The 144,179-nt window shown below is 36.3% G+C and overlaps 1 protein-coding gene across 1 annotated transcript; it reads left to right on the top strand.

Moving 5' to 3' along the window:
• Positions 1 to 49,585: 49,585 nt before the first annotated feature.
• On the top strand, positions 49,586 to 137,411 carry EYA1 (EYA transcriptional coactivator and phosphatase 1). The gene is made up of 19 exons (XM_081950555.1): positions 49,586 to 49,799; positions 54,801 to 54,850; positions 56,279 to 56,406; positions 57,612 to 57,674; positions 71,679 to 71,756; positions 76,381 to 76,450; positions 76,730 to 76,875; positions 80,519 to 80,656; positions 83,695 to 83,777; positions 86,634 to 86,820; positions 88,969 to 89,105; positions 90,389 to 90,472; positions 99,564 to 99,653; positions 118,814 to 118,872; positions 119,859 to 120,019; positions 120,217 to 120,331; positions 122,182 to 122,303; positions 122,701 to 122,801; positions 134,048 to 137,411. Exons 3-19 carry the CDS (start codon positions 56,283 to 56,285, stop codon positions 134,126 to 134,128), a joined length of 1,839 nt encoding a protein of 612 aa, XP_081806681.1. The 5' UTR covers positions 49,586 to 49,799; positions 54,801 to 54,850; positions 56,279 to 56,282; the 3' UTR covers positions 134,129 to 137,411.
• The last annotated feature ends 6,768 nt before the right edge of the window (positions 137,412 to 144,179 follow it).

Below are 144,179 nucleotides of genomic sequence, written 5' to 3'. Positions count from 1 at the left end.
TTTAGCTAAATGTTTTATATTGTTTTTAGGGGGTTCTGGGAAGGGAGGGGGGGATAACCAGGCCAGGAGGGAAGCCAGTGCCAGACGAACAGGTGAGTCCAGGAGGGAAGTGAGCGGAGTGGGGGGGGAGAGGGAACAAGTTATTCCAATAGAGGGTTGTTTGATTACAACGGTCGCGGGGAGGGGGGGATGCGAGAACAAAAGAAGATTACAAGGTTGGTTGGGAGACCGTGGCTGTTGGCTACGCCCGGTCGTTTGTACCAACCCCCGCAACCTAGGTGGCCAGGAACTACAGAGCCCGGGCCTACGGCTGATGCTTTGCAATGCAAGGTCCGTAACCAACAAGGCCCCCCTCATTAATGAGCTGATCTCTGAGGGGGAGCTGGACCTTGCAGGGATAACGGAGACCTGGTTGGGCCACGAGGGTGGTTTACCCCTCATGGAAATGTGCCCACCAGGTTTCCGTGCATTCCATCAGCCTCGGGCCCTGGGTAAGGGTGGTGGGGTGGCGGTAGTTATACGGGAAGGTCTAGAGCCGAGGGAGTTCACTGTTCCTCAGATATCCGGGTGTGAGTCCCTTGGTGTGAAATGGGGCCCAGGGAAGCAGTTGGGTTTGCTGATTGTATACTTGGCTCCTCGCTATACATCAGCGGCCCTGCCCGAGCTCCTCGAGCTGATCTCGGAGACGGCGGTTGAGATCCCCAGGCTTGTGGTTATGGGGGATTTCAACCTGCCGTCGACGGGAGCAGCGTCTGAGGTGGCTCGGGAGTTCATGGCTTCCATGACAGCCATGGGCCTGACCTAGTTAATTCAGGGCCCCACACACGAAGGTGGCCACACATTGGACCTTGTTTTTGTATCTGAGCAGTGGACGAGTGATCTGGGTATAGGGGACTTTGTTGTTACACCCCTGTCATGGTTGGATCACTCATGTCTCCGGCTGGACTTCCCTGGCGCTACCCCCCACCGCGAGGAGGCGGGACCAGATGGTCCAAGCTGGTACCGCCCCAAGCACCTGATGGAGCCGGATAGGTTCCAGATGGAGCTTGGGCCATTACCTGTAGCCCTGACCCGCACTCGGTCGGAGGACCTAGCGGCCGCCTGGAATAGGGCGGCGGCTGGGGCCTTGGACCGGGTTGCGCCTTTGCGACCTCTCCTGCGGCAGCGACCCACCCGGGCTCCTTGGTATACCGAGGAGCTGAGGGTGATGAAGCGCCATAGGAGACGTCTAGAGAGCAGGTGGAGGTCCTCACGCTTCGAATCTGATCGAACACAGGTAAGAGCCTATTTACGGACCTACCTTGTGGCATTAAGGGCGGCCAAACGTAGATATTGCGCTGCTCTTATTGCGTCCGCGGATAACCGCCCTGCCACCCTGTTTAGGGTGACCCGCTCCCTCTTGTCACAGAGGACGCAAGGGGCACCCTTGCAGGGCAGAGCAGAGGAGTTTGGGGAATATCTGCAGGATAAAGTCGCTCAGATCCGGAGCGGATGGGCCCCCCTCAGTGGACCGGACGGGCCGCCAACAGCGAGTCTTGTGAGACCATCCTGGGAGGAGTTTGATTCTGTTGCCCCCGAGGATTTGGATAGGTTGCGTGGACGGCTGCGACCCACCACATGTTTAATGGACCCGTGTCCCTCCTGGTTGGTACTGGCATCTTGGGAGGTGACCCGAGGCTGGCTTCTGGGCCTGGTGAATGCCTCATTGGGTGAGGGATCCTTACCAGCCGCCTTGAAGGAGGCGGTGGTGAGACCCTTACTTAAGATGCCTGCACTCGACCCAATGGAGCTAGCTAACTATCGTCCAGTCTCCAACCTTCCGTTTTTAGCGAAGGTTGTTGAGAATGTGGTGGCGCAGCAGTTTCCACAACACCTTGACGAATCCGAGTATCTAGACTCACGCCAGTCCGGCTTCCGACCCGGGCACAGCACAGAGACAGCCTTGGTCGCGTTGGTCGATGATCTCTGGAGGGCCAGAGATAGAGGTTGTTCCTCTATCCTGGTCCTATTAGACCTCTCGGCGGCTTTTGATACCATCGACCATGGTATCCTATTGCGCCGGTTGGAGGGGATAGGAGTCGGAGGTACCGTTTTGCAGTGGTTCGGCTCCTACCTCTCCGACCGGAGGCAATGTGTGTTGACAGGGGGACAGAGGTCGACCCCGAGGCCACTCACTTGTGGAGTGCCACAGGGGTCGGTCCTCTCGCCTCTCCTGTTCAACACATATGTGAAGCCGCTGGGTGAGATCATCCGTGGTTTTGGGGTTGAGTATCACCTCTATGCTGATGATACTCAGCTGTATATTTCAACCCCAAACCACCCCAACGAGGCTGTTGAAGTGATGTCCCGGTGCTTGGAAGCCGTCGGGGTCTGGATGGGGGACAACAGACTTAAACTCAACCCCTCCAAGACCGAGTGGCTGTGGCTACCGGCACCTCGGTTCAGCCAGCTGATTCCATCGCTGGCCATAGGGGGCGAACAATTGCCCCCTGTGGAACGGGCGCGCAATTTGGGCGTCCTCCTTGATGCCCGGCTGTCAATGGATGACCATGTGGCAGCCGTGGCGAGGGGGGCGTTCCACCAGGTTTGCCTGGTGCGCCAATTGCACCCCCTACTGGACCGGGATGCCCTACGCACGGTCACTCATGCGCTGGTGACGTCCCGCCTGGATTACTGCAACGCTCTCTACATGGGGCTGCCCTTGGGACACGCCCGGAGACTGCAGTTGGTTCAGAACGCAGCCGCGCGGGCTGTGATGGGGAGTACGAGGTACTCCCACGTAACACCTCTCCTGCGCGAGCTGCACTGGCTACCTGTGGTTTTTCGGGTGCGTTTCAAGGTGCTGATTACCATCTTTAAAGCGCTCCATGGCACGGGACCTAGTTACTTGCGGGATCGCATCCTCCCACATACATCCCTGCGGCCAATTCGCTCACACAGGGAGGGACTTCTCCTGGTGCCGTCCACTAGGCAATGCCAACGGGCGACACCAAGGAGTAGGGCCTTCTCTGTGATGGGCCCAACCCTCTGGAATGACCTCCCCCCCGACATTAGAACCACTTCTGACCTCCGCTCCTTCCGGCAAAAATTGAAGACTCACCTGTTCCGATTAGCAGGCCTGGCATAATTACAACTGTCCCTCCTGGCAAATGTATTATTATCTGGTTATTTTAGGGTTTTTTTAATCTGTTGTGTCTGTTTTAGGGATTTTAAAAAATTATATTTATTCAGCTTTGTACAGTTCTTTTAATTGCATTTTAACCTCCTCCAAACTGTACATATTTAATTATTTATTTTTTTATTGTATTTTTGTGATATTCTCTATGGACTGTACACCGCCCCGAGTCCCTTCTGGGAGAGGGGGCGGTCTAGAAGCACAAATAAATTGAAATTGAAATTTAAATTCTTTTCTAACTCACTCAAGAATTTGACTTCTTGAGAGAGGGAAAGAAAAATGCTGCTGCTCGGAGGCTTTGTGTATTAGAAACAAAACAGTCTTACTTTCCTCACTGATTATTCTGGTTTGGCACTTCAAGGTCTCATTGTCTGTTTATAGAGAGTGATAAGAAGAAAAGCATACAGATGTTCCTTTGAAGTATATCCTTAACCAGAGAAAAGTGAAAATAAAACCTTATTGTGAATTTATGCTTAATCTTGTAAAAACCTTTTAAGATAGAGCTGCAGTGTTTGTGAGCTGGAGATAATGGCACAACTTCAGCAGCAGAAAGAAATGTTAGGCCTGCAAAAGATATTGTTAGAAATTCAGAAATTATCAAATACATTTGACAGAATGGAGAAGTTGGAAAACCTAGAGCATCTAACAGTAAAATATGATAAAGAAGTTGGAGATGTTTACCAAGTGGAAAAAGTGGAGGTTAGAGTCCTAAAAACCAAAGAGGAAAATGACCATAAAGAAATTAAATCTGCTGATATCTATGGTGATTGATTTGTGTCTGGAAATGGAAAGAGTGGAACACTGAAAGTGGAATTAAATGGAGGGGAAATCTACCCCAGATGGCAAGATACAGAAGAAGAAAAAACAAAATAATGTATGGATTTAAAGAGAGAAATTTTATTAGCAACTTCATTGATAACACCACTGACAATTAAAGATAAGCTGATTAAGGAAACAGAAGAAGGGCATCAAAATTACATGAGAGACTTAATAAGCAATGAGTTGCTAAGAGGAGTCCATACAAATCTGATTAAGGAGATGATTAGAGGACTGATACCACAAATGGCAGAAGACATGAGACTGTTTTGCTACTGGAAAGATACAGGTTGATAGATGGAAGTGCATAATTTAAAACTAGTTAAACTTAGTGAAATTTAGTGACAATAGATATAGTCAAATAAATAATTGATAATGATAATAATATATACATATTATTATAATATATTATGTATTGTTATGGTAAGTAATAATTGGATATGAATATTTGAATGGTACCCATGAAAGAAAGATTAGAAATCTTTTTGATTATAGATAAAGGCTAATAAAAAAAGAACTAAGTTAAATTTAGTTATATTTTGATTATTAGGGGAAATGTTATGATACAGGATATAGTTAAATAAAGGAGGGATAATGATACAAAGGAAAATATATATGTATGGGTGCAACATAAGGAAACTGAATGTAAATGGTAAACAGTGATTTGGTAAGGAGGATTAGAAATTTTTGTTACTAGATATTATGGATGTTTAGCTAGAATAGCCATAAGGATTCAGTGTTATTGGAGGATTTTAGAAATAGCAAATGAAATGCCAGTATGTGGTTATGTTTTAAATCTTGATATATTTTATGATGAAGATGTTTAAATAATTGTAGTCAAATGAAAATGGAGGTATGATGATGGCAATATGTATAAATATATGAGTTAAAATACTTGAGTTAATATGAATTATGATTGATGACTGTGGAAGAGATGCACGAGAGGGGTTTTTTTTGTAACCAACTGATACACTTTCTACAGTATGTAAAAAAGGAAGATTCTTTGTTATGTTTGTTTTGAAAAATAAAAATATTTTTTTAAAAAGAAAGCAGCAGTATTTTTTTAAAAGGCAGAGCAAGACAGACAGACAGACAGACAGACAGACAGACAAGCTGCCTTCCTTTTCCTCTTTAGCCAGAGCAATGGCTAGGAAAAACATTGTACTGCCTCATTCACTTCAGCTGCAACCAAAAACCTGTTTTCCTACCAAAGCAGCATATTTGTTTTAAAGATCAGCCTAGTACATTGAAGATAAACACTCCTGACATATGTATAGATGTTTCTCTATGGAAATTTTCACATACAACAGCCTGCTCTTAATTTTATACCAAATCACTAATTAATGCAACCATACTCTGCTGATTATTCCAGGTGTTTCTGTGTTGGGACTGTTTGAAACATATTGCATCTTTACAGCCAACATAACTTGGAAGAAGATCTCTTCAATAGAATACCCCCAGGGGATAAATGGAGAGTCTGTAAGTAAACAGCATGTCGTCCCAGAGGAAAGAATTATTGCCATTAAAGCAGTAATTATTTTTGTCATAACTGAGTGGTTGGAAATTCCTTAAAGAACAGCCCTACTTTTAAATGATCTTGAGAAATAGATTTATTACACTAGGAAAGGTTAAAGGCCACCTCAAATCTAAACTGAAAATGTATTTAATTTTAGAGTTATTGCTTTATGCTTGATATAAATGTCATAGGAAAAATACACTCTGCTAGTAAATTAGCTAATTTTAATCTGAAAATGGGTTAAGTTGTTAATTAGTTTGTTAACTCTGCTCAGTTTATCTGGCTGACAGGTGCTGTAGAATAAGTGACAAACTGTAATGTGGCTGTTGGTAGCACCTGAAAATCCGATACCATCAACCAAAGTAACTGAAACTGATGTCCAAAATAACTACAAGGAACCTACCAAACATTGGCAAAAGATTCTGCCGTAAATTCTTGTGAGCCAGGATCACTTTTGCAGCAGTGGGTTCTGGATCCCATTCCAACCGGTATGGTTTGAAAGGGCCTGGTGTCACCCACATGGATGCGTGCAGCGCATGCATCATAGCTGCCAGCAACACTTCCGCAAGCCTCCGCGACACTCCAGCTGTTCAGCAGAGCATCGCACAGGCGCTGTACATGCCATGCACCTTTAACGCCGAAGGCTTTAAAGAACAGGTAAGGAGCTCAGGCAGGCGGGTGTGCCTTCCGGAGCACCATACCGGAACAGTACGCGGTGCTCCAGGCAGGCTCCAGTATGCCCATACCAAAGCGTATCGCCTGCAACCCACCACTATTTTGTAGGTACACAGAGCAAGTATCAAAGTAGGGAAGGATATAGATCCTACAGTATAGTAAACAGTTTGAAAATGTGTATTTTAATAACTGTTAATTATTGGTTTATTTTAAATATATATAAACTTCTGTTCTCAAGGACAATGCAACGTTCAAATAAAATGGCATTTCAGGGCTCATTTGAAAGCTATCCCTGAAAGAGCCAAATATTAGTTTAGCAGAAGAGAGGACTTCTCCACCAAAAAAGACTGACGTGTCAAATAGTTTTCTAAATTTAAATAGTCAGTCTGCAAACAGTCTTGAAGAAGATCTCATGGTTCAGTACAATTCATGCTGTTTGTGATTCTAGATTCGGTGCAATTGTTAAAGTGCTGGACTGGAAACCGAGATACTAAATTCTGGGCTTTTTTCTTAGGCATGAAAACCAGTTGGGTGACTCTAGACCTGTTACCTTCTCTTAATTAATGTGCCTCACAGGATTGTTCTGGAGAAAGTAGCAGGTGGGAACTTTTCAATAAGTACTGTGCCTTGAGTTGCCCCAAATAAAGACAGGGAATAATTCTAACAATATATTCTTAAATTATTGTATTTTCAAACAATTAAAAGGTCAAAGTCAATTACATTTTAAGTTTAACCAGTGCAAAATATTTAATTATGGATAGACATTCCAAAAATATAGCTATCACTTGTCTAATACTGGCTAGTGATGAATATGCATAGCAGAATGGCAATTGAAAACTTCTAAGTGGCATAATTACTTTCTAAAATTAAAAAAAAATACATTCTAAAGAATTATTCATGGGTAATGAATTTTGCAATAAGTGACACATTATTGACACATTACTGAATACTTTGAAAGATTAAAATTATCACACACTGGTTTCTTAGTACAACAAAGTTATGAAGTAATAATTTCATTGATGTAAATGCATACAAATCAAAGTATATGACATGGAAAATACCATCACCTCTCATTTACAAGCACTCCAGAATCACCTGGTTGGCCACTGCAAGAAACAAAATGGTAAGTTAAAGTAGACCTTGATCTGATTTAGCAGGGCTATTTTAAGAATTGTGTTTTTAAACTGACATTTTCCATCCAAGTTTTAATTTTTACACTAATTTTGTTTATTTTCTTCATCATAGGATGAAAAACAAGACACACATAACTTATGAAGTAGATGTGATAAAAAATTGTTAAATACTATCAAAACAATAAATAGTACATAATTTCTAGAGAGAAAAAATATGGCATCAGACTAAAACGAAGAGGCTATTGTTCATACACATGCGTTGTCCATGCCTGCATTACCACTGGTGCAAAGATTCATCTTTGTATTCTATCCTTCCCCTGTATTGTGCAGTTTCAACTAAAGAGTAACCATTACAGGTAGTCCTTGACTTACAGTAGTTCTTTTAGTGACCATTCAAAATTACAATGACACTAAAAAAGTGTCATAACCGTTTTTCACACCTACAACCACTGCAGCATCCACTTGGTCACATGTTCAAATTCGGATAGTTGGCAACTGGTTCATATTTATGATGTTTACAGGGTCCTGGGATTATGTTATCAACTTTTGCAAGCTTCTGACAATCAAAGTAAATCAGGAAGCCGGATTCACTTAACAACCATGTTACTAACTTAACAACTGCAATGATTCACTTAACAACTGTGGTAAGAAAAGTCATTAAATGGTGCAAAACTTAACAAATGGTTCACTTAGCAATATCAATTTTGGGTTCAATTGTCATAAGTCAAGGACTATCTGTATTAGTCTTACACTGTGTGTGTTAGACTAACAACTTGCAACTGATGCATTCCAAATATACTGGGTCTTCATTTCCTCAGTTTTCTAATTCTGTATGTGTTACGTCTAGAAAGTACCGGGTTAAAAAAGTAAGTGTTGGACTATAAGCACAATACATTGTGTTTGAGCCAGAAGGTTAGGTGAGCTCTATGGTTTTTCATGATTAGAATTTATTGTTTTTACCTTAAGCATTATGGCTTATAGGACTGTTATTTTAATTCTTATATGCCACACAGAGTCATTGTCATGCAAAGGGTGGCTATATTAAATAAACATATTAAAAAACGAACTTGTTTCAAAAAGCTGAAATTAATCATAAAGAATCAAGTCCATTCACATAGGTAAATTTTAATTATTTGTTTTGTCACCACATCTATTTTTCTGCACTTGTTAAAATCCAGGAGGATGGAAAGAAGATGTCTGATTATAGCCTATTTACAGATTGGCCTAGTAACATTTCAAGATGTATTTTCTGCTTTTAGGTTTTTTGTTTTTAATTTTGTGTAGGTATACCAATATTATATATGTCACTTGAGACCTGGATAATGTAAGAGAGTGATTAAAAATGGGGGAAAGAGAGTTTATGTCCCATATCTTTTAGATTGAAATATTTTTCTCCAGATGTGACTGCACTTGAGGTAGCAATATATGCTATAAGTGCCTGATTTAAAATAGTTTAAGACTAGTAATATAAGATTATATTACTTTCCAGCAGTCATGGGAACGTAGAGCATATGTTGCTGTTGTTTTTACCTTTCCTGTAAAGTCTTGATAAAGTTGTAGCTTAACTTTTAACAGCAAAAAACAAACAGCTAGCAAAGTTTATTTTCCTTTTGACTGAGTTTTGGGCCCATTGTTCCGCTTGAGGACCCGTGTTTGTTAGTTTTGGCTCACAAATTCCTCCTCTTCCTTAAGGATAAACTATCCTTAGGCACTTGTACAACTATGCATTAAATGACTGCATAGCCGTTTATTCACAACCCTGAACTCCAGCAGAATTCAACTGTGTGACTTCCTGGCTTAAGCAGGGATGCATCCGTAATGTAAATACCTAGTTGATTTTGTGGAAAACTAGGGCATTTGTTTGTTCTTGAAAAATATTCTTGCTGGAAGCTTTCCTTTAAAGTTGGCAGCATGCCTGCTCAGCTGTGACTAGGGATACTGATCTGATTTCTATGCTTTCGTGGACTTTTTTTTAAAATACCCTTTTTAAAAAAAACAATTCAACATTAGTTTTGCTTACAAGGGACATGGCAGAATAAAATCACATTACAAACATTGTAGTATTAGATTTTATCACCATTTATTTCTTTTAGTCTGCCCAGGGATTTCTACATGTTCAGTAGAACTAATTTGCAGTCAGACACTGAGGTCTTCTAGAAGGCCAGCAGGCTCCACAAATTAATTTATCCAAATAACCAATCCCTCCTAGGCCAACCTTCGAAAGACACCAGAACGGACTAAGCACGCAAGGCAACCTTTTGAAGTCTGGAATGTTTTGACTGACTTGAAACAGGCGGCTGGAATGAAAGGATAATTTTCAATGACCCATGGGGATATTTCTTTCTTTTTTTCCCCTGCCATTTGCAAAACGTAGGTAAACCAAAGAGAAAATGCTTTAGTCTAATTTAGAAAGATTAGCAATCCAGAATATAACCAGGCATCAAGAATCATTAAATGAGGCACACATCAGATAATGCTGTAATTTTACAATAATTCCAACATTAATTATAATAGTTCTCCGTCCAATTTTTTTTAAATTGAAATTTATATTAGTTATCAGAATGTTGAAAAATCACAATATGCTTTAAGCCATTGCATTTGTTTTTCAATCTATTTTCAAGGCATGCTCTTAAAAATCAGCTCTGCTTGGTTTTGGGTTTCAAGCTATTGTAACAATAATATTTTAGCAGTTTTATTCCTGCCAATTTTATGTTATATTTTAATTTGCGGCATATTGATTTAGTACAGTGGATATATAGATAAGTAAGTAGATACAAATCCTGCAGATGGAAGTAAATTGGTGAAGAAGAACCACATGCAAGCATACTAATGCATATGTAGGTTGCTTTGAATGCATCTGTTTTCCATTTTGTATTTCTGAGTTTCTACAGCAGAAGAATAAAATATAAATTATTTGTTACAGAGTAGTTCTATCTAAATTTATAAAAATGCACCACTTGGCTTAGCAACCTATGTAAATCCAGGCATTGTGGCTTGTATACCATATCTTATAGCAGAGCTATAAGGGACCTTGGAGTCTTCTAGTTCAAAGAGAAGACCCTATATGATTTCAAACAAATGGCTGTCCATTATTGCTTATTGCAGGGGTGTCCAAACTTGGCAACTTTAAGACTTGTGGACTTCAACTCCCAGAATTCCCCAGCCAGCTCTGCTCTGCTGGCTGGGGAATTCTGGGAGTTGAAGTCCACAAGTCTTAAAGTTGCCAAGTTTGGACACGCCCGGCTTATTGTGTTGTGCAATCTAGCATATTGTAACTTATTCAATTATCTATAAATAAACCATTGCTTAGTGCAATATATGTACCCAGAGTGATCAATTTGATAACAAATCAGTATTTTTGCCCTGGTTGCGACTGTGCTATAGTTCATGTTATCGGCTACTGACAGTAGCTCAAATTATCCTAGCATGGGTTTAACATTGAACTTCTTTGAGCATATGGTGGCAATTCAGGTGGAACCCTTTGCCTGATGACTGACTGAAACCAGACTCTAACTTACCCCCTTGCCATCTGACTAATTTTTTAAAAAGATTCTTTTAAGAAAATTAAATGAAGGTTGTCATGCTACATAGAAAAGTTACAACTACTAACACCATCAATTATTTTAAAAACAGTGCTTAATTCTTGATATCAAAATGAATCTGCTAGCATTTTTCCAACTAAAAATTGTTATTACAAAAGCTTTTTTTTCTTTTTAATAAAATGTGTTAGTTGCAAAAGATGCTATCAGATTCCTTCTGATTTTTTTTGCCAGCATAAGCTAGTATGCTAGCATGTAAGTTCCATAGCTATTCTTAGAAAATTTAAAAAAAATGGATAGTATCTAACTAGTGCTTTGAATGCAAGAGTGACTGCATATCCTGGAAAAAAGCTGAGTGGGGACTAGAGATGGGATAGTATTGAGCAACATCAACTTTCCTTCTGATAAACAAATGTTTTGTGACATGGGAAGAATTTGGGAATAGACAATGGCAGACATTTTATGATAAGGCCAATGAATATATATGTTAATTTCATGATCTGATGAAATTAGAATAGTGCTATTGAAAATGTATATTATTTGGAGGGCAAAGCATTGAGAATATTTTTTATTCATTCCAATTAAACTTTTCTTTTGATTCAAAATTGAATCTTACCAGAAGAACCTAAGGAACTTTCCAATATTATAGATAATGTGGAGCTGTCCCTTAAGAGTAACATATATCACTCAAGATACTCATTAAGAATACTATAATCAAAAAATATTCAATGCTTTAACAATATGGGAATTGTTGGAGAAGTAATACTGACTGCTTATAGAAACGCAGTACAAAGTAAGCAAGAAACAACAGTCATTTTGGGAACTAAGAAATGGGTTTTCAGTACTGTTTTCAGTAGAGAACATAGAATTCAATATTTAAATATGGGCATGGCAATCTTAAACTACAATTGTTATCAAAAATAGACTGCTGTCAGGTGCTCTTTATCTCTGCATGGTGAACCATTAAAAATTATGGGAGATGCTTTTCAGGCAATTAGAAAAAAAGTTATAGAATCTTGTTTTTATACATGATAACTGCAGCGAGACTATTATATGCTCAAAAGTGAAAATGTTTGACACTACCACAATGGTTGAATGGTTGGTAAAGATGCTACAACTTACAGAGCTGGTTAAAATAACTTCCTTGGTCAGAGAAAAGACAATATTTATATTTGTGGATGACTGGAAATCCCTTACAGACTTTCTGCATGAAATAGAAAAAAAAACACACTTACGACTTGTAGTTTAATTAGAAAAAAACGTATAATAGGAAAAAAAGAGTTTTATCAAGTGGAAAAAGTGGAGTAAGAGAAAACTTTGTAATTATATTTGCTGCAAAAGAAATCAGAAGTTTCTTCCTTTTATTCTTTATTTGTACACTTTTGTTTTTGTTTTATTTTTTGCTTTGTTCGGTATTAGTTTGTGTTAGTTTTTATTTCTCTTAACATTTTAATAAAATTAATATATAAAAACAAGACAGTGGATACACTAACAGAATGCTGAAATATACCTTTCCCCCCCTTCTTATGCTACTGTAATTAGGGATGTGTCTATACAAATAGGGAGGTGTTCTGACCCCCCCCTTCCTCCCTCGCCAACACAGACTCACGCCGAGCCAAAGCTACATCACAGGATTTATTGCACAGACAGACAGACAGATCCTTGGCAGCAATCCACCACGACTAGACTCTCAGAACCCTCCGGCACGGAGATGCAATAGCAGCTATCCAGCCTGCCACGCTCACAAGTCGGAACTTTCCCAATAGTTCCTGCATTGACTTCTGCAAAGGGCGTATGCACAATCAGTCCTTTTATAGACTGGAGAGGAGTCTACTTATCAGCAGCTGAGAGCAATTACCTCCGGTAACTGCGCACTTGCTCCTTACGCCTGTGAGCACGTTGGTAACGAGCATCTAATAACTCACTGCTGATGTCTGATTCACTGTCCCATGACTCCTCCCCCCTGCTCCAAGGCATGACATCAGGAGCCCCCTTCCTTTGGCTTTCACCGCTGCTCCATGCCTCAGGCGCCTCCTGGTGGCCGACCAGACTCTCCGATCCCTGCTCGGAGTCAGAACCCTTCCCAGAGTCCTCCACATCCCCCAGAGCCGACTCATAGGAACCCTCGCTGTCGGAGTCTGGTGGCAGCTCCAACAGGTCCTGCTGGGCCACAACAGGGAGGTGTCTCCCTATTTTCAATGTTACCTTGTTGCTCTGGATTTTTAAAACCGCTTCAGCCCCTTGTGCCTAGACTATGGCTCCTGTGTATCTCCATCAAGATCATCTTATTCTTTATGGTTACTCTGATATAAGGCCATTTTCTATGCTTTCAATGGAAATCACATTTCTTATAATTTTGTTCAAACTGGATTAAGAGCCATCTCTTTAGATTTAAACTGGTCCATCCTAGCATTCGTCTGGGCCTTGTGAAAGGAAGAATTTTCAAGTGTTCTGCTTGTATCTGTATTTGTCCGTTTTTTACTCAACAAAATTATATCCATTTTCACCAATGAGAAAAGTCCTGCTGTTATTAACAGCCGGTGCTTTTTTGTGAATGAAGAGATAGGATCTCCAGTCTAGACTTCCTGCAACAGCTATTAGTAATTTATTACATGAAGGGTTATTGAGTCAGTTTTATGAAAAAATGTACACTCAGTATCTTAACTGTCTCTTTCATAGCAGCTGTTTCTTTACTTGCACTGCCATGGCTGGCATGCAAGGTTCCAAACAGAATGTGGAGCAGAATGCAGATAATATATTTAGTTCTGGGCAGCCAACAGCATCAGGCACCAGTGGGTCTTGCTCCGAAGGAGGGGTCAGCTACTTTAACTGCAATGCAAAACGTGGCTCAATATAACTTGTTCTTTAGGGTAGCTTTGTAAAAGAACCGTCATTCCATTTTTATGTTACTCTACGGTGTAATGCAAAGTGATTTCAATAAGAAAAATAAACAGGCTTAAAAGTGAAAATAAATAAATCTGAAACAAAAACAAGATGCATCTTTATTCTTTTTTATTTTACTATGAGTTCTTTTTTCTTTTTTTTGTTCTGAAGCATGAATGCAGCTGGAAGGGAAAACAGTATTTCTGCAAGTGAAATGAGCCTCTAATCCTTGCAATAGTAGCCAAAGATTCCTCAGAGGATCATCCAAGACTTAGAGATACTGTATCTATAAGAAATTGCAGCTGTCAAACTGCTATTATTATTAACATTCTGACAAAGCACCATATCAGTTCACACACATAATTTCTATGTAGAGTAGATGATAAATGTTCCTATATTTGATACTAAACATTATTAACTACAGCATTGTGTATATAATTATATTTTGTGTATAATCTTCAATAAGCACTATGCACATATTTTTGAATAATTGTCCCACTTAGATGCTTATAAGCATAAAATATTTCCTTTTCAGCTCTAGTAGTAGAATGATATTCCTGAAAGAAATCGAAAGTGTCTGCCTTTTCCATCATGGAATCAAACTGTACACAAGGCTTGGTACTAAAAATATTGAAACTTTAATAGGGGGAGCTTTTGTCTCATGAGGACACTTGTATTTGATTAGAGTCTGTTGTATATGAAACTGCTACAAATAAGTGTTTCATAAATGCCAGACCCCGTTGTCCTATTTAATTTCTGCCTAACTACAAAAAAAGAGAGTAACTCCTGATTTTTCAGATAGAGAGTTTCTATTTTTAAACAAAGTCTTTGAAGAACTAAACTTGCAAGACAACCTGCTTCCAATCTGTTGCCTAGTTTCTATCAGTTCAGGCTGTGAGTATTCTTTAAGAAATCCTGGAAAAAAATATGATTAAAGTGATATGGAAATGGAAATCCAGCTTGTTAGAAAACGTGGGTTCTGAAAGAAAAAAAAATCTTTGTGACAGTATGGGTAATGTGTTACTAGCAGTGCAGAACTGCAGCAAGTCTGTGTCAAATTTGGCCAATTTGATACAGAATGCTAAGCCAAAGTTTGCTTAACCACTGATTGATGAATAAACCACAGTTGGTTGTGTTCATATATTGTGTGAAGCCAAATGGCATGGTTTGAAAAACAGCAATGGCTGGGTGCATATAACTCATTAAGCCACAAACAAGCATACTGCATTATAGCTTAGCAATGCCTGGCATGGAAAGCTAGTCCCTGACTTCTCCCCTTTTGTTCATTATGCAGGGTAATCACTTTCATCACTTTGTCATTTCTCATCCTTGGCATGACCACTGGGCTGCAGTAAGCTAATATTATGCGGATAACGTAAAATGACAGAGAGGGGTAGCTATCAATTGGCAACAACCAAGGGAAATGGCAAAATTATCTCTTCCTTCCTCCCCCCCCCCCCCCAATCTGGCTCGTAAGGCTGTTATCGTTTGACTTCGATATTTATAACTTTTTCATCTCTGATTCATCCAGAGGAGATTGGGGACTATAATTAGTTTGAGTATTTATATTCAACTTTTATACAATGAGTTATTCAGCATTTATACTGCTGTTAACCAAACACATTTTTGCGTTAGCATTTTCCCTGAACTGTGCAGCATGTAATTTTATAGTGCTTTGTTTTGATTTTATTGCCTGAATAAGCACAGCAATGTTTTAGCTGATGAGCGAAAGTATAAAAAGAGTTATAGGGAATACTATTTCCTTCTGATTTAAGTGGAGTTATCTAATCTCCTCCTCTGCATCGAAACAAATGGTAGAGCCAGGGGAGACATTAAGCTTAGCAACTCTTCCCCTTTCCCATTTGCTTATTCAATCAATATGGGTTGGGGATTCAGTATATGCATCCAGATATGCACAATAAAGCCTTTCCACATGAAGGGAGTTGAAAAAGACTTAGGCTATTCTCCATTAATATTATTTATGAGATTTAGCCAGGATCTCGATATATATATATATATATATATATATATATATATATATATATATATATATATGTATGTATGTATGTATGTATGTATGTATGTATGTATGTATGTATGTATGTATGTGTGTATATATATATATATATATATATATATATATATATATATATATATATATATATATATATATATATATATATATATATATTCATTTTATTCCTTCAACAACAATAACAACAACCCTTTGAGGAAAGTTCGCTGAGAATGTGAGACTGTTTCCAAGTACTCACTAGGTTTCTATGACTGTGGTTGGACTTAATTCTCAGTCCCAGCCCAATACATTAACCACTGGGCCACCTTTCTATACACAGGAGCCCCTTTTATTTTTACATGCACTCAAAGAGATTCCTTCTTGCAAAATGCACATAAACATTGAGAGTAGTGAACTCAGCAGGAGATTTAAGCTTTATCTGAAGTATAGAGCTACTGTACTAATCATTCTTTCCAGTGTTTTAGCTATTACTTTGACAGCAGAAACAGAGAATTCCTTCAGGACTATGACTTGAGTAACTTTTCTTGTCAGATGACTAATTCCTGCATGGAAAAAATATATGGAGTCACACAGATAATTTATTTTCTGAAAATTCTAAAGCTATTGGTAATTCAAGAGTGGGCAGAAGGCAAAATGCCTAGATCTGCAGTTCAGATGCTATTGAAACGACTATCAGTATTTACTGATATCATTTTAGAAGTAACAAAATGCTGGCAGCAAGAAGTCAGGGACTACCAACTATCAGCTGCAAGAATGTGAACATCTACTAGATAGCATAAACAGAGTCACTATTTAGATCACTTCCCCCCAAAAGCCTGCAAAGAATATGTTAACAGCAGAATCTTGAGAGCACAGAAAATTGAAAAGTGGAAAAGTAATAATGTCCAAGCAATCATTAAATACTTTGACTTAAGCACATATTGAAAATGGTTTGAAAGATAAAATATATCATATTAAGCACAAGGTCTCATTAAAGAATCCATAGCCTTAATCAGGCTTGGGGCTTAACCTGAAAAAAGGTACTGCTTGAAAAAGACTGTGAATGCTTAAATCACTTATATTCGGGCAAAATCCAAACAATTCTTCCAAATAGTTTTGGAAGCGTCTCAGCTCTGACTGCTACGGTTGATAGCTAAAGCAGATAGCATCAAAAAAGAACAAAGTACTGGCACTTATATTCAGATGCTTTATAAAGATTAGAATAATGCAACCAATAACTATCCCTGTGGTGTTCTATGGAATGGAAATTTGGACTTTTAAAAAGCAGGACAGAAGAGAACTAATGCTTTTATATGTTGATGTTAGACAAAACTCATGACACTGTCATGGATACCCAAGAAAGCAAACAAATGGTCATAGAACAAATCGATCAGAGTAAAAATTATCATATTTTGGACACATTATGCAAAGAGCCAGCTACATTTTGAAGTTAATAATATAGGAGGAATAGATCGCAGAGAAGAAGTGGACAATCCATCCTAAATGGGTGAATTCAATTACAGTGGTAGAGAGTGCACCATTGAAAGATTTAAAGGTTGGGGAGAGAGCCTACTGGAGAAGGTCTATCGGTAAAGATGTCAAACTAGTAAAGGTGGGAGCTCTGCTCCAATTTATGTCATCAAAAGTGTAATTTGCGTTTAAAAGGACCCAAGCTTTTGTGTGGCCATTTGACCCCTCTCCTCCAGAGAGGCTTCTGTATATAAAGAAGTTCCTTTTATATCTGAAAAAAAATTGTTATGGAATATAACAGAATAGTTTCCTTTCCTAAAGGAAGATTTAGGATAGTTACACATCTGTGATTTGAAAGAAGTACCACAGCTGGATTTGGTTATTTCCCAACCTTGGTCCCAGAATGCTGGCTGGGAAATTCTGGGAGTTGAAGTCCGGACATCTTCAAGTGCTTTAAATGTTAATGGGTCATGACTCTATGGCAAACGGTACTATTGTTCTGTGAATTAAAAAATATATATCACAGAATTGAAGGAAACCATGTAAGTTTAATGAAGGTTTCTGCAAAATAAATTATCAACTTCATATTATGATACTGGCATTACTATTTGATTTAGAGGAGCAGACCTAAAAATTTAGAATGAATTCAACATCGAAATACATGCTTTTAAGAAATGAATGAATGTGCTTTAAAAACACAAATAGACAAAAATATGCATATGTATCATAATTCAGAATAAACCATTCTGTCAAAAAATGAGTCATCTTACAAATTGTAGAACAACTTGCCAAGTGAATTTTTGTGTGAAGTTGGAAGTCCTTTTCTTCATTATTATGAATTACCTTGAGGCAAACATTTTTCAATCAGAACTGATTTGCATATCATTTGTCAGGAGGAAAGTGAAGCAAAATAACTTTATTTAAAGATTTCCCTTTGTTTTAAATGTCATTAGCAGTTCTGACTAATCAGATTTTTACAATCTCATCAGGCACTTTTAGAATATATCAATGAACTCATCTGGAAGGATGCATTTATTCCTGAGTGTCCTGTATTGCATTACAGCCTAGTAACGAGTCAGCCTGCTGCAGATGTTTATGTGAAATGCAATTAACACTCTGCCAATTTACTTTTTATAGGGATACAATCAATTTTTATTCATTTTAGAACCAGAATGCTTTCTTTTATTGTGTGTGGCCTCTGCTCTGATTATATCGCTAAACAAATTATTTCTCCGTTTGTTGTAAATGGTTATGTTTAGTCGTTAGGGTGTCATATTATAAATGGATCACATCAATCAAATGTTGACTATAAGTGTTATGAAAGTATGCCTCTGAAATTATTGTTACAGAGCTTTCTTTTTTAAAAAAAAATCTAGAAGTGTCAGTAAAAACAGTTTCATTGAATGGACCACTTAATCTATATGTCTTGAATTAGAAACGAAAGAATTGTAAGATTTAAAGATTTCCATAAATTCAGGAACAGATAAAATATGAACTCCACTATGCATATTAATTGGACTTGGGTAATGAGTGTTTGTGAGTGTCTTGATATAAAAATACAGTAAATAAGTAAATAACAGATCATCAACTGTAATTGTTTCTTAAGCCACCTTTAGTTTAGGACAATCAGGTTTTTCACAATAATCACACATGCACATTTCAGTTGGCTATGGAATGTCATATGCCAACAGGTGTTCTATGTGTACAGTTCCTTCCCTGATCTAATCTAAGTGGATGTAGCATAATAGGAAAGGCATATGGTCTTAAGCCACACAACTGGCTAATGAATTTCTTCATAGACAGCTGTGAAGGAGAAGCCATAACAAAGTTGTGAGCACATATTTGATTCTTGAAGCTTTTATTCAAGAGTTGTAGAAAGGGGAGCTAGGATGAGAGCTAGTTTGGTCTAGTGATTAAGGCACCAGGTTAGAAAACAGGAGACTGTGAATTCTAGTCCCATTTTAGGCATAAGAACCACTTGGGTGATTTTGGGCCAGACACTCTTTGTCTCTTAGCCCAACTCACTAGTCAGGATTGTTGTTATGGGGAAAATTGAAGGAAGAAGTAGTATTAAATATGTTCGCCATATTGAATTATTTATATATTTTAAAGATGCTGAATTTAAAAAAATATTTTAAAAAAAGAAAGAAATATACCCTTGCCTGATATCAATAGACAGAGCCGTAACCTTATTTTGTCTATGGTAACTTCAGATGTGCTATTATCTATGAGCTATGCATTTTATCACCCAGTTAAAAATGTATTTAAAACTGGCTTTTCATTCTTTTGTCCCAAAATTATTTCATCAAAAAAATTGTACCCAATGGCCATGTGCACAAGTGCTAAATCTATACATGTATATGTTTTGATTCAAGTATTAAATGCAATGAGCTATGTAACTTCTTATCTGAAATTGGAAAACACCTACGAGCCGAATCAATCTGCTGATCAAACTGTGTCTGATTGTGGCTGCAATTCTACACCTACTCTCCTGGATAAAGTCACATTAAATTCAACTGAGTTATTTCCATATGACTGTTTTAAACATTCTATGTATGGGCTGTACAATATGCGTAATATATTTTCTAATGTGGTTTCTGAATAACGTGGCTTTTGGAAATGAAGTTATCAAGAGCATTTCTGTGTTTCTCACAAAGTTGCTGTAGTTGGCAGAACTGGGCTGCCAAAACTAATAAAATTATTAGACATCAGTAAAGAGTAACAGTTTTCCATATCTCTTCACTGCAATATGATGCTCAAAGTTTTGCAGCTCTAATATGGCAGGCCTGTCAAGTACACTGCTTACTGGTAGCATGACCACCTATTGCGCAAATATGCTTACATGCTTTGCAGAACTAGGCTTTGAAATATTATAACATCTAAAAACTTATTACATCAATGGAAAGTGGAACAAGAGTGAAATATAAATTGGTTAATCTTAACTATTAATGCATTGCCATTTTTAAAAATCCAAATACATGAATTAATATGCTTAAGTGTATAATCATGTCATCTTTTCCATACAGGTTCTCACTGCATGCTTAATATAACAAGTTAAGCACTACTTTATGAACAGCAATAGCCCTTTATCTATACAGCTCTCCAAATATGTAAGGATGGTGGAATTCTTGACCAGTACAGCTAATTGTCCCATTACTTATGGCAGACTGAAATATTGTATATAAATGGAAAAGGGAATTGTCAGCCCTGGAAGCCATCTTTTTCTCTGCACCTTCAGGGCTGTCACATTTAGTGCTGTGGGAAACTGGGAGGCGGATTGTATGGTTAGTTGGGAAGATATCTAGCCATAATAACATTCTTTTCTCTAAGAGTCAAGGACATCCTGCCCTTCATCTGGAGTGGTGTTACTGGGAGGCATCTCAAGTTGGGACGGTGCATTAATTGGACCATATGATGGATATGTGGGCGCAGGGGAAGGGATTTGGATTTTGTTTGGGTGGGGAAAACCTGGAAGCTTCAGATTCAGGTTTTCCCAGATGTGCCAATATGACATCTCTAATAAAATGGAACTTTGAAGAACGTCTAGCCTCGGAGTCTTCTTTCGTTGGGGCTGTTACTTGGAATCCTGACAGGAATATTGTATTGTCAAGTCTGCTTCTTTTAGAACTTTTTTTAAATGCTGAAATTCCATTCCTTCCATTTGTACAGTCATTAAAAAGATTGTTAAATCTTAAAGAATATAAAGAAAATCTTCAGATATTCAAATTGAATGCAGGATTGTTTTTTTCTTGCAATTTATAAACCTAAAACAGAAAATTCTGTCAACAGATTTCTGAATATACATCTGCACATAGAGGTCTGAAATTTAAATGAACACTGAACTATAATGATGTCCCTCCCCAACATAAATTTGTATAATTTGCATAACAAGATACAGGGGAAAAAGATTGGATTGTTACATAAATAAGAGAATGAGTTCATAGTGATATTGTGATGTAGGGAAAGAAAGTATGCATGTGTTGACACTGAAAATACATTTTTAAAAGGGAAGGATTTGGAATAGAAAGCTCCTAATTTTCCATTATATTAGCAACTGCTGCTCTTAACTATATCAGTATTTCCAATATAAAATACTCTTTCCATCTCCTAGAAAAAAAATAACTGCTTTACAATTATCTGGATTTTTTTTCCATAAAATTTTAAAAAAATAACTAAAAACTCTATTCCCAATTTCCTATAAAGGAAAATTACATAAGTAATCCTTTATAACAATCCTTTATGCTTTGTGGTTTTTATAACCTAGTGAATAAACCATTTGCGGTCTGATCATCTATGGAAGAGGACCGCTACAAATTTTAGTTATCATTTACTTATTCCAATTTCATATCGCTTGCTGAGAATTAACCACACCTTGTTATCAAAGGTGCTATTACTAACATTTCTTAAGAAAATTGAGACTTTACTTTCCCTTCCTGCAAATGGTTCTAAAGGACATTTGCTTCAACCTTTACACTAGCATGCAGTTTTAGTTAACATATAAATCTCTTTCCTCAAGGAAGATGGTGTGCCTTCTCTGTATCTGTCCTGGCCCTTTGGAATAGCCTCCACTTGAGTTGGGGGATATGATTCCTCTTTCAAATCTTCTGAAAGGTCCATGAAGAGCTGGCTTTCCCCCCAAGTATTGGGCTAGGAAGAGGTTGGATGGGGGGCAGGGGTCAAAAGTATGAATGGTTCTCACACCTTGTGTGAAGGATATAATGTGTTTTATGGTGTTGTTTCTACTGGGTGCTGTGACTTGCCTAGATTCACTGTGTGAGCTGGCAGCCATATAAATTCTTTAACTAAATAAACAAAACCTCAACAAGTATATGTGAAGAAAACAAGTCACCTTGAAGATCCCCCTCCCCTGTTCCTTCAAAAAAAAGATCAATAATTGAAATGGTTCTAAACAATTTAGGAAACTGTAGGAAATCTGATAAAAATGCATTGTACATTAGCTTCATTGCTTCTCTGGAAGAAAGGCACAGTAGTTTTGATAAAGCTTCATTGTTGTGCTTGTAAGTATATATTATGTCAGATACAGTAGACTACAATTTCCATCCTTCCTTATCAGCATGGCAAAAGTCTAATACAACTCTAAGGTACTAGGGGTAAGTTGTGCTAGAATATTAAAATGGCTCATCGTAGTAAATAATAGACATTATCTGCTCTTAGAGCTTTAATGGTTGTTAAAACATCAAAAATAGAAAACCTGTATGTTTATTAGTTTTAGTAGGTTGGTTTTTGCTTGGATTAAACTAATTTCTTTAGAAAATAAAACAAGATAATTCTAACCTTTTTTATATGTCCCAGTGCCCAGTGTTTTATATCCAAACAGAGGTACTGGAAAGAGCAGACTTAAGATAGCAAGATGGAACTGAGTTTACGAGAAGCAGCATGTGAAATTATTTACTTGCCCAAATCCTAGTTTAGCTATACTATGATATGGAAATTATTCCAAAATCAATTTTAAGTAGCAATTTGGGCAAATTGAGAAAAATTCTCATAAAACAATTTTTTAGAGAAAGTCCCAGATATACTGGAAGAAAACACATGGAAAAAATATTAAATTAATAAAAGAATAAGAGAATGAGTTCAGAGTGATATTGTTGTGTAACCAAAGGAAATTTCAGATGTTTTGACATAGGAGTTGAGAGATAAGGGAAAAATATGGGTCTGATAAGAAACCAGCTAATGATTTGACAAGAGAATTTTATGATGCAATTTAAAGTTAAATACGAATAATCAAATGCCTGGTAAATCAGGTGTAGTTCAATTTTTCATTTGTTTTAATCTATGACATAGCTACCCTTGGATATAAAAATTATAATGCATATACCTTTACAAAAATAGAAAAACCACGCACACTTTCATATACAAATATTACATTAATGAATTAATGTATTTGGTGTAACTTTTTCCAGGGCAGAAATTATCTAAATCAAATAATAAGCTAATGCACAGTTAAGAAAAATACAGTATTATTAAGAAGTCAAACATAGGTAGAATATTCAAATTGTTTCATGAGAATAACTTTTCGAGGCTGATTATTGTCAATTGGGAAGTGCCAATCTGATGGGATTATTTTCCTTCACCTTGAATTATTACCTGCTTCATTTCCATTAATTAATTTATACTTGAAAAAGAGTTGTAAAAAAGAAAAAGAAATCACAATTTTGAAGTAAAATCTAAAACAGACAAACTTAACTACCATGTATTTTTAAAGGCTGGAATTTTGGATTGTTGGTGGGGAGGAGTAGATAACATGGAACCCTAACCATATGGCATTATTAATATGAATATCAAGGTGATCAAATGTCCAATAGGCTGCCAAACCAGAATGTTTTGAAATACCTGACAGAAAATAATCCATAATTAAGTGGCCCCAAATGTGAAGATTCTCAATTATGCCAGACCAGTTTCTTTGTTCTGTCCTAATATCTAAAACCATATTTCTTTTTATGTTTTCCTTCTAACTTACCAAATACATAATAAATGAGTATCAATCAATTATCTTTTTATTATGATATAATACAAATATATTATAGGGGCGGCGCTCATCTTCATTTCTAAGCCAAGAGCCGGCGCTGTCCAAAGATATCTTCCTCTTTGTGGTCATGTGGCTGGCATGACTAAACGCCTAAGGTGCATGGAATGCTGTTAGCTTCTCACTAAGTGGTCCATATTTTTCTACTTGCATTTTTAATGTGCTTTCAAACTGCTAGGTTGGCAGAAGCTGGGACAAGTAATGGGAGCTCACTCCGTTATACAGTGCTAGGGATTCGAACTGCTGAATTGCTGACCTTCTGATCAACAAGCTCAGCGTCTTAGTCACTGAGCCACTGCATCTTCTAGAGCCAGAAATGACTAGCAAGCATACGCGGGGGAACCTTTACCTTTAATACAAAGGAAAGTATAATATCAAATTCTAGTGTAAGGTTTACTCCAACAATAAAAACAGCAGAGTAGTAAATCATATGATGTTATGATGATACCCAATTACACATCTCGCTGAGATCTAACTAAGTGCAAAACAAACTTTTTTACCCATTTACTTCTAGAAACAAAACTAAAATTATTTTCGAATCCAATCTTAGAAGTAGTTTGATATTACATAATGTTCTGCAGTTGTCCCAAAAAATTCAATTTTCTATTTATTTGACTTCAATCAGCAGATGTATTTTTTGCATAATGTATGTCCACTGAATCAAGGATTTGTCTGTTAAGTGGAGATTTTACTGCAAATGATGCCATTTATGTGAATTACATGGTTTTGCAAATGGCATAAAATTTATTCGTTATACTTTTGGATTAACAAATATTCCTTCCTTTCCTAATAGTGATGCTAACTCAGAATATTAATGCCCCAAAGATGCTTGTTCTGACAACCTGAATGACTGAGAATCCCCATAGACAACCAGAATACTAATGTTGAATGTGCAAAGTTACAAGATTGTATGGTTTGCTTTAACTATCTTACATAACTATGGTGGAATCCCTGACTAAAGTGGCAGACTAAAAAGTCATATCTGCAAGGAGTTGGAAGGTTCCCAAGGGATGCAGCCAGGCTGGTAAGATTTTTGTGAAAAAGTTGATCAACAACTGATATAATTTTGTAACGCTATAGAATATTGAATGAGGATTGAAAAAATATGCTTAATATGGTGCTTTTGAATTCAGCTTGAAAGTTGTGAAATTTTAAAAATACAAATATTGGCTAACCTAATCAAAGAAATTGGGACAAATTATTCCAATTAAAAGTTGAATAATATATAGCTTTCTTTTTTCTAACAATTATGGACAATCTGTGTTTGCATAGTCTTCTATATTGTGATGGTGATGCAACATTCCTGAAAATGAAAGTTTACTGCTATTTTAGATCTGCTTTTGGACACATGCACAAATACAAAATGACAAAGCTTATTTATTTGTTGCAATGCCCTTTAGCAATATGAATAAAGGAATATATGATATCTTCTAAAGATTTGATAGCATAACTAAAACAGATGATGGAACATACAATGTATATACAGCTTCTCTGATATATTTAAAAACTCATCTTTATAGGAGTTTTTAAAGATATTTATACATTCTCAGTCTTTCAGAAAAGTTGCAGCTTATTGTTGGGTAATCAGAGACATTTTCAAAAAACTTTGTTCCTGATTTATGATATTCCAGTACAAAACCCATTACCGTATTTCCGTTTCCTCTTATGTTTGTGGTTTCCTTCCTTGAACTTTTATCTGAAACAAATCACCCTAGCTATGTTCATTCACATGCAGCAAACTTATGCTTGTAGTCTACAGAAATCTACTACTATTTTTATTCACGCACAACTTTGTGGTTGCATTTCTATTATATAATTAAGCAATTAATTGAGACTGGGTTGCTTCCTTTACATTTTATGAGTTTGTATTTTGATCGCAATTGTTCACAGAATTTTTCCCCTCATCCTCAGACGCACATTTTGCCCTTCATGTTAATTCATAACTGATCACCTGCAAGACAACTACTTAGTCTGTATGGATTGAAAAATCTAGTATAGATAAGTGCTTCTGGAGACACAACCCCAAACTCTGCCCACTGAAAAAGCTTGTTAATGGGTCCCACATGACATAGCTCTCCGTTTTTAGTATCATATATACATGATGCAGCCATTATAATTTCACTTAGAGCTAACTGTCCAGGAGCTTATAAGGTTTTGTTTTTATTTTCATTCTGACATGGAGACAAAATTTTATAATATAATAATATAACAAAATGAAGCATCTGAGAAGGAAAGAATGAGTAAATGACAGTAAAAGAAAAAGTCCTCCCTTATAAGAGAGTGCAAACTTGTTCTTTTTGAACATTTACCAATTTGTTTAAATGTGCTTTGTAAGCAATGATAACTTGTCATTTTATCATTGATCTGTCCTTCTATCTTGGAGGGATTCATTAAATAATGCATGCACCTCTGTGAATTACCCTTCTTCACTCTAGCATCCCCAGACCATTAGCCAAATATAGCAACATGAGCATCTTTCAACCCATAGAAACCCTTTGGCTTTCATTTAATTAAATTATCCCATTATGAAAACTCTTATAATGAGATTAAATTTAATTATTTAGTAGACACTTATTTGCACTAGGGAGCCTATCAATTATGCATGGGTGTGCTAAACATTTTTCAATCCATCACCTTTTCTTTCCAAGGAAGGTGCAATTTATTAACTGCAACTCAAGTACGATGACGGTGAATGTTTCTCAATGTGCTACAGATTGTTATAAATACAATGAGGAACTTCATGTAAGAAAATGTTGATTATTATTTTTATTGATGTATACAATTTTGTCTAGTCCATTCATATGCATATGTAGTGAAGGAATGGATTGAAATCAAAAAGTATGATTAATATGATTAATGATGGTGAAAACTTGAGAACGTTCCTAATGAATAGAAAGATAAGATCTGAGTGTGGGAGTAGAATTGATCTTGGATAAAAATAGGCCTGGAAGAAAAGAAATAAGAGGAACAAGAATAAACATAGAACAACTTCAGGAAGAGAAAGTATAGGTTCTTCATGAAAATGGAAAATAGATTAATCAGCCAATAAAAAGCAAAGAAAATGGATATAAAGAAGAAAGATATGGAAGCCGCTTGGAGCAGACTGAGAAGTTTCTCTATCACTGTATATGAATTTAGTGAAGTCTGGCTTTGAGAATGAAGTAAGAGAGGTGAAATGATTGCTGAGATCTGGGAAGTGGAAAGCATAACAGTCTGAAAACAGCCCATGTTGAATTTGTTGTCCCTAAAGAAAACCATTAAGATGGTCAGCTTTTCAAGATTATGTTAATATACTCTGTAATAATAAAAGTATTTCTGGAATCCATGTGTTATCTATTTCTAGACTTGCTCTATCTCAAAGAGCTAGCAATTAGATAGCATGTGAAATTAGGTTAACAGGAATTACAAAAAATGTTGCTTGTGCAGTGCTTGAGGAAAAGAGTTTATGGATAAAAATATAAATATCTTCTATGTCCCCATTTTACACAGGCACAGCCAGCCTCTACTACTACACTCAATAGCAGTTATAGTTGCATTTGTATACAGGTGGTCCTTGACGTATAACCACAATTTCTGTTGCTAAGAGAGACAGTTAAGTGGATTTTGCCCCATTTTATGACCTTTTTGCCACAGATGTTAAGTGAATCACTGCAGTTCTTAAGTGCATCTGACTTCCCCACTAACTCTGCTTTTCAGAAAGTCACAAAAGGGGATTGTGTGACCCCAAGACGCTACAACTCATAAATAGGAATCAGTTGCAAAGCACTTGAATTTGAATCATGGAGATACAATTCTAAGTGTGGAAAATGGTCATAAGTCCCTTTTTTTAGTGCCATTGAAACTTTGAATGGTCACTAAATGAACTGTTATAAGTCGAAAACTATCTGTATCTATAACAGCTGCAAGTTAAAACTTTTGACAAGGAAACCATAGATAGAAAAGCTGATTTCACCCAGATATCAGAGTTCTCTCAAGCTCAAAAAGGGTCCAAACATAATCTCCAGTCCAAAATTCCAAGTAATCCAACACAGCAAACTGACAAACTTGTAGATAGGGAAGTAGAATATTATTTGTCACAATGACCGAAGCGAAGTGTTGCCTTTTTTATATCGCTCAGACTTGATTCATTTCTTAAATGAATCCCACTTCTTTTTTTCTTTGCACAGTGAAGCTTGTTTCTTTCAAGTAGATGGCTTGACCATCTTCTCGTCATTTACAACATGTTGCTGTCTCAGGATCTTGCCTTGCTGAGGCTAAGGCAAAAGCTCAATCCAGGGGTGAAATCAACCTACCTTTGCTACCCGTTTGGTAGCAATGTGAATGTCCACCTCCGAGCATGCGCAGGACCTTAAACGCATGTGCAGAGCATCAAAAACGGATGTTATGACATCCGGGTGAGTGGGTGGAGCCTGTTACTGAGTGCGCCTGCAAAGGTAAGCGAACAGCAAAGGGGGGGGGGTGGAATCCGCTGTGCCATGCAATTGAGATTAGCTAGAAAGCAGGAAATCCTGCTTTCTAGCTAATATAAATTGCGCATCACAGCTGATCATCAGAAATACCGGTTTGCCTGAACCAGTAGCATTTTTTTTAATACCAGTTCAGGCGAAATAGTAGCATTTTTACTACCATTGCGGGCAAACTGGTCTGAACTGGTAGCATTTCATCCCTGGCTCCATCTGTATTTACTTATTTATTAATCAAATGTGCCCATTTTGTGTACTTATGTTTTCTTCAATTGACTTTTCCATTGAGTGCACTTTCTTGTGTTCATTCTTGTGGTGTTCACAGGTGCTCGTCATGCGGGACAAGTTCTTCAGCTTCTGAATCTGAAGTCTCTCACTGTTTCCTATGATTCTGCTGCAAAAAACAGGATTAGAGAAAGTGATGGTCTCACTGGCTGCAGTAAGAAAAAAAAATCAGTCAAACCAGGCAAGCAACAGTAGAGCAGGATTAAAGGTTAATCCTTAATTAACATTGAAACAGTGTTTTCATTTAAACAATTAATTGATTCTATATTTTTATTAGGGTGCTTTTGGGAAAGCTTTGATCTTTCTGGAGGCAACATAACATAAAACTTCAATTAACAATTAACAACAAGGACAATGCTTCTTTTGAGGTGAGCGTCCAGTAGTTTTGCTGGGCATAGAGGAACACAGTTTTTGCTCCTGGAAGCAATCTTGCTGAACTCTTCCTTCTGCCTGAAGCTCATTGGAAGTACAATTTGTAAAGGAACTTCAAATCTACCTCCTAAAGAAAATGAGGTTCTTTTCTTCTTGTGTACCAGTTTCTGCAACCAATTATCTCCAGCTCTTTGTGTAATTATGACGACAGTTCATGCGACTTATATAATTGAAAGACAAACTAGGCAATAAATATTAGAAGCAGCAGGTTGAAAAATGCTAGCACCAAATTTCAAGTTTTCAAAAACTACTCAAAGCAATCTAGCAATCTAGACCTTACAGTGCCATGAAGGCATGTAAAGGGTAGATGTCACTAATATAACACACAGAAAAGAATTGTATAGTGCAATACTGAGAGCAAAATCTTCAAATGTTTGGGAGTAATGTCTTTTTATTATAAAAATCAGAAGACAGAGCAATGTTACTATAAGGTCTAAATTTAATCCTTCATTAAACAATAGGATAATTATGCGCTAATAGTATATGGCTTTTTTTCAGTTGTGAAAAAAAGTTATGGTTGTGGGCTGGCTGCGGGAAGACTCTCTGTCCCACCAGAGTCTTCCAACAGCCAACCCACAACTATAGAACATAGTCCCAGAGCGGCCACTGCTGGAAGACTGGGCAGCGGATCTCTGGAGTTTGGAAGCCAGTTATGCTCAGAGCATGGTGGTGGCGGCGGCAGCAGGGCTGTGGCGGCGGTGGCAGCGGGGCCATGGTGGCGGTGGCAGTGGGGCCATGGCAGTGGCAGTGCCCTGGCCCAGCCCTGCAGGGAGAGCTGGGCATGGTGAGGCTGGGAGCCACGCAAGCTGGAGGCAGAATAAGTGCTCGTGCAACCTCTCTTTCTAGCCGGGCAAAGTGCCATGCGACTTAGCGCCTTTGGGGTATTACTGGATCGGTGAGTGGCACTCTGCCCGGCTGGAAAAGGGCGTTTGCCCGGCAACCTCCCGCTCTAGCTGGGCACAGCGCAACCCACCAACCTAGCAGTATCCCAAAGGCATCAAGCAATGTGAGCGCCTTTGTCCCCTCCCGGCTCCTGCGGCTTTGCACCTTTGGGATATCGCTAGTTTGGTGAGTGGCACTCTGCCTGGCTGGAAGGGGGGTTGTCCAGGGGGCTTATTATTGGGGGATGGCGCATATTTTTGCCCACAGAAAAAATTGGGCATGGCTTTATTATCAGGACATGTTGTAATTTCGGGGAAACACGGTAATCTAGGCCCGTGATGGCGAACCTATGGCATGTGTGCCACAGGTGGCATGTGAAACCATTTGTTAGGGCATGTGAGGCGTTGCCCTGTCAGCTCCAGTGCGCATGTGCGCACTGGCCAGCTGACTTCGGCTTTCTTTTAAGGCTGTTTTTCACCCTCCGGAGGGTGAAAAACAATCCAACATGCAAACTGGAAGTTTAGGAATGAACTTCCATTTTGCATGTTGGGCTGTTTTTCATGCTCTGGAGGCTTCATTGAAGGCTCCTGAAGGCTCCAGAGGGAGAAAAACGGCCCTACAGGAAACCCAGCAGTCCATTCCAGAACTTCTGGTTTGCCCTTAGGGTCATTTTTCGCACTCCCGAGGCTTCAGGGAAGCCTCCAGAGGGCCTGGGGGGGTAGGGGAGGCTGTTTTTGCCCTCCCTGGCTCCTAGAAAGCCTTGGAGCCTGGGGAGAGTGAAAAACCTGTCCATCACAGGCCAAAAGCGATGGAGAAGGCAGGGGTCACACGTGCATGCACATGGGGGGATCACGCACATAGCATCATAGGTGTCTGCACAGCCCACATGACCGCCCCTGCACTCCCCCCGCTTTTGGCATGCAATGGGAAAAAGGTAAACCATCACTGATCTAGGCAGAAGTCATTGCTGAAACAAATAATTTTGAAATGGACCATTGGGCCTGCCAGCAGAAACTGAACTATCATACAACACATATTAAAAATTAATTCAATATATAATTTAAACTAATACTGAGACTTATGTTGAAAGTTATAGGCCCATATTATATACTGAGCAATATAGGGAACTAGATAAGTATTGTGTCAAGTTTCTGGCTAACTCCCAAGCAGCACTTTTGAAATATCACTCTCTGAGGACCAGAGGAATCAACTGCATCATACTTATCCTGCCTATATCTAAATTTAGTCATATAGCAGTCTGTATTCTTAAGCCTGTGCTCATGTCCCAAAGGAAATAGAGAATTAATTCCACTAGAATTTGATATGGGTCTAGATCTTCTGGGGCCTCAGGATCCAAGAAGATTGTTACCTTGCACCCTAAACATTAATTCCACCGAGAAATAAATAAAGGAGAAAAGGCTATTCCATCAGGAAATATGTACGTGGATGTTTGCCTTCTGCTCATTTTTTATAACTTTGGCCTTATCTGTATGAGCAAATCCAGAGAACTCCTGACCTGTTCAATCAACAATTTCCAGCAAATTATTTCACACTGTATCCCTATTTTACAGGATTACGAAAAATAGCCTTGAGTGATGAGTTATTGCTCAAGGAGTCATTCCTTTGTGATCCCTTTATATCATTCCTTTATATCACTGAGACATGAAAGTGATGGCATGTCTCCCCTCCCTAATACATAAAAATAAAAATCCTACCCTTTATCACTGAATCATTTGCTTAAAGTCTATTTACCATCTAGGGTCTTAGGGTCAGTTAGATGAGTTATAAAGTGGAATGGAGAGCATGAGTTGGGATAAGTGACCAGTATGTTTTAGCAGTTTTTTGATACATCTTGAGAACTTAAGACGTTTTTCTTAAAAGTGGTTGGATTTTTCATACTATTTTTCTAGATTTTCTTCAGCTTCTTAAGCTGAGTGGTGGCAAAAAGGGATCCTGCTATCTTCATAATTAGTTATGATGATGAAAATAGCCCATTAGTAGAGAAGTGGTAGTAAATAACTGTTTTTCCTTACTAAAAGATACATTCATAGCAACATATTGGTCATAGCAACATATTGGTCTAAAATGCCTATATTATATCTGATCAAAAAAACAATTTCTACAATATGATCTATGAATTAGTTATAGAAGAAAATGATCACCTAGCTGGTGTAGTTCAAACTTTTTGGTAATTGTGTGTGTAAGGTGAGGAGGGATTCATAGGCCAGTAGTCAATATTCAAAATTTTAAACACTGTATTATGAATCATGGCAGGATAATCATTGATGAACCTCTTTATCTTATTTTAAAAAGTGATATTCAATTAAGAATTAAGTCATATTAAGGTTTTACGTTTCAACAGGCTGGATTATTTGAGTTCTTCATTCCTTTTACAAGATGAAATAATAGCATTTTTCTATACTGTAAAGATATCTCTGTAGTTCTGTGTGTCATATGTAAAAATATCATTGACAGACTGACATGTAGTCATGGGAAGAGAACAAGGATAGTACTGTATCTAAACACCAAGTCCTAGGAGGAAATCTAGAGTTAGGTTTATTTCTTATGCCTACAAATTAATTTGTGGTACCGGGTAATCAAATTCCCTTATTATTACATTCATTAAATAATACTTAGCTCTAATTATTTATATCACATGTCAGTCAAAATGTGTATATGCATATTGGATTCATAAAAACAAGCTGCTAGATAAAGAAATGGATGTCCCAAACATGAGATTGGAGAACTGCTCTTAAAAATCAGGAGTGCTGAGTTATGATTTGAGATAATTTATTTTGTCTCCCAAGCTATTCAAAATTTATGTGAATTTGAATTGCTTTAGAATTGAGACTTTGAATTTGGTTGCCATCAACATACTGGTAATGCTTGGTTCTTATCATCCAAGTCTAAAAACTGACCATATGAGGGTGAACAATCTGTAATTAAATGTAGGTAAAGCTACTGTTGGTCAATAGGAAACCAGATTCAATTATTGTGGTTTAATCTGTTTGGATTAGGCTTGAATTCCTCTCTAAATATGCAAGTGTGTAGTCTAAGGATCAGTTTTAATGGTAATTGAATATTTTTATATTTATGTCCAATGTACTCTTCATGAGATAGGGCAACAGTTTCGTGCTGGTTTCAAACAGGTAGCAAGCCTTAAGTGATAGGAATAACTATTAAACAGAATGTCAATCAATCAATCAATCACTGTTCTGAAAAGTCATACTGAAACATATTAAGAGACCAAATGAAACAAACAAAATGTTAAAAAGTTATTATATTTGTGTAGTTACTTACCAAGAACACCTATAGTATATTAAAGTAACCAAAATAGCTTTACAATCCACAAGACAATGTGGTCAACAAAACAAAATATTGTTCAGAGAATAATACCCTGAAGTCAATCCTCCAGTCCCAGTTACAACAGAAAGCCATGTCATAACATTTGGTGTGTTGAACTGAACCCAAATTTCTCACTCAACTAAGATGGGAGACAAACAGAAAAAAAGGTGATTTTCTTATTACTTTTACAGAAATGGTGTCTCATGGGGGACTACATACCATCTCTCCATCTTCAAAGCACAGCATAGCTTAAAAGAAATAGTGATGTTCAATAAGATGACAAGGATGCTTTTGAACAACAGGCCAAGTCCCCTTTTATGTCCTATATGACATAAATAATTATTTCCCATAAGTAGAACATTGGAAATGGTGAACTGAAAAATTTTAACTGATTTATTAGGGCAATGCTACCCTGTGGTGAGATCGGTGGCCAATAAATTTAATAAATAAAATAAAATAAAAAATGAAATTGTTTAAGAATAATTGAATGAAAAACTAAAAAATCAGTATGTATACACAATTGTCCAAATACTATCAGCATGTGCCTTTTTCTTGGGGCAAACTCTCATATCGAAATAGAAAATTGCAAGGAATCCTATTTATCTGTGCTATTTATTTATATGTTTACATTCACTCCTTACCCTATTTTGGAGCAAATAATTATTCAAACTCACTACCATTAATTTCCTGGTCTTCTCCATGGCTTGCTGCCAATATACAAATCAGCTTACAATCACAATAATAATAATCATAATTATTATAGGTGACAGGCTCTCATTAATCCATCTAAAGATCACCAAAGCATTTCATCTTAATTAGGAAGAAGAAACAGAGTTGAAATTGCCCTGGTTCAAACCCCTACTTGAGACTTAAAGCATCCTTGTATTATTCTGTTCAAAACAGGCAGCTTGTATATCTTGCCATACACAATGGTCCTATTCAGTTATGGTACTTCATATTCCAGAATATACACTATCTTTACGTAACTCATACAATATTTGATGCTGCCCTTCGCCTCTTTAAATGAGCGACTCCATGCAGTTAGCAAAGGAAAAGAGCAAACAAACATTAAAACAGTATTTTTTAATGAAATTATACACACACACACACACACACACACACACACACACATAAAACAGCCTGAGAGGACTACTGAAAGGAGAGTTAATGACAAATAGGATAAGCTTCTCTAGAATAAATATCCATTTAATTATAAAGTTCTTCAGATGGTGGCAGAAAACAAATACCAGAACAAAAAATTGGATAAAAGTTTCTACAGGTGGGGAACTTCCACAAGAAATTGTATTGCGATTTTCTATTTATTTTGTCTCTGAAGGCAAGGGCATGTATTCTCTCCCAAACATTAGCTCTAATGCCCCTTAATAGCTCTAACCCCCTCGTTTTTTTCTCTAAAAATTCTTAATATTTCTACAAATATCAGGACTGCTTCAAGCCTTCCTAATATCTCAATCTTGGGTTTGGCTGGTGTCATTCTGGAGGCATATAAACGGCATTCCACTTCTCAGTAGAAGAAATGAATTCCATCTGGCCCTTTGAAATATTTCAGCGGAACTTAAAAGGACTTTTTTTCAAAGCTTCTACCTGTTTGACAAATCTAAGCAAAAATACGGTGGATCTCTCAGATTAATTTTGAATGTAGGTATTAAGTAAAACCTACAAATGAAACCCTCAAGTGACATGGGCCAACCCAAACCACGGTACTCCTCCCCCCATACCTCCCCCCAAAAGAAGTCATCTATTGTGATAGCTGAACTTTACTTCAAAGTGACTGGAGGACATGCAGGACAGATAACAAGAACGCTCGAAGTTCTGCTCTCCGGCACCCTAATATCTGCTTGTCTGAGGCGCCTGCCTCATTTCGTCTATGGAGTCTCCGATGCTTGCTGAGCTCGGTTGTTTGCTTGCAGACATGTCCTTACCCAACTGGAACTGCAACTGCAACCAAACAACCCTCCGAGAACATCAAGGATGTCACAGTTTAACCTTGCGCTGCATATAGGTGGTCCTTGATGTACGACCACCGTTCAAAACAACATCGTGGAGTGGAGTACCCCAAGGCTCTGTTTTAGGCCCAGTACTCTTCAACATCTTCATCAATGATTTGGATGAGGGAATAAATGGGGAACTCATCAAATTTGCAGATGATACCAAGCTGGCAGGAATAGCCAACACTCCAGAAGATAGGCTTAAGATACAGAAGGATCTTGACAAACTTGAACATTGGGCACTATCTAATAAAATGAAATTCAATGGTGAAAAGAGTAAGGTTCTACATTTAGGCAACAAAAACGGAATGCACAGGTACAGTATAGGTGATACCATACTCAGTAGTAGTAACTGTGAAAGGGATCTTGGAGTCCTAGTGGACAACCATTTAAATATGAGCCAGCAGTGTGCAGCAGCTGCCAAAAAAGCCAACACAGTTCTAGGCTGCATCAACAGAGGGATAGAATCAAGATCACGTGAAGTGTTAATACCACTTTATAATGCCTTGGTAAGGCCACACTTGGAATACTGCATTCAGTTCTGGTCGCCACGATGTAAAAAAGATGTGGAGACTCTAGAAAGAGTGCAGAGAAGAGCAACAAAGATGATTAGGGGACTGGAGACTAAAACATATGAAGAACGGTTGCAGGAACTGGGTATGTTTAGCTTAAGAGAAAGAAGGACTAGGGGAGACATGATAGCATTATTCCAATATCTCAGAGGTTGCCACAAAGAAGAGGGAGTCAAACTATTCTCCAAAGCACCTGAGGGTAGAACAAGAAGCAATGGGTGGAAACTAATCAAGGAGAGAAGCAATTTAGAACTGAGGAGGAATTTCCTGACAGTGAGAACAATTAATCAGTGGAACAGCTTGCCTCCAGAAGTTGTGAATGCCCCAACACTGGAAGTCTTTAAGAAGATGTTGGATAGCTATTTGTCTGGAACGGTATAGGGTTTCCTGCCTGGGCAGGGGGTTGGACTAGAAGACCTCCAAGGTCCCTTCCAACTCTACTATTGTATTATTGTATTATTGTATTATTGTATAAGACATGTCACAACCTTTGAGCACCCTAATGTTTAGAAATTGGAAACTGACAAAAATGGCATGCCCTAAGAGACCATAGCAACCATGGAACCAGTTGAAGGGGCAATCCTATCTCTGCAAAGTAGCCAAAGTGAAGGAATTGGCTTTAAAAAAAAAAACAGGCAAAAAGGCAGCACCGGTTTTAGCAACTGAAGCAGGAAAACTATACTTCAAAAAGGCAGCCGAAAAACACCCCTAAAGATAGCTTTGGGCGAGGGGTGATTACAGAATGACATCACCATTCTGAAACAATTGGGCACCAGTAGAGATGCAGAGGTGGTGGAGATAAATGCAAGGTCAGAATAGTCTGAAACCAGATTAGTGTGTTACTTAAACAAAGGACAGGTGGAAAGTATTCTTCTTCCAAAAAACATAGTTTCAACATTTCTGCAAAACATAGATAGGATTAAAAAGGCCCAAGAATTTAAACCTTAATTTCACTATAAATGGGGTTTGCATCTGACAGACAGCAGGTATACAGTTATTTTTCAAAGGCTTCATTTTTAAAAACACTAAATTTGCTTATCAGAGATTTGCATCCTTGAATGCCTGCTTGTGCCTCTTTTGAGGTGCATTGCTTTTGAGAAAAGCCTGACAATCAGGTTTTTCCAGTAGCAGAAGCTGCATTTGGTGCAAAATGCTGCAGAAAAACTGCCAACAGGTTTGCAATCCCATATCACTGATATTGGAAGATCTACGCTGGATGTCAACTATTTGTTCAGTTGTTAAATTTAAGTTTTAACAACTGGTCATAACTTTTAAAGTTTTAAATAGTTTGGGGCTAGGTCGTTGAAGACACAATCAATATCTTAATTGATCTGATAATTAAGATCAATATAAGCAATTCCTTTGAGGACATGTCTAGTTAAAAGGCCAATTTATTGTACTTACAGGAAATGGCCTTTTCATGTATAGGCTCCAAAATGTAAAATCTTTTCTCATGACATTTCAGAAAGGAATTTAAGAAACACTTCTTTATTCTGGTTTTTAAGAATTGTTAATGTAAACAATATTTATATTGTTTAATGTTAAATAATGTCATTTATTGCATTTTGTACTATTATTTTGACTCATACTGTATGTGTATGTGTATATATATATATATATATATATTTCCCTTATTCCCATGAATTATTTTTATCTTGTGTTCCCTTCCTATCCAGTTCTGTTTTATTTACCATTCTACACTCGAATTATGTATAGTTCTTATTACTAAGTATGCTTCTCTGCAATATTTTTCTTCTGTATTTATTTATTTAAACAAACACAAACTATTTTCCTTTTAAATTCTTTTAAACCGTTCTACTTGAATGATTTTCCCTTAGTTCTTTCCAATGTTTTGCATGGCCCCAAGCAGATTGGGCATTGCCTCTCCCTTGTTTCTTGAAGGCCCCTAGCTGCTGTTGACAAGGAATTGGCTTTCTTGAAAATTGGTGGTTGTGACTTCCTCAGGGTTCCTTCCATTTCTTCACCTTGCCAGCTCTTGACCTCTAAGGTTTTGCACTTCCTGAATCTTCTCCTTTTCCACCACCATTTCTGTGTTATAAGATTGCTGAAGTTACAGCACCATTTGTGTTATGGGGGCCATTTGTGCTTCTAGGTCTGTCAGTACATTTCTCTCATCAGGAATGTTTTTCTTTCTGATGGGTAGGAGATAATTATTCAACTGCAGCTTCCTCCCTTCCCAAGGTGTTACTGAAGCTCTCAGTGTGGCTTCAGATCTTACTTATGTATTGATTGCATATATTTATAAAATTGGACATCTCACATTTGCAACTCTGAGTAGTGCACACAGGATTAAAATCAGTAAAAGAGATTGCAATACAGGATAACAAAAGTATAAAGAATGTCAGCAAAAGAGCACAATACACAACATAAATGTAAGGAATGTAACAGTGGCAGGAAAAATTCAACTAAAATCATAAGAAAGACAAACATAGTGAGAGAATCAACTAACCTCTAGCCCTCATACCCAAGGACTTCCAGAATAATAGCAGGTTCAAGATTCCACAAATCTCATATGGGAATAGTGCTCCAGGAGAGGACTGCAGCTGAAAAGATATGATTCCTCAGTGCTATTAGATGTCATTTATAAGAGATAGAAACTTCTTAGGCTACCCTTCTTTCTTTTACTGCTACTTAATGTTCCAGGGCCAAAGATCTGCCAAGTTGTTCAACTCAATTCTATTTCTCTCTCTCTCTTTTTGGTGCTTTTTGGTGCTTTCTATGGCGCTTCTTTCTAAAGGTCTGTCGACTTGTGCTTCTTCAGCTGGACTCTGGCTTTAACTGTTGATTATTTTCCAGTGCTTCAACCCAACTGACTTCTGGTCCTATCTTGTCCTTTTCTATCTCTTGGGAAAAATACTAAACACATAGGAGCTTGCAATATGCTCATTGTTTCCTTCTGGTACTATGAATAGTAAAGGTAAAGGTTCCCCTGCACATGCATACTAATCGTTTCTGGCTCTAGGGGTGGTGCTCATCTCCATTTCTAAGCCAAAGAGCCAGCAAGTCCATGGTCATGTGGCTGGCATGACTAAACGCCAAAGGCTCACGCAGTGCTGTTACCATCCCACCAAAGTGGTCCCTATCTTTCTACTTTCATTTTTTACGTGCTTTCGAACTGTTGGGTTGGCAGAAGCTGGGACAAGTAACGGGAACTCACTCTGTTATGCGGCACTAGGGATTTGAACCACTGAACTGCCGACCTTCTGATCGACAAACCAGCATCTTACCCACTGAGCCACCACATCCCTATGAATACAAACAAACAAATAAAAAAAATCTTCCTAGTAATAAATAATCTTCCCAGGAGACAAATTCCTTGTTTGTCCAATCACACCTGCCCAATAAAGAAAACATATTATATGGTGGTGTAGTCCCCACAGTCTTATTATATCAGTCTGTGGTTAGTCAGGAATATTTTTATAATTAATTGTTATAATATCCAATACAAGTGTAACAGTACCTGGGCTAATTTCATCCTCCAGCTTGTCAAATAAATAATAGTGCATTGTATAAAACAAAATTACAAAATATTCTTAAATAGGTTTTATATTTAAAATTGTACATATATAAGAGCATTTTGGTAACCCCTTCCCCCACTCAATCTATAGCCTCTGTCAGGAACAACTTCCCCTTTGATTGACAGGGAAAGAAAAATGACTTTCTGATTAGCCCTCGGCTAATTTGAGTTCTATTGATGAGCCAGCAGGATTTGACATGATAGTAGCATGTGATTATCACTTCGCAGTAACTTCTTTTCCTGAAAGTAATATGAATCTTAGGCAATCACTATCCCAAACAGTGGTGTCTTTTGTTTTAGAGAAAATGTTCTAATTTTCAAATTCGGTCTCATTTGTTTATAATGGTGTACTGAAGACAAAATTTCCTGAGATTTATATGATGTTTCCTAAATTAAGTTTGATGAAAAGATAACCAACATTTTCTATACTTATGGTGAACCTTTATTTAATTTTACATACATATGGACTGCCTGATTAGGCTTAACACAGATATCTGGAAACTGCTTTCACATCAGGGACGTGCGGTCAGGGGAGGCAGGGGAGGCAGAGCCTCACCTCTCATAATGAAATAATAATATATAATAATAATATCCACAAGGGAGTTTCATATATATAAGAGGAAGAGGAGGGAGGAGGAGGAGCGCGCACAGGGCTGTGCCAGCTGGGCAACTGGTGGAGGCAGGAGGGTTCTCGGAAGCGCCAATAACCTTCCTGCCTCCGCTGTACTTTGTGCACTCCTCGCGACTGCAATAGATGTCCAGAAGTGGCAGGGGCTTGATGACGTTGCCGCAGCTGACATGCGCGGATGGACGGAAGTAGCCAGAGTGGCGCCGAGGCAGTCCGGTGGACGAGCGACCGAGGATCAGGCTGCCTGATCCTCCATCGCTCGCTCACTCGCTCATTCGTCCGCCCGGACCCCTCAGCGCCACTCTGGTTACCTCCATCCGGCCGCACCCAGCAGCGACGTCGGTGACGTCATCAAGATGAAGTGGCTTGGAGGCGAAGTGCTTTTCAGTGCTTTTCTGTGCGTCTGGTGTTTAGGTAGATAGCCGGATGTCCTAAACGCCAGACGCACAGAAAAGCACTGAAAAGCAGCTGCTGTTGGGGATCACGGAGCGCGAGCTGGCGGAGCGCGCTCAGGAAGGCGGGGAATGGGATCACGTGTGCTGGACGCGGAGGCAGCCTCAGCCTCCAGCACACGTGGTCCCATTCCCCACCTTCCTGATGACGTCACCAGCCTCACCAGCTATAAACCTTACCGCACGTCACTGTTTCACATTAAATGAGAAATGTGCTTAACTATTAATTACTATGTTCAATTGTTATTATCTTGAAAGTGTCTAAAGCCCAATAACAATTAAACCTTTATTTGTATCTTGTCCGAAAAAGATGTTCCTTCTGAGTATTAGATAAGCAAACCAAAGCTGCTGTTTTTATTAGCCTATACACAGTTTGGTTTTCTTAACTACTAGAGCATAAAGTCAAATTCAGTAGCAAGAAGCAACTCGGTTTCCTGCAACTATCAGCCTAAGTAAACTTTAAGCTTTATAATGTTGAAAAAAGCCTGTCCAGATTGTATAGTTATTGACATTGCTTAAAAATATCTAGAATAAGGATGCTCTTTCGTGTGTTTCCAATAGCAATGTGATTACAGAGTTCTGTGGATTAAGTTACCACAGACTTTGAATTCTGACCTTCAGTCTAAAACAGCTTTAGAGGTTACTCTTTTTCCGATTTGTGAGACTGCAGAAAAGGAGCTAATGCTCCCGAAAGGAAGGGGGAGGGCAGAATCTTTGAAACTGCTAGATTCCCTGCTCGCATTGCTTCTGCAAATACAACTGCTTGGGCTCTAAGTATTTCTAAAAGTAAGATAGGAAGTTCTGTGTCTATCATTACTACTCTGATTCTAATGCCTTTTCCTGCTTGGTTTGAAAGTGATGAGTGCAATCTATGACAGACTAGTGATACCTACCGTATGTTAGTTAACTAAAGTTAACTGATGTTAGGTAGGTAGGTATCATGTCTATGAAATGCACTTTCTTTTTTGAATTGATGGTCTGTTTTGATAGCATTATTACAAGCTCAATCCAATCCAAACTTTCCTAATATATGATTATCTATTTGAATTGAATGGAGAATGTGAGAAACAAAGATCAGATTGTAAATGCTAAATCTGGATTGCTTCCAAAGATCAGTACTCTAAACAAAATTAATAGAAAATAATTGTAAAACAAAACTTTTAATAGATAAAGGTTGTTGAAATACATTTATGTGGATGCAATCTGAGAGCCAATTTGGCCTAGTGCAATGGTTGGCAAACCTTTTAGACACCGAGTGCCCAAACTGTGTGCGTACGCATGCCCAAATTAAAAGATGTGCATGCATGCCCACGCAGGCAAGCATGCATAGGCATGCATGAATGCGCGAATGCGTGGACATGCATGCACACATATGATGACATGCGCACATGCGCAGCAGAGACCCGAAGACCAGCTGGCCGGCAGGGGATGGGGCACCCCAACACTGGGAGTGCAGCAAGAGGTCAAATCTTTTTCTTTTGTGAGCTTCTGTTTCGTCGTTTGCAGGGAAACAGAAGCTCATGAAAGAAACACCATGGAGATCTGACCTGGGGTGACAGTGCGCGTGCCAGAAGAGAGGGCTCTGCATGTCACCTCTGGAGGCGTGCCGTAGGTTCGCCATCATGGGCCTAGTGGTTTAGGAGCCAGACTAGAAAACAGGGAAATGTGAGTTAGTTTTATCTTAGGTATGAAAGCCACCTCAGTGACTTTGGGCCTGTCACGTTCTCTCAGCCCACAATGCCATGCTTGGCCAACTAATACAATGCTTGCAGATAATGACATATGGGAATTTGTTTAATGCATTGAAAGGAAAACAAAGGACATATCTTATTTTATACAATAACACCTTGCAGAAGCACAGATGTAGACAATATGTGAGGTGAGTCACATGAGATGATGCCATTGAAATAACTGGCAGCCCTTTTGAATGAATATACATTCAGACATCAGAGGTGGGTTGTTTGTGGTTTTACTACTGGTTTGCTTTGTGCGTGCTTTGTGTGTGCTGCGCGCATGTACGCAGTTCTATGTAAATTGTTCTGTGTGCATGCACAGAACAATTTAGGGTGAACTGCGCACGTATGCACACTACTAAACAACATGCTGGCAATGGCAGCAGTGATCAGGGAACTGGTTTGGGGGCATGGCAAGCTTGGGTCACTGCCGGTTCTGCGACCTAGGCCTAAATTCCACTACCAGTTCGGCCAAACCGGGCTTAACTGAGAGCAATCCACCTCTGTCAGACATGTTATGCAAAGATTTAGCTTTCTGGAAAGGCTATCCTATTAGGAAAGGTAGAAGGAAAGAGCAGAAGAGAACGGCCAGCAGCAAGGTAGACAGATTCAGTTACAGTGGCAATGAGTACACCATTGCAAAGCCTGAAAGGACAGATAAGGGATAGATTGCCATGGAAAAATATATATTTGTATGGTAGCTTGGACTCAAAAACTACTTGACAGCACATAATTAATCAATGAATATTATTAGTGGGTTGAACTAAGAAAGGGAAGGCCTCATAAAAGTCTAGCTCAACCATGGCAGCTTATTTGTTGCCATGGCCAATTATTCTTAATCAAATCACTGCCAAAATGCATTTACAAAGTTGCTATTGTGAGGAAAAAAAATTGGAGGAAATAGTACTGAGCTCATAGAGAAAAAGGCTGGATGCAAATCTAATGAATAAATAGTAAATGAAATGAAAGGTTTTTACATTCTTTTTAGCTGCAGTGACAATTAAGCACTTGCTTTTATCTTTCTTGCTGAAATCAATGGCTGAGTTCTATTTTAAATGTTCTTAGATTTCATAAGATCTCATCCACTGCTAGCTGTACCATACCCTATTAAAGGTGAAATATGTTTTTTTTATTTTTCTTTTGGAATATTTTAAAAGACTTCAGGATGCTAATCACATGGATGCTAATCTTTGTCTTTTTCATAAAAGTCCATGAATTGTCTCATAATTATAATTTGGTTGTTGTACAATTAAATATATACCCATAATAATTATGATAAGTCATGAAAAACTATTATTATCTGTGTTGAGTGGTTTATTAAAATGAATTATTGACAATTGACCTGGCAAATGACATATTAACTGTTCTTCCTCTTAGTTTAGGAAGTACAATACATTTTTTTCTATAAATCTTTGTGCACAAAGATTGCAGAAAACCTATAACGTTCCTGTGCTATTTTATCTTGACCTTCTGGGCAATAAAGTGTTGAAACTGCTTTGTTTCATATTTTAAACCTCAGAGGAATTATGCATGAGAAAAAAATTAATTTTAACAGCTAGAAGTTCTAAATCTTATTTTACTATTTGTTATATATTAGTGTAACTCAGTGGTGGGTTTCAAAATGTTTTAGAACCTCTTCTGTAGGTGTGGCCTGCTTTGTGGGAGTGGCTTGCCGGCCATGTGACTGGGTGGGAGTGGCTTGGCAATCATGTGACTGGGTGGGCATGGCCAACTTGTAAAATGTGGTGAAATTCACTTAACAACGCTCTTGCTTAGCAACCAAAATGTTGGCTCAGAAACTCTGGCATTTGAAGCAGGCAAGTCTTAAAGCTGTCAAGTTACAAGACCCTTGCACCCCTAACCCTTTAGGAAAAAAAACCCAGGTATGTTCAAACTTGACAGGTTTAGATAGGACTCTTGGAGGCGGGCGGGGAGATTGGTGAGCCAGCCAATCAGTGAGTGGCGGGTGGGGATGGGGGTAGGGAGCTGGAACCGGTTCTAAACGGCATGGTAGATTTGTGGAACCTCTTCTATAGAACTGGCAAGAACCAACCCTGGTATAACTGCAACATGTTGTTTTGGAAAAAAATTATGTTTTAAAAGTTCTTGAGAGATAAAATTGAATTACACTTACAGAGTCTATAGACTCCAATAGGTATGACTTTAATGTAACATGATGTTATATAATCACACTGACAAACATAGTGGCTTTGTCAGTTTCAAAGAGTTAGGGTTGAAAATATAATTAGGTTATGAAAATATAATTTAAGATAATGTCAGGCACTTTTTAGCTCTGCAAGTTTCATTAAGCGAACACAATTTTTCTTCACAATCTGAACACAATTTTTCTTCAAGACAAGCAAAGAAGTCACAACTGTCAAATTTATCCTAATAATAACTATAGATGCAGGTAAGAACGAACTTTGGGAAGTTTAGGATACTTAAAAAGTGTCAAGAATGAGATCTGAATGATATATGTGGATCCATCCTATCATATTTATACTGGGAAGTTTGTTGTTGGCTTGTTTTTCATATTTTTTTCCTGATTAAATGTTCTTATTTTTTAATTGAAAGTAAGCCATTCTGAACGTACTTTAAAGAGAAAGGAAGAAAAAAATATAACTACTCAATCTATCTATCAATTTATATAAAGAATTTGCTTCCCGATTCATGTTCTAGAAGTAACTATAACAATAAGGACTTGGGTTCTTGGAAGAATCTTCACTCTGCAAAGATATGAGTAAGATTTGTAATTGGTTCATTTTTTAAATAAACATTCATTAAATTATTTTGTAATTTGCATTAAAAATAATGGAAAGAGCTTGAGAGTACAATAAAATCTAGTGGGAATGAAAGAAAATATTCTTATTATCCAAGGAGTATGTTGAACATTTATCTCTTAAAATTTGGGGTTTGGATGCTTTTTACAACATCACGTGTGGTTAACAATAATATCTGTTGAATTTGGCCACAATGTATTAATAATATCATTCAATTGAGCATTCTGAGTAACACTCACCTGGAATTTATACATTTCTTCATAACTGGAGTAAATGGAACTTTTCAAGTTAGTAAACAGAAATAGAAGATTTTCCCTTCTCTAATTTTGTCTATTTGCTTAGTCAAGGCATATATCTGCTCTTAAACTATCACCTGAAGCAATTAAGCTTTTAAAAAATAAATGTATTGATAAGTGCATATTTCTGCTACTATGCCTAAAATGAATTGCTGGGTCAATATAGGTAACTTTAGAATCCAATAGAATTGAGATAACTCTTAAATTAAAATAGTTTTATTAATCATTATCTTCAGATTTGATCTGGTATACATTTTTATCAGAACTTCCAAGTACTGCATCTGCTTAAAGGTACCTGCAGTATATCAGTTCCATATATCTCCTATGCAAATTCACAAACAGAAGCATCATGTTGAAACTTCACAGCATTTCAGAAGCATTTTTGTGATATATCACTAGGGACAGCTGTTCAAAAATATTTCATTGAATACACTACTGTCAATGCTTGAATGTGCCTAAACTAGCTTTTATATGAACTTATATTTTAAGGAAAGAAAAAGAGTCCCCTATTAATACTTCTTCTAATATTCCTTGTGTGTTTCACAAAATAAATATTGTAGGCCATGCCATAATATATCCTAATATTTCCATATATGTGCAGTATTGCTAGCGCAACATCTGCATCCCAGCAAATGATTCCCATTCAGTATTAAAGCTGCTTATGAAGTAAATTGCTATTTTAAAAAATCAAAGATAGCAAGATAGTATCTGAATGTCTAATGCTAACCATCTTTGCCCTTTGTTTCAATATTTGAAATGTAAGAGATTCCAGATTGTTTGGCTTTGGACATCATAGGTAGAGATCTATATCCCAATATTCCATACGCAGATTGGGAAGAATATCAGACAGACCATTCTCGCTTCATCTCTGGAAGTTACCCTAGAGACCAGGCTGCATTGTCTCCTTTTGATGTTTACAGTACTAGCAAACAAACAAAAAGCTTTTGGTTTAGTCCAGCAGCATAAAATTAATTCTGAATTTTCAATAGCATTTTCTTGCATTGTATCTGAGTGATACTTGCTGATTTGTGTGCTCCCAAAAGATAGAGTAACTTTCCCAAAATATTTTAATGGAAGTATACCATTCTTTAAAGCAAATAAAATTTACCCTTTATTATTGTTTTATGGCATTGTGCATTGTCCTGGGGAGAAAGCAACTGTTTAAACATATTCAGAATAACTACAGCGGGCCTATGCTGTTTTAGTGGTACTTAAGTTCACTTAAGTATGATACCCTGATTTTAAATACATTAAATATATAGATTTCAGTAGAATTTGCTACCAAATATGTTATGCATAAGTATTATAATTTGAGAGTGTGGATTGGATATTCAGTGACAAAGAGGAGGAATCAATGAGAAGTAATAGTAAACACTCCTCCCACAAAAGAATACACAATCAAATTATAAAAAGTCACCAAGCACAAGAGCTTCATCTACTATGAAGACAAGAACAAATCAAATACTCAAAATTCTATTCCCCTCAGATGATATAGGTGAACAACTGCTGAAAAGCACTGTATTAAAACAAATGTTAGAATAAAACACATTTTTCTGATGCTACTACCATATTTAACACTTTGTTAAATATTTGCTAGCACAGAAGTATAATTGCTTAGCAACATGTTAGCTGTAATCAGTATATAACCAATTTCGTTGTATTAAGTACAATGACAATAAAGATTATACTTATAGTAAGTATACATCATTGTTTTACTAAATAATGAAAACTGAAAGCAGATCATTATTCCCCGATCCATATGCACCTGTCTTATTTGAGATAGCTTACATCTTAATCATTAATCAATTAGGAATAGACATAATTTAAATACAGAGTACATAAAGTTACTATTGATTTGTAACACTGAAAAATGCAAAATGTGTAATTAATATTGTATTGTCATAGGTAAGATAATATTTTAAAACATCTTCTAAAAGAATTTGGATTCACTCTTACACTCACTTTCTTGGGTATAACTCTCAGTAAACTGAATTGGCCAGAATAGGACTGCACTGTTAAAAAGTGTCATTAGTACAAGTCAAGTGTTTGCCATCCTGCGTCATATTCTCTTTTCTTGCCTTTTGGGGGGAAAATCATTACGTGTGTGTTTCAAAATAAATATAAAACTGCTTTTTCTAATAAAGTTTTGTATTAACCATGTACTTGAGAAATAGGACATCCCTGTATATATTACTACAAATTAGTTAAATGAATTACTTATGAAAAGAACTCACAAAATAAGGAGCATTTGATATCATCCTAAAAGTATTTTACCTTAGTAAAGTGTTTCAATGAAATGAAAGCATTGCATAGGATTTTATTGGCAATGCAGTTTAATATAACATTACAAATTCTACTTCGAATGTATTTAAGAATTAAAAGAGGAGATATATTGTGAATATATGTGTCATGCCACAGAGGAAGACCTAACAGACATATGTGGATTTTGACCTTAACCTTCCATATATGGAAGTGTCTATCGTGTGTGTGTGTGTGTGTGTGTGTGTGTGTGTGTGTGTGTGTGTGTGTGTGTGTTTTGCCTTCCCTAAGCAACCAGAGTCTGCTCAAGGCTGTCATGGCACAATTTCCTGGCCTTGTGGAAAGTTTACCCAATGTACTTTTTTCCCTGAAAATATGTAAGCTGGACATTGCACAATAAAGTATGTGCAAAGTAAAGTATGTTGATGTTATAAGTTTTATTTATAACATTATTTGAAGCTAACTTTGTACAGTATTCCAATATTCAACTGTGTACTCATATTACTTGATGTTGCAATACATTCAGGCACAACTATACCCTTCGTTCAAAAACAGTTTTTACAGATATTTTAATATGTTTTAACAAACGATCTTTTTATCTTTGATAGTACATTATTTGTATTGGAATTGGACCAGTATTAATTTAGAAATCGGTGTGTATTCTCAGACTGGTTAAATTGCTCAAAGCAACATATATTAGCTATCTGAATTTCAGGTAATTTGTCTTATCTAATAATTAGCTTTAAAAATTGTCTCTAAATTATTCCCATTCAATGTTAATATTTAGCATACGCAAAGCAACAATATAATCAAATATTAGAGTCCCTATGCAGAAAAAATGAGTAGAAATAAGGATAATGCAAAATTACTACCCCCCCCCCCAATTTTTTGAATCCAAGTAGAAGTGTATTTAAATAATTCATTTTGCCCACCATCGTTTTAATCCCTACATTGTAAACAGTTGAAAGGTTGCGGGTTATTCTGTCAAATTGCTGGAGGTTGGCACGGGTGAGGGGTTTAGCGTTTAATCTTCTTGTTCTCTTTCGTATTTTTGCCTCTTTAAGGAACAACCAGGAAGAAAAATCCGATACGCATCCAAGCAAGTGCAGACGCGGGAGTTGCTATTGCTGGATCGCCCTCTTTAGCTGTACTTAAGCAGATCTGGAGAGTGCCGCGAACGCGGTTCTTAGTCGCCTGCTTTGGGGATCGGGCCAAGGCTTTCAGTGCATCCACACCTCTCCCATCCCACAGCTCTGCTCCGGGCTAAGGAACCCGACGCCGGGCTAGCCACCTCGGAAGGTACAGAGGCGACTTCCCCCCCCCCCGCGCCGCCCGTTCTGCGAAGCTCTACGTGGCTCGGGAACGCCGGTGCCTCCGCAGCAGAGAGCCAGCCCGTCGGCCCGCTTCTTGACAGGGCGCGCTCAGCTGCGTGTCTTTCCTCCTCCACCCACCACCCACAGCTGTTTATGCACATGCCGCAGGATCCTTCATTTGCATACCAAAATTGCTTGCCAGCAAAGGTGGCCTCCGACGAGCCAGCCCAAGGCTGACTTCGATTGTTCGCCTGTTCAAACCAATAAGGGTGCGAGAGAGAGACTAGCTGCGGTTTGCATTAGGAATAAACAAAAGGGGACGAGTCGCCTAGAGGGTGTGTGTGTTGTTGGGGGTGGGGGGGGAAGGAAGGCGGAAAAAAGCCTTCGGGCTAGATTGGGGCAGACCTCCAAGCCTGGCCCAAGGTAGAGGCAAACGAGCGAGAGCCGGCGAGGCTTCGGCTGTTCCTTTGTCTGCTCTTCAGCGATCGTATCTCCGGCCGCGTTTGAGGAGAGCCGAAGAGCGAACGAGCGAGCCTTGGTTTGCTGCGACAGGATTTGAGCGGGAACTTAGGCGCGCGCCGATTTGGGACCTGGGTGCTGCTGCAGACGGACCCTTCAGTGCCACTTCCGACTTTAAGCCTTCCTGGGAAAGTCCTCGTTGGCTGTTTTCAATTTCGCTCTGGAGACCCGAAGGCCCCCCTCCCCGCCCCTCTCGCCGCCGCCGCCGCCGCCACCTCACTCTCTCTCCTTTGCCTCACACAGACGCTTGGCAAGCACAGCCCGCGGCGGCGGCGGCAGCGGCAGCAGCAGCAGCAGAAGTCACTCTCCTAACCCGCTCCTCGCTCTAAACGCGAAATTGTCCTCCTGAGCGAGCGGCGCTTCTAGGCTGCGCTTGGAGTAGGTCGGGGGTTACCGGTTTGTTTTGTTGTTCTTTTTCAACCAGCGCGGGCTGTTGAGCTTTCAAAGACTAAAACGATGTGAGCAACACTGGTTGGTTCACGTGAAGGGAGTACCTAACCCCGGGTGGATGCTGCAAAGCCGTTCGCTGTAAGTACAAACCTGTCTGTTTCGAAAACTGCATGGATTTGACAACTGTCCCTTCTTGTAAAAGGGTGAGAAACCCCCACCACCACCACCCACACACAAACACATATTTTTGGCCCGGCTGAAGCTTTATAAGGAAGTCACCCGCAAGACTGCTCTCTGTTGCAAAAACAAGTTTTCCAAGCAACTAAGTGATCCCCCACCGAGGGATCATATGCGCGTTTCTTCTCCTCCCCATCCCTGTTAATACCTAATATACGTCACAAATTTTTTTGCAGTAAAATTTGGCTGAGCTTCCTCTTTATGTAGACGTCTTTCAAGTCATATGTTCTGTACTTCTAAAGTATTTATTGTGTTAAATTTGCTTGATATGACTGTTTAGTTTTCTCAAGTGTTCGCGGGTCACTGAAAATAAATAACCCAGTGATGAGTGATTTTAAAAAGATCCTTGAATTGGTGAAAGACAATTCAGAAGGAAAGAAAATAAATTTGGAGGAAGGATGTGTGGCAGAAATTTTGACAGCTTACTCTGAAGGAGTAAATCCTGGAAAAATTGCTGAGCATTAAAGGATGACTTTATCAAGCTATCTGACGTAATTATAATGTAAAGGCTTTTCTATTTCTGGAAATTCAATGCTTACAATTAACTAGCATTAATACACTACTGTATTTATATGAAGCTTCTGAATTTCATCATTCATAAAAAATGTACGTTTCATTTTTGACCTATTTTATAAATGCCACCAGATGTTTAAAACACCCAGACCATAATCATGTTAAATTAGCCTCAGCAAACAATGTAAGTGCACTTTACAAGCAAAATGATAAAATTTGAATTCAGAGTTTGAATAATAATAATAAACCAGCTAAATATATTTTTCTGCAAAACAAAAATTAAATGGACAAATTTTAAGAACAGTATTCTAGAAATTAGAGTGTTGTATTTATATGTACATTTTTAAAGCATACCCTATACTATGGATCTTAATATTGCTAATTTTGTTCTTATTTTTCTGAAAGGTTTATACTTTTGTTAATCCATGTCACAATATTTGTTTAAAATAAAATATGCATTATTCAAATCTTGATACTATTTGGGTTGTAGTAGTCCCTTTAAATGACCTGTCTTATACTTTTAGAAGCTAATCCCTGCACAGTGACAGATTTATAAACCAAGCCATTGTTTCATTTTTCATAAATACAACAGGGAAGTACATGATTCCAAATGGCACAGAAAAAAATGGAAGAATGGTTTGTTGTTAATGTGTTTTGGGATTATTCATAGAATTGAAAAAGTTCCCTGATTCAAAATCAGAGATTGTATATATATATCTATCAAAAGTAAGATCCATTTTGTACAATTCAAAATATTTTATTTATTATTTAGACATGGAAATAGACTTCCATGTCTATTTCAAAAGGCTAGTCTTCAGTTTTATATTTGAGTCATATGTCAATATATTTCATTAGTAATGCCAATATCTGTGGGGTAAAGATCCAATGCTAGTTAAAACCAGTTTTAATAATTCATGCGGTTTTGATACATGCATTATAAAGTAATTTTTAAGTAACTCCATGTTTGAAATCGGCAACATTTGTAACTCTTGTAAATCAACTTTTTTAAAAAGGGGGGTGTTGAAAAAAGTAACTAAAAGAACTCGGGGGGGGGGTAGATTATAACTGGCTGGATATAATTTATTAATTCAAATATAAACTTCAGAGTATTTTTACTTCAAAGAAATTCCTTTTGGTTAGAAGAAATGTTTTAAATTATAAATTCCTTTTTATAAGAATTGCTTCTAGCAATTTTTAAAAAGTCTGGAAAACCAATCATTTAGACAAGTACCTTCACTTTACTTGCTCTGTGCTGTTGAGATTTAGAAACCCTTCCCATTTACAGTTTACTTTTCACGGAACATTATTAAGTTTCTGGCTTCATACATGATTTTCTGTCAGATGCTTTTGATTTGTAATTTACCAAAGTATAATAAACAGTGCAAAAGTCATGAATTTTCTTCTGCATCCTGAGCTCTGTGGTAGGGAAAATGTGATAAAATGTGTACCTTAAGTTCTGTTTGATGAACTCTTAAAGCAAGTTTGCCTTCTGGAAATAATTTCTGGGGTTGAAGAGCATGGTATTAACAGATTTAATGTGGCTATTCATTGGATTGTTGGAGTACTATGTGAGGTTTAACAAAATGAGAGAGACAAATTGAATATCAACAAAACCTACATCTGTGAAGAATTATGAAGTTAATTAGAAAAAAAAGACCAACTGAAAAGATTTTATAAGTTGGTCACAATTTGATATTATTTGTGAAGATATTTAACAGTGCACTTTTATATAGGCCTGCTCACAAGTAACAGAGCTGCATGAGTCTATTATCACCATCCTAATTGCCATTGTAATTTTACTAAATGAAGTTTAAAAGTGCATCATGTTTTTAGGAAGAATTAAAAAGCAGTTTTGCATTTTATCATGAAATGGTTATTTATATGGCAAAGAAGTTCCAGATTTTGTCTTTTTAAAACTTATTTGTCTGATTTCACAACTTGATTTTTGCATATTGCATATATGCATTTTGCCTATATCTTCCATTTTTAGTGCATCAATTCTTCAGTTGATTCTAATAATTGCTGCAAACTTCTGCTCTATGGAATGATTTGAGAAGTAAAACTATGATTTTGAACAGCTTACACTTTCTGAGTAAAATTTTAAGCTACAGTAGATGTATATTAATTAAAGTACTAATAAGTATCATTCATCCATGTGTTAGTCTCTATAAATTGGTCATCATACTGCAATTATTCACTATAGTGTAATTTTGCTTCCCCCATAGTCCTCCAAAAACATATGAAGTATAGTATTTTGTAAATTATAACATGTCACCAACATCTGTGTCTAATTGTTGCTTGCATTTGCATTCTTGAGAGTAGATTTATTTTTCCTGTGCCACTATGTGGATTCATTTGACCAATCTAATAGGAGATTAGTAGTTTTAAAGTTATTTTGATTAAAGAATTATTTTTAAATAGTATAATGAATAACACATGACTTAAATAATTCTTAATAGGCAAATTATTGCAACTGAAGTATAACACAAAAATGAGGGTCTGGCAAATGAACTCTCACAGCTTCCATAATATAAAGATATGCAAATATTTGTATTATATATGATATCATATGTAACTCTAGCATACAAAAGACACTACTGTATTATTGTACATGAAAGGCACATTATATTATATGTATTAAATATTATAATACAAATTACACACACACACATATGTATATATATGTATTTTAAATTAACTAATATATATATATATATATATATATATATATATATATATATATATATATATATATATATATATATATATATATATATATATATGCAGTTAATTGAAAATACTAAAATATCTGTATACTTAAGAAGAAATAGTTTTAAGCATTCTATTTTCCCATTCTATAATTTATTGAAAGTGTATTCAAGAAGCGGGAGACAACATATCCTAAATGCGCAGTTTTGAGTATTAGAGTAAAATGTTTCAAATTAACACGTCTTAAAAAAATCTTGAAAAAATCTTGAAAGAATATGGTTTAGTTGTTGCAAACATACACTTGATAGTTTGAATTAGCTTTTTATGGCCTCTTAAAAATACACTATGTGGCATTTTAAAACAACACAAGAAAATATTGTAGTTGTTCTATCTCTTTTTGCCCTTATGTGTAACATTATATGTTGTCTGGCTGCTTATAGGAGTGGTGTGTGCTTTCTAAAGTAGTAATTCTGTCTAAGATTAAAAACAACAAAAACTACAAACACATAAGTGAGATTTGTTTAGATGACTTTTATGGCACTTAAAATGCTTCATCTCTCTTGTCTTTGTTCTGTGATCATCTAGGAAATGTCTGTTCAGGTTGGGATCCTGAATTTAGGTTTTTTAAAGATAATCTATGACATAGCTGGATAAATTTTATTTGTACTTTTAAGCTAGCAGAGGATCTTCACCTGAGATATGTATGGTATATCACCTGCTCTTTAGAAACAAATTTTCTGTCAAGTCTGTTCTTAAATACAGATTATATACAGGTTATTTTGAAATTTAAAAGCCAATCTACATTATATAAACCTGAAAAGATTCTGATTTTTTCCAAAGAAAAAGTTAATTGTCTTGAAGGATGATACTCATTGAGAACATATAGTAGCTTTTTTAGCAATACCATTTTTGTATGTGGGATTCATAATTTAAAAGACTGCATAAAGTTCATTTTTTCTGAAGCATGTATGGTTATTTTTAGCTTAATTTAGATTAGTGGAGGGGCACACAGATCGAAGACTAGAGAATCTCTGGCCCAGTTAGACATGAAGAAACTTCACAGTTGATTTATAAAAGTATAACATAGCTGTATTTTACATGTTTAGCACTGACTTGAAATCTTTTTAAACTATCTGGAGTCTGAACTTTAAAACATAAATTGGGTGAAAAAAATAAAAATTAAATTGCTAGGCATAAAAGACTGTAAAGAGTTAAAGAGTGGGAGGGAGATATATTTCGCTTAGTGATAATAAAAGCTGGCTGATAGATCTTTAGAGGGTGTTGGAGTGTTAGAGCGTCTTTCCTTAAAATTGCTTGCTCTGTTAATAGCTTCCTTACCTAGGCACTTCTTCCTAAACTACTCTAGGAAGACAGCTTTACATGTTGATTGGGGGAGGGGTAATGCAGTGTGCAGCTGTCATAGACAAGTGATGAATCACTATCCCGTCATTTGGCTGCCTTCCCCATGACATGGGCAGGAGGGGGAAAGACCTGCTGGAGGAAACAACAGTTGAAGCTTCAATTTAAAGACAATATGTCTTTCACCGAAGTACTGTCCCCTTTCTCTTTAGGTTAAAAAACAGCATTATGATCCCCAGGAAGATTTCTTTATTTAGTTAGATTAAGACCTGACATGAACATAGGATAACATAGATTTCTGTTTGTGTCCCTGGTTTGCAGGTGTAAAAATCCCAAGTCAGTTCAGATGTTGCTGCTTCATCCTTTCGCAGGTAAGGTTAAACTGAAAGTCGCTTCTCTGTGGAAAGAAAAGCTTAGAATGAAGTTGTGTTGTTTACTTCAAGTGACAAATACACAAATGAGATTTCTTTCTTAATTTTAAACTGGACAAATGTTTTCACTCTTTGAAAAGTACTTTAAATATTCTGAAATGATTTATAAAAAAATACTTTTCTGAATTGAAAAATATTCTGTTGGTTGGAATTTTTTAATCACAGTGATACAGAGCCTTGTATATAAGTTGGAAAACTAGTGCATTTTTAAATATAAATTTGATAAACAGAGCCATTGTCAAAAAGAATTTATTACAAGAAAGCAGTTATCAGTGTTGAAAAATGAATACATTATAATGAATTTTGAAAAAATATGCGTCTTTGCATGGGTTTGACAGAATATGAGATAAGTCTGGAAAGATTTGGTTCAGTTGCTTTTGAACTTTGTAAGTATAATTTAAGATTGTATTTTACAAAAAAATTCCTCCAAGTAAATTTGAAAATCCAAACTAGTAAGTTTATTAGCATTTTGGAAAGTCTACAATTGATACCAATGATGTTTTCATATTGTAAAAATGAATAACGTATTCTAGCACTATTTCTTTATTCAAAAATCATTTTTATTTCAGAATGTGTGTTTTGACCATTGCCCTAACATATATATTATACAAAGCACAAATGGAAATTTATGATAAAAACTGGTATATGTAAGAATGTCAGTATTTTACTAAAGCATAGTTAAAGGAGAAAATATTGGCAATTTTGTACTTAGCTCAGTTTTTATTTTCTTTAAGTGACAGTTCAAGTACCGCAAAGTGCTAAGGTATATTAATGCTAGAACCATTCATTGTGCATTGGTCTTATCCTTTTTCAGTGGGGCACTCTTTATGTAATCCACAAAGCAAACACGAGAACAGACATAATAATATTTTAATGCTGCATTTGTTTCAATAGAAACATAGGAACAATTAAGTAGTTTGCTAGAGTAAACACATACATCAGGAATATCTCATTCCTTGTCAGTAGACTGGAGGTTCAACTATTGCTTCAAGTGTTTTCTTTGGTTTGGAGGCCCATTAAATTGTAAATGGGTGGTAAATTATATGCAAGCAAGCAGTGTTACTTTTTAATGCGCTATTATTGCCTCTGACACAATAATTTGGTTACATTGTAAGAACTAATTTGTTTTTGCTATGTTAAGGTTCTCACTAGACATTAATGCATTGTGTATGGAAAGGTGCAAAACTCCTTACCTGGGAATAAGATCCATTGGATTTTATTTCTTACAGACTTTCCAAAGTTATAAATATATGTAGATTTGCACTTAGAGAAATGATTGTGTCATTGAGATAGAAAACAATAATTGTAGACATAGCATGTGAAAAGCCTTGATTGTTTTTCTACAGTTAAATTTCTTTCTTTCTTTAGGTCTATGGAAATGCAGGATTTAGCCAGCCCACATAGCCATCTGAGTGCTGGCAGTGAATCCCCCAATGGTCCAAAACTTGATAATTCTCACCTAAATAATAATTCCATGACACCCAATGGCACAGAAGGTTAGTTTCTGATTGTTTGTGTTGCCTATTATATATACATCATTATGTAATTTACAAACAATATGCGATTTTGTGTTAGGCCTTACCCTTACATTTGGACTTTACTATTTGAATGAAAGTGGAGAACATATGCTGGAATGTTTCTCCAGTTCTCTGCATAAAGGCTAGGGATGACTAACCTTTTCATCTAGCTGTTTGTTTGTTTTCTGATTTTAAGCAGCAGCTTTGTTTTGGCATCTGAAAGTTGCTATCACGACTTTCAGTTTAGCATCTTAGAAACCAGACTTCTCTAGTAGATATGAAAGAATGCTTAGCTAGATAAATTCTGCTACTGTATACATTTTTAATGAATATAAGGTGGTGCTAGAGACCAATTATAGTTAGTTAGTAGTTTGTTTATATGTAATCTATAAAGAAAGTAATACGGACTATTTGGTTGCTGACTCCAGTTTAGGTCTATATTTAAAAAAGATTATTTAGTATGAAAATGTGCAAAGTTGCAATTTAATATGTTAAAATGCATAAGCACATGGTGCTATAGAAGATGCAAATGTAAAGGACTTGTTAGCTTTCCAATATGCATTGAATAAGGCTATTAGCACAGCAATATTTTAGGGAAATTATGCACACAATACGTTGTGTAGGACAAATTAACCACTCCCTTTGTAATATTTGAAAAAGATAATAGGAAAATGTAACTTTTTTATAAGAAAGTTTAATATATTAAAAGAAAAAAAGGTTTTGTTTCATTTGTACATATACCACATTCCTTTCACCCATCCATTGACCATTGTCATCCCCCTTCTCCCAACCATCTTTACTCTCAGTTTTAAGTAAAAATTACTTGGATATACTTAGAAGGACATCTGAATGGAAGAGGTGCACTACTTTAAAAAACTTTTGGTTTGGTATATACTTTATAAGTATACGTATGATGAGTAAAATATGATGATAACTATTCTGAAGTTAACAACTTAAATGAAATCACAAGAGTTACTCTTCTTTCTAAACAAACCTAACAGGATGTTAAGTTAAAATTATTTTAATGCAACAATTCCAAGTAATTGAGAGAAGGAACAGAACTTAAAATGCCTTATCAATTTAAAAGAAATAAAACTTTTCTGATGGATATTATATATATATGATTCTGTGACATATCTGGAAAAACTACTAGCATTTTATCTTTTTTTGCAATTTTCCTTTAGGTGACATGACTCTGCTCAGCACTGCAGACTGGTTGTTAAATGTTAATACACAGACCACTGCAGGTTTGTGTAGCCAAGATGAATGCAAAATTGCTAGCATGCATTTTAAGATTTGCAAAGTTGTAAAATTCTGACTATTGTTTGTTAGTGGTGTTAGTTAACTTTATTGAAAGGTAATTAATTCACAGTACTATGTACATGTACTTGAAGTAAGCTCCATTGATTGCTAGAGGATTTCATGTGTGCCTATATAGAAAAACATACAGTGGGATACAGTGACAGTTGCTTTATCTTCTTAAAATGAATTTGATATTTGTTAAGAGGAGTTTCCTTTCCTTTTCTCTCTTACTTTACTTTGATTATTTTGACGAGGATTTGGAGGATACTAAGCTTTTTAAGACAGACAGATAATACTCATTTTTAAATAATAATGTTGGATTTGAACAAAGCATTTGTGGAAATGCAGTCCATATTTTGTTCTTACATGCTGCATATGAATTTTTAGTGTAAGGGGTTAGGGTTAAATAAATAGGGTTAAACCTATTTAGTTTACATGAAAAATAATAAAGGTAAAGTCTTCCTTGACACAAACCCAACTCTTGGTGATTATATCTTTCTAATTTTTTTATCCACACAATATTCAAATGGTTTTCCATTCCTTTCTTCCACAATATTTCTTCCAATTCTCTGCCTTTAGCCTTGCTTTCTTGGTGGTCTCCCATTCAAGTACTAGTTTGGTCCAACCATACTTAGCTTTCAAGAGTTAGCTAAAATGTTTGTGTTCTGCTATAGATAAAATAAGAAGAGTGATTGAATAATCAGGTTATTGCTAGTTAATGATAAGTAAATAATTTGTGTAATGTCTTAATATAAATGCAATAATGTTATAGTATATGGAAGAAAAATTTGAGTTTCTATAGGGATTTTTTTGCATGTTATAAAACTGATCTCAAAACAGTTATATTGCTGTTGAATGCATTTGAATTTTATACAATCCAAAGTGCTTTAAGTGATTTAACAGAAGAATATGAAACTGCTCTGTTTCAATGCTTTATTTCCTTTCAAATGTTCTGCAAGATATTATTTTCTGTTATCCTTTTTATACCACGGTATTGTGAGATAAGTGGAAGAAAAAAAATATTTTGTTATAGTCCAGTTTATTTCTGTAACATTTTTAGGAAACTGAAGCTACAATGTATAGTATGTACTGCCTTGGGAATAAACTCACAGGACTCAATCAGACTCACTTGTGCATAGGACTTTAGAGTAAATCATAGTATCTGAATGTCTTATGGCAACATTCAGACAATATTTTCTTCACCTGTGCATAAATATGTTTATTCAGAAGGAGGTCAAGATCACATTGATAGGACTTGACATAAATTGCTTGATTATTACTTATTTTTGAGCATTTTATGCATTTATATATATATATATGTAAGTTTTAATCTGAAGTAATTGAAACTCATTCATACTTTAATCACCGAGAATTTATTGTACATCAGAACTATTTTCCTTGAACTTATAGCAAGAAAAGATTTAAATAAACTTTGGTTTATTACTTGTATATTTTTTCCTTCTCATGTATTTTCCCAGATTAAAATGTACTATAGAAAACTAAAGCTTAATTAAAAGTTGGCAGAGATACTTAGATTCCTAACAAGAAATAAAATTTTTCAAGTGCAATTTTCTATATACAGTGTGAGAGTATGATTTGTATAAAAAACTTTAACTATTTAAATAGTTTGAGTTTCAGTGTAGCAGTTGATATGAAAAATATGACTGGCAGGTTATCCAGTACAGTGGGAATTATGCATCCTGCATTTTGAGTCTGAATTTATAATGTTAAAGCATTTGAGGATCACAGCAGACTCCACTTCCACTGTTATGAAAGGAGAAGCACACTAAAGATTTATTTCACTCTCTCTAGAGTGTATCAATTTTCTTCAAAGGCAAACTTGTTCCTAGTAAAGATTTAAAATGATTATAATATTGAAGTTAACTAGTTGACATTAGAGACTGATTTTGGATTACTGTAACAAAAATGATGGTTGAATATGCTATTGTATCAGTTGTAATATTTAGTGATTTAAATATTGCAATTGCACCATAGCATTGGTATTATTCTTTTTCTTATGCACCTGCTTACGTAGTATCATTCTTAGAAATACCATACACCATCTAACACTGGAAGTAGATATCTTGTACAGGGCAAATACAGTATCCCAGAAGTCCAGCATTATGGATTCTTTTCAGCAAAAAGTGCTGTTTACAGAAGAGCCAATTTCAAAAGTTGGATTTTGCTTTAGGGCAAATTAGCCGGAACAACTAGATGATTTCTCAGGGGTTGCCACAAAGAAGAGGGAGTCAAACTATTCTCCAAGGCACCTGAGGATAGAACAAGAAGCAATGGGTGGAAACTAATCAAGGAGAGAAGCAACTTAGAACTGAGGAGAAATTTCCTGACAGTTAGAACAATTAATCAGTGGAACAGCTTGCCTCCAGAAGTTGTGAATACCCCAACACTGGAAGTCTTTAAGAAGATGTTGGATAGCCATTTGTCTGAAACGGTATAGGGTTTCCTGCCTAGGCAGGGGGTTGGACTAGAAGGCCTCCAAGGTCCCTTCCAACTCTACTATTGTATTGTATTGTATTTGGGACTTCAGTCCAAAAATATGTAATGTGCATGCGTAGGTCTTTTTTATTTTCTTGTGGAGAAAAGATGTAATGAATGGTTACACAGAAACAGCCTTTTGATAAGAAATGTTAGTGGAGAAAAGTAGCAGTTTTAGAACAATAACATTCTGGTTTAAGCTTATTGGATAAGGTTATAAAGGGCAGATGGGCAGTTTCTGCAGATGAAAAAAACACGGGTTCACTCTAGTTTCCAAAACACTTGCAAAGTGAGACTTGTCTAGAAGGCCTGAAGTGCAATTTGAAGTGGAGCAAAGAATGTATTGCAGATATACAATACTATAGTATACAATAGTGATACTATTTTTTTCATTTTTCATCTTTCTTATATTGAATACTGAAGTATTCTGCTATTAAACATCAGCACTAATTGTTTAAAGTGTATGTTAACTTTAAGCTATTATGTTCCACTTTGAACCTGGGTGAAGAGTTTTATTATAAGCAAGAAATGCATCATGAATTCTTGACTAAAGGTACATGGGGCTGTACTTTGTTGCATATTTTAGAAATTTGAATATTGATATTAGTTTTATTGATGAAAGTAGGTTTTTGAAGTTAGCTTTTCTAAATATGGATATATTTATTATCTCTTCTTGTTTCCAATTGTTCGCTGCAGGACCATTTTCTGAAATTAAAATTACAATTACATATTTGGTCATACTATTCATATCAAAAATTAAATCACCTTGATAATATAATGGATAAATAAAAGTCTATGTACTTTATTACATTTTTACTCTGCTATAACAGTTTAAAAAAATAATTCATAAAAAATAAGTTGCAGCTGTGAATTACTTGCAGTTGAAGCACAGTATTAATGACAGTGTGGCAATACAACCCTCAACAAAACTTTTCAAAATTATATCCTTAAATAGAATACAAACAATACAGTATGCAATAAAGTTAAATATATTTTCTAATAATAAACCAAACCAAAATTGCTGAATGTGACTTTTTTTGAGAATTTGTTACACTTATATATTTATTTATTAATTCAGGAAAGAAAAAAATAATTTACAGGGTGTTAGATGTACTGGCAAGCTATAACCAGTAACTTCATGCCATTACAAAGAATAACATGTTTATTATATCTGAAACTTTTGATGGATCATGCATGAGAGGCTGTTGAGGGGAGGAAAAGAGAGGCAAATGAAAAAGTAAGAAATGAAAATAATTATTTATAGATGATGATAAGCAAAATTATAATTATGTGTGAAACAGATATTACTAAGATATATGAGTTTGAATATACATTTTAAACATAAACAATGTTGACTGATGAAACCAGTATGCAGGTTTTACTGAGTATTTTGAATTTGAGTCCAAATCTCAAGGCTTAGTATCCATTTGGAGTCTTTCTGGTTTGTAACATATTGCTATTGCTTGCTGGTGGTACATATTCTCTGGGAGTTCAGTACTGTACATAGAAATAATCCTTTATTTTATCCTAATTATGATAGTCCTATGAAGAAGATTGGGTTGAAAGTGAGATTGAGTGACCTCAAATCAGCCAATGAGTTTCAATGACTAGGATGACCTGTGTCTCAGTCCTCCTAGTCCAACACCTTAACCACCATGTTACACTGTTTAATATATTTTATGTATTTGTACTGTCCTACTCCATTCCATTGTCTATGTTTTGCCAACATTGGAATATTACTCTTGGATGTATCATTCAAATAGTATGTACAGCAATAGTACATACAATAGTATGTATAGTATGTACATTTTTCGGAGGAGGAGCTTCCAATGATGATGGCAGGCGTCTCCTGAGCTCCAAGAACACCATGGAGCTCCCGCCCGATTAAGGGTTGCTGCCGGCCCCCGTATCATCCGAGGGGGCCGAGAGTTCGATAGCCCCACCACCCAGGCATGTTTCGGGCTTGTTTTGGCCCGCCAGGGTGGTCGGTGAAGACCGGAGGGAGGAGAGGACTGGAGGGCTGCAAACGGCTGCAAACGGCCACCAGCAGAAAAAAGCAATGGCTGCGCCGGCGGGAAACGCTGAGAAACACCAAGAATAGAAGAGAAACACCGAAAAACCCTAAAAGAGCCGGAAAAGAGCCGGAAAAGCTGAAGGAGAGTGAGAAGAAGGGGGACAAGAAGGGGGTGAGAGGCCCCGGAGGCATTGGAGGCATTGGAGGCACCGGAGAGATCCCTGAAACATCAAAGGACCCGAGGGAGAGAAACAGGAAACATTTGATAGGTGAGAAGGACTGGGAGGCAGCCGGAGGCTGCTGGAAGAGACAAGGGGAGATGACTGCGACGATGGTTGAATGGAGGAAGTTGCAGCCAGGGACCCCTTGGGATATTTTGTCATCTTGTCATTCCTGGCTACTTGCTTCTGGCTACTCCCATTCCCCCCCCCTCCCAGGCCCCTGCTGGCTCGAGCGGACTAACATTGGGAGCCTAGCAGCTGGGCCAAGAATGCCCCCCCATCCATCGGGGGGGGCACATACACCATGAAACAGATGAATGGAACTATCACCTATCCTGTGCCTACATTTTCCATTTACCACCTTTGCCTTTCCCCCCACCATCTGGGATATTCAATCATGGCTTGCTCTCCCCCCCCCCTTTCTCTCCAAGTTCTAAGTACCACCTGGACGTTGAAAAACCCTCCGCCCTCCATTGAGACTCTAGCCCACTGGTTTTTAACTATTAACTTTTATATCATCTGCACCCCTACCCTATCGGGATGGTCAACAACCTACCAATTTACTCGAGGACAGACCTGCTTTGCCTGCGGGAGGCCCCTCTCTCGCAGGTATGGCCCTTGGCTCTCTCAAGGGCCAACCTTGATGACGGGTTCGTGAACCCCGAGAGGTGGAAGAAGAGGAAGCTGAGGGGCTTTTTAGTAAAATGTTTTATACTGTTTTTAGGGGGTTCTGGGAAGGGGAGGGGGGATAACCAGGCCAGGAGGGAAGCCAGTGCCACACGAACAGGTGAGTCCAGGAGGGAAGTGAGCGGAGTGGGGGGGGAGAGGGAACAAACTATTCCAGTAGAGGGTTGTTTTATTACAACGGTCGCGGGGAGGGGGGGATGCGAGGACAAGAGAAGATCACAAGGTCGGTTGGGAGACCGTGGCTGCTGGCTACGCCCGGTCGTTTGTACCAACCCCCGCAACCTAGGTGGTCGGGATCTACAGAGACAGGGCCTGCGGCTGATGCTTTGCAATGCAAGGTCCGTGACTAACAAGGCCCCCCTCATTAATGAGCTGATCTCTGAGGGGGAGCTGGACCTTGCAGGAATAACAGAGACCTGGTTGGGTCACGAGGGTGGTTTGCCCCTCGTGGAAATGTGCCCACCAGGTTTCCATGCATTTCATCAGCCCCGGGCCCTGGGTAAGGGTGGAGGGGTGGCGGTGGTTATACGGGATGGTCTAGAGCCGAGGGAGTTCACTGTTTCTCAGATACCCGGGTGTGAGTCACTTGGTGTGAAATGGGGCCCAGGGAGGCAGTGGGGTCTGCTGATTGTATACTTGGCTCCTCGCTATACGTCAGCAGCCCTGCCCGAGCTCCTCGAGCTGATCTCGGAGACGGCGGTGGAGATCCCCAAACTTTTGGTTATGGGGGATTTCAACCTGCCGTCGACGGGAGCAGCATCCGAGGTGGCTCGGGAGTTCATGGCTTCCATGACAGCCATGGGCCTGACCCAACTAATTCAGGGCCCCACACATGAAGGTGGCCACACACTGGACCTTGTTTTTGTATCTGAGCAGTGGACGAGTGATCTGGGAATAGGGGACTTAGACATTACTCCCCTGTCATGGTCAGATCACTCTTGTCTCCGGCTAGACTTCCCTGGCGCCACCCCCCACCGCGAGGAGGCGGAACCAGTTTGTCCAAGCTGGTACCGCCCCAAGCATCTGATGGAACCTGATAGGTTCCAGTCGGAGCTTGGGCCGCTACCTGTAGCCCTGACCCGCGCTCGGTCGGAGGACCTAGTGGCCGCCTGGAATAGGGCGACGGCTGGGGCCTTGGACCGGGTTGCGCCTTTGCGACCTCTCCTACGGCAGCGACCCACCCGGGCTCCCTGTGTCCCTCCTGGCTGGTACTGACATCCTGGGAGGTGACACGAGGCTGGCTTCTGGGCCTGGTGAATGCCTCGTTGGGTGAGGGATCCTTACCTACCGTCTTGAAAGAGGCGGTGGTGAGGCCCTTACTCAAGAGGCCTTCACTCGACCAAATGGAGCTAGCTAATTATCGTCCAGTCTCCAACCTCCCTTTTTTGGCGAAGGTTGTTGAGAATGTGGTGGCACAGCAGTTTCCGCGTCACCTCGATGAATCCGATTATCTAGACCCACGCCAGTCCGGCTTCCGACCTGGGCACAGCACTGAGACAGCCTTGGTCGCGTTGGTTGATGATCTCTGGAGGGCCAGAGATAGAGGTTGTTCCTCTATCCTGGTCCTATTAGATCTCTCAGCGGCTTTTGATACCATCGACCATGGTATCCTTCTGCGCCAGCTGGAGGGGATGGGAGTCGGAGGCACCGTGTTACGGTGGTTCGACTCTTACCTCTCCGGCCGGATGCAATATGTGTTGACAGGGGGGCAGAGATCGACCCCGAGGCCACTCTCTTGTGGGGTGCCGCAGGGGTCGGTTCTCTCGCCCCTTCTGTTCAATGCATACGTGAAGCCGCTGGGCAAGATCATCCGTGGTTTTGGGGTTGAATACCATCTGTACGCTGATGATACGCAGCTGTACATTTCAACCCCAAACCACCCCAACGAGGCTGTTGCAGTGATGTCCCGGTGTCTGGAAGCCGTCAGGGTCTGGATGGGGGACAACAGACTCAAACTCAACCCCTCCAAGACCGAGTGGCTGTGGCTTCCGGCACCTCGGTTCAGCCAGCTGACTCCATCGCTGGCCATAGGGGACGAGCTACTGCCCCCTGTGGAACGGGCGCGCAATTTGGGCATCCTCCTTGATGCCCGGCTGTCAATGGATGACCATGTGGCAGCCGTGGCAAGGGGGGCATTCCACCAGGTTCGCCTGGTGCGCCAATTGCGCCCCCTACTGGACCGAGATGCCCTACGCACAGTCACTCATGCGCTGGTGACGTCTCGCCTAGATTACTGTAATGCTCTCTACATGGGGCTTCCCTTGGGACGCGCCCGGAGACTGCAGCTAGTCCAGAACGCGGCCGCGTGGGTTATCATGGGGATGTCTAGATACTCCCACGTAACACCGCTCCTGCGCGAGCTGCACTGGCTACCTGTGGTTTTTCGGGTGCGTTTCAAGGTCCTGATTACTATCTTTAAAGCGCTCCATGGCTCAGGACCTAGTTACTTGCGGGATCGCATCCTCCCACATACATCCCTGCGGCCAATCCGCTCTCACAGAGAGGGCCTTCTCCAGGTGCCGTCCACTAGGCAATGCCAGCGGGCGGCGCTGAGGAGTAGAGCCTTCTCTGTGATGGGCCCAACCCTCTAGAATGACCTCCCCCCCGACATTAGAACCACCTCGGACTTCCGCTCCTTCCGTCAAAAATTGAAGACTCACCTGTTCCGACTAGCTGGCCTGGCATGATTATAAATGTTACATCTATGAACTCCTGGTAGTATATTCTCATCTGGTTATTTTAAGGGTAATGTTTTAGTTTTAATTGTTTTTAGGGCTTTTAGCTTCATATTTATTTATTCTTCTGTACAGGACTCTTCATTTTAACCTCCTCCACACACATACATACATACATATATTTATAACCCTATTTATATTTGTATTTTATCTGTGATTTATTGTGGACTGTACACCGCCCCGAGTCCCTTTTTGGGAGAGGGGGCGGTTTAGAAATGTGAATAAATAATAAATAATAATAATAATAACAGCTCTGTGAAAATGCTACATAGCCTTTGCCCTGCACAAATCAAGTAATGTTAAAATGATGTGTCTCTGGTCCTCTTCAAGAACCTAACTGCAGAAATAAAATAAAATTCTATCGTTTAAGGTATGTTTAATAAGCTAGAACAGTGATGGTTAATCTTTAGGGAGGAAGGGAGGAAGGAAGGAAGGAAGGAAGGAAGGAAGGAAGGAAGGAAGGAAGGGAGGGACAGAGATTGGGATGGAATATAAATAAATAGATTCACTTGCATATCTAATATGATTCAGTGACAGTTGTCTGCTAGGATTCACAGGTTTTGACAAGGAAAAACATTGCCTATTTACAATAGGTATTGCCCACTACAGACCTGTGTCTTCTGGAATTTAAAGCCATTTGCTTTATATCTTCTCCCTAATTTAAAACTATAAGATAAAATTATAAGATACTGATACTAGAGCATTGTTTTTACCTTTGAAATTATTGAAATCTTATTCAATAATTCACAGCATTTCAATGCTTTACGTATGTAGCAGATAACTATCTTGAGATATTCCATGTCAGATATGTTACTTTTTAAAATGATGAAGGACCTTTTGCCTTTAATAAAAGTAATAAATGTCTATGATACCATATTCTTTTGCTTTTACCATTAATAAAAATGATACTTAGGGAGGATTATGATAGCATTGAAAAAATTCTGATTAAGTTTTAGACTTTGTGTAACTGTCTAATGGCAAAAGCAAGAACTGCATTTCTCCCTGGCTCTCTAACTTCAAAGCGGACTGAATTTTTCAGTTTCACTAAGCTTCAACTTATTCCATCAATGTTTACGAATATTCACACATTTTGTTTTCTATATATTAAAATATAACAATATTCTAAATTTAACAAATTAAGTGGATTAAAGAAATATTTGCTCTTATCTGTTAGATTAAGTGATGAATAATTCATTCTGAAACAGGAAAAAAATTACTAGTGCCACCAAAACAAAATAAATGTGATATTCACACAGTGAAATGGACATCATTACAATCTATATATTTCAATCTGGACACATTCAATACTTTTTATGAAGAGTCATCTGGTGGGGTTAGACATGGTACTCCATATACATTGTGGTGGATTGATCTTGAATTTAAAAATATAATTTACTTATTTTGATGACCTTCACATATTATATTAATAGACAAGGCATACAATCAGATACCATGCCACCACAACCTATTTTTAATACTATTTTTGTGTGTGTACATACACACATATAGTTACAGAAAAATTAAAGGGTTAATTTCCTCTTCCCTCATGCTGTAGTCCAAATCTTGATTAAATTGTTTTGATTTCTGTAATTATAAAATACTGTTTCTGTTCAAATATAGTTGATGCTAACCCTTACGATTATCTAATACTGGCCATGGAAGCCTCTATTCCAGAACTTTCGGTTAACTCTTCTATCTTCCGTCTGGCTAGCACTGCTGTATTCATAGAATTTTAGAGTTTATTAGTTTTAAATGTGCTTTGTAGTACTTTTAAAAATAATTAATTGGATTAACTATTATGGAATTTGCCCTTACATAGAATTTATCTTCATGTTAGAGCTGATCAAAAGATTAAATTATGGGATATACAGCTTTCTATCATTCAAGCAGTGCATTTAATGCATATGTAAATCCTCAATCAAGAATTAAAAGCAAAAAAGAAAGAGACAGACAGACAGAAAGAGATCTCATCCCCATGCCCTATAGTGCTGTCCTCTGGGAATTGTAATAGTACCTTGGAAGAATCGCTTCACTGCTGCTATTTTTAATATCTTCTTGTCTGTATGTAAAATAGTTGATACTGGAAAGATGTTTTTGTTCATTCTTCCTATTGTTAGTACTGTAGTTAATGTTTTAAATAGATAGGGAAAGAGACTAAAGCAAAGGTTTACGAAAACTGTTCAAAATCCAAACCTGAAAGGAATGTGGGGACCATACTATATATATCTTTCAGGGAATTTTTATTTTGTGTGTGTGTGTGTGTGTGTGTGTGTGTGTGTATACATACATACATACATACATACATACATACATACATACACATACATATACATATACATATACCTTTCTATTTCTGGCTCAAATTACTAATCGTAGATGTTTTTTAGATATGAATTTGACAAATTATATGTAAGAACTTCATTTCTTTTTAAAGTTATAAGAAAGGGAAAACAAACAAAAATGTAGCACATGCATCAGAAAACACTTCTGTTGGCATTATATGCGCTATTTTGCAGTACTGATTTGTGAACTTCCTGATAACTAAATGATTTTTATTAATTCAAATCTAAAATAGCTAATTTTAACTGCCTAGTTCTTCATTATTTTATGTGTCTCTATAAGTCTATTTGTTAATATTGGGACAAAGAAGGAAAAAATACAGGCGAAGGAAGGAAGGAAGGAAGGAAGGAAGGAAGGAAGGAAGGAAGGAAGGAAGGAAGGATCTCAATTTTGTCATTACATTGCATTACATTACATTACATTACATATTGGCACTCAAAAGAAGGTAGCTGTACATTTTATAAGTGTGTATAATTCGAAAACAAATTCTATATATTTTACTACATTTACAGAATTCTGTATATAAATGAAATAAATGTAACAGATGTGCCTTGGATACAATTTTCTATTTTCATAAAATAACTTGCATAACTTTTTAGGTGGCTACATATAGAACTCACCCACACACCTGCTTTAAAGACATCTGGTTGCTATCTTGGTGCTTAACTATGTGTTACATCATTGTGCAGCATGTGCCCAATCTTCATGACTTCCATTTTTATGCATCTCTTGTATATGATAGTCTAGATTTAGATTAAGCCACACATATATCTTAAAAACAAGCAGAAACTATGCCTGACAGTTTGTTCTGGGGAAAGGAGCATTTTATTTTGTATTAAAGTATCCTATACTGGAGGAAATTGTGTGTATTTGCTCTGACCCTAGTCTGATTTAGATCCTGTTTGCTTAAGAAAACTGTTGAATATATAATTAGCATACAGCATAGCTTGATCTTTATCAAATGTTTGTTTGTGTGTGTGTTTGTAAGTGTCTGGTCTAGTAACTGTTGGAACGAGATCAGGATAAAAGGGATAAAATTAAGATAAAGCATATATCATATTTAAGATCATGTTAGATTTGGAAAGGGGAATAATTGGCAATATAGGGAAAATATAGTCAAAGCTAGGCAAAATTCCTGCAGTGATTGAATAAGGTTTCCATTTGCTCAAATAGTGGAGTTTTTTAAATGTGGTACAAGTGGTTTTTGTACACATTTGCTGCATTCCAAAGCATATTTTTCTTTAAAGAATGCATGTTGAAACAACTTACAATATATTTCTGTTTTAACTCTTGAGACTGCTTTGAGTGTATGTCATTTTGCTGCCAAACTCTATAGAAAATTCTTCCAAGCTCTTACTCCTGTATCATATACTTTTAATTGCAGCAAAACAATTTTTCTCTGTTTCTTAATGTTTGTGTATGCCAAACAATCTATGAAAGCAATAATGTATACATGTATATTGTGTTTGTTTAATTGAATTTGATTTTTTCCCCATTTGCCTTCATGATGTTTGGTGGTTAAGGCTTTCCTTAATAGTAGGAAACGTTGACTATAGAAAAGCCCAGCTTCATATTTTACAAAGTAAAGTTTCCTTCACTTTCTTTGCTCAGTTTGGCATTTGTAGAAATAAAGTAACTACTGTGTCTTCTATATTATGTACTATCAAAAACAGTGCAAATTGTTTAATATTTTATAGGCACTTGAAGCCTATAAAAGAACTTTTATCATATCATGCAATGTGATGGAGGAAAACTCTTCTAAATAAGTTAAATTCTTATGGTAATTGGCTTCATTTGTCAGTTCCCATAAGGATTTGGGTCCTTGACAGTCAATAAAGCTATAAAAATGATTACTCAGGATTGAATAAAACATTTTCTAACCAGCCAGTAGAAATAGGATATTTCATTCTATATACTTTAGTAACTCAAAAAGGAGAGAAATATAACTATAGTTAACATTACTTAGGTACAGAGAAAGTAACTACAGCTTTTCTCTTTAAAAAAGGCATCTTTATAAATTCTTACTATCATACTGATTTATTATATTCCACATTGATAACACATCCTGTGTTAACTATCCAATTGGCTTTTTTGAATATTTTATTTATATATGCAACAACTTTTAATGTAAGATAATGACAACATCTATGTTTTAATGTATTTTAGTTTTAATAACTAAATAAATGAGCTTGTCTTGCCACGCTACTCTACAATTAGCAGAACTTTAAAACAGGAATAAAGAATGGAATAGAAAAGTTTGGAAGTGTGACCTCCTTTTGACACTGGGCCATGGAGAATTTCTAGACCGTATTTAATTGCCATTATTGCCTTCATCATGGTTCATCTAAACAAGGAATGTAGGGTGCTGGAGCTACAGTGAAGTCAAGGATTGGCTAGGTTGCTCATGAACATTATGGAACTGAGCCCAACAGTCTGACAAATATATGTACTTCTGCATGCAGAATATACACACGTGTACCAGGTCCTCCCCATGCTTTTTCCATTTGGAACACTTTATTGTCCCAGAAAGGAACAGATTGAGGGTAAAAGAAGAATGGGATGACAGAGAATGAGGTGGCTGGTTGGAGTCACCGAAGCAGTAGGCCTGAGCTTAAATGGACTCCAGAGGATGGTAGAGGACAGGAAGGCCTGGAGGAACTTTGTCCATGAGGTCACGATGGATCAGACACGACTTCACAATTAACAATAACAGCAACATTTTCCCAGTAGATATGGAAAGTGATGGGTACTGCCTACGATGCTGAGGGAAGCCCAGATGCCTCCAGACTTTTCCGCCAGTTCTTTATAAAATTATACCATATGAAAAAAAATAGAACAGAACAGTTGGAAGGGACTTTGGAGGTCTTCTAATCTTCCAAGGTCCCTTCTTTAACTTATGCTTTCACTTCATAGAATAGAGAAAGTTCTTGTCTGAAATCCTTAAAAGCACCTGTTGATCAGTGTAGATAATATTGAATAGACAAATAGTATGAAATTGCTTGTATTCATCAAGGGGAGCATATAAGAAGATGCCTGCAGCATATAAAGAATTAAAGTAGTCTGGTTTTTAATTACAATGTAATGTATCTTCGATATGGTAAAAACATGGCAAAGAGATTAGAAGGATGAAAAATAAAATTAAACAACTGGATGGATTTATTAATATTGTTCAGATTTGAAAAAAATCTTTTATTTAATCACTTTTGATATTTCCTTAGAAAAATAATATATCATTTAACTGGTTATTAATGAATTATTTACTCATTTTTAACTTAAGCACTTCTGAAGTTGTATTCTATAAATGCACTTGTTGAGATTTGTGATGTGTTGCATTTTTATATATGATCCCACTGGATGCTTATAGTATATATGTGTTTTGCATGTATGCATGAGTTTGTGCACAAATAATAGGGTATATAGAGCACATGTTATTTGTGGTTTCTTTTTTCTTTTTAGTTAAAACAGAACCAATGAGCAGCAGTGAAATTGCTACTACAACAACAGAAGGGTCTTTAGAGAATTTCTCAGGATCAGGTAACAAATAAAATATTTTCACCATATCTAAATGTCTGTGTCATAAATTTAAAAAATGGTTTTAATACTTAACAACTTGTCTCCATAGCAGAAGATTATATAGAAATAGCAATAGCACTTAAACTTATATACCACTCCATAGTGCCTTACAGCATTTCTGAGCAGTTTTAACATATTGCTCCCAACAATCTGGGTCTTCATTTTACCAACCTCGAAGGATAGAAATCTAAGTCAATTAGGATCGAACTTCAGACTGTGGGCAGAGTTAGTCTGCAATACTGCATTCTAGCGTGTGTGTGTGTGTGTGTGTGTGTGTAATATATTTCTTTCTTGGGATATGTAGTAATTGGCAAGGAATACAGTTTGGAGGTTGCAAATATTCCATGGCATGACTGCTATAAAAACAGATGTATTACTGCGTAACTTTAGGAAAAGAATCAAAACCAAATCTGCCAGTTTTGTAATAGTTTTTAATCATACTGATGCACTAACCATTGCTATTGAAAAAGATTAACACAGAACCGGAAATAGAATTGCAGAATAGAATTAGAAGTAAGGAAAGTACGAGAAAAGCACGTAGGACATCTTTTGTGTATAATATGAAAAGAATCTCACACCCTTTCTCGTAATATTTTTAGAGCAAATAACATTTGGATTTGTTTTTACATAATGAAATATACAGTATAGCTAAACTCTATCTAATTCTAGAAAATTTAATAAGTTTCACCAACATGGACAGTCCTAAACATTTACTATACAAATTTATAGAAGATAAATATATTAATGACCATTATTTTTAATATAGATTAGGTCTAGTATGAAAAGGGTTATGTTTTTTTAACGTTAGTTGCTGTTAAGATAAGATGGTATTATTTGTTTATCTCACTTAGGAATCTCTCATAAGCATTTATTTATCCATAGAATAGTAGGAGCAGAATACTGGAATAGAAAAAGTTTTCATTTGATCTAGCTTAACACTGAATCTTCCATGACAGAAATTATGAAGTAATCACCTGCCAGTCTAATTCATAATATGGAAATTGTTTTCCTGAACATTTTGATATTCATAGAATAAAGAATAAAATAGTTGAGCTCCAGATATTTCAGTGAATAATTTCTTAATTTCATGAATAATAACCAAGCAACTTGTATAGTCTGCTGCCTCTGCATATTTTGGGAGGACTTATTACCTAGTTTCCCCGAAAATATGACATATCCTGAAAACTAAGGCCATGCCACATTTTTCAGGTTGACAAAAATATACCCCCCCAAAAAAATATTTCCCCTAGACAACCCCCACCCCTGGCCAGGCAGAGTGCCGCTCACCAAGCTAGCGGTATCCCGAAGGCGCCAAGCTGCAGGAACCGGAGGGCAAAGGCACTTGTGTTGCTTGGTGCCTTTGGGATACCGCTAGGTCAGTGAGCGGCGTTGTGCCCAGCTGGAGAGGGGGTGTTCTCGGCGGCTGTTCTGCTCCCCAATTGTGCCTCTCCCAGCCTCACAATGCCCTGGCAGAGGTCCACTGCATTCCTTGCTTTTTCATCCAGGGAAGCCCCTTGTAAAAACATCTCACCAGTTGAACTCATGAGGGTTTTTTTTTTACAAGGGGCGTCTCTGGATGAAAGAAGGAATTCAGCAGAGCTGTCAGTAGCGCTAGGACACGCATCTCACTTCCCACAGCTACCCCTCGCCTTTTAAAGAGACGGCGGGGAAGGGAAGCAGGCAGGCAGCCGTTACCAATAGGAGTGGGGTGGAAGGTGTTGGGCCTTGAGGCATGCCTCTTACCTTTCCGGCTCCATCGCGTTCCTCGCTATTGTGTCCAGGGAATACCCTGGGTTAAAAAAAAACCTTTCTCTCGAGTTCGAGAAGTTTGATTGAAATCGTGAGAAGGGTGTTTTTTTTATCAGCAGCTTCCCTGGACACAATAGTGAGGAATGTGATGGAGCCAGAAAGGTAAGAAGTGCGCCTTGCAGCACAACACCTCCCACCCCACCCCCAATGATAACGGCTGACTGCCTTCTTACCTTGCTCGCCATCCCTTTAAAAGGTGAGGCATAGCGGCAGGAAGCAAGATGTGTGTCCTAGCGCTACTAGAGACTGACAGCTCCGCTGCTTTCCTTGCCCCTTCGTCCAGGGATGCCCCTTGTAAAAAAAAAACATGAGTTCAACTAATGAGGTTTTTTTTTACAAGGAGCTTTCCTGGAGGAAAGGGCAAGGAATACAGCAAAGCTGTCAGCCTCTGGTAGCAGTAGGACACGCACCTCACATTCTCCCCCCCAACCTGCCACCTCTCACTAAAGGGACAGCATGGAAGGGAACAAGGCAGGCTGCCTTTACCATTGGGGTGGGACATTTTGAGCAGCGAGTCACACCTCTTACCTTTCTGGCTCCATTGCGGTCCTCGCCATTGTGTCCAGGGAAGTCCCTAGTAAAAAAAAAACCTTCTCGCGAGTTCAAGAAATTTGATAGAACTCACGAGAAGGGTTTCTTTTTTACCAGCGGCTTCCCTGGACACACTAGCAAGGAACGCAGTGGGACTGGACTGGTAAGAGGCGCATCTTGCTTCTCCCCCCCCCCACCTGCCACCTCTTGCTAAACGGAAGGTGAGGAAGGAAACCAGGCAGGCTGCCTTTACCATTGGGGCGAGGTGGATGGTGTTGGGCCATGAGGCCCACCTCTTACCTTTCCAGGTCCATCGCGGTCCTCACCATTGTGTCCAGGGAAGCCTCTGGTAAAAAAAAAACCTTCTCGCGAGTTCAAGAAGTTTGATTGAACTTGTGAGAAGGGTTTTTTTTTTTACCAGCGGCTTCCCTGGACACAATGGTTTGGTTTGGTTTGGTTTATTTGGATTTATATGCCGCCCTTCTCCAAAGGGACTCAGGGCGGCGTACAACATTAAAAAACACACATCTCAAAAGTTAAAAAAGATTAAATCCTTTTCCAAAAAAGCAAACCGATTTTTTTTAAAAAACAATACATTTAAAATAAGTTAAAATTAAAATTAACAGGCCAGGCCGGCTTGCTGGAAAAGCCAACTTTTTAGGCCGCGTCGGAAGAACCGGAGGTCAGGGATTATGCGGAGCTCCGTGGGCAGCTCATTCCAGAAGGAAGGCGGGGAACGCGATGGAGCTGGAAAGGTAAAAGGTGCACCTCGCTTCTCGCCTGTCCCAGAAAATAATAAGCCCTCCCTGTATAATAAGCCCAAGGCCATATTTCATGGAGCAAAATGAAATAAGACCCTGTCTTATTTTGGGGAAAACATAGTAATCTTCGTTTGAAAATATATTGTTTACATCAATATTCTTACATTTTAAGATTCTGTTGATACTGAACTTTCTTTGAAGATAATATGTGTAGCTTCTTGATAGTCTGCATATCTTTCTGTATTTCAGTGGAAAATGTGTAGAGACTGGATTCATGTTTAATCTTTAGATCCTTACATGTCATTGAAAAGAAACATTGTCATCCTGGGAGGCTACTGTCAAATAGTGTGCAATAGAAATGAAAAACCTCAAATACTGTTTGCTAGGCTTCTAATTCATTAGTTCTTCGGTAGTAAACCAGCAAAGTATGAATAGAGATCCTGCTTGGGAATTTAATTCATCCATTTTCTTTCTATCTCAAAAGCTAGATAGAAGATGCAGGAAACTGAAATACTGCTATATTCATAACTGAATTTGCACTTTTAGAAACTTGTGTTACTTTGTTGCTGTCCAGTCCTCTATAAGAATTTCTGCACTGTGTGCGAATCTAAGTTTATATAAAAACCAGTGCTGCCAATTTGTGATTCAAAGAAAATTTGAGTATGTGCTATGAAGCTGGTGTCAGTAAATACATAGATGTATGTATTTCACCAGGATGATATGTCTCCAGCCAAACCCTTCAGGTTTTCCAGAGGTGCGCTGTTTGCTGGTATAATCAATTGCACCTATCCTGCTGCTGGTTGTCATCTTCTTCTCTATCCTTTCACAGCATTACAGACTTGCTAGGAGAACTGAGTCTCATATATTGTGCCTAAAATAAAGTAATTTGAACCTAGTCATTTGTGCTTTGAATGGGAACCCTGACTGATGAGTTCTATGATCCATCTGAAGAAGATTTAAACACAACAAACATGGCCCTTAGGTGAAAAATATTCCTCAGCTTTGGTTTATAGTAATGGATTACATATCTGCAGTGATATTAAAGAACATCTGAGTTTTATAAATTTGTTGAAGTCAAAATTTTAAAGATATCCTTTATTTACATGAATAAGTGTTTAATTTCAGTTTTCAGTGTGTGAGGGAGAAAGTGGAAGATAGATTGTTAGTTAAATATCATTAGCTTCTGATTGAAATATCACTCATATAAAATGTGGAATATTAAGGAGAGCGAAGTTGAAAGGAAAAAAAAGTAACTTCAACATTAATAGAGCCAAGGAAGTAAAAGTTATGAGTGATCCCTTAGGAGCAATTGAAAAAAATGTAATTTGTAATTAAGATACAGGGAGTTATCGTGCTAGTCTGACTTTAATAAATTATTACTTGACATTAGTTTAATAACTATGTTAAATTTCCTAATATTTAGGTTAGATGTGTTCCGTGTTTGTGCTTATACTTCCATGTGCTTTCTCTCCCCTTTCCCACAGCAATTGGGAGCAGTGGCTTCAGCCCAAGACAAACTCACACGTTTTCCCCACCTCAGATATATCCTTCCAAGTAAGATATCTTTACTGTAAAGAGAGAAAAGAAGAAAAGTTATACCCAGCTTTTTACCACTGTCATTGATTCCATCTGTTAAATTGTAATTAAAATCAGTTTCCTGTTGCAAAAGAATAAACTTCAAAATAATAAAATACATCTTTAGCTATAGAACTATATTAATGTACTTGCATATCACTAAAATGTTTAGATTGTGCCATGCACTTTTACCAATATGTCATGCTATTGTTTTAATGCAAATATTTTTTCTATTTTCTATCATTTTGCATGTAACAGCAGACCATACCCACATATTCTCCCTACCCCTTCTTCACAAACTATGGCTGCATATGGGCAGACACAGTTTACCACCGGAATGCAGCAAGCTTCTGCTTATTCAGCATACCCACAGCCTGGTCAACACTATGGAATCCCATCATATGGTGAGTGAAAGTGGAAAATGGCAACAGGTTTCCTTGTTACAGAGGGATAAGCAAAAATGTTATTTATGCAGCTAACAGAATTTTCAATTATTTTTAAGTGCAAAAAGAATTTGACATTAAATATATATATATAAAACTGTAAATATTTTACAGATTTTAAAAGATTTTAATTAGGCTTGAGTATTTGAAACCTGTACATTGAATCAAGTTATGGTGGTAAATTTAAGTAATCACTAGAGCTGTGTACATTGTTCAAAAGATGTGGTTTGGAAGAAACAGGTGCAGATACAGGCATTTTTTTATTCTTAAAGCAGCTGCATCTCTTTCTAGGAAGTTGATTCCAGTTCTTTTTGCATACATAGAGATAAGGATGCATATGACAGCCCAGTTGTGCAAACCTGTCAAAAGTTGCAACTGTTTTAACATTTCAAGAAGAGGGGTTTGTACATCTGAAAGGTTTATACAGCCCCAATTCTATTTGTTTAGTTGTAAATTTATAATTTGCTACAGCCAAGGCTGTGAGAATGGTGAACAAAAGCTACCTTCAATAGAAGAACATCAATAATATGCAATAATAGAAGTACAAAGTAATATGTATGTATGTATGTATGTATGTATGTATGTATGTATGTGTATATATATATATATATATATATATATATATATATATATATATATATATATATATATATATATATATATATATATATATATATATATATATATATATATATATATATATATATATATATATATATATATATATATATATATATATATATATATATATATCCTGGATCATTGCTACCTCTTTTCTAAATAGTTTACTGAAATTCAGATTTCTTTTTTTAAATGATAGAAAGGTTTTCATATTTTAAAATGTAATAATTGCAAAACAGATTTTTCCTAGTTAATCTTGAACTGCAAACGTTTTTTGCAACTGACCTCCAATAAGTGACAAAGGCTTTAACAGCTTTATTTAAGCATCATTATCATCTCAATTAATTGGAATTGATCTATGACCTAAATACATTGAAAGACAGCTGAGTCACGTAAAGTACCTTGGGTAATAAAAATTGCCAATGGTTCTACGGTAGATATCATATTACCTCTGGATAAAAGCAAATTGTATACAATTCAATAAATGAATAAAACTGGGTTTTTTTAATATATATTTTTGAATACAAAATAAGATGAGTATAAATTTATAGATAATTTTCTTATTTGGTCATTTGTTCAGTTTTGCAATATATAAATTTTATCTAAGAGTCTAGGTAAAAATGTTTAAAAAGATTAGATTCAAACATAAAATTAATTAAATTAACATAAAATAGCAAAATGCAATAAGCTCTTCTATCCCTAAAAGCATAAATTTTAGAAGCTAAAAGGCTCTAAAAGCAGAAAGGCCCTTTAAAATGTAAGAATTATCACAGAGTTAATAGTAACCACTCTTAAATCTTACATTACATATATATCAGCATTCTTAGTGTGGTGCATTCTTGAATGGACCCTTTTCCATTTTCCATTAAACAATATAGTGTTGTTAAATGGGGAAAGGTAGTAGATATGATTAAAGTGCGTAACATTCTGGTCTATGATGTTTCCACAGGTTTTTTTTTCTCATTATATCCTAGCTTCGACATTTTTAATGGAATTTTATTTTATTTGTATTAGGGTTCAATATGCATGTGTAGATCCTCATAATTCTCATTACTATCATTACCAAAATTCTAATAATATCATTTATATTTTTCCCCTAAAGATAGAGAAGAGAGTAAAATATTAGGAAAATCTTTTTTAAATAAAGCCATCCCACAGAATAACAGGATCAAATAAAAATTTAAACCAAAGCTGTAAATAATATTTATATAATGTCTGATTTCCTTTTTCAATAAACCTCAAGGAGAAGATGATTAGCACGAAGAAGGTCTTAGCTTTCAAGCTATTCATAACTTGAATGTATAGCTTTAAACAATATTGGCATGATCCACTTGATGAGTTTCCTTTGTATGTCAAGTCATTATATTTATTTACTCCAAACAGATTGTTTTTTCAATGCAATGCAATGACTTGTGGTATGGAAACCAACCACAAAGTGAAACTCATTTACAAGGCTGCAATACACATTCATGAAGCATTTCCAAGAAGTCTCAAGATGGTGTAAATACTTTCCAGTACAGATTTTTCTGGCAATCCTTAAAGTTGGAAAAAATAGCCAAATCTTATGGCTAGTTGTTTGGTACATCTTAACTTTCTCTAGACTACCTCTGACATTTTTTTAAAAAGTCTGTTTATATTGTTATGTTGGAGAAAAAAGTTTCTAGATTGCAATTCTATATTCACAAAGAATTTTATTAATTTAATAAAGCTCAACATCTTTGGGTAATGATATGGATTTTAATTTTAGCAAGTATTTAAACCTATTTGATTTATACCTATTTTAATCTATTCCTGAAGAATCTGAAGAAAGGACTGTAAAGTTGAGAAAACATGAATTGCTTTAATGAACAGCAGAAATGGTTTTGAAGCATATAATGAAGATTATATAAACAGTAATCCGCAGTTATTGTGGATTCCTGGCACAGCCTCAATGGACATGTATTCTTAAATCCAATCAGTGCTGAAAAAGACAATTTTCTCTTTTTAAATGGCTTTTTGTCATAATTCGGGTTTGGAGCAATGCTAACTACAGAAAACCTAAGTGGATATGCATTGGTCCTAGCAACTGATAAATATAAAACATTGTTTAATTAATCTATGTTAATCATATTAAAGTTGATATACTTTATCAAAGTTCATAGACTAAATCAAAATGTTGAATGTATTTCTTTTAGTAGGGCAAAAATAGGTAATTCAAATATTTATGATATTTAAGTTTTAGAAAAATCAATTTTCATTCAAGATAAATCCCTTTTTATGAGTTGCAGTTTAGAACCACATATCTTCCTTCTTCCTTCTTTTTTACTACTACTTGGTGTTTATCAGTTTCTAGTCATAAAATATTTAATAGGAAACATCCAGAAAAAATATATTAATGACTTCGTATTTGTTAAAAGTATTATCAGATACTTCATGCCTTCAAACTAGAATGATGCTTTATTATTGATACTTCATGCTGTCCATCATGTTTCTCTCTATATAGAGAAATTTTGGAGGAAGATTTGCATTCACAAGGCCCTTATTTTATATTTACTCAACAGTTAAAACCACCAAATTTTAAAGGACATAAATGTAATATTCTATTCTGAAATTTATTTTTTAGACTAGCCCCACTGAACTCAATTGAAGTTGCTTCTTAGTAGACATTCATACAGTTGCACTCTATATAATATAACCTAGAATTTGTTGATCAACAAATTATATTATATCATATTACATTACATTGCTTTATAATATATTACAAATTATCTAGTTTATCTAGTTTTATAATATATCTACAAATTAACCTAGTTTATCTAGGTTAAATATTTAAATTATAATGATTACATTCTTTTGAAAGAGATAATTAATTGTGGTTTAGTATGCCTTTCCTTTGTGGTTTAGTATGCCATTCCAGTTCAATGCATGGATCATTGTGTGATTTATTAATGCCCTCTAAGTGTTGATCATGAACAAATAGCTTTGCTATCACTAACTGATTTAGGTGCATTGTGGGCAGGCATCAAGACAGAAGGTGGATTGACGCAAACACAGTCACCTGGTCAGACAGGCTTTCTGAGCTACAGTGCAAGCTTTAGCACTCCTCAACCAGGACAGGCTCCATACAGTTACCAGATGCAAGGTATGTATAAATGATTATAATTCATTTGGTTTTAACATATTGTTTTGATATATTAAATTCAAACTTTAATTCATTCAGTGAACCATTTGGTGACAGTTATATAATTTAAATATTTTGTATTTGGGTCATTCCACAGAAGCCCTGAATATGCCAACATAAATTATTACATGAATACAAGATTTATATTTACAATGAAAACACCATTAATGTATTTTGGATTATAAATATTCTAGCCTCGGAAGTGGAAACAGTGACAGTACAAGTTTTTTTATTGTCTGGAAATCAAAACAAACATTTTTATACATGTTTCACTGCTACACCATCTGTACATATTCATATAAATTGTAGTTAGGTGGGGCAGGATTTATTGCAAGTTAATTGTTCTTGTGTTTGAACATCTGAATACAGTGTGCGAATAAGCATTTTTCATTCAAGCCACCAGTTTTAATGATTTTGCAGTATCAACATGTTCAAAATTGTTACTGCTTTTAGAATTCCATTTCTTAAAGTCTAAATCTTAATCACAATAAAATACGGTAGTGTGGGGAAAATGACAAAAATATAAATCTAAATTGAGACAGTTATATCCATAAGTATGGGTTTTTTAATCTGAAAATTTAAAATGATCTCTCAAATTAACTTGTCGGTACAATTTAGTTAATGTTGGAAGACAACATTTGGAATTTGTTTAAGTATAAGAAATTACCAATTGCAGATTAAATGTGTCTTCAATAGTGTAGATTTTTTTCTAATAAACTATATTTTTATGCCACTATTTTTAAAAAAGAGTACTCTTTTGAAATGAGAATTGAAATGGAATGAAAAGAAACAATCTCTAAATTTAAAGTGTCAGGTTTAGCACTTAAAGACGTAATGGTTGTGAATATCTGTAGCTTGGGTGTACATGGGACAAACATCACATCAATTAAAACCAAGATCCACGAGCAGTCAAACACCACAATTCCAAATCCTTAATTTCTACCCACACTGACACCAAACAACACCAATTCAATTGGAGCAATACAAAAGTCATCGGTCACACTCCCAGCCGCCACATAAACTTGTGAGTTCATTGAAGCCTGGCACTCCATAAGCAATTCCAACAACAGACACACTGACCTACAACCAGCCTATTAACCCCTCAAAATCCAAATCAACCACACAGCCAAGTAGAGACAGTACTGACCCTCAACCAACCCACACAACCCCCGACCAGCAGTTCACCTCCTAATGACCCTGACCTGATATAATCTCCTTATCATAAGACGCATCATAAAACCCATAACAAGACCCATCACAAGACTCACTAATTATTCACAGCTAACCAATCACAAGATCCTCCCTTGACACACCCACACCTGAAGCCCTTATACACAGAAAAACACTGACATTGACATCCCTAAACTCTGCTGAAGATGTTACCTATCCCAGTGATGAAATGTTGGAAACCAACTCACAAGCTCAGAGAATGAATCCTCCCCTCAGTTTACAGAAGTGTTATGAAGAACAGAAATGTTAACGAATTAACTAGGTCGAGATTACTTTTTAGAAAACATACACAGAATCCACAATTAAGAATTAAGGTTAAAGTATATATTTAATCTGTGGTCTAAAATTACCACTTGCTGGTAACAATGACTTTATCATATAGTTATTCTATATTTGCTAAATAATAACATGATTGAGAGTAACAGTCAGTGTAGGTACTAATGAATGTGACATACTGTTTTTATTCTTAATATATGAATATTTTTTTTCTGAATGCTAAATAAAATTTGTATAACTAGCAAACATTTTCAACGCTATATAAACTTTTTATTATTTAAAACATGTCAGCCAACCCAACACTGGTGTTTTACAGATTACAAGTCTTATAATGCCTATTCAGAATTGGGAGAACATAAAAGTATATATAAGAAGCATAAAGAATTATAGATCAGTGTCATCCTATTTAGCATATCTCTTTCTTTTCATTTTTGGGTATAAGTTCAGTTTGCTTTAAAAATAGTTACAAAACTATATAACATTGCTGCAACAGAGAATGAGTTTTTCTTCTTTTTCATAATCCCATTATCAAATGAGTAAAACAGTAAAAGGGTTATTTACTTCAATTTTTCTGTATTTCTATCAATTACTGATTTTTTTCTTTATTGCTTTTTTAAAAAATCCATCCTTCACATGTTTTCCTTCTAAGTATCCATATGTTCAAATTAGCTTTTGGGCATAAAAGGAAGTACAGCTTTGTAGATAAAAACATTAAAACAAGAAGACCATCTGTCTATTTGGGAAATGAAATTGACAGTGAATTGCAGTATCTAGACCCTTTTAGTCATTGATCTTTCTACTTGAAATGCCATGTAATAATACTTTGTGTATCAGGAGAAACAGTAATTTCTCAAGAAAGAGAAAAGTGCTGCCCAAGGCTTTATAGTGAATCACACTAAAATAATTTATAATTATCTGTGCCACTATTAGACATAACACAGGTTTGCCTTTAACTAAAACTGTTTCTTTCTATAGCAAGAAGGTATATGTAGTGATATTAAACTGCTTAAACTGAAAACTCTGAATATCTAGTTTCTTCCAGGATCAATAGAAATTAATTTTAACATAGTTTATCTCCTGTCCTTGAATTGTTAGCCATGATGGGAACAGAATGTTGAACTAAATATTAGGAATGTGCATTATATTTTAAATTCAAAGCATTATAAATATTTTTTTTAATCTTGAGTTCAAAACAGATTGTTCTCACTTTACTGTTCTGCGCTTTGAACAGTTCTGTTTCTGATTTGCAACTGCTTTTTTTTTAGTTCAAATGGGGCTAATATGTTGAGCACAAAACGGAGTTGTCAAAACAGCACTGCAACACTTCCATTAAGATTGGAACAACCATGTTTATCTTAAGATTGTTTTTCAATCTTGAAATAGAACATTTCAAATTCAAAATATGTTTCAGATCCCTGCAAGACATGTTTTAGTCTAATTGAATGTAGTTATACTAAAGATTTATATACTTTCTCTTTAATGTTTTATTTCAGGAAGCGGTTTCACAACATCGTCTGGAATATATGCTGGAAACAATTCACTTACAAATTCTACTGGATTCAATGGTTCGCAGCAGGTAAATATGAGAGGTGGGGTTATTTGAAACATTTTTCTCACTTTTTATTGAAGTATCAGTGTACCTTTTCTATAAGAATGAACATTGACTTCCTGCCCTTTGTTTATAATCTTAAATACATGACACAAAAAGAATATGCAATGGATAGACAAAAGCAGAAAAAGAAACACTTGGTAGGATTGTGGAAATTAATTGAAAAAGTGTTTTAGATGGCCTGCAAGCATGAGTACAGCCTCTCCCTGCCATTCCGTGAAGTAGCTCAACCTTTTTAAAGCAAATCATAAAGAAAATGCCATTACATTATGAGTTGCCTTAATTTTAATGAGCAGTTGAAGTAGTTGGGTTGCTTTAATTAATGCCAGAGAAATGGTATGGTTTGATGAGCTCTGAAGCATTTCTGAATATTTTCAGTGTTTATACCCTTAATCTTTTTCACTTGATATACTTCTATACATATTAATATCTTACAAAACATATTTTCTTCCCCTGTGAGTTTATCCCATTTCCTAAATTGTCATTTGTTCTTTAAAAGTTCACCTGTCTCTTTTTAAACATCACAGCAATATCAGTACCTACAACTTTTTCTTGACCCACTTACTCTTGCTTGCCATTTTAATTTGATCTTTATCTAGTTTCTCTGTGATCAAACCATGTCAGTGTATTTTCTTCACATGAATCACTCACTTTTGTATTTAATCCACACCTCTAATGTTGCCACAAGACCTTATAGACTTATCCAAATATAAACCACCAAGAGGACATCGTACTCACTTTTCATTTGACATTAAACCATTTTATTCATTCTTACATTTCCTTTATTTCTATTATATACCACATTACTGCTTTTGGCAATCAACTTTTAGCTGATATGTTCATTCAAAACATTTCAAATTAAAGACTATTTACTCTACTATATATATTTTTATTCAATGAAATAAATATTATTTCTCACCTTTGTACATTTCTGAATTGTATACTTGAACAATAAATATCTAGTCTACCCATTTCATGCCCAGCATGAAACCTAATTGAATTTCCCAGATGCTCACTTCTAGTACTCATAATTAAAGTACAACACCTTCCAAAGCACACTTACTGTAACAAACAAAATATGTATATTTTTGTATTTATTTTTGTTATATTTTATTTTCACAAGGATGCAGTACAATATTCTTCCAATGACGTGTAATGGATGCAGTCTTCACATACATGTTAAACAAGTTGTACTACCACTCAAAAAGAAATCATTAGCATACATTAAAATTCCCTCATTTATACCACTTTTACTTGAAAACTTATTAGTTAACTGTCTTACAGCAATCATTACGTGAAGTGTTAATACCACTTTATAATGCCTTGGTAAGGCCACACTTGGAATACTGCATTCAGTTCTGGTCGCCACGATGTAAAACAGATGTGGAGACTCTAGAAAGAGTGCAGAGAAGAGCAACAAAGATAGGGGACTGGAGACTAAAACATATGAAGAACGGTTGCAGGAACTAGGTATGTTTAGCTTAAGAGAAAGAAGGACTAGGGGAGACATGATAGCAGTGTTCCAATATCTCAGGGGTTGCCACAAAGAAGAGGGAGTCAAACTATTCTCCAAAGCACCTGAGGGTAGAACAAGAAGCAATGGGTGGAAACTAATCAAGGAAAGAAGCAACTTAGAACTGAGGAGAAATTTCCTGACAGTTAGAACAATTAATCATTGGTACCTCTTGCCTCCAGAAGTTGTGAATGCCCCAACACTTGCAGTCTTTAAGAAGATGTTGGATAGCTATTTGTCTGAAACGGTATAGGGTTTCCTGCCTAGGCAGGGGGTTGGACTAGAAGACCTCCAAGGTCCCTTCCAACTCTACTATTGTATTGTATTGTATTGTATTATTCCTTTTCCTCAATTATCTTCGACACTATTGTGTATTTCCCTTTTAGTTTGACACATACCTGAAAATGTATAAATCATTCTATGCATAGAATTGTACTAGTGAGGAGTGAATGTCCTTGGTGTTCTCTGAGCTTGGTTTTTTTCTTGTAGACATTTCATTACCAAAACCAAGTAGCATCATCAGTGAGCACAACCAAGTTTTGGAAGCAACAAGTACCTCCAATTTCAACCCTGAGCTATAATTAATCTCTTTTATCAATGTAGTAGTTCCTATATAATGATCAGCTGCATTAAGAGAGAGAAACAGCCTGGAAAAAATTGATTTTTCAGTGTGCTAATGGAATTGCTCTCCTTCTATCACCTTCCATCATCAAAGGGTGCCAGAGCCACCTTTTAAAAAAAACATTACAAAGCAAATACAGGTAGTCTTCAACTTATGACTTCCATTGAGCCCCAAATTTCTTTTGCTGAGTGAGATAGTTGCTAAGTGAGTTTTGCCCCATTTTACAACCTTTCTTGCCACATTTGTTAAATGAATCACCAACGTTGTTAAATTAGGAACACAGATGTCAAGCTAATCTGGTTTATAGACTTTGCTGGTCAGAAGGTTGCAAAAGATCATCACGTGATCCTGTGGTGGATTAATCAAGGACTACTTGTACTTCACCCAGAAAAAGACAATTTGATATTATGGTATCTGGAACTTTGTGGTTTATTTTTACTTTAGTAAGAGAATTTTAAAGCTTTTTAAAAATTCAGTTTATAACTTTCATTTTCCAAATTTAATTCCATTTTTGTAGAAACAGTTTCTATAATTATCTGTGCTTTAAAAATAAGTGCTAGAACAATAATTTATTTAAGGCTAAGGTAACAGAAAATGGATACAGAATTTCAATTTATATTAGAAGTAAATAAAATGTAATTGCATGCTGATGGAAAGTGTAATTCAGCATTTCTCTTGCCTCTGATAGGAATATCCATCTTATCCCACCTTTGGCCAGGGTCAGTATGCACAGTATTATAATAGTTCTCCATATCCCCCACATTATATGACAAGCAGCAACACCAGCCCAACAACTCCTTCCTCCAATGCAACTTACCAACTTCAAGAACCACCAACTGGCATCACAAATCAAGCTATAACAGATCCTACAGCAGGTAATTGTACTATTGTATTACCTCAATAAACATATCAGATGCATAAAGATACATTTATGTTACAGAAAAGTACAGTACAGAAAAGATGGGTGGAAGGTAAATTGTACAGCAATGAATTTTCAGGTGCAAGATTTTCTACGGTTTTTGCAAAATAGTCAAAGTTTGCAGTAATAAAAATTGCAAGAAGAGGAATAGTATTTAAAGAATCTGATTTCCTTACCGAAACTATTTTAGGTGCTGGGCTAAGAGTAAGAGTGAAGTTTTGTAGCTGGTTATATTGTATGTGAGTATGCTCAAACAAACTCAGTGAGATTTGCTTCAGAATAAGTTCATAAAAATAGTTTGAAATTTTTTTGAGAAAAACAAATTATTTAGCCACAAAACATTAAGTGCAGGTTTTCCCAGTGGCGGGTAGAGAGGAAGGACATGTAGAATTGTATTTCTGATACAATTTAGAATTATTACAATAATTTAGAATTATTTACGGCACAACCAAAATTTCAAACTAGAATATGTATTAACTTTAAAGTAAATTAAATTACAACAAGTTAGGATCAAAAGATTATTATTTTTACTTGTTCTCCTGGAAACAACAGATGAGAAGAAAAAGAACTAGAGCAAACCACAAAATACTGTACAAAGACCTATAAATAGAAGTAGAATGGCTATGGCAAGGGGGTTGGACTAGAAATCCTCCAAGATACTTTCCAACCTTATTATTCTTTATTCTATGTACTAAAGCAAAGATAGTACCAATAGTAACAGGCACCTAAGGTTCAATCCCAAAACAACTTGTCTATAGAAAGTTCAATGTGTTGAACATCTTCTTTCTCTATTCCCTGTTGTATTTTGCTTATACTAAAAAAGGACTTAGACAACATAGCGGGGTTATACCCCTCTGAAGAATTTTTGTTCTGACTGGCAAAGTGGAGAAGGAAATGTTTGAAAATTCATTTCATTGATTTTAGTAGCTGAATGTGCTTATATATGATTAGAATTAGAGGCAGAAATAAAAATTTGCATATTCAGATAAGAGTTTCAGGCACTAAGCTGATTTAATTCGGTGAATACATGAACTAGTATTCTTCTCTTATTAAGTTATCAAATAGCTGTTATTGGCTTACATCTTTAGATATCAATACTTCCAAATGAACAAGCACTCTAGTATTCACCTGAAAATTGTCATAAAACCATCAGAGACTTTTCTCTCCTTTTCCAAAGGAAAATATTGCTACTTCAATATAGATTGACTTTAGGTTGTAATGCAATAGATTGAGGAAGGGTCCTTATAGTAAAGTACTCATGGACCTTCTCAGGAATAAATATAAGATAAATAAATATATATACATTCAATTTTTTGAAGAAATTGAATTAATTATACAAAGGAAAACCGAAACTATTATTGTAAGTCTATCATATTATGAACCCTGACCTTCCTGAAAAATCTCTATGGGAATCTTAATTCATATTATTTTCATTAACCCTATAATATAGTTAAAATTGATCATGAGCTTAAACCATGAGTAAGAATGTAAAATTAGGCACACATGTGCTTATTTTGATAAGTACTGAAACCAAATTCTGTCCAAAATTTCTTTTGTACAAAGAACAGTTGTTTTGGCTACTGAAAAACACCATGATGTTTTTTCAGAAAAAAAGAATAATTGGAAGGATCTTTTCAAATAAATCTCTCCCAACAAACTCTCAAAATTTATTTTTTTGTCTTTATAAAAATTGACATACCAATTTAGCCCCTCATTCATCATTAGCTCAACTTAAAGTAAAAGTGTTATGATGATAATTTTTAAAACATGGGAAACAAAAAAGTATTCTTAATTGAGATTGTTGAAATTTAGGCATTCTTAACTTTAGATGGAACATATTTTGAATTCTTAAAAATTAGAAGTCATTTTTTTGAAGCAATAAGCATTTGATAATAGGCAAGAAGTGAACTTCCGTTATCTATTGATTGTTGTGGTTAAGATTAGAAAGAGCTCTTTCAGGTATGCTAATATTAACCCAAAATAAATGCTACAGTGAACACAAGATAATTGTATTGGCGAAATCTGTACAGTCTACTTAAAATTATGAAATTCAGAAAACTGCAATTGAATTAAAATATGAGCAATTTTCTCTTCTCTTTTCCAGCAGAGTACAGTACAATTCCTACAACACCAGTTAAAGATTCAGAGGCAGATAGGTTGCGTCGCAGCTCGGATGGCAAATCACGTGGCCGAGGCAGAAGGAATAACAATCCTTCACCACCACCTGACTCTGACCTTGAGGTACAAAACAGCTATTTTATTTGTATATTGATTCATCCTTTTCAGCAGCATTAGGGAGAGTTGGTAAGAAAAGCAAGGTGATTTCATGAAAACTCTTGAAAATTAGATGAAACAACACTTAGCAACACTTGTATTTTTACAAGTGAGTTTTCTTCTATAAAATTATTCATCTGTAGATAAACTCCTATTGTTTCTTTCTCAAGGTAAAAGTTACATAATCTTTTCAAACCTTGCATTTTCAAAAGAAATACCATATTTTTCTGACTATAAGACGCACTGGTGTATAAGACACACCAAGATTTCTAAGACGTAAGTAAGAAAAAAATTTTTTGCCTTCTCTCAGCCCCCAACAGCCCTCTGCAGGCTTCAGCAGGGCTAGAGCAAGGCAAAAACATCCCCGTTTTTGCCTGCAGAGTGCTGCTGGGGGCTCAGAAAAGGCAAAAAGCCTCAGTTTTTGCGAAAAATGAACCATTTTTCACCCATTTTTTGCCAAAAGGGGGCATTTTTGCTTTGCCCACCCCTGCTGAAGCCTGCAGAGGGCTGCTGGGGGTTGAGGGAAGGCACAAAAGCCTCAGTTTTTGCAAAAAAACAGCCGATTTTTGCAAAAATGGGATGTGGCGGCGGGGCTTCAGGAGCCCAAAATAGGCTGTATTTGGTGTATAAGATGAAGCAACATTTCTTGGGGGGGGGGGGAGAGAAGGTGCGTCTTATACTCTGAAAAATTGGTAACTAAATTATAATTAATATTCTAGTAAGTTGATTGTATTGATGGATATGACAAACAACTAATGAACTAAGAGTGTGTGTTTCCATTAAAAAAAACTTTTATTGTATAATTTGTGTTTGAATTTATAACATTCAACAATTAATTGACTATACCCTTATTGCTATAAATATTTATATCTAGCTTTATGACAGATATATTTTATGACAGATATATGCATGGACTAAAGCTATGCTTACTTCAAAAATTATTTGGAAGATATATTTTGAAAAGCAGAGGAATATGAGCATAGTATGTCCCAGTACCTGAATTATTTTTAGAACTTTGCATAAACATGAAAAAGATATGGCTGCTTTAATAAGCAACCACTTTATATCTTTAGAAATTTTATAATATGTCATCATTGTTGACATTCTATTATAGTATGGACATTGATCTAAAATTGAATAAAAATAGATACGTTTATAATAAATACAACTTTCAGAACAATTATTTTAGGTAATTCTACTATACTTTTTAAAACATGACAAGAGTAAATATTTTTATTTTATTTTTATAGAGAGTTTTCATTTGGGATTTGGATGAGACAATCATCATTTTCCATTCACTTCTCACAGGATCATATGCTAATAGATATGGGAGAGTAAGTATGAAATACAACATTTGTATATGCGTGCATGCAGAAGCAATCTATAGAAAAAAGTAATGATTGAAGCTAAAAGTAAAATAAAAAAAATGTCATTTAGGTTTCAGTTCTTACGAAGCATTGAAAGTAAATGGTCAATTCTGGAGATCATCTGGAAATCTGAAAAGAAATAACACCCTGGAAACATCCATATTGTAAAGAAATCAATACAAATGTTTCTGTGTAGTTCATCAGGAGCTGATAGTGATTTCAGAAAACTTTTAACAAATAATTTTAAAAGTAAAGTCATTTATAAACTTAAGTTGCTTTTCAAACAAATAAATACATATTTGTATTTTAGTTGTAGTGTCTCTATAACAATACACTAGGAATCCATGGTTCAATGTCTTTCTGTTGACATAATTAAAATTATGAATAACTTTTCTTTATTACTGGTATATAAATTCCCTACTGAATTCTAGATGAGAAAATGTTTGCCACTCTAAAAAATAGCATATTTTTAAATACATAAAATGTCCATTTTTCCACTGGATAAAAGAAAAAAGGTACAAAATTATTAAATGAAATTTGTAATGTTAGAATTGTAAAATGAAGTAAATCCAACTTATGATACAGATAAAAATGTTCAGTTTCAGCTTTTTAATACTAGACAAATAAAATATGCAATGGGAATTACATAAAGAACTTTCTATATATCCTGTCAGTATTATCTGTTTTTTTTAAAGATTAGTATATCACAAACTGTACTGATACAATGTGACTGTAATGAAAAATAAATCTTGATATTAAATAAATGGGCTGATGAAAATTGGTTACATGGTACAGGGTTATAAAAGGATAAAATATTTCATTGGTGAATGGATTATGTGACATCAAGTTTTGGTGATCAAATAGCTAGATTTTCTCCATGACAATCTCTCCCTTCCAGCTCCATGATTTTATGGCAGAAAGCCCTCTGAACAAAGCCTTCTTCAGAGGGCTAGGTCTTTGCATAATTTGTCCAAGTAGAATAATTTGAGGATGGCTGGATGTACCTCTGGTGAAAACTTTAGATTGATTTGACTTTGACCCAATTGTTTATTTTGCCTATCTATAGAGTTCAGGAAACTCTATAGGAAACTTTTTAAACATCATATTTCAAAAGTAAAGGTTCTCTCTGTCCAACTTTAAATTTGCCTGCACAATTCTGACCTATATAGACCCATCAGGGCATCTGAATATCTTTTCCTAGGCCTTTGTTGTTTCTACAAAGTGCTAATTTGCAGCATATTTCTTGAAAGCTGGTCTCCCTCACCATTCCCTGTTGATAGTTGATCCTGTCAAACCATCTTCTGTTTCAACATTTTTATAGTCATTTTAAGGCTGGTTGTTGTACCTGTTATAGATAGTCTTCACCTAACTAACAGCTGGGACCAGCAGTTCTGCCAGTTAGTGTCACAGTAATTGATACATCACATGACCACAACATGAAATTTTATTGCTGGCTTCTCCATTGACTCTTGATTGTCAGAAAATGGTTATGAAGTGTGCAAACAGTGATCATGTGGCTGTTCAAAGCTGCGATGATTAGGGCACTTGGCAACCAGTTGTGAACAGCTTGCCATGTATTCAAAATGTTGTCTTGTGACTGTAGGATAGTGCACTATTTTACAGCATCTGGAAGTACTCCACACACGATAAAGCACCCATTCAAAAACCATCATGACTACAAATCACTGGTGGTAAGTCAAGGACTACCTGTAATGGCAATCACTACTGAGGCACACTGCAAAGATCATAATTGGGCCATGAAGCTAATTTTTCAACACTGTTGTAGGTTCAAATGGTTGCTGAATGAATGATCAGAACTAAGGACTATTGTAGAAATGAAATTCAGACAAATAAATGATTCAATTTAGGATTGCATCTCTTTTTTAAAAAATGGTGCAGATATGTATAGCCTGAAGTAGGCGATAGAGTTAAAAATTAACTATATAGAAGATACATTGCTATCCCCTTTTTTACTACAGTAAAATTCTATATTATTATTTTAAATGTACTTTTTACGTACTAAAAGTCAGCATATGATATACATATTTAACTTTAATAATTTAAGAAAGAAGATAGGAACTAATAATAAGTAATATTTAGAATGAAGGAAATGAGGAAAAATGAAATAAAAGAACAAAGCCAAAAGTGCAGGAAAAATGAAAAAAATATAAAGAAGTGACTTCCAATTTTCTTTTATAAGGACAAGTGAAATTTAAACTCTTACTCTGTGGTTAGACCATTACTTACATGTTACTATAATATAAATTATATTTTTTCCAGTTATTTATCCATTAGTCCTAAAAGAAAAGTGTAGTTTCAGATTTTTCAGCAATAGCCTTGAATAAAGCTTGGTGAGGGGAGCAGAAAGTAGGAAGCCTACATTAACAGAAAGCATAACATTGGATTTAATTATTGATATGGACATGAACAAATGGTTGTTTGTGACACTCATTTAATCAATTTTTTTCACATTAATCATGATAGCAGTAAAAGTCCTAGAGGATAGAATTATTATATTTTCTCAGGAATAAAGTATATAATTTGAATGCTGTTGAAAAACAGTTTTCTATGAGCATTACCTTGAATATAAATAACTAACAGCTGTGTACATATTATGCTGAAAAGAAAGTATAGAAGTAGTGGGATATGTTCTTTGAATATATGCAGTGATGTCTTCTGTGCATCTGTAGCTATTGGTTTACTACTATAAGTAGTTTACTACTTATTAGTTCACCAGTGACCAGCTGGGATGCATTATGAAGTGGACAGGTCCTCCTGCCTGACAGCCCAAATTTTCCCTGCAAAACATGGAGAAAGAATTAGAAAGTAGAAAAAGTAAAATAATTCAAATAAAACATCAAGTTATATATTGGTATTATGTACATGAATGTCAGGCTTATGTAATGACTTTTTTGTGTTCTCATTGTCAAATACTGTTTTTTTTATTCTTCAAAGAGAAAAGTGATTGTTTTCCAGTTTAGATTAAATGGAAACTAAGTTGATTCAGATCAAGAAAGCGGTAGGAAATCACTGTGCAGAAGACCATTAAAAAAGACTGGAACTTAGCTAAAATTCTGATAATTTGTTTATGTAGCGGTACTTATGGTTCAACACTTATCATTTGAAGTTTTGTAATATTAATATGAAGTTATTTTTTCTTTGATTTAATTGTAAGAGATATATGTTATAACATGCTACATAAAAAGAAGGGGAAAGCCCAACTTCATTCATAGAAGTATTCAATTCTGACTTTCCAGCTAACTAGAAAATAAGCTGAGGCAGGGAAAAAACCTGAACTTTCCTGTTTTTCAACTCTTATTTCACCAGAAAACAAAGGGAGCAAGAATTTTAAGATGACATGCTAATATGGGCAGTAATAAATCCTAATAAATATGCCATTTGTATTTATAAATGGTACTTTTTAAATGGTTCATTGCACTTTTCAAACATTTAATTTTGCAATAATTATTCAAAAAAGAATTAAAATAACAAAAATTGAGAATCTAGTTTTCCATTATTTTATCTCAGTCTACATGCCAGTTCTGGCCACTATTGTTTTGAATAGTGTTGAAGTATAGAATCTTTAAAACAATGTTGCGCTATTTAATATTTAGATTCTCTGTCAGGATATTTATCCTATAGACAAGGTCTAAGTGAGCAAAGAGATTTTATCTCCAAAGACACGTAGAGGGTTAAAACACAATCAGCTCTAAATCAGCTCTAAATAAGATATTTTTTTTCTTCTAGTTGAATGTATATGAGAGTTTGTAGTAGAAAACTGATAATGATCATAATAATAGGGTTCTGTCACTTTGAATGTGGGAGAAATGAAGGTAATTGAATCAATGGTAATTGTGTGGACAATAGCTTAGATTTAGAGAAGAATTCAGGACTACAAGCTTTGTTCACCATTGGACTGAGAAGTTGTGAATATAAGATTTCTCAATTACTGTAAACTTGTACGTGTCTAGCATTTAATTTAGCAATAGCTGAATTAGTTATCTCTTGAAACCCTACAAATAGGAATTTATGTAGATTGTCTTTTCATTTTATTTAAGTTTAAATAATAAGTAAAATAATATGATATAACTTTACAATAATGATTACCTGTTTTTAATGATCCTATTGAATTTAAAAAAAAAGCTACTTGCAAGATGGTCCATGAATAGCTAGCATTTTAACTTTATCTCACTTAACTCTTTCATGTTCTTTAAATTACTTGCATCTGATCTTTATTTCTTTATCTTGGCCCCCAAACTTATCTTCACTTTGAAATTGAATATGTTTATTTTTTGTTTTCTAATTTTGGTACTCAGTTTTTTGTAACTACCACTGCTATACTATAGGGAAGCTGATTGGTTTGTTTGATAGTTGTTATTTTGACACTTGCAAGCATCTTGTTCTCATCTTTCATTATAGCTGCCACAAAATTGGGAACGGGGCACTACTTTAATGTGTTGGCAGTCTTTATCTTCCTACTGGCGATTGTGCATATGCTATATATTTTTATTTTGATTCTTCTTGTCAGAGAGTCAGTTCATAGGTTGTTACAGAGCTGACCTGTGCTATCAGTTCTTTTGTTATTACTTGTACTAAGTCTTGTAGCCCTGGACAACTATAGTGTGGCTCCATAAGTTCATAAAAAATAAACAAATAAAAGTTTGTTCTTTATATATAGTATATATTATATATTAAAATGCAACCCAAAGCAATTCCTCTGCACTTTATGTGGCCCAGGCAAGCCAAAGATTGAACAATCATTTTATAAATTATCATTTATATCAGACGTTCCTTCTATTTTTCCAATTTTTATTTCAGTGTTTTGTATTGCTCTACCGTAGGTAGCCCTTGACGTATGACCACAATAGGGACCAGAAAATCCATCATTAAGTGATATGGTTATTAAATTTTATGATCTTTTTTGACACAGTCATTAAGTGAATCACTATGGTTGTTAAACTCAACATCACATGACTGCAACTTGCAGCCTTTTCTATTGGCTTCCCAATTGACTTTGTTTGTTGGAAACTGTCTGGAAAGATCACAAATGGTAATCACATGACCACAGATGCTGCTACCATCATAAATGCATGACAAGTACCAAGCACTTAAATCACAATCACATTATTTGTAGGGATATTGTGACAGTCAGTGCAAGGACTGGTCTTACTTTTTTTTTTCAGTACCATTTTTACTTCAAACAGTGACTAAACGAATAGACATCGAGTATGGACTGTCTAAATTGTTTTTGGGTGTTCTATTGTCAACTTTTTTTCTGAACTTCTTCCAATTCTGAATTCCTGAATAGTTTATTTCTAATAATCTCCTTTTATCAGCTAATAGTTGTTCAGCAATATTTGAGTTTGAATAAATTCTTTTTAAAATTCAAACATTCATTTTAAGTAGCTTCATATTTTTGGTTCCAATTTTATAATAGCTTGGTTTTTGAATCACAGTATATTGTTGCCCTTTTTGTCGTTCTTCTTCTTCCAATAATACTACATGGCTAAGTTCTGGTTACCCAGACATCCTGAGTCCTGATGCCCACTTGCCATTAGCTATCCAGGAACTCTAACACCTGAGGCGGTCCTTGCTGAACCAGGTCATTGACTGATCAGGTCATTGAATCTGGTACAGGATTCTTTTTCTATTTACTCATTATAGTTAATGGACTGACAGATACACATAGTCAGACTCTTTGAGACATCTCTGGCCTGAATGACTCTTCTGATAAAATACACTAATGCCAGCAGAGCTGTCAACCTCAACCGAGTATTAAAACCCCATCCCCCTGACAATGGGTGTCCATGGGGGAAATTATTATTGTTATTGTGTTGTGATTTATTACATAGTCATCCAAATGTTTAGACATCTTTGTCCCTCCCAGGGATCTGGGATAAGCTGATTTTGTTTAATAATGTTTTAAGGTATCATAATAGGATGTAAGCTTCCAAGTAAAGCTGCCTTTTCCAATTGACTGATAGTGATTTTGTCAATGCTGATGGTATTCTGCTGGTACTCCAGATGTTTTGGAATTGTACCTAAGGCAGTTATTATTATTGGTACTATATTTCTTTTGACATAGTCATTCTACTTCTAGGTCTTTGTGTTTTATAAATTTGGGCATTCTTTCTCACATGCACCATTCCAACTTTTTTGCCTTTCTTATTGACAGTTATTAAGCCTGGAGTGTTATATGGAAGGAGCTTGTCTGTTTGAATTGTAAACCCCATAGCACTTCAGGTTTTTTTTTCATTTTATATTACCATGTCTGTCTTGTGGCCCCACCAATTCTTCATTGTAGGCAAGTGGTATTTCTTGCAGATATTGTTGCTACTTTGTCATGCCATTGTTTTTAATGAGTCTGGGCGATATTCTTGCAGCAACTAAGTAGGTGGTCCATTCTTTCTTCAGCTTCTTTGCAGAAATGGCATTTGCTGTTGGTTGCTTTCTTCTTTCTCTTCTTTTTCCTAGTCCTTCATTTTATTTCCATTTTGGGCTGATGAATTAATAGAGCCATAGTCAACTGGAAGGTTTAAATGCAGGTCACCACTGTGCATTTTATTTAAAAGTCAAGAAGGGATTTTTTCCCTAAGAAAAGACTACAATGAAATATTAGGCTGTATCTCTATATGTACAGTAGTTATCCTAATATTGATTAGGCAGTAATACATTTAACTTGGAATAAAAAACAATACTGGAAGGACTGATGCATAATATTTATTATAGTATAATATCTTTTTTGTCTTCTCACTGAATTCACTGGGATTTAATCCAAGAAAATAAAAGTGTAGCTCCCTTCAACTTTTGCTTTTGGTTTCTATTCCATCTTTATCTTCAGATGTAATAAAATGTTATATCTTCAATTCTTTTTTCCAGTAAGAATTTAATTGTTCCTTCCATATGTGAGCATTCTTATCAGTGGTGGGTTCCTACCAGTTTGGACCGGTTCAGCCAAATGGGTAGTAACTTGGCCTGCCATTCCCCTGAACTAGTTCTCTTGGCAGCACCATAGGCACCGCCATCTTGTTTTTTGCTTCTGCGAATGCACAGAAGCATTTTTAAGTACTGCACATGCATGTATAGCGTGCATCAAGCATGCACAGAGCATCCCTGAGCAAACCAGCAGTAGCAGCAGCTGGAACCCACCCCTGATTCTTATGTATGTATATATAAGTGTATACCAGTGGTGGGTTCCTGCCGGATCGCACCGGATCGCGCGCTCCCTTTCGGCGCTAAACCCGGAAGTACGGTCTTGCCCCGCCCCTGGCGACGCGACGACGCTTGCCTGCGCTCCACCAGCTTGGCTGGGAACAGAGACGTTTCTCTGCTCAGCAATGTCTTCAGTGGAGTGGTGGCAGCCTGGCAGGCTGAGCCTGCGTCCCTTTCAGGCGCTCCGCTCCGCTGAGGAAATGTCTCCGTTCCCAGCCAAGCTGGTGGAGCGCAGGCAAGCGTTGTCGCGTCGCCAGGGGCGGGGCAAGACCGTACTTCCGGGTTTAGCGCCGAAAGGGAGCGCGCGATCCGGTGCGATCCGGCAGGAACCCACCACTGGTGTATACGTATTAGGTAAGAAAGGGATAATAGGAACAAAAAATATTTATTTGCTTGATTGATTGATGTGCCATTCATTTTGTGTAGCTTCAGGAAGTTGCATATAGCAGTTTAACAATCTGTGCCACTTGCATAGTTCCAAACAAGAGGCCTTGAAATTGCTGTATCTTAAGGCCTATTACATAAAATATGTTTCCGATATAACAATATAAATTTCCAAGTTAAGAGCTTCCAGATGAGTATTTTTGTTGGCCTACCCAGAGAAAACAACTTTTATAAAAAGGAAAAAATGCTTTACGGTGACTTCACTGATTTTCATATTTTGACAGGAACTTAGGGCATGCCTTAAAAGTAGGTGGTTTTATACATTAAGTAGACGTTTATATAAGCTGGTGCTCTGTATAATCAGAGTAACTTAGTCAGGCATCCACAAGGAAACTGTATAGTATTGACTCTTTTTTAAAGCTGTAAAAACTCTTTTGTTTTTAAGAAGCCAATTTGTTAAGGAAGTATATAGCATGCATACTTTACATTTATTTAATGTTATGTTTTGTATTTCTAGACCACCATCTCCCTTAAAGAGGGGCTCTGGGTTGCGTATAGTAAAATATCAGCATATAAAAGAGTATATAAAATTAAAGTTAAAATATTAAAGTTTTAATATTTTAATTAAAAAATTTTTAAAATTAAATGTGGTGCTACTACTTATATAATAAATGAAATACAATATATACCAGAGTATATATTTTTATAAAGATTCCATACAGAGGTGGGTTTCTAGTAGTTCAGCCCAGATCGGGTGAACCAATAGTAGCAGCGATGGGAGGCTCTACCACCCCACCCGGATGCTTCTGTGCATGCACAGAAGTGTTGCAGAGGCACGCACGCATCAGCAAACCAGTAGTAAAAAAAATTGGAAATCCACCACTGATTCCATAACAATAATATAATCCTGAACTATTACAGAGAAACAGCAATAGCATTTAGACTTATTTACAGTTCCATAGATCTTTACAGCACTGTGACCAGTTTATATAATGTCAGCATATTGCCCCCAACAATCTGGGTTTTTACTGACCTCCGAAGGATGAAACAACTGTTTGTAACTCTGGCTGTGGACAAAGTTAGCCTGTGATACTGCATTCTAACCAATGTACTACCACAGCTCCTGTCCAGATACCCATTGTTAAGAAAAATCTTTAAATATTTACCTCAACAATTATAAAATAATGAGTGGAGGAACAAAATAGAACAGAACAAAGTAGAATAGAAATACAATGGAATAAAGTTTACCTCTAGTGACCTGTTGCCTTTCCTTATCCTAGTACATGGTAATTGTTTTATTATTTATCCTTTTTTGTTTTTTGTTGTTGCATAATTTGTAATTAGAACACTGTTTTGAGCCCATATAAGTCCTCCTCCCCAAGGCAATTTAACCATAACATTTTATCTTCTTTTCTCTGATAAGTCTAATTTTTTTCCTTTTTTTCCTCTTTTCTTTTACGAGGATCCCCCTACTTCTGTTTCACTGGGACTAAGGATGGAGGAGATGATTTTCAACTTGGCAGATACGCATCTGTTCTTTAATGATTTAGAAGTAAGTAATTATTATTTGAATGGCACACCGAATTTTTTAAAGACTAAATAAGTACTATGCCATAAGAGAGGATTTACACTGGCAAAATTAGTGCTCTGGAGTCCTTCTTTATCAGTTTATTTATACTAATTTCATGGTAATCAGCTGTCTGCTTCTAGGTATAGCTAACTAATATTCAAGCCACTGTTTGTCATTGGTTCCAAGTAGCTGTCTACTGGATTCCTGGCATAGGTTGAGATAGGAACATTTCTTCTGTTCCTTGCTATTGGCATCTCTTCACAAATAATTCTTTCCCTACAATATTTACCCAGTTTGTTCCTGTGGTTCCTCTTTCTCAGATTTCTACCCAAAGGACTCAACCTATTGTGTTATCCACTTAAGGAAACTTAATCTTTATCTACTGTTATATGTATATATATTATTCCAAAAATATAAATTATCATTTGTTACTTCTGGGTTTAATGCTTATAATATCTGTTGGACATTTTAATAGTCATCATAATTTTCTTTGGTGTTATTAAGATATTAATATTTTGACTAATTTTGAAACATTAAAATACGATCATATGGTTACTGACTAAGAAAGCATGCTATCTTCCTAAAAATTACTTAAATTAAATTGCTTAGGTCATTTGCTCTAATATGAATCAGAGTGAGGAACTGTGTTGAAATTAAGTGAATTCAGTAATCTTGCATATGTTAAATGCCTTTTAGAAACTGAATTTCTGTCTTCCCCAATACTACATTATGCTATTATTTTTTGCTATGCATCTTGTGGATGGTGTTTTTGTTGTGAAATTTATTGTATTTATTACATTGGTTTATATTCAATCTCACAATTGTGAGTCTGGGCTGCTAACACAAGATTAAAATATCAACAAAACAAGAACATATTTGTTATTGATAGCATAGTAATAGCACAATGAAACCCGAGTAACTGGTTCATACCTTTATAGTTAATATGATAAATGTTTCAGGTCACAATGTTTATGTGAATAATAAAAACATAAGTAGACCTTTTGCATGAACTGTAGAAAATTCTAGCGGTTAGTTGTAATGTCAAACTTTCTAGAACCATATCAAAAGCTTAAAATCTTTTGTCTTAATACCTCCACCCCCCCCAAAAGAATGTCCCTGGTTATGAATAGTATTTCCAACTCTTGTGTTTCTTTCATTTAACAATGGAAAAACAGACTTTGGGGTATTGTCATTAACATTTCAAATACAGACAAAGTCAAATTTTGCTTCTATCATAATAAAGGCAGTGGTTTATTTAAAACTAAACCACTAAACAAGCTTGAGGAGCATTGCCAATAAGCATTAATCATCACAGTATTATTTTGTTAGAAAGTATAAATATACATTATTCTAGGCAGGCAAAAGAATCCTGAAGATTCACATACAACTTTTGTTTATCAAAGTTAATTGGCAACAATTGCCCTTTAAATATTTCCTGATGTTTCTTTTTCCCAAAATCTAACAAAATGTACCTTATTTAATAGATGAGCTGATATTACTTGAAATTAGTGTGTGCAACCACTAAATGCGGTTTCTCAAACATCTGTCCTATATTTCAATTTCATTTATGAAAGAAACTACTCAATGATATCTTAACAAGTTAACATAAAAATTATTACTTTGTATCTTAAATATGTAAAATAAACACTATTTCAAGTGTTGCCAGTATGGCAATTTCATGTTGTACACACAAGCATAAACATGTTTCAATATGAGATAACGTAACCAAGTGCATATATGAGATTCTGTGTTCTGATTATACAATACATAACTGAGTCCAAGTTTCACTGAAAGAGTATTCTATCTTGATCCTGTGCCAAATAGGCTATAGTTTTTCCTAATCAAAATGGAATATATATCCATATGTTTTTAATAGTTGCATGCCATTATAATTGACCATAAATGTCTTAATTTAATTGTTAAATGTCAACATTCCATGGATTTGGTCAGTTACACTGTGTATCAAGTGTGACTTTTAAGTTTCATTATTTTGAGCAGTAGTTCCTCACTCGACCCATAAAATTGATTTTGAAATAGGGATTGTACAAAAAGCAGTTTCTGGTATAGCATCAAGGATTATGATTCCAATTCAACGTGTCTTAACTAATGCTATGTGTCATATATCCCTTTAATTAGGATATATTACAAGGAGTATTATTCTGAGCAAAGTTTTAGCTAAGCAATATAACCTATAGATTTCACTACTTGTAATTTGGTGATAATCACTAGCTTAGCTGACTTTAGGATGAGTTCAACAGATTCATGAAAAATAGAGGTATTAGTGCTTACTGGCTAACTGTAGCTACAGCCAATAAATTCATGGTCAAGAAGAACATTAGCTACATCTTTATGTTCTGCTTAAGTATCATTGTAAAACATCTTGTTGTCTCTATGACACAGAATACTGGATTACAGAGACTTTTTATTTGATCTAGAGATTTCTTTTGTATTGTATTTCATCCCTCCCCAAAACAGGCTATCCCTATTCCATAATTTTGTACATAAATAGGTCAGAATAAATAATTTGTCTATACTATCTATCTATCTTGTGTTGAAAACAGGGGAAATGTGTGGGACTTTTTTTGCACATACTCTTTAACATAGCTTTGGAAAAACAGCACACTGTAATAAATACTGAAATTGCAGGCATGTTTTGCTAGTGAAATCATCTGTTTTATTCATGATAGGTCATAGATAGATAGATATTAGATAGATGGATTAATAGGCAAAGTGACTATATTAGAGATGTTAGTTCTAATGAAAATATATGCAGATGTTTTAAATTTGAGGATTTTATTTCTGCTTACAAGATTACCTGTGTTTCCTGCTTCTTGCTGAGCTATGATAGCACTCTTTATTAAAGTGTTTTGGCACATCTGGTCTCAGGCAGAACCAGGAAGTGTAGAGGCATGAAAAAATGTAAAACAATGGCAGGGCAGTTATCTGAGACTTTCAAATCTTTAAAAAGATTTGTTTCCCTCTGCATTGAGCTTTGAGTCTCTTTTCATTTAATCAGCAATAGATAAACCATTGTAAGTTTAGTAGTGTGATGCCTTTGGTTCTGGATCTTCCTGATTTTTGGCACCTACTTTTTCTATGAGGTAGACCAATGGTAAGGTCATAGGTTTCTTTCATTATAGATAAACTGAACATGAAACAGCAATGAATAAACACTGTAGCTCCTGTGGTGTTTTCAACAGCAGCTTATTCGCCTATCTGAAAACACTGAATTATGCATAGGCTTGCAATACAATATATTTGACCTTTTGGTTTGTTATATCTATTGGGTAAAAACAGTATCTATCCATATACATCTATGCTTGCGTCAGGTATTACCTGTACATAGCATTTTAGTTTGTATGGTATGACATGAGCTGAAATGCTTCTTGTCCTAAAAATAATTTGTTCCTTTCCTTCTTTTCTTCACTGGCCAACTTGTAAATAGTTCTAATTTGACCTCACACACAATTGGTATTATGCCGGCAGGTTTGTGGAAATTGCAAACAAACTTACTAGGTCTGCACACCTACACTTTCAAATAGTGACAGCAAGTTGTTGCAAGCATAGGGTTTTAGAGTATAATTATATAGTCTAAATTATATGCTCTAATAATTATTTCTGAAACAAAAGTATGACGCTATAGAATTGCAGCAATATCATTTTCAATTTTTTCATCTAAATGATTTTTCTGTAATGTCCTACAGGATTGAAAAAAAACAGTGTGATATCTAGGGGTTTCTACACGCCAGTGTTTATATTTTATTTATAATGGAACAGACAGATGCTGAATACATTGGCACCATAAACATTTTCTTACTGAGTTAAGTTTTAAAGTAATGTGACTTATTCCTTAAAATACTTTCTGTGTGCCTGTATGCACATGCCTTTCAGTTAATCTGAATTTCTAGCAAATGTGTAGAAAAGTCCATGCAGTTTTCTTGGCAACATTTTGGAAGTAGTTTTCCCTAGAAAACTTTCTAGGGTTCACTTAAAATTGTTTTTTAAGTGAAAGTGTATTTAAGATTAATTGAAATAGCATATACCTTTTATGTTTGATGCTCATTTTAAGGCTGAAAAAGAATTCAACAATTCTCTTAAAGTCATCCATTTAATTAGAGAATCTCAAAATGATAACATTAATACTGATTATAATTTAGGGAGAAATCATATATATTCCAACCACAAGTTTAAATTTATGGGTTTCTTATTTTTATGAACCTATTAGCATGCAAGGTAGTGTTATTGACATTAGGATTTAAATTGAAATGTCTTATTGATAAAGCTATGATTACCTTAACTGTAACTGTTTCAAATGTAGATGAAAAAATAAACAATATTGCAGTTCATGATCTAAGAAATGTTCACAATATCTGCTAACAGTAAAAAAATATTTAGCAAAGTTTATCATTAAATTACAACTGAGGCACTTGCTTATTTTCCTTAAACTGTTTATTTATTTTTCTACTATGAAAAATACATTAAATTAATCTCTGTGTTGCTTGAAAGGAATAGTGTGGTGGCTGCCATTGATATAAAAATATAATATGCATTCTGTTGCAGAAATATAAGACATTATTATTCATTTTATAATTTATTGCAAAGAAAAATATTTTCTTATTTCTTCAATTTCTCTGCCTTACAATTTTTGTTTTAAAATCCCTTTTTAGAAAAGTCTTTCTTCAAAAAGTTTCTGTAATTATCTTAAAATGCATGCTAATGCAATATAGAGTTTAGAGAGGAAATAAAATACAAATTCATCAGATTATTTGTTTAATGTTCACAAATCCTCATTTTATATTTTAATGCATAGCTTGTTAGTTTGGTTACAGCATCCTAAACAAAATAGTTTCAGAAAATAGTGACTCCTACTGACATTAGTTATTGCTATTGAGGGGTCCAACTATTTCAATATGGTTTCCTGATGCAGTCTTTTTCCTCTTTGTCTTAATCAAGTAACCTTGGTATTAAGGGAATAGTTTCATCATCATAATAGCAACTCTATTATTTCTGTGCTGAACTTTTTGAGGTTGAATTGATAAGAATTTGGAATGTAATCCATAAAGCAGTTAGGTGCCCCAGGCTGATGAAACTACTGATTCTGACATAAATATTTAACTTTCCTTAGATTAAGTGTCAGCATATTATCACAAAATTATAGCATAATACAGTATTGCTGCAGGATATAATTCTGAATCTGAGTTATGAACATTCAGGCAGCAGCCATGGCCAAAAGTGTACCTTTATCCAATTTCATTTTATGCACAAGCTTTTACCTTTTTTGTTAGAATGGCATATAAATCTCAGTGTTTTCAGTTATTACCTGAAAACCTAATTTCAAGGTGGCCAGGTGGTGCAGTTACATCATAATTGTACTGCTGCCAAGTTCTTTGCGTGGTACTGTACTTGACAGGTGTCTGAAAATTCACCTGCTCCAAAAGATTTTTCTAAGCTGTTGACAGAAACTGGATATTGGGAGCTTATAAAAGCTCCACTGAATTCAATTCATTTTCAGATCAGATAAAATGGTTCTATACAACTTTTAAAGCATTAAGCATCTTTAAAACTGAAAAAGCTAACATGTTTATTTCAAGTAAAACTGCTTGCTTCATTAAGGATTTCTTCAGGGACTTTCTTTTATATCCCATTAGTATATAGGCCACATTATTAATGATAAAGGGACAGCATTTCTGTAGATCTAATCTTGCTTTGAGCCATAAATAGTAGATTATTTTTCCTCTCACCCCAACTCCCAGAAATTTAGGGATGTACAGAAAACTCCCTTTTCAGAATCAGTTCTGGATAAATGTATTACACAGATACATTTAATACTCTACACAATTGTAAGTAAAATAAAAGGTTTATTTAAACATATTATATTTTAGAACTGCAAATTAATTCTTAATACATATCACCCACAGATGGTATTCAGCAACTTCTGACCAGTTCTCAAGAACCGGTAGCGGAAATTTTGAGTAGTTCGGAGAACTGGTAAATACCACCTCTGATTGGCCCCACCCCATCCATTCTCTGCCTCCTGAGTCCCAGCTGATCTGAAGAAATGGGGATTTTGCAGTTACCTTCCCCTGGAGTGGGGACGGAATGGTGATTTTATAGTGTTCTTCCCCTGAAGTGCAGTGGGAGTGGAGATTTTACAGTATCCTTCCCCTGCAATGCCCACCAAGCCATCCACATCCACCAAGCCATGCCCATAGAACCGGTAGTAAAAAAAATTTAAATCCCACTACTGATATCGCCCTAATGATATTATTTGAATTGTTTTCTCTTTTCTGATCTCCAGTGGCAAACTATAAATCTGTAAAAATCCTACTTTACCCTGAAATATTTATTAATTTTGTCCTTTCCATTACCATTACCCCCATTAGATAATAATACTATTGCTATTTTATTACTAGACGTTAAGCTATACTGAACATTTTAATGAAAAAGTCAAGCAAACTTTTGAAAAGTAAATGTAAAAGTAGAGGAAATAACTTAGCATTCACCACAAATGGTGACAAAAAAAGGATATGGATATGGTGATATTATCAGTCAAATGCTGACTTTGCAAGTCAAACGATAAAAGACATAGTATTTACATGATCATATAGTTAGGCTCCTGTCCTCCATAATGATTCTGAGATCTTAAAACATTTTTAAATCGGCAAGCCTGAACTAAACATATCATTATAATGCTTTAAAAAATCATCAAGCACAAATGATCCAGTAATAAAATCCAGAAACCAAAAGGAGTATTTAATTTCCCTTCTTAGGTCAAATGTTCTTCTAGAGATGGTTCTGGATGTGTGTACAACCTTTTGTTTAAATTTACCCTATGATTATATGTCCCGAGTGGACTCTTAATAAATGGTCAAAAGTCACAATCCTTTCATTACCTTAAAAGATAATAAAGATAAGGGAGGGGGGAATCCAATCTGAACATCTGGTTGGCTCTCTGATAAACCATAATAATAAAGCTAATAAAGATAAGTCTACTGAAGTTTTCCAATAGATAATTATTGTTTGTTGTTGCAAAAAAATGAAAAATTAAGTTTTTCTATAGTTTACAATTATGAGGCCTTCAAAAATATATGCTTGGTTGCACGATCTTGTCAATTTGTATGAATTTTCTTAGTGCAAATTGAAATGAAATTACTTTAAATAGTATGTTATAGCTTTCCCAATTACATTTTTTTCAATTTATATTATCTCTATAATTCTTACAATATTTTCTAGTTTGTCAGTAACCATCTTAAATCACATTGCTTCCTGCAAAAGTTGTTATTTTTCTAACCTGGAACTATTGTTAACATAAAATGAGATTACACAAATTGTTATGGTATAACTAAAACTTGCTCAGAAGAATGGCATTCTTCCAAGATTGTTATTTTGGTCATTTTAATGTGTGAAACATTAAAATCCTGGAATCAGATACTATTTAGTATTATAATTATTCACCCATTTCAGCAGGCCCTAGTATTCAGTACATTCATGTAAATACAGTTTCTCTGGGATTGTTATTTGTATATGAATATTCCCACAGTTGGAAGAATAACTTAAATGGGATGTTCATTTTTTCACGTCACTATGAATATGCATGATTTTATGTGGATTTTAGATGGCAGTAAATGAAAAACATCTGTTCAAAGCTTAGATTAATGACCTAGAAACAAAATAATGTTCACTGTAAAAATAAATTGTTTTGCCTTTCAAGTCATTACAAAATAATTATGGTGTGAGATACCACATTTTGGGTTCTACTGTATCATGTTTTCTCTTAAGAACAGCATTATAATTCTGAAAATTGATTATTTATAACACTCAATGTTTTCATTCCTAAATCCAATGTGTTAAAACAAGGAATGAAAGTTTTCTTAAATGCTAGTTTTCATAGTCTGCCATCACTTAAAAAATGCTGATATTATTGCATATGTACTCATTTTTGGCAATGTTATAACTAGGTACCGATAAGCATGATTAGTTCCTTTGGACTATGTGCTTTTACATTACAATATTCGTAAAGATTACAAATTTAGAAAATATAAAGAGGCAGCGAAAGGTTAACAGAGATAGGTCTAAAATGCATATTTTTACATAGAAACAATGCATATTAAAATGATGGAAAATATAGATTTTTTTTAAAAAAAGACGTGAGGTTTGTAAAATAATTTGATGGATATTTACTGTAAACATGAGTGATTTGTTCTTATCCTTAATGGATCATAATCCATTTTATAAGATTAATAAAACAACTTCTGTCCTTTACAATCTGAAAGCTGCAACATAAAAGGAAAAGAATAGAAAGGAGGATCAAAGAACAGACTACGGTACTGGTTCTTAAAGACTTTTGTTTGTAGGATAAATTGGCTTCCTTACAGCTGTTCCTATTCTGGATATGGTGGAAAAAGTGTCCACAATGCATTTTCAGCTAGGCAGGCAAGATTTTTTACAGTCCATTTGAATGAAGGGATAATTGCAAGTCTGAAGTCCCACACAGCCTCCTCCCACCAAAGCCCTTACCTGACTCTGACTAGCAGAGATTTGTATGGTGACATTAGCATAATAATGAAAGAGGTAGATAAGTAATTATTTGTTCTGTATTCCCAGAAGACAGTAACGCTAGAAAGAAACAGCTATACAAGGACTACTATATAAAGCTACCATAGTTAATAGTGGCTCATAAGCACACAAAAGTCTAGTAATCAAGGAGATGCTACTGCCTGGACTTGTTATCTGATAGTCACATTGATCAGATTTAGCAGCAGTTTGCTTTTGATCTATCAATGTTGCTGAATAAGGTAATCTAGGTAAACATCTACAGTTTTATGAACAGTAAGTAGACAGACACCAGGATAAATTATTAGATCTGAGTCAATTACTTGATGTTGCCAGATTTCAACTACATATTTCAAGGCAACAGAATGAAGAGGGGAGGAACTTGAGTAGGAATCAGTATTCTCAGGACAAATTACTGCAAGGTGTTTAATATTTGTGGTGGGAATTTCTATTTCATTCAATTTTTACATCAGAATGTTTAGAAGTGTTATAAAGGAACATTCTCAAGAGCAAGAACAAAATGATTAAAACCTTTTACTAGCTACAATTAAATCTGCATTTTATAATAGTATGAAGGTGGATTAGAGGCAGAGTTTTGTAACTATGCCTGTTTATTCAGAGGTCCCTTTGTGTCTGTATTTTTCTAATTTTTAAGTGTCCTAAGATTAAATATACATTGCTTTATATGAAAAACTTTTACAAGAGGATTTAAAATAATAATGCATCCAACTTATTTATATATTTTAAAATATGTTAACATTGAAAGAAGGGTTGAAATATTGTGGCCTTAGTTTCTTAAAAGCAAATTCTACAGACATCTTAATGGCTGTCCAATTTAGTGCCATTCAAAATTATGATGTAACTGAAAAAGTAACTTTCCAACTTGTCCATGCACTTACTGTTACTGAAGTGTCCCTGCAGTCATATGTTTAAGATTCAGGTGTTTCACAACCAGCAGACATTGATTATCATTGCAGCATCTCATGGTCATGTGGTTGTCATCGGCATGCTTCACAGCCAGCTTCCCACAGGCAGACAATGGAGAAGCCAGTAAAATGCAAGTTGCATTCATGTGACGCCTTACTTAATGACCTATGATGACTCACTTAATGACCATGGAAGTGAGGCTATAAGTCTGTTGTAATCACATAAAGTCTCAACGACATCTTCATTTATCAACAGGTTTCCTAATCCCAATTATGGTTATTAAACGAAGACATGATTTTATCCTGCTTAGTTTCCCAGCATTGCATCTAGGATAATTCTTACTATATGGTTGTCCACAAAGTAGCATCTTCTCTGTGACCTGCTAAGGACTTTGTAATCTGTATTTTGCAATTATACTAAATGTAGGAATTGTATAGAATTAAAGAATGTGCACTCTGAAATATTGTTACCTGTAATTAAAACTCTGTTAGCTATTTTCTTTCCAATTTATACTCCTTTTGATCTTGTAAAAAATAAACCATGTGATGGTTAATACTACCATGTTTTCCCAAAAATAAGACCAGGTCTTATTTTCTTTTGACCCCCTAAATAAGCACTTGACCTTATTTTTTGAGACGTCTTATTATTTTTGAGGTGCAGGAGGCGGCAAGCGTGGTCACCTCATGGCTGCTGTTGTATTGCAATATTTTCATGGAGGGCTTATTTTTGGGGAGGGCTTATTTTAGCACATGCGCTCAAAAGCCTAATTGGGATTATTATCCAGCAAAGTCTTATTTTTGGGAAAACAGGGTATTATGTATATTATTTTGAGATACATTTTATTCAGTGTGATTATTTATTCAGATTAGAATATATAATATTTTTATCAATATCTGTTTACATTGAGAAAAAATATATTTATTGTGTAGAAGAAATTGGAGAGGCTATTTTTAATGTTGTTGCATTTGATTTTTTTCCCTTGGACCTTTTCACTGAAAAAATATTCTTTTGAAAGGTATGTTTGTGCAAATTGTATAATTTGGCTTTTTGTGGGTAATAAAAAACATGTGAATTCTGATTCACAATTTAAGCCTATTGTTAAAACAAGCTACAAATACCACTGCTAAGAGTTAAAGAAGTACCTGGAATATTGATCAATACAGTGGAAGTATTCACACTCACTGCTGAAGTACAATTCTAAAGAATTATGGAAGACCAGGAATGGTCATCCTACTGGAGTTCCATTGGGCCTACTTGGGATCTTTGACTAGTGAGTAAAGCAAATCTTACAAACACAGACATTTGTCAGAATTGTCTTTTGAGGCATCTTTGTTTTTTGTCTTAGAATAAAAATAAAAGGGCAAGAATCATTATTTCTGACTTTGGTATATTTTTGCGCCACACATCACAATGAACATGGATCTGGAACATGGATCATGGACATCTGGCTTGTTGGCAGTGTCTACTAACAGGAGGAGCTAAACTGTATTGATAGACTGCTATGTTTCAGAATGCCCTCATTGTTACATAAGCATGACTAATTCTTATTTACCAGTGCATTTTAATTTTTCTTTTTGTGCATATAGTTTTCTTATTTGAGCAGATTAATTTTTACTACAGAAAATTCATAAAAATATTAGGTTCATATTTAATATATAGTATAAATAAATTAGGTTTCTAAGTGATAATCTAAATATCTTCTATATTATATGAAGAAATTATGTTCGCAAGTGTACACATTCAGATTTTAGAAGCAGAAAATCAAGCATTTTCCTGTATTTTAATTTCCTCTCTCAGAATTTTCACCTTAGTCTTTGTCCTCACTGTATTTTTATTATCATTTTTATTTTGAAGGAATTAAAGTTGTATAACTTCATTCCATTTTTGTTAAAGGAAATTCTTCAAGGTCAATTTTAATTCTTCACTGTTAATCCACAAATTGTCAAATTCAGTGAATTGGATTTCAAGAGTTCTCTTTGTTCTCTATATCTGTGTCTATCCCACAGGTAATCTGTACCTTTTCTCTACTCTGAACAGAATAATTATTGTGGGAAAATGACTGCAAAATACAGACCAGACAAAGATGACAGGTTCACCAATAGTAGTTCCTTTTTCACATGGTTTTATGTTGTATTTTAAAAAGATTACGCAGGTTATGCAGTTCACAACATATCTTAAGCTTTTATTGTTCTCAACTGAGAGACAATGAGCACAGGTCTGAAAAAAAAAGATAATGGGTTTTTTCTGATATTTTTTCCCCACATCAGCATTATGGTTGCATATGAAGATATATACTTTTTTCAAATTTATGTTTTATGACTTTATAAGAACTGAAGTTTTCACTTTTGCTTATTGTTCGAACTTGCACATACAGATAATCCTTGATTTATGACTGTAATTGGGATTAGAATTATCATCATAAATGTCTTGAAACACAAGGCCCCACATGACCAGACCCAATGTTATGACAGTTTTTAAACAAATATGGACGTAAATCCAAATCCATTCTCTCAAATTCCAATTTTGTTGGAAACCAGCAAAAAATATTGCAGATCATGATTGTGGGATGTTGCAACCAGTCATAACTGTGAGCTGGTTGTTAAGCACCTCAAAGAGAGTCATATGACTATGGGGAAGAGGGCAGCATGACATTTTACAATGTTTGGAAATCTTATGGGCCACTATAAACAACCAGTTATAAGGCAGGAACTACCTTACATATAAATATATAAAAGGTGCAATAAACTACATTTAATTCTTACAAAAATAACCATCTAGAAAAGTATATTAATAATAGCACACTTTTGATATGTAATTAATATTTAATATCATGAAAATAGAAACCAAATTTTTGTAATAATTCTTTATGTATGAAAATAATAATAGCTACAGTATGTTGGCCATGAGAAAAAGAGCCCAGAATGGCTATAATTGCAATTCAATGTTAATATTCTATTTAGAAAGAAATTTTAAATCCTCATTGTAAGATAATATTAAATAGAGACACATTCCTTCTCACTTACATAATTTAGCAAAGCAGCTGAAATAATTTCTAATCTTGTTCATATGATTGTCTATGTTGATATCTCTCCTAGTTTCCACAAGGGATCTATGTTAGGTACTATAGAAATACATTAATTCTAAGCACTGGAATTTATATCTGCAAAATGTGAGAAGAGAAATGTTAAAATGTTAATTTTCGAACAACCTTTGAAACAGCTTTTAGCTGCAGTTCCAGAACATGGGACTGACCATTAGAACAAATGGTACCCAAACTGAATTGGATATTTCAATTATAAAAGTAAATAATAGATGTAATCCATCTGCTTATTTTTTAAAAACTTTCAAGAACTCTTTAGGATTTACTAACTTGCAACCATTTTGTAAAATTTGAGTCAGTTTTAGGCAGAACTTCATACATAGTGGCAGCTCTGAACGCTTTAAAAAGTGGGGTTATTGATCCAGTGATATTGTTTATCTGGCCATTTTGCAAAGACAAATATGACTTCATTTTTTATTTAGAAATATGTACCTTTGTATTTTGATAACTTGTGGATTCTTTAGCTAGCTCACCAAGATTGAAGAATCAAAATTAAAAGGTATTAATCCTGAGCATAGAAGTTTTATTATGAATCTATTATGAACACAAAAATCTACTCATTACACATTTTTTTCATTCCAATATTATAATTTTGGATATTTACTGCTGCTGTTAAACTATTGGAAATGAAAAATCCTTGTCAAACTACTGCATTTTATCAAGATATCTATGGATGGATCCACATCTGTCTTCTGCCCACCACTACCAACAATACATGTTGCTCAAGTGCAAATTAAATATGGATTTTATGTCCAGACTAATAAATATAGAACTATAGCCTAAAAGTAGTGTGTTAAGGGTATTGTGCAAATTACAAATCTATGCACTTGAGTATTTGAAAATTGATTCAGTGTTATCCTTGTGTGAATATTCCTGTTCTTTTTCTAGTATGAAGAAAAATGTATTCTTCAAAATACTATCAATTACTGGTGTTTCAATCAATAGACATTATACAAATTTGAATGTGCTTTCTGAAACAGAAAGAGTTTTTGTCAGATGAAAACCCCATGCAATTTAGAAAGCAAATATTAACAACAAAATACATATCTGTAGGTTTACACCTTTCAAATGGGTCAGTAGGTAAGACAACAAGGAAAAAGAAAAACTGGAAAGAAATGGAATAAACTCTACTCATTTCACATACCTGCTATTGTTTCAATTGGAAACAATCAATTTACTTTAGTAGGTTTGAGAAATGATTATGACATTGGAAACAAAATGTAGCTCTTTCTTTGAAATGGTTGTTTGAATTTAAGTGAAATGTGTATTCTGAATTTAAGGCTCATTCTTTGAAATATGTGTTCTGAATTTAAGGTGCTGGGATTTAATTTGGTTTTTTGTTTACTAAGCAGAGATTTTTGCAGATATGTAACTTTTGCCGTTTTAAACATTTTGTTCTCACACATACTTGGACCAAATTTCTCTACTGTTCGTTCAATAGAGAAAAATGAAACAGGAGGATAATTGCATAATGACAGATAGGAGGGGAACAGAGAATCCACTGATCATTTCCTATGAGTTGGCCAAACTCCAGCAAGTCTCAAAGGACACTGTGATGTGTAAAGGATAGAGGAAAAGAGCTAGTTTTGATGGAGCATTTCCCTGTCAGCTCGTTTTACTTTGTAAAGCAAATCACTGAAACAATTAGTTGACAGCATGGTGTTAGTTTTCTCATGGTAAATTAGGAAGATTAAGCAAACACAAGACTGCATTTTAACTATGATCAGCATGTTTGGATCTGTAGTCTGTAATGATTTCCAATTCTCAGAAGTGGTTCCATTGGTGGTAATATTCGTATTATCCTTTTTAATCAAGTATAGAGGTATTTAGTGACTTTCTATGTCCTTCATTTCATTTTGCCTGAGAATGTCTTTGCTTTACATTTATTTTATGTATCTATTTGAAGCACATGTGTATCATTTAATCAAATCAGATAACATGATTTTGGAAGTTGCAAGATTTTTTTGTTGTATTACTTTTCCTAGTATAATGAAGTACAGTGAAGAATAAAATAGAGTTTGTAATCCTGTGTCACTAGACATTTGAAGAACATATAAATTAATAAAATGATGTAAATATATGTACCATATGATCCTACTTCATGAGAAAGTCAGCTATGAAATTCCACTTCCTATTTTGTATTTAGTTATATATTTATAAGCAAATATTGAGATAATGTTTAGCTTTTATTTTAAATTTGTAAAAATGTAAACTAATTGTTTTGTATAGTTAGTTAGATTCTTGCAAAAGTAAGTCACAGTTTTTCCTATCTGAAGATGTTTTAGTCTTCCCTTCATTCTGTGTAACATAATTTAGAGATAAATACTATCTACTAATTACTAAGGAACCAAATGTTCATGAAGGAAATATGGTTTCTGGAGACCAACATACATGCACTTATCACTTGCTTATTGACACATTTTGTATTTACTTTTGCAAAATGTGGTCCTTTCTAATTTGGGCCTTCTTTCAGAATCTTCATCTTTTCTTTTACTAATTCAGTGACTTCAGTTTCTCACATCAATTAGTAGTATCTTTTATTCATTTAAATTTGTTTCCAACAGTGTTCACAAAGTGTTCCTGTATCAGTTTTGGATACTTTCTATCTCTTATTGTAGTTTAGTTTTAGGGGACTGTAATAGCTTATTGACATTTAACAAATTATAGTTAAATTATAGACTTGGCATACTCTATTGACATTCCAATAAAGGAGAATATTTGTAGCTCAAGGTTGAAATGAGGGATCCTTGTATTGAAATAGTTTAAATTCAGAATATTGATTTTAAAAAAATACATAAAAACAAGAAATAATGGTATTTCTACAAAAGTTTCACACTTTTCTTAGATATTATTTTTTTCTATGTTTAGAATTCTAGATAGAGTCTAAGACTTTTATGTTAAAAGTAGCTATTTGCTTTAGTTATAAATATACACATAACCTTATTGTTATTTAATTCCTTTTACAAATGTGTTTGGTAATTTAAAATGCATCAGAACTTTCTAAAAGCCTTTGAAATTGTCAGTCAGTCAATTTCTAAAAGTATACTGATGAAAATAAAAGGATTGTCTAGTTGTCAGCCTGTGAATTTGATTTGAATCAAATCTCAGTTGTCCCAGTTTAGCAAATTAAGGTTTGCAAAAGTTAAGTCTTGAAATCTATTGAAAGTGAAAATTGTACTTAATCTAGGTACTGAACAATACTACAAATTCCTCTTTCTATTTAAATAATAATAATCCAAGCACAGGATATTTAGAAAAAAAATACAATAGATTAATGAAGATTTAAATGGATTCTGTCAGTTCAATTTCTTGTGCAATTATTTCTGTATTTATTTATTCATCATTCTCAGAGTAAAAGAAGCTTTGTTTCCTTTTCTACCTGTCTTTTGTAGTGGATTCTAAACATTGATCCTGCTGACTAATTTTCCTGCTTTGATTTTTACTTTTATCTTCTTAATTGAGAATGGCTTCCCTTTACATTTTCTCCCCTTTTCTGTCACAATCATTCTTCTTTCGGCCTTTTTATGTATGTTTGTTTTGAATTGTTTTCCCTATTATTTCTTTTCCATCAAGATAACTCTCTTACCCAAAGCAGTGCTCCAATAATGTTTGCTTTTTTTTAACACCTCAAATTTAGTCAAAGAACGTTTCTAAAAATCTCACACTCATTACTAGCAAATAGTGGAATAGATATTGCCTAGAATTTTAGGTATACTTTTAAAATCTAGCTAGCTAGCTAGCTAGTATAGATAGTTAGATAGATATCATCTAGTTGACCTGGAATATTTTCATTACTATTATAATAGGGCCTAGAAAAGTTTAGTAGTTTAGTAGCAGACCTCCCTAAGCAGCCAAAAAAAATAAGCTATTTGTAACTTGACCCTAAGGAATATATTTGCTGTGATTAGTTTTAAATTTAGTTTCACTCATTGTTTTTAAAAAAGATAAGAACTATAATAGCATTATCAATAATTTAAACAACAGAATGACTATTATAATAAAGATTATAATATAATACTAATATAATATAACTATCTTTTAAAATAGCAATTCTCTTTTTTTAAAGCTATTTTTTAAATTTCTGTGAGAAAGGAAGAGAAGAAGAAAAATCAACTGAATCAACTGGACTCAACTGTTCTTGAGTCACCTTTCTTCTTTCATTTGCTTCAGTGTAAAGAACTTTTCCTTAGAGACTTTGAGACCTGTCCAAAACAGTGTAGGATATGATCCAGAAGCTCCAAGGATAAGGAAAAAACCAACAAAACTGTACCCTATCCATTTTCTTTCCCTGCTTCCATTCCACTACTTTTACAGAAGGAATTTTTGAATTTAAATTAATATTTCTTTTCCATAAAAAGCTGATTATGTTTTATATATAATATAATTATTTTCTTCTTCACTTGCCAAATCCTGAAAATATCAACAAAAGAAACTTTATTCTTGAATTTTTTATGTTGTTCTAAAACAGGGGTGTCCAAACTTGGGAACTTTAAGACTTGTGGACTTCAATGGTGGCTGGGGAATTCTGGGAGTTGAAGTCCACAAGTCTTAAAGTTCCCAAGTTTGGACATCCCTGTTCTAAAATAACTATTCTGCTTTCAAATTTGAATATAAATTACGATGAATAAGCAAAGTGTGTATGTTTGTTTGGGCACACTAAAAAATGTAAATGTACAGATAGGCTCTTACTTACAACCACAGTTGGGACCAGAATTTCAATCATTAGTAATTGCAGTCATAAGTTGAATAAGATCTGATTTTATGACAATTTTGTGATGCTTGTAAGTGAATCCAATTTTCTTTATGGCGGTTATTTTGCCCCAAATCAACAAAAAAACTGAAATCATGATCACATGACCACTGGTAAATGCAAACCAATTGTTAATCACCATAATTAATATTACATGACAATAGGGATGATGGGACAGTCATGAGTTCAAGTGCAGGTCATGTCAGTTTGTCCATGGCCATTGTAGCTTTGAAATATTGTTAAATGAACAGTCATAAATTAAGGATTGCCTGTTAAGATCAAACAACTGTACTTTACCAATTTTATTGGTGATGGAAATATCTATTTGCATTAAATACAGTGTTAGTTCAGTGCAGAGTTGTTTGCAATGAAACAAAAATACGGTATGTCTTAGAGAGTGTTTTGTTCTATTTGTTTCTGATTTCTGTTTCAACAATGGAACAGAATTTTAATCAGAATAAATGTATGGAATTGTAGCAGCAAACTTTGTATGAAAAATGTGTAAATTTTGAAATAATTATTTTTATTTTATTTTTTAAGTTGTAATTTTGGTTTTACTAAACTTCAGACAGATTGTAGCAGTTTTGTTTTGTTTTATCCAATCTCTCTCTTCTCATCCTACCTGTTCAGTATTTAAGTCCTAATGCTGTTTCAGCTATTTTAAAGGTATCTTGTGTTTTCTCTATTTAAAAGACTTATACTCATAGTCATCATGGGAGGCCATTCTTCTTCTTTTTTTTCTTATCTGAGGTTGTTGACCTCAGGAGAGGTGAAGAAGGTTATGGGGTCAAAGTCTTTTCCTCCTTGGAACTCACTGCTTGCTGGGAGAGGGTTGGCTGAGAAATAGATATTTTTTTAAAACAAAGGTTAAGGGTCATGATTTTAATTCTGTTAGAGAACAGCTGTTTTGAGTTTCTTTTCACTTCTAGCTCCCCTCCCTCCGTCCAAGCCCATAGAGAGATTGAAAAAAAGTGTTCAGAGAGAACCAGTAACACAGAAATATGCAGCTCTGGAGTATTACAGCTTTACAAATTGATCATCTTTGCTATTGCTATTCACGTTATAACTTTTAAAACAAAGAATCAATAGACTTTGGAGTTAAACACAATCCTGAGCGGTGTTTTATTTATAAATAAAACAGCAGTAAAATATAAGTACAAACAGTAGTAGTGATTCTGTTGTTTAATGTTGAGATAATAATGTATATTCATTTGTCCAATTATAGGCAGATAAATCAATATTATACATATGAAAAACTTTTTCTATTCAGTGGCTTTAAGAAGTAAATTAAAGCATTCTGAAAATCTTCAAAGTGTTTCTACTTTACTCTGGGTTTGTGCTTTTTAGAAAATGCAAAAATAGTGGAAAACAAATAACTTTTTCTTTTTTGTCTGTACTCTTCTAAAATGTTTGCCTCAGGCTGTGTTAGTGTGTGGCTCAACAGCAATCAGAGGTCATAGTTTCATTGGTGGTTAGCATCAGATTTAATTTTTCTAATAAGCTACATTTACCAAGAAGTCTGGTTTGAGTTATATACACGCACTGCCTGAAAATCCTTTGGAATAACTTAAAACTTGAGGGCGGCTGAAAATGTATAAGAATGTACATAATTATTTTAACAACTTTCCTTCCAAATGCAGTTTTTTTCTTAAATTGTAAGAATAGTGTCTAAAAATACTTTTATGAATTCACCTATAGCAATATAAAAAGTAAATATGATTGTTGATTTGCCTGACTTTAAAAAAATGTTAGTATTTCTTGTATTGCAATTGGCAAATTAAAGTAAATATAGTGTATTTTCCTCCATTCTAGGAATGTGACCAAGTTCATATTGATGATGTTTCATCAGATGATAATGGCCAGGATTTAAGGTACTTTTAAACCAGGGGGGATTCCTGCCAGTTCTAACCTCTTCTATAGAAAAGGTTCCACAAATCTACCGTGCCATTTAGAACCGGTTCCAGCTCCCTCCCCCCACCCGTCCACACCACGCTTGCCCCACCCGCCGCTCACTGATTGGCTGGCTCACCAATTGCCCCGCCCGCCTCTAAGAGTCCTATCTAAACCTTAAAGTCTGAACATCCCTGGGGTTTTTTTCCTAAAGGGTTAGGGGTGCAAGGGTCCTGTAACTTGACAACTTTAAGACTTGCACACTTAAATGCCAGAGTTCCTGAGCCAACATGACTGGAGGAGGAATTCTGGGAGTTGAAGTCCACAAGTCTTAAAGCTGTCAAGTTTGAACACCCCTGGGGGTTTGTTTTCTAAAGGGTTAGGGGTGCAAGGGTCCTGTAACTTGACAACTTTAAGACTTGCACACTTAAATGCCAGAGTTCCTGAGCCAACATGACTGGAGGAGGAATTCTGGGAGTTGAAGTCCACAAGTCTTAAAGCTGTCAAGTTTGAACACCCCTGGGGGTTTGTTTTCTAAAGGGTTAGGGGTGCAAGGGTCTTGTAACTTGACAGCTTTAAGACTTGCATGCTTCAAATGCCAGAGTTTCTGAGCCAACATTTTGGTTGCTAAGCAAGAGCGTTGTTAAGTGAGTTTCACCACATTTTACAAGTTGGCCATGCCCACCCAGTCACGTGACTGCCAAGCCACTCCCACTCAATCACATGGCTGACAAGCCACTCCCACAAAGCAGGCCACACCTACAGAAGAGGTTCTAACAATTTTTGAAACTCACCACTGATTTAAATTAATATAGGACTGTGATTGAAAAAGTAGAAGTTTTTGTTTGCTTGCTTGTTTGCTGCTTGTTTATAATAACTTTGGAATACTGTTATTTCTATTCTTTTTCAATTCATCTAAATTGTCAGTATAACATAATTTTTTTAAACTTTCTTACTTCTAAAACAGCACCTATAACTTCGGGACCGATGGATTCCCTGCAGCAGCTACCAGTGCTAATCTATGCTTAGCAACAGGGGTGCGTGGAGGAGTGGACTGGATGAGAAAGCTAGCTTTCCGATACAGACGAGTAAAAGAAATCTATAACACCTATAAAAATAATGTTGGAGGCAAGTACCCATAATATCCCAGTCCATATAACTACTGTCTCATTACTGTGTGAAGTTTTTGAATCTTGAATCTTGTGGCTATGTTTCCCCACCTATTTAACAGCTGTAAATTCTATAGAACCGTAAAACATGGTAAGGGATTATAGTTGACATGTAAATGCTACAGTGCTTGTTCTCCCTCACTCATCCCCTGGCAGGTCTTCTGGGCCCAGCAAAGAGGGAAGCTTGGTTGCAGCTTAGAGCAGAAATTGAAGCCCTTACGGATTCGTGGTTAACACTTGCACTGAAAGCACTCACACTAATTCACTCTAGGTAAGTAAATTTCACATAGGTAGTAATGCAAACTAACTGGAGATATAAACATACATTTCACAATTCTGTAAGTTACAATTAACACATTATGCACTTCTAGGAATAGCTGGTTTAATGAAAATTATAGCTTTCTAAAATATGGCATTTTAAAATTTGATGAATTGATGTGCAGTGTTGTTATAAAAGTGGACATGAATTGTTTCATATTTTGCCCCTATTGCATCATGCTGTAGTAGATTAGTTGATAGTGATGGCAGAGTTAATTGATTATATAGAATCATTTAATTGATTATATTGAATTATTTCTACATATCCCAGGCTAGATAGCAATAAAATTTAACTTTCATTTATTAAATGTATTTTGGGTTCATAGCTTGTCTTTCCAGCAAAGTCAAGAAAGTATACAGAGCCCTTCCCACATACAACAGTTTTACCTCACAGTAATAGCCCTATTTGGCCAATTACTATCTTTTCATCCATACATTTCATAAATCTTCACTCTTTCATAAATCTTCACACTTTCAATTGCACTGCATCCTATAACTGTTTAGTTTCTGTCTTATAGTTCTATAATATAAGATACAGAATAATTCTTAACTGTAATTACACAATGTCAGAAAAACACCATTGCTTTACAAAGAATCCAGCTTTCTTCAAGGGACAAAAAAGAGTAAAATATGAGTGCTACTTTCCATGCATTTGAAACATGAGAAAGGAAAACATGAGTGCTAATTTCCAAGCATTTGAAACATGGAGCATAAGGACAAGATTTCTCTGCTGTTGTTATATTATATCCTATCAAGCAATCCAGTAAAGTTTGTATCCTTTTTTCAAAGGATCTGTATGACACAAAAAGCTTATTAGAACACAAAAAGCTCCTCTTCTAGCAAGAGGAGCTTTTTGTGTTCTAATAAGCTTTTCTAATAAGCCCTATATATATTTTTTTAAAAAGGGACAAGCTAGGAATGTATGCAGACTTTCAAGCTTTCCTTCCACCAGTCTATTCTTCCATTAATGGAATTTGTTGGAATTCAAATTCCAGAGATTCACAGTAGGTAGTTGGCATGTAGACATATGCACTCTTTCTTCATAAATGGTGCTTGTCCTTTTCTTCCTCTTTTTGCATAAGGAATGTATGACTCCACTTTTACGACTCTGCTCAGTCACATAGTCCCTTCCCAGTCTGATCCACAGTTTCCCGGTTCCCAGGTAGCACTACACCCGCATTCCACAAATGTCTAACTTGTGCTGTGTACAACCAACTACAAAATGTTCACTCTTGGGACACAGTGTTTCTGTGCTATGAAAAATGGCATTTCCAGACTAGCTAGCAGGAATACCAGCACTCCAACTAAATTCATGCAGTTTACCAGCATCACCAAATGAGTCTCTTTCCTGGGACATTATGGGAAATTTATTGAAGCAGAATAAACCTTCTTATGGTATTTTTTGAGAGAGGGCAGCAATGGTATAATAAACATAGAATCTGCATTAATACTATAGGGACTAAATATTCTCCATCAATTCTTGAGAACAATCCCTACCTTTAAATATCGTATCACTGATGGTCTGATAAGTATAATCTTTATTGTCATTGTACTTAAATACAACGAAATTGGTACCTCTTAGTATCAGTCTTCTTAAGAACCAAAAGCCAGAAAAAGAGCAGACACCAGAGAATTTGTAGTTACTGTATATTGGATTCCATATGAATATCATTTCTCCATCGATGAACCCTTTCTAGTCTTAATTGCAGAGTAAATTAAGGTTTTTAAATGCAACTAATAATTTGCTTATGGTGTTTCAGTATTTATTTGATTATTATAACATACTTCTTTATATTCTTCTAGGACAAATTGTGTCAATATTTTAGTAACGACTACTCAGCTTATCCCAGCTCTTGCCAAAGTCTTGCTGTATGGTTTAGGTGTGGTATTTCCAATAGAAAATATTTACAGTGCAACAAAAATAGGTGAGAGTTTACAATGAACAGAATCTGTTATGCATTTTCAAGTTCATACTTTTCAAATTCCAAATCCAAAATGTCATTGAGCAGTTAAAACAGGTCATATAATTATTTAGAACTAATTGTTATTTATAATTCTGATCTGGATCATTAAATGGTTTGTTATGCTTTCATTTATTATCTGTGGTTTTGTTATTTGAACATTTATTTCAATTGCTTGTTTATAATTTAATGATGTTAGCATCAAGTTAAATTAATTTTATCTACTACGTACAGGAGTTCAGGAATAATTATTTTATACTAGAAAGCAAATGTGACCACCCATCTTACTGCTTCCTAAACTGAAATAAACTACACTACTCTTTCTCAGATTGAGACTTGATGATATGCTTGACTTTTCCAGGAAAAGAAAGCTGTTTTGAGCGCATAATTCAAAGATTTGGAAGAAAAGTAGTTTACGTTGTCATAGGAGATGGTGTGGAGGAAGAACAAGGATCAAAGAAGGTAATGACACATTTTTTTAAAAAAATTATAATTTAATCAAATAAATTATACTTTATTTTAATTAAAGTCTTCGGTGTCTCCCCGCAAGCATGACCATAGTGACTGGGGCTGATGGGAAGAACAGTCCAAGATATCTGGAAGCTATCAAATCAGAGAATGTTGCTATGTATATTCCTCAGAAGTAGACCCTATGGTGCTCAGTATAGCTTACACTTTTATCCATAATTATTGATTTTAAGTTTCTTCAAATCATAAATCTAGTAAATAAACAAACCTTGTTAACAAAATAAAAATGTTTTACACTTACAAGCTAAAAATAGAAAATAAAGTCACTTCTCCAAAGATTTTAAAATAAATTACCAGCTCCACCCCTCCCCTGCCAAATTAATATGTTGCCTCAAATAATATTTTAGCCACTTAGTGGCCAAGGTCTTCTAAGTTGTGCATTTAAAAAAACACTCAGAACTTGTGAACTAATTATAGTTCAACAAATAACATAAAATTTTATGTTAATAATCAACCTCAAGATCATGTACAGGTGGCTTCAGCCTTGTTCCAAGGACTATGCATTTGTAGTGGTGAACTAGTATGCAGTCTATTATTCTTCGCTCCTTTGAAAATAATGATCTTTTAGTCACACTGCACTGAACAATTTTCATTCTCTCTTAGGACCAAGCTATCTCTGGTAATATACATATTTGACTTCACTAATACTTTCTCTCTAATTTTCCTGAAAAGCAATCATAAAGGCTGATGCCTGGACCAGAAGATATTGAGGGAGAAAAAGCTTCTTTATTAAACATTTAAACAAAATGAGAAACATTTTTTTAGCTCTTTTATAATGTAGCTTGGATAGCAGATAGCAGTCGGTTTAGATTACCACCTCATACATGTACATATTCATGTGTGCAAGTTCAAACAACACATTTGATTTTGCAGCCTGCATAGTTACATGCAAAATATATGCAGCACCTTTTGTGCAGTTTGCATATTACAGCTTCAAAAATTCTAATATTAATGTTCTACTCACTTTATAACTTTAACTTTATAGTAGTGCTCATGAAGCTCAAGAGGATCAGAACACAAGAGCAAAGTCAGTATCTATATAGCAAAGTTCAACAAATCAGTGTAAAACCAGCAAAAACTTCAATTAAATTTTAAATCATCCTTAAATTCAACTACAATAGAGCATAATATCATTCAAAGAATAGAGACATGTACCAAGGCAATCATTAATAATATTAGATTTTCTGTTTACATTTACAATACACAACCTGTATTCTTGTAATCCCTGCCTTCATGCATGGTATTTACTGAAATCAACTTTAATTTTTTCAAAACAGACTTTTGAAATTGCATAACTGATTTTTTGAAATCAAAGTGCAAGCAGTGGTTTTGTCTTTGCCCAGAAGTAGCAGATGCTGTACCATCAATATACCAGCTGTACCAGCTGATACCTAATTATACCTCAGGTTGGCTAAGTGAGGAAACTCAAGACTTGTCCCAGGGCCTGATCGCTGAGTGGACCTGAATGTGGGAATAAATTGGTTCTAACTCAATCCTACCAACATTGATATTGGGCTGTAGATATTAGGGCCCCTGGATCTGAGGACTTTCCATCCATATCCTTGGATGGAGGTCCCATTGGGCTCACAACTTCTGCTTAAAAAGCAAGTGGCAACTACAGCCAGGTAGCCTTTACTGAGCAACCTCTATGCACCAACTGTGCCTTTCCTGTACTAGGTGGTTCCTTAGATAATCATTCATGTCCTAGTCATACTCAACTACTTCAAAATGCTACCCTTGAAAACTACTTAGAAGCTTCAGCTGGTCTAGAACATGTAGATATGGCACACTTCTATTCTCCAAACTGCAATGTTTGCTTCCAGATGCAATTCCAAGTGCTGATTATTACTGTAGCTATAAGCCCCGTAATTACATGAAGGACAGCCCATAGTGGCACACTTGGTTGGTTGTATTCAAAAGACTTGGAATGAGAGCCCTACTAAAATCCATGTTGCTCCCACAATTTAAAAAATGCCATTTGAAAGAAAATATTTGTTATAATAAAGAACATACATGCTTTCTTTCAAGCTTAGAACAGTCAAAATATTGAGTCATTACAGGCTTTCTTTCAAACTTAGAACAGTTAAAATATTGAGTCATTGCAGGCTTTAAATTCTTTCCATAGCTTGCAACTCTCCGTGGTCTAGCACTTCTATTTCTTAAATGCATTCCCATGCTGTTTTCTATCTGTGACTAAGTATTTAATAAATACTTAGTTTTTTGTTCTCATTAGATGAACTTGGTTGGGTAATTTTAACTAGGAAAACTTTGTTGAAGAAAGAAGTAAGTTCTTAAAGCAACACTTGATATATTTGCCTTTGTATTGTAACTGTTATAGCTACTGTTTAAGGAAAAACGTTGGAGAAGAACTGTGGGAAATAAAATTATTTTAAGTCTTAATGATAAATTTTTAAATCAAATATTGTAATGAAATGCAGGAAAGACCTTGGGCAAAGGTGTGGGGGGATTATACTTTCAGTCCAGCAAGATTGATGTTGGCCTGATGGAGTAAGCCAGATAAGACTCACAATTAAATAAGATAATTCTACTTTATTGTAATGCTATAGTAACAGAATTTTGCAAGTCTGAAAATACAATCCCCACCTGTCCATCTCCTTTAACACCTGAGAAACTGGGAGGGTCTCTTCTGAACCTCTTGCTTTACCCACTATCCATCTGTAGGCTATGCTGTCTCTTATCTGACCATTCCTTGGCAGTGTCTTTTTGTCTGATCCCCCAAGGTCTTTCCATTGCAAATATTTATCTCGCAATCTGTTTCTATATTTAATCTAAACATTATTTATTTTGTGTTGTGATAATTGAAAAGTATACTGCACTTGGTAAAAGAATTGTGCACTTAAATTTGTGCCAACATTTCATATGCAGTTTTCTAAATGCAAAGTACAACTTACGGTGCAAATCCTGATTTTGTTTTCTCCTAAATTTATATTTTTCTCATATAACTGAATGTAGGATTGTAAGCTAATAAAGCTACTATGCTTGTGCAATAAATAAATGGATATGAACCATCCTCAGGAAACATTGCTTTCATGTGTTCTTTGTTGCCGGAAGGACTTTCCAGCCTAGGACACAAGGCAGCAGCCACATTTTCGCCTGGCAAAACAACAGTGAATTAAATGGGATTATATCAACAATGAATTCATATGTATTCATGCCTAAGAAAAACATCCTCCTGAGTCTGTGACCATTCAGATGCTTACCTCGCCTCAAAAACACTGCTTTTCAAGCTGTCTGTGACTATATTTATATGCCTTCAACGTAAAGGTCTCAATTGTGGTTTTTCCTGAAGCCAGAATAATAAAGGAAACCCTGTGGATCTCTTTCTGCCAATGCTGCCAGCAGGGAGATTTTCCTCCCGTTCAGCCTGATCTTTTGGGGAAAGGAACAAACTGTGCTGGCTCTTTGCCCATCATAGCAAATGTACCTTCTCTATTCCTTCGGCCTTGTGGATGAAATTGCAGGAAGATGTGAACTGGAGCCAGGGCAAAACTCTTTATAACATATGTACAGCACATGGGTGGTGTTATATAACCAAAGATTGCAAATGTTCCTTCCGTTGCTGTATGAATAGTCAGAACAGAAACTAAAATAAAAGGATTTAAGTTAGGTACTCTTACATACCACACAAACTAATTTTATTCAATCTCAGTTGCTATTTGTCTCAAGTGGCCAAGTCAGAGTTCCACCCTGCCTACCAGCTGACAGTCAAAAAAACAAGCTGCTATCTTGCCAGCTGCTCTTCAACTGGATGCGTCTAGTCATCTCTGCTGCCAATAAACTAATTCAAGTATGGTGTTAAAATATTATGGCTTAGAGCCTAGAATATTCTGTATTGGAGAATAGATGAATGGTATTCAGAATCAGTATTGTATGCAAGGCTGATATATGGCAGTTGGATAATTAAAATATTTGTCCATGTAACAATAATTGAGAAAAACTATCTGGACTAATTCTCAGGATAACTGATGCAGATAAGGATCATGATGTATGAAATTTATACATATACATACACATGTCTGTGTGTGTACCGTGTTTCTTTGAAAATAAGACAGGGTCTTATTTTCTTTTTTTTTCCCTCCTAAAATAAGCACTTGGCCTTATTTTTGAGGTGGTCTTATTATTTTTGAGGTGCAGGAGGTGGCAAGTGTGGTCACCTCATGGCTGCTGCTATGTTGCAATATTTTCAGGGGAGGGCTTATTTTCAGGGGAGGGCTTATTTTAGTGCCTGCAGTCAAAACCCCAATTGGGCCTATTATCTGGGGAGGTCTTATTTTGGGAAAACATGGTGTGTGTGTGTGTGTGTGTGTGTGTGTGTATGTGTGTATGTATATGCACATGCTTACCATACTAGAAAATATTTCCTTCTGAATATTACCAATATTCATTGTAATGCTTGGTTATTTACCGAGCCTTTCCAAATTGCCTCATTGAGATTTTTCATTCATGAAAATAAAGGTGGGTTGTTGTTTTTTCAGTTTGAGCTTGTAGTATGTAAGATCAGTATGCTATCGATACTGGAGGTGTGAAGCGCTATAGAAAATCAGGCAAAAACTATTACCTAAACAAAGGGGGTTAAAACCCTTTTAAAGTCTTAGAAATAAGAGAAAATTTAGAAGCAGCTTAACAAGTTCTGCTTTGATTCGTTGGAGATGAGGAGGAGGAACAGCACCTGCAAGCTCCCATTATTGTAGCTAATGTCTGATCTTCCAATGGAGTTCATTTATTGGCCTGGTCTAGCTAATGGGGCTGACGGGTATGATGAAGAGTTGTTTTACATTCATTCCTAATTTTCCTTTCAAAGTAATTGCTGTAGCTAAAAATGTAGTAACCTTAATAACATTAAAATATTTATAGATACTTGTAAGTCTGTCCAAGCTGTAGCCCGTGTTGTGATGGTTCTTATTTTGAACAACTTTCTTGCTGATACCATATAAAGAAACAGTTCCTTGAACAAAATCTGTAATGAAAAAAAGTATAAGAACTTGTTGAGGATATCTGTACAGTCATTGACAGTATTCGCATTATTTATGTTGTGTACCGGTGAGCCTGGCCAGCAGAGGGCAGCCGAGAATAGGGCTCCTCTGATTGGCCCAGGCGCACCGGCCAGCCGGCGGGAGAAATACTTTATTCCTATTGGTTCGTCGTCTGACAGCTCCTGGTATAAATAGCTGTCAGACGACTAGTTTTGTTGTTCCTGTCAGTGCTTGTTGCAATAAACACAGTTGCCTTAAACCCGTCTCAGTCTCCTCATTCGAGACTTAACACTGGCGACGAAGGTGGGCGACGTGGAACCCTACGCAGTGCCGCAAATGGCTTCAAATGCTGCCTTTTCGCCGTTCCGGCCAGAGGCTGAGGCTTGGGAAGCGTTCCTCGAGAGGTTCGACTGCTTCCTCGTAGCACACGATCTCGTCAGCCTCACCCAGGAACGAAAGCGCGGAATCTTCCTGAACTACTGCGGGAGGGAGATGTTCGCCACTGCGAGGGCTCTCGCTGCTCCCGATCCTGCCAATTCGCTGCCCTGGGACGAACTCCTGGCTCGCCTCAAGCAACACTACGAGCCCGCCCCGTCTCGTTTTGCCCGGCGGCAATATTTCCGCCGGTGCATTCAAAAGGAGGGCCAAACCATTGCCCAGTACGTGGCCGCTCTCCGCGCTGAGGCAAGTCTCTGTGAATTTAGTGACTTGGAAGACGCGCTGCTTGAACAATTTATCTATGGGCTACGAGACATAAAACTCCATCGCCGCATCCTAGCTCGCCCTGAGTTAACTCTAAAGATTGCGGTAGATGATGCCAGGGCTTATGAAATGGCTGATCAATCCACACCGGATTTCAGCCACCTCAGTCAGCACCCGCATGCCGCTTACTTGCCGCCATCTCCCTACGCGGCACCTTCTTCTGCCTACGCTCCATCTACCGCTTCTACCTTTCATGCTGAGGTAGACCAAACTGCCGATCGCCTTCAAACCCTCTCCACCCGGGATGGACGTCAGTGCCTCAGTTGTGGCGGCCGCCACCAACGCTCCCAGTGCAGGTTCCGGCAAGCCCTTTGCCACCAATGCGGCAGAAAAGGCCACCTCGCTGCAGTTTGCCGTTCCGGCCAACAGAACCGCCGCAACCCTCTGCCGCAACCTTCTCCGGCCCGTCAGCAACCTTCTATGTCTTCCCGACGTCAGCAACCTTCTATGTCTTCCCGACGTCAGCACTCCCTCTCCGTGGGGGACCCAGCTGAAGCCTACCCTGAATGGCTTGTAGACTCGGCCTCCTCAACTTTGGAGGGCCGAGGTAAGCTGCACCTCCTAATCTCCATTGAGGGGGTGCCCTGCCCTATGGAAGTGGACACAGGGTCGGCCCGATCCGTTATGTCATGGGCCACCCTTAACTCCTTACTGCCTTGGGTTAAACTCCACCATCTACAACCCCCTGATTGCCGCTTACGCGACTATCAGGGAAATGTCATAGACCTATTGGGCTGCCGACCCTTTAACGTCTCTTTGGGTTCTCGCAAGGCTAAGCTTCCCTTGCTAATTGTAAAAAACCCCCTCGCTTCCCTTCTAGGACTGGACTGGTTTAAGGCCCTCGGCCTTTCTATTGCTGGGGTTAACTCACTTTCACCCCTCCCTCCTGTTACCCCGCCCTCTATCTCCTCCCTCCTTTCCGACTTCTCCGATGTTTTCTCCCCCTCTTTAGGCTGCTATACCGGCTCTCCTATCTCACTCAACCTCGACCCGTCAGTTCCTCCAATCCGCTTGAAGGCCCGCCGACTTCCCTTTGCTTTAAAAGCAAAAGTCGACGCCGAACTGGACAAACTAATCGGCCAGGGCATTTTAGAACCCGTTGATTTCTCCCCCTGGGAGACTCCCATAGTCGTGCCTTTGAAGTCCGACGGATCTATTAGGATCTGCGCGGACTTCAAATCAACACTTAACAAAGCCCTCCAATCACACCCCTACCCTGTGCCGGTGGTGCAGCACGTCCTGCACACTCTGGGCCAGGGTCGCATATTCGCAAAACTGGACCTCGCGCAGGCGTACCAGCAACTGCCTGTCGACGAGTCGACCGCGCTTGCGCAAACAATCGTCACACACCGCGGCGCTTTCAAATGTCGCCGCCTTCAGTTTGGCGTAAGCGTGGCCCCCGGCATTTTCCAGGGACTCATGGAGCGGTTGCTCCATGGCATTCCCGGGGTCACCCCCTATTTTGATGATGTTCTGATTGCCGCCCCCAACCAATCAGAACTCATCAAAACCCTACGTCTGGTCCTACAAAAATTCCGTTCCGCCGGTTTGCACCTCAAACCTTCAAAATGCCAGCTCGGCGTTCCCTCTGTCACCTTCCTCGGCTTCCTCATCGATGCCAACGGCATCCACCCTGACCCATCCAAGGTCGAAGCCATTCTCTCCGCCCCCACTCCTTCCAACAAAGTGGAGCTCCAAGCCTTCCTTGGCCTCCTTAATTTCTATTCCTCTTTTATTCCCCACAAAGCTTCCCTGGCCGAACCCCTTCACCGTTTACTAGACTCTTCCAACCCATGGGTCTGGACCAGCCGCGAAGCGCATGCGCTCGCGGCTGTCAAGCGCTCACTCACTGCCCCACCAGTCCTTGCCCAGTATGACGAGCGTTTACCTCTAACCCTGGCCTGTGACGCTTCCCCCTTTGGGGTCGGGGCTGTTCTTAGCCATTCGTACCCTGATGGCTCTGAAGCGCCCATAGCTTTTTACTCCCGCACCTTATCCAGAACTGAGCGAAATTACAGCCAGCTGGATAAGGAGGCTCTTGCTGCCGTTGCGGGAGTAAAACGTTTTCATTACTACTTATATGGCCGCCCCTTCTCCCTGATCACCGATCACAAGCCCCTACTGGGCATTATTGCAGGGGACCGTCCCACACCCCCCATTCTATCCCCCCGCATGTCCCGTTGGGCAGAATTCCTATCGTCCTACTCCTACACATTGTCCTACCGGCCTGGCGGCCACATTGCTCACGCTGACGCGTTGAGCCGGTGCCCTCTGCCTCTTCCTGTCACTGATCCAGCCCCTGTCCACTCTATTAACCTTCTGGCCGATCTCTCCCTACCGATGTCCGTTTTGGACATCGCGCAGGCCTCCCGAACTGACCCCATCCTGCACCGTGCAATGACCGCTGTCTCCCGGGGCTGGTCTGCAGTCTCCAATGATCCCCTACTCTCCCCTTTTTTCCGCCGCCGCCTGGAGCTTTCCATCATGCAGGATTGCCTCCTGTGGGGAAACCGCGTGGTTGTTCCCTCTTCCCTGCGGCCAGCTGTCCTGTCTCGCCTCCATGACGGCCACCCTGGCATAGTCAGGATGAAAAGCCTCGGCCGCGGCTATGTCTGGTGGCCGTCCATGGATGCGGACATCGCCGCCTACGTCCAACGCTGCACCCCTTGCCAGCAGGTGCGCTCTGCGCCACCTTCTTCCCCACCTAGGGAGTGGGAACTCCCCATGGGCCCGTGGAGCCGACTCCACGTCGACTTCATGGGGCCCATTGAGGGCCGCCTATTCTTCCTTCTGGTGGATGCCTGGTCGAAGTGGGTTGAGCTGTTCCCTATGCCCAGCTCAACCTCTTCGGCCACTATCCGCATCCTTGACTCCCTATTTAATACCCATGGCCTTCCGGACGTTATCGTTTCCGATAACGGTCCCCAATTTTCCTCTACCGAATTCCAGTCCTACCTTGCCTCCCTGGGCATCCGACATGCCCCGATTGCCCCCTACCACCCTGCGGCCAATGGCCTGGCCGAACGAGCGGTTCGCTCTGCTAAAGAAGCCCTGGCCCGTATGGCCACCCTTCCCTGGCCGCTCCGCATCTCCACCTACCTCCGTTCCCAGCACTCCACCCCTTGCCCCGCCACGGGCAAAAGCCCAGCAGAACTATTGCTGGGTCGCCGTATTCGTTCCCTGCTAGACCGTTTCCACCCTCTCTACCACCCTTCTTTTCCTGTCATTCCTTCCCCTCCCAGGTCCTTTCTGGTGGGTGAGGGGGTATTCGCTCGCAACTACACCGGCGAGCCGAAGTGGCTACCTGGCAAAGTGACTGACATCACGGGGCCCTGTTCTTACAGGGTCCTCCTCGATGATGGCAGACATTGGCGGCGGCATATAAGCCAGTTGCGTCGGCGACCAGAGGGACCAGGACACAACACACCTGCAGAAAAGCAACCAGGCCCTAACGACGCCGCCTGCCGGCTCGACCGTCCACACACCACTAGCCCCGACCTCGCCACAGCCCCCCCCGGTGCGCTGGCTCACTTACCATTGGCCGTCGGTGCATTGCCAGGAGGAAGACCCATCCAGGACGCTGCCAGGCCTGTTCGCCACAAGAGCGGAGCCGACACTCCACCTCCCCCGGGCGAGGCGCCATCTTCTTTGAGACGCTCCCAGCGCGTGCGCAGGCGTCCGTCGTACTTAGACGAGTACGCCTGCGCAATCCAGGGGAAAGGGGTGTTGTGTACCGGTGAGCCTGGCCAGCAGAGGGCAGCCGAGAATAGGGCTCCTCTGATTGGCCCAGGCGCACCGGCCAGCCGGCGGGAGAAATACTTTATTCCTATTGGTTCGTCGTCTGACAGCTCCTGGTATAAATAGCTGTCAGACGACTAGTTTTGTTGTTCCTGTCAGTGCTTGTTGCAATAAACACAGTTGCCTTAAACCCGTCTCAGTCTCCTCATTCGAGACTTAACAATTTACAAATAAGTTTACATTTTATATTCATACTTTCTTGTATATTGAATTTTCTTGTTGGAAGGTCAACATTATCAATGCCAATATGAAAGCATTAAGTTAAACAATGAAATTATAGGATTTTTACTTAGACTACTTATTTGTCAACAGAAAGGCTGAAAGAAAATGTTTGGTAATGAACATTAATCATTCCAACAAATATGTAACCAAATTAATCATTTTAGACTGTTTCTCTTTATTTTGTTTGTCTCCCCTAACCCTGTCTCCCCAAACCCTATCAAACCGGTCTACTTGACTAGTGTGAAAAAGAGTTTCCAAACTGTTTCTCAAATTCAACTATTGACATACAGATTGATGAGGATTTTTTAAAAATGCAGTCTAAGAAGTTAGTAGTTCAGATAAAGAAACTAAGCTGCATATTAGGGATTTTATGGGATTTTATGAATCCTTTGCTAAGATTCTGGGGATGCACATGGATTTCCAAATGAAGAATAAAGGCTATTTGTCCTGTCTTATTTTAACCTGTTGCCGTTTTATGGTTGGTCATGATGGTTATGGAAACTTCTGGAGTGGAATTTAAATGGAGTATAAAGTGTTGTGGCTTAAAAGGACATTTGGCAATCCATGTACATACTGTAAATAGCAGCAATTAGTAATTTATTCTTTGGATTCCAACTATGAATATTATTTTATTTTGCACTTTGTTTTATTTTGAGATTGCTGTGTTCTGAAACATGAGATATGCTAGGCCTGACTTAGAGTCACTTCACAAAAGAATCTCAGAATATTCTGCCTGAATTTGAATACATAATGAAGTACATACCAAATTGTCTCAAAGGTGTTTTTTTAAAGGCAATTAGACTTTCTTATTTTTCCTTGAAGATGTTTTCTTTCTCATCCAAGAAGCTTCTTCAGTTCTGAATGAGAATCCCCATAGATACAGAGTAAATTATTATTCTATAATGACTTTGCATTAATGGAGTACTTCATTGCATTTCACACTTCAGAGTAAATACATAATTATTATTTTTTCAAATGTTACTAGGTTAGAGAATAAAATGATGGCTTTAGACATTACAGCTTCTGGGTATTGGCCATAGGGCACGTGACTCCAGCAACTTTGTTTGTGAAAAGTTAGAATTCTTAATGGAAAGCATTATCCTGAATAGAATCTATTTCAAGGTATATTTGCAATAATACTTGCAAAAAAACTAAAATAGACAGGTCTTTAACACAGTTGATTTGCGTTCATTTAACATACTTTCTTTCAATGTGGTCTGCCTTTATATGGGTTTTTTTTTTTTGCTTACATTTAAGTATGATTTTCTTATGGGGTTGATGAATTTTGACAGTGTTCTTGCATTCTTGTTGACTTGGTTTGCAATATAGAATAGCTAAATACTACTGTGCTAATAAAACAACATGTAACATTGTCTCCCTATAATGTGTTTATATTGCTCACAGCATGCCATGCCATTCTGGAGGATCTCAAGTCACTCTGACCTTATGGCCCTTCATCATGCCTTGGAACTGGAGTACTTATAGTAGCACTTTGTAACTTCGGAACCTCCCTCACATCCGTGGACGGTGTTCCTGAGTCTTGTTTCAGCACTGGCCTACAGAATTTTGTGATTTCATCATGTTGATGTGCAGCTGCAGATGGTCTTAACCCTTGCCCTTTCAATAAATGGAGGAACGCATCTTTTTCTTCAGAAACAGCTGTTCATTCTAGTACTGTGAATCCAATGAGAACAAGCCATGATGAGAATGTTTTAGCAATGTCTTCTTACCACCTTCACTACATTTAAATGTTCATACCTGTGAAGAAACTGAGAAGTGCTTTGTGATTTCTAGAATCTCCAGTGTGGTATGAACACATCTTAAAAACAGCAAACCTGATTGCACAACTAAGACTGAAATTTAAAAAAAAATGGACACATTTTTAAAGGTTTACTTTTTTTTCTTGCTTTTTCCTCAGATCCAGGGTACTCTGTAAATCTTTACTTATTTATGAACAGATTCTGTTTTGACATCATTTAAATGTGGATATGTACAATATGTGGGAAGGCTATAACTTGTCATTGCCTTCTGCTCACAAAAAAGATTTTGGTTTTAGCACATTGCAAAGTAGAAGTATTTCTAATTTAAGCAAATAAGTACATCACTGAGACAATCGTGTATAGGAAGAATGTTTTTGTGTAAATTTCCAATGGACAATGTTTTACATATTGTTTAGGCAAATATTATTGAATAGTAGTAATGGATTTTTGGTGAAGAATGAGGCAGTATGTGCACAAACTATTGTGCTGTGCCTTATAAAAGAATTGTGTATAATGTGTAAATTGAAATTTTTAAGATCAGTTTGTCAAGACCAAAACCATGGTTGTCAAGTGTCAATGAGGAATTACTTTTAATTCATTCTTCTGGTTTTTTTTTCTTTGCAAATCTATTATATCACAGTATCAACTCCCTAATTTTACCTTGCCTATAATAGGCTATCCTCTCATTTACACTTTGTACTTGAATGTATAAGTTCAAGTGTAAAATATACTTCATTCAAATCAGATGAGAAAAAATTGCATAGTTAAATTGTCACTTTTCTGTTAAAGTACATATGGAAGCCTGATTTGGCATTGTTTATGTGTACTTTGCCAAGAAAAGTAGCAGTTTACACATGAACATGTATTCCTAACTGATATGAAGCGTATGTATTAGTACTGCTTGCAAACTGAGCACAGTGTTCTGTTTCTTTATTTAACTGGTTTGAATCATAAATTGAACAACTCCTGTCCATGGAAGAATGTTGATACAATAGAAGACTCTTCCTAATGGATAAAATCAATTTTATTGATTATTTTTCTCCCAGGAATTCGCAGAAATATGTTGCAAAGAAATGGGATATGTTTCCAGAACAGGATTTTAGGAGAAATGAGATAGTGACAAAAATTGCCTCTCCCTACTTCTATTTTTACTTTCAGGAGCAATATTACTGGAATTATGCCAATGAAAAAATATTTGCATTCAAGTCATTGTCTTCTCGTGCAAATATTGAATGTGGAATCTATTCTTTTTGTCAGAAATATAGAGAACTTTTTAAAAAGATAACCTTGTGTAATGTATCATGATGTAATAAAGTAAAAAATATGTTTTTGCACTCAAAACCTAAACATGAGATGTACCATCCTATCTTAAAATAAAACAGGGAATGCTTTTGGGGATTCAGTCAATGCATACTGGGTATGAAAATTAGTTTTGCTTTTTTTAAAATAACCAGTTTGTTGCAAAAAAAAAATTCACATACTTTAACAACCATTTTCTATATGTCTTGCCAGTATCAAATTCAGTGAGCTTAATTCGAAAGTAAGCATGTCAATGATTGCAGTCTAAGTCTCATTAATACCTGTTATAGAAAAGGCCAGGCACAGTAGGAGTTAAGATTTTTAATATGGGTAATTCAGAAACAGAAATCCCAAATCTTTTCTAACTCTACATGAGAGCAAATTATGTCCCTAACCACATGATGTTTACTTAAAATAAGAAGCTATAGCATAGATTGGAAAAATGGCAATGCATATTTCTTTAAGCATTAAAATGCATAAAACCTACAAGCATTTTGAAATTATTTTGTTTGTAAACCCATACTTTGAAATGACATTAAGAATTGCAAATGTCTGGTAGATCCTTAATTTTGACCGTTTCAACCTAACAATCAGATTTTTGTATTGGTCCATTGCTGGCAATGGACACAGTAAAATTGTTATTGCCAATTTTGTTTTATTGTTTGTAGTTGTTTAATTAATTCTACCCTTTCTTACTAACCTGCAACAATCCTGACAGTTTTATTTTGAGCTGACCTATATAAACCAGTGTGGCTTTCTTGGCCAGAGTTAATAACAAATGCATCTTGTATCTTCCTCAAAAAATTATTTCCTACTATATTATACCAACACCGGTGTGTTTTTTATTCAGGCTTAAATCATATTTAATCAGGATTCTTAACTGTTAATAAAAGGGAAGGAAGAATTGGCATAGGTTGAGAAAGTATAAGTAATATCCTGTAAGCATCCATGTTTATAACCATGGCTAAACAAAGTCTTTTTTACACCAAAACCTGCCTGAATCTATGCATGAGTATAAATTCTTGGCCTAAGTTTTGATACTAGGCACAGCTGGCTTACCTAGAAATACATATTTTACTTATATTTTACCACTTTCTAGATTTTTATTTTTGTGGAATAAACAAGCTTTTAAGCCAGCTAGTAGCAAAAGTAGCTATTAGGCAATATGTATATGTGATTCAGCGAAGATCCAACCTGAACTTGTAATTTGATTTAAAAATTCAATTCACATTCATAATCGGTAGGTTTAGTTGAATAAATCCAAAGAAGCACCTGATGATTCGCCCTCAATTTGAATCAAAACTTCACATAGCCTTATTGGGGCAACTCTTCTTTTTGTGGGGGATGCATATTGCTGCTGAAGTTTACGTTATTTTGTGGCTTATTTCAAACTATTTGATTGTAAATATAGCCCTTCATCTTCAGTAACTTGATCTACCAAAAATAAGCCAATGCTAGGACTACTTAAAGTCTGTGGTTAAACAGACATGTAAGTCTTTTAATTGCGAAGCTGGTTTTTGTTTTAGGCAAAATAAGGTTTTTTTTTCCTGCCACTGCTCCCTTTTTGGGGGAGGGGATTAGTCTGTATGCTGACTAAAAGTATGTTTGGCCCTTGTTGTACAAACAGTGTGTTGTGTCAACCATTATGTACAGAAACTTTCCTCCATTCACTTTGCGTTTAAATTAATAAAATTGATTTGTGACATATAGTCATTTTGAATGTATTTGAATTTTCCCATCCCTTAACATATAATGCCTTAGTCATCTCCTTTTCAGAAATCGAATAGCATATTATATGGGTTTCTTAGTAGAAAATTCTACAGTAGAAAGCTATATGTTACCTATGTTGCATCAGGCCTTACCCAAAGAATTCAAGTGAAGATATGAGGGCAATAGAAACAGATCATTAAATAGATCTACATAGATTCAAAGTATTTTTGAGTTTTTTGCCAGGCTGGTATTTAATTCCAAAATGATGCTTTGGAATATATGGGAATATACCATCTATCTGAGGGTCATTGGTGCTCTCTGAGCTTGGTGTTGTGGTCTGCTAGCGGCCTGCGGCATACCACAACACTGGCAGAAGAGTCGGACAGCAAGGAGGTTGGGGAGGAAGATGGTCCTGTCCTGGAGTCTGGGGAAGACTTGGATGAGGGCTCTGCATCGGAGGCAGAGAGGGGGCCAGGGTCATCTGGGAGTCTCCAGAGTTGGACAGCAGTGAGGCAGAGAAACATGCTTCCCCTGTTCCCAGTGTGTGCATGCACAGAGCTTCCAGAAGACAAGAACAGTTAAGACAGAAGGGACGACTCAGGAGTAAGGCTTGGGGGTAATTGGCCTCTCCCATTGGATATAAAGGAGGAGCAAAGGCATATGAGCCTTATCCCAAAAGACTTTGGCAGCCTCCTGTAGTACTCTTTACAACTATTTGGGACTCATTAAGGGCTGTGAATGAAAATAATTTACAGCCTTTGAAATAAAAAGAGGATTTTTGGGACTAAGTGTGTGCTTTTTACTGTATCAGGAAGCCTAAGTCAGAACACTTGGTTGTTTTCTTGCAGAAATTTTATTATCCTAACTAGGTAATATTATCAGTGCACATTTCAACCCTGAGCTACAAATATTGTCCTTTGTTGATAGCACCTATCTGCAACTCTTTTACATCCCATTTGGAATTGGTATGATGTGTTTCAGTTTGTCTTTCTTTTTTGCTCTTCTGGTCTCTTGCATTTATTTTATATGCTGGGGGCTTTTTTAGCTGTAAGCTGCCAAAGAGTCATATAAGAGTTAGGCTGCCCATTTAAATAAATATACTTCTTAAAAGCAGGCACATCTGTTACTATGTACGTATGGCAGCTGTTTGCAGCCGTCAAATCTAAACCATTGCATAGGTTTACTATTTAGGATTTTTTTAAACAATCAGGTGATATAATCATCTATATTCATTTTGGTTTAATTTCCAAACTATCTTCAAAGATGTGTTCCCATTGCATAATATAATGGTTTAGTTTTGAGATAGCATGATGAATACATCTAGTCACAGATGAAGCCTTTACAGCAGAACATAATCCCATTAAAAAAAAATCCAAAGATGATGTGGTCATTGATAAAGCATTGAGGAGTCCAGAAAAATTAGTGCTGTCTAAATCTGATTGTCTGTTTGCCAGTTTAATTTGTCTACTAGAAATTCACAAAACTACATTCTGTTTAATGAATGATAATATCTTTTTTAAAAAATGACATTATTTTGTAGTGCACATCATTTTTATTTATTTACTATTTGAAAACTAAAAACTCAGTCTTTAACCTTAATATTGAAATGAAATGGATAATAACTTTTTAAATATTATATATTTTCCACTAAAAACTCACCCTTTCAGTTATAATTTCATGTGTTCACACACTTCTCTGCTCTACAAAATGTATGGTCAAAACCAAAGAGCTTTTAGAAAAAAGGAATGCCATGATAATGATCCAAATTAGATATAAAGAATATAAACATTTTACTATTATTTATGTTTCTAGAAAGGGGGCTACTTTATATTAATGTATGCAAGTATTTTTATTTATTTTTTTGGTGAGTGACACTTGGGCTTGTATTCAAGCATGTTGTGGTTAAAAGATGTTCATAAGGATATATTTTAATCCATATTTCTTGAGAAAAAGTACATTGGATTGAGTCTAGCCCAGATCAGATGTATTAAAATTAATATAAAAATCTTACTTATTTCAATCGGTATATTTAAGCCTTATCATTGACCATCACCTTGTATTGGTGAGGGGGGCTTGCAACAATATGAAATATACCTTTGGAAGTATATGAATGGCATGGAGCAGTGGTGGGTTCCAGATCCCTCTGCAACCGCTACAGTTGCAACGGAGCCCAGCATCCTTCACATGAACGGAACGTCGCGCAGGCACTGTAGACACCGTGCATGGAAGCGCCGAAGACTTTAAAGACAGGTAAGGAGCAGGGGCGGGCGGGTGGGCCCTCCAGAGCACCATACCGGAACGGTACCCAGTGCTCCCGGCAGACTCCGGTACGCCTGTACCGGGGCGTACCACCAGCGGCACACCACTGGCATGGAGATAATATATAATTTATCACCTAATGTTCATTAGAAAATAGCAATTTATTCCACTAAATAGCAACTTATTCCATTATTCTACTATGAAAGCAAAATGAACATTCATAACCAGAAAAAGATCAATATGATACTGTAGGATTAGCCTCATATTGAAGATATCCCAAAAGCTACTGAGAAAGAATGGAAAGTAAGTGTAAGTACATATTTGTATATCCAGTACAAATATGCCCAGAATTAAAATAAAAGTTTGATGCTGCAGGATATGTATATAATCCATATACAAAATGTCAAAATCGTAAACCAAGATAATTGTATTGTTAAGAGGAAATCAAGATGGAACATAGATGTATCAATGAACAACAAAACATTCAAAATTATCAAAATGTGTTACTATGAGAAGAATATTAAGATATGCTGAGGACAAGATCATAGAATAAATGAAATAGTCATCATTCTAAGCAAAAGATGAAGATGCAAATAAAAATATGATATAATGATTTCAGTTCAAGTTCAAAGCAAACAAATCAATACTATGATACAAATGTATACCAGAAATTCAGAGGAAGTACAACACTTTTATGATGACTTGAAATACCCTGTTGACAGAATAACGAAAAAGGTATACTATTTGTAAGTGACTGAAATGTTAAAGTTGAAAGTAATATAGCATCTGGAATAATAGGAATATTTGCCCTTGATTCTGAACCAAAGCAGGAGACAGACTAATATATTTATGCCAAGAAAATTCAATGGTTATAACAAATGAATCCTCTTAACAATCTCAAAGACATCTGGACATAGACACTACCATATAAATAACACTGAAATTGAATGGTTCTACATTCTATAACCAATAAAACAAGACTAGGTGACTGCAATTCAGATCATAAATTCATTGCAAAATTACATCTTAAGCTAGAATAAACAAAATCATAAAACCAACAGGATGAAATTTCTGCAGTATTCAATATGATTATGTGGTAAAGGTAGATTCGATAAATAAAGAATAACTCAATGAAACTTATAACATTATTAAAGCAAACAAAAATAAATTTGGGAGAAAAGAGCTATATGCGAACATACTGACAGGTGCTGAATAAAAATAGTCAAAAAGAACAGAGATCAATTTTCCCAAGGTCAAGCTCTACATAAGAGCAAGAAAATAAAATAAAAAGTTGTAGTTAAATAAGTAGTGCAAATAAGTTAACGATAATCAAGTGAGAATGGACAATGTATTACTTTTAGAAAATTACAGGATTCAAGGGAAATCTTTATACAAAGATGGGCAAAATATAAGACAAAGAAGACAAAAGAACTCTTGGATACAGATAAAAATAAGAAAGTAGACAAATCGAGAATATACATACAAAAGCTTAATCACTAAAGCAGAACCAGACATTCTGGAAAGTAAGGTTCAATGACCCCCAGAAAAATTATACTTGAATTAAGGCTGCAATGTTTGATGAAATATCAGCAGAACTATTTAAAAGCCTACAAAATGCTACACTTGAAGGTGGCATATGGTTTGCAAATAGCATAGAAAACACAACAATGGCCAAAGAACTAGACAAAATCAATTCAGTGGTGAAATTGATTTTTTTTACTACTTGGTGGACGTAGCAGGGGATGGATACTGCAACATCTCCATTCCCACCTTACTCCAGGAGAAGGATACTGCAAAATCCCCATACCCTCCCCACTCCTGGGGGAAGGATATTGCAAAATCTCCTTTCCCACCAACTCTGGGGCCAGCCAGAGGTGGTATTTGCTGGTTCTCCGAAGTACTCAAAATGTCTGCTACCAGTTCTCCAGAACATGTCAGAACCTGCTGAATTTCACCCCTGGATCAATTTATACTCCACTACCAAAAAGAATGATACTAAATAATGTTCAAACGTGTAGTATTTGTCAATCAATTAAACTTGCCTCAATGGTTAGTAAAATACTAAAGATTTTATAAACTATAATCTGTAATCTCTAATTATAGAGAATACAAGAATTGCCAAATCAACAAGTTTTGTCTTTGCCATAGTTGTCTAATTTCCTTTAACAGAGCTATCTTTAGTTTGACATACGTACCTTCCCTGAAAGTCTGACAGACATTTTCGTAAGAAATGGTTCATGATGACTTAGAAGCAATTGAATTATAGAGGTTATAATTTGACTAATATGAAATCCATAAAATATCCATTTGTATGGTCATTGATAAACCACTGTATTCCTTTATTAATATATAGTTGAATCATATATCTGGATGTTCACTAAATATTTTCACAAATACTTACATTTTGAACCATTTCTAATAGCTATATTATCAGGAGAAAATAACTTAATAATGCCTGTAAAAATTAACAAGCTGCTCTGAACTTCTATTTAGTTCATACACTACCAAAATAAACGGTTATATTCTTAAAGTGTTTCTAATACTAAACTTGGAACCATAGTAAGTTTAGTGCACTTATTATGGTCAGACAAGCAATTTCTTTACCCTGGATGTAATGTGATGTGTTTTGTAACTGTGATTAATTATGTTTTGCAAATCCAGTCAGTTTTAAAGAAACCAGGATTAAATTATGCTTTAATGTAATATGTTAGTACAATAATGGCATGACTTGTTTCATATTAGCCAAAGTGCCTTCGTAATGTCACGATATGTCACCTCACTAATGAAGTATTCCTATTCCATATGTTAATTGGATACAGATCAATGCCAAAACAAAGGAAGCAACATCGCAACCTAATTTAACTGAGCAACCCAGCTGTAATGACATAGCTTTGGTTGTAGCTGGTGGCAATGATTGTGAAGCAACAAATGAATGAATCAATTAAACCGTTCATAACTTTAAAATATGTGGATAACGTTTTACATAACAAATCCATATTTATATATCAGCATCACTAATTGGTTTGCCATCTGTATTTACAAAACCATGCACTCAGGAGGATTATCACCCCAAAACCAAAGGCCTACAAATATCATGTCCTTACACTCTTCAGAAAAAATACAGCCAACAAATACTGCAGAAAACCACAGTCCAAGAATTCAGGCTGCATATCCTGTAGAACATTTTCTGTTGGCTAACATGTTGACTAGCATAGCTCTCATGGTCAGGTTTAAAAAAACATTGATTGTAGACCATTTAAAGAGTTTAAAATCCTGCCAATCAAAAAGGTTTTAAAGCTTAAGCTTCATTCTGAGCCAGATCAAACAGTGTTTGAGCTGCTTTGGGGAAAATCCAGACTTAACTATTGTTCCCCTTTATTTCAGGTATTCCAATTCATATACAGCCAGAATGGAATAAAAGGTATTACCCTGCAAACTGACTGAAGCATTATATTCCTATGGTATCAAATATCAATATTGGAAGATATTTAAAATATAGATTAGATTATTGAAGTCTCAAGGGGATTCCCAAGTCAAGGGAAACCTAGCTATAATATCATAAAGTCAGACGTTTATATAGTAAAACAAATATAAAGTATAAATTCTCAATTTAGGTGAATGTTTGTTCTATTGCATGGACAAAATTGAATTCTTACTATCCAAGGAAACACTAGTATATTTTTTTATTTGTTTAAATCATTCATATTCTATTTTACATAAACTATTTCAAAGGGATCAAGAGTCAAGTTTCCAAACAACAGTATAGATAGTCCTTAATTTATGCAACAAATGAGACCAGAATTCCCACTGCTAAACAGGGTGGTTGTTAGTGAGTTATGCCTAATTTGCATTTTTTTTACCACAGTTTTAAGTAAATCATGCTGTTTTCCCCATTGATTTTGCTTATCAGAAGCTGATGGAAAAGTCAGAAATGATGACCACATGAACGTAGTGGACGGGAACCATTGGGGATACATGGCGGTCACCAAGCTCCCAAATTTTGATCGCATGACAGTGGTCGTAAGTGCAAGGACTAATGGTAAATCATTTTTCCAGTGCTGTTGAAACTTTGAACAATAAATGAATGATTGTAAATTGAGAACTATAGGTAAAATAGAACACTCCATGTAAAGCAATGTATGCAGAGTTTGAAAATTATTTGGAAGAATGCTTCAAATTGGAGCAACATCCAAAGCAGCCTTTCTTTTCAAACTTCCACTTGAAGATGAAAGAACATGCCAACATCTTAAGAAATGGAACTCTTAAAGCTGTTGCATCTCTTTTTTTTAGCTGCCACAGAAACTTGAAAAATGCAGACTTTTTAATTAATAGCAGAGGATTTTTGCACAATGACCAAATCATTTCTTCTAAAGCATGTATATTCTTACATCCTATAGGTGGGAGAAATCAAAGAGAAAATACATCTTTTTTACACAAGGAAGATCTTAACCTCTCCTGCGCGAGCTGCACTGGCTTCCTGTGGTCTATCGGGTGCATTTCAAGGTTCT

The sequence above is a fragment of the Natrix helvetica genome (genome assembly GCF_964273705.1).
Source record: "Natrix helvetica genome assembly, chromosome: 4".
Lineage (NCBI taxonomy): Eukaryota > Metazoa > Chordata > Lepidosauria > Squamata > Natricidae > Natrix > Natrix helvetica.
The sequence above is the reverse complement of the archived record's forward strand: the minus strand, read 5'-3'. Positions and strand labels throughout refer to the sequence as shown.

Excerpts from the sequence above, each read along its gene's own strand:
- EYA1 (XM_081950555.1), top strand. The coding sequence starts at position 56,283 with ATGGAAATGCAGGATTTAGCCAGCCCACATAGCCATCTGAGTGCTGGC. Across the intron at positions 76,451-76,729 it reads CCTCAGATATATCCTTCCAA|CAGACCATACCCACATATTC; the intron begins GTAAGATATCTT and ends TGCATGTAACAG. Across the intron at positions 122,802-134,047 it reads AAGAACAAGGATCAAAGAAG|CATGCCATGCCATTCTGGAG; the intron begins GTAATGACACAT and ends TATTGCTCACAG.